Source organism: Dipodomys spectabilis, unplaced genomic scaffold (assembly GCF_019054845.1).
Source record: "Dipodomys spectabilis isolate Male_0828 unplaced genomic scaffold, ASM1905484v1 ptg000053l, whole genome shotgun sequence".
Classification (NCBI taxonomy): domain Eukaryota; kingdom Metazoa; phylum Chordata; class Mammalia; order Rodentia; family Heteromyidae; genus Dipodomys; species Dipodomys spectabilis.
The window spans coordinates 11,798,158-11,942,336 of NW_024870730.1; the positions used below are offsets into that span (position 1 = coordinate 11,798,158).

Here is a 144,179-nt window from a genome sequence, read left to right on the forward strand (position 1 = left end):
TGTAAATTTTGTATCAGATACATTTGTGTGCTTTTCTCTTGTTTTCTCGTTTCTCAGCTATTTTTTCCAGCTCTAAAATCCAGAGGTGACATTAAGAGCAAAAGGAGAAAAATAAAATAAAAGTGAAATTAAATCAAAACTAGAATGGATAAGATTGTAAAACTAAGCAGTATACAACTTTGCCAAGTCATTTGAAAATGTGAAGGAAATTCAGAAGGGGAATAGAGCAAACAGGAACTTCAGCTTGACAAAAAGGTTTATGGTATTACTTTGCAGTATGAAGAAAGCATGGTTCAATTGAAAAAAAATAGGGCATAGATACCTGGTTTGTTGCATGCATGTACGCAGCAAATCTGTACTACTGCACATTAGTCATTCAATATAAGCTTGCTAAATAATGGATGGTCATTTCTCAATTTTTAGTTCCCATTCTGTTGTCTAAGCCTTGCCAAATACCTAGCAAAATAAGAATAACCAGAGAAGAAGCATATTTTAAGAATGAGTTAAATGATTTAAGATTGAACCAGTCCTCTGCTTTCTCTTAGCTGCCCAGACAAAGGCTAATATATGATTGTCAGATGTGGAATCCATAAATGTCATAAGCACAAAGCTGGAAGCTGGGTAATCCACATCATTGTGCAGGAATGGAGTGAGGTTGGGGGTGGGGCCAGATTACATGAAAACAATTTTTATAGACACAGTTTATAAATGTTGGCTCAAAAGATGTTTTAATCATATTGTAATGTATTTTTCCTAGGTTTTGTGCTGTCTAAATTTATTCCAACAAATTACTACTGCCTGGATTTACCAGACATGCTTGCTTTTCTCTATACTTGCTACAGATCTTTTACTCATATTTTGCTAAGTGATCTCATCCCTGACGCTTCTCCTTTTCCTTTCATTGGCCTACATCATCTGTTCTCCTCTCAATTGTTTTATTTTCCTTTTTCTTACCTTCAATCCAGTGTGGATGCACTCAAGGATACACAATCAAGTGTACATAGACTACTGTGTTAGTTAGCTGACATAGGACGCTAAAAAGAAGTACACAAATAATAGCAAAATCATCTTACTTTCAATTTTTTAAATCAGTTTCTTTTCCTCTTAGGGAGGATTCTCATTTCCTCTTATTGTTGTAAGTATCTTCGCTCAGTTAAAAGGGTGAGTGGGAATCAACATTTCCAGGAACAGCTCAAATCCTAAAGCTAGAAGCGCAGCAAAATCATGGTAAGAAACTTGTGGTGCCTCTACTTTTTAAAAGGAATATATTTGGGTCTGGATGAAGTCACTGAAGTACCTCTGAAGAAACAAATGTCAGCGCGACCTATTAAAGTCAACCCCGAGCTAGGTAGCAACAATGAGCTGGGGATTAGCACTGACAGCTCCCTTAATGTGATTCTTTTGGACAGGGATTAATTTAATGTGTTGCTGTCAAATGAAACAAAAAACGAGATGGATTTACTAATGACTCTATTCTATACCACACACTTTTCCACTCCTGATCTATGTCAGAATGAGTCTGACAGCAAGAGAAAATAATTTTTAAAATGAAAAGGAGGACGACATTCCCTTCTTGACAAACTTTCAAGAAGGGAGGTTTTTCTGCACTCCCAAGAAGGAAAATGAGTGAGGGTACGGAAGTGGAGCTGCTTTTCGAATCCACACACTTAGGCATTAGGGTCAGAACCCAGTGTCCAGTCCCAGCGTAGGCAGAAACTTCAATAGTGGCTTGGCCTTCTCCAGGCCTCAGTTAGCTCAGATACGAATGTGAAAGGTTGCATTGCAAGACTAATACATTTCTTCTTAACTCCAAATTGCTAATCTCTAGAAGAGGGGGGGAGGAGGAAAGCGCCAAAACCCACCAGGAGCACCAGGCTTATTCCAAAGACAACTCTGCAGAGGCTGTGACAGAGAGGGGGCGAGTCAAAGAGCGAAGGTTTTGATCTTTAGCAAAATGGTTTGCCAAGTCAAATGCTAAAGCCTCCTTAAAATAGTTTGGATTCCTCTTTGTTCTCCCTAACAAAGAAACTTTAATTCGCAGTTCTCTGCGAAGAAAGACAATTCAGACAAGCCATTTTCAGGTGAAAGGTGTCTCGTCAATTAATAATCATTAAATAATCACTGTGGATTGACAGGAGCTATTCATTGAAGAGGGTGCTTGTAACATGAAATGCCATCGATTTACAATATAGACTGGGCATTATTCCTCTTTGAGACTGTTTTGTTTTTACCTCCTAGTCTTACAAATTTGTATATGCTCATATCCGTTGACATACGGTTTCTCAGTACTGCTGGCCCTGCTGTCTTTGGCCTCAGTACTGGGGATGATTCCTGGTAGCGCCAGATTCAGCGCCGGGAACGTCCTGGGACCTGTGGTTAACTCAACACCGATCTGACGCAGCTCCTATTTCTTCCCCCGCCCTCGCCCCCCACAACCCCCTCAGTGTGTTAAAGTCCAGGGCAGGGCAGGAAGTGCGGGCCCGGGGAGCGAGGCACCCCGCGATGGCTTGCTGGGGAGGCGGGGGGGGGGGGGGGGGGGAGACCCCAGCGTAGCGCAGTACGGCGGGATGGGGCGCTTCTCTTCTCCTGGTTGCTCGGAAGCGTCTCCACCTAGGTTTCCCTGCCGAGACTCCCCCGCCGTGTAGGGGACGCCCACCGAAGCGCTCTGGCTTGGGGGTGACGAGGCTCCCCACCGACTCGCCTGGTCTGCACGACGGCCGCGCTGGCGCGGCGGCTCCTCCCCGGCCCCAGCTGCGCGCCGCAGCCCCGCGCGTCTTCTTCCCCGCGCGCGCGGGTCCGGCGCGCGGTGCCAGGGCGGACACAGGGCCTCTAGCCCTTCAGCTCCGTGACCTTGAGCGGTTACCCTAACCACTCCAGGTCGACCTTTTCCCATCCGTTAAGCAGGCGGGCGAAGACGCCTTTGCGGGCTCGGCGGGGAGATGGAATCAGAGGACGGATGCCCAGCCTCGAGCTCCTTGGGGCTGGCTTCGGCTGCGTGCGATTCGGCTGCTATTTTCTGCCCTGTCTCTTTTGGCTCTTACGAACCTGTGTTTTGTCTCCTTGTTCTGTCACAGAAGCTTTTTTCTTTTTCTTCTTCTTTCATTTCTCGTTTCGTCCAGTGTTCGTTATTGTGATCCACAAATTTAAAGATTAATTTCCACTTCCTAGACCCCGTGCTCCTCTAAGTGATGGTCGCGATCCATCAACCCGCCCGCCGGCTGCCCCAAACACACAGGCGGGCAAGAAAGCACTCTGCTCACTATGTAAGCGCATGCCGAAGACACACGTCCCCTCGCCCCGCTTCCAGATGTTACATTTGCGCATGGTGAGACCCCAGAGACCACCTCTGTCCCAGGGCAGGAGTCGACAGCGCTTCTTTGTCACTGCCTGCCAGCACCTACTCCAGAAACCTAGGCAGGGCGTTGACAAAAGTAGGCCTGCGGAGGCAGACGGGCAGAACAGAACAATTTTATATATCGTTTTTATATCCAAATGTGAACATACTTTTAAATATTAAATATCTGAAAATCTTTAAAGCTGAATGATAGGACGTAAAAAAATAACAATCACTAGCACAAGGCCACTAAAGTGTTGAAGTGGCTTTATTTTTTAGACGTGTTCTGTAATTTTTACATATAGAATTGAGAATCATCGTAGCAGGTTTTTAATTCTGAAAGTTGGTTAGGAGAAAATTAAAACAGTACAAAGTTCAACTGCCTAACGATGCCAAGCTGTGTTCGTGTTCATTTGTTGAAACATTTTAAAGATGGCTAACCATGCATGTTACTGTCTTTAGAACCACAAAGTCTATATGCACTGCCATAGCTATATAGTACAAAGGACAGAAAGTGCCATAAACTATACGCAAAGTTGGTACGGGAACTTTTCTTTTTTTCTTTTTTAAAGAAAACTAACAGCAAAGGGGAAAATAAAACTCTTATAAAGTTAAATAGAGAATTTTACTTGCTTGTAAGTTACTTCAAAGTTACAAGTATCAGGTTTCCTTTGAAATTATTTCTCATTTTTATTAGAATCTAATTGAAGATCATCTGTAAAGGGTGGGGGGAGGAAGACAAGTGGGGAAATGCTAGTTATGTGCACAGATTTTAAAGAGTAAAAGAACCACAGTACCACCTTGTGGGGAACAGAGATTTTCTTTTCAATTCCTCATCATTACAGTTTTTAAATTTGTCTACTATACACAAGCAGACAAATTTTAAATAAAAATAAAGCCATTTAAGGCAGAAATGTACGTTTACATAAAGAGTGAAACTATGTTTTCTATATTATTTTAAATACACCAGCAGGCTTATATCAAAACGTTTGAGTGTACTAACCAGCCAAATGCAATATTTAGGACTGAGAAACTATGCTCCTAATATGGCAAATAATGCCAGAAATCAAATGTTATATATGAAAAAGTAAATAGAAACATATACAAATCCTAAAAGAAATATAATTCTTGACTTATATGTCACTAATACTTGTGCTTTTTATGACTCTTCGTTTAGTTGTTTTGGCCTGGGAAAGCCATATTCTTACATGAATACTAAGTTGGTTTTTGCTTATGTTTTTGGTTTTTACTTTAAAAAGCTATTTGTCTCATTACAACTGAGAAGGTACAGAAGCCACTTTAAGACTTACAAGAATTACTTTAACCAAACTGTTCACTTTCAGGATATAGAGAAGGCACAGATCATACACTTAGATTTTAAGAAGCAAAACCATTAGAATCCAAAACCAAGAAATGCAAAATAAAAACCTTTCCTCTTCTATTGTACATCTGGTAATATCTTACATGACATGAATGTTTCCTGCTCTAACGTGTTTTCTGTGAGGCAAGAGGGAATTCAGGGGTTACCTCTAGGCATTCTTTATTCTTTGTGCTTTAGAATCACAGGGCTGGTATATCCCTCTGACCTTCAAGAAGGACTAAATCAAAAGCATCCTGGGAAGAGACCAGTGTATTTCAAACTGTGTTCAGCAGAGCCCTAGGGGCTTTCAAAAGATTATGAGGGGAGAAAAACACAGAGAAAAGCCCCTTAACTTCCAGTTTCCACCAAGCAATTTTGCTTTCATCATTTTTATATACAGGAATTCTGCCTATGATTGAATGCAAAGAAAATGAAAATGTTGTTGTTAGACATATTTCATGTCTAGAAAAGAATTACTGTACAGAGGTTCCTGATTATTTGTTCAGTTTATTAACCAATACACTTTAAAAGCAACCCACCTTGCTTCCACATATTGTATTATTTTCTTTTTTTTTAAGTCATTCAATATAAAAATGTATGTTGGCTTTTTTTGTTGTTGTTGTTGGTTGTGGGGCCTGAACTCTGGGCCTGTATACTGTCCCTCAGCTATTCAGTTCAAGGCTAGAGCTCTACCACTTGAGCCACAGCTCCACTTCCCGCTTTTTCTGCTTATGTGGTGTTGAGTAATCGAACCCAGGGCCTCATGCATGCAAGGCAAGCACTCTACCACTAAGACACCTTCCCGGCCCCATATGTTGGTTTTTTTTTAATTCAATTTTTTAAATCAAAATATATATCTATATCTTATGACCTAAACCTCGTCACTCTTTATGAATATCCATAGTTAGCATTTTGAACAGTATCCTCCCTTTTATTCCTCTGTGCACACATGCACACATAGCTGAGTATATGCATCTATACCCACAGAGTGTTTGTGTGATCTTTTTAAAAAAAACAAGGTCATATGCCTGTGTTTTCCTCCTCCAGGATCTTTCTGTGTCAGTCAGTACAAAACCCCTTGTAAGTACTCATCTCTGTTTTTGAATTTTTGTATTTTTGTTCTTGTATGTCTACACTTGCCCTTCCATTTATTTAAAATACATTTCCTACACTTCTTACCTGGCACATACAAGTTTCTCTCGTTTTTATGTTATTGTCTCAGAATGACCATGCCATCAATTTTTAAGAAGCAACAATTTCAAAATCCTAAACCATAAATTTCTCAGTACAAAGAAGTCAACTTCTTTCTGAACATTTGCAATACAACAAAACATGTTTTAAGAAGAATTTCATATCATTTACAAGGCTGAGGCAGTGGATCTCAAATTTAAGGCCAACTGCCTCAGAAAAAAATTAGTGGTACATTTTTTTTAGATATTTCCAATATCATGAAAAGTGGAGTTATGGTTTTTGAAGAAATATTTGGCTGAATCTGTCAATATTTAAAATATGTGTAACTTTCCTTTTAATTTTTTTTCTTGTATGCTGGTACTGGGGCCTCAAACTCTTGTTTGGCTTTTTCACTAAAACTGGTGTTCCCCACTTTAGCTACATCTCCACTTCCGGCTTTTGGCTGGTTAATTGGAGATAAAAGTCTCATGAGCTTTTCAGTCCAGGTTGGCTTTGAACTGGTATTTTCAGAGCTCAGCCTCCTGAGTAATTACCGGCATGAGTTTATCAGCACTCAGTTATGCCTATGTTTCAAGTCAGCAGCAAGGATAGCTTTTCTATAAGAATAGTTAATAGTTGCTAATTCAACACATTTTTTTTTATCTTATCCAAGTGCTAGTCATTTTGTAAATCTTTAGGGAGTTTAAAAAGTGATATGGACCAGGTGCTGGTGGCTCATGTCTGTAATCCTAGCTACTCAGGAGGCTGAGATCTGCAGATCCAGTCTGAAGCCAGCTTCAATCCATAGCACCATGGCTGGAGTGGTAGATTGTTAGCCTTGAGCAAAGAGAGGCTCAGAGCCATGTTCCCAAGTTCAAGACCCAGGACAAGCACAAAAAAATAAGTGGGATGGGAGAGATCTACATAGGATAATCACATAGTATACATGTCATTAAATTATGGTAGGAAATATTATACAGTATTAATATAGTTAAGCTTTTGTAGTTTACCAACCTTTCCACTTTTCCAAATAAAATATTTTGTTTAACTAGAAGCACACACATATCTACTTGGATAAAATCAGGAACACAGATGAAATTTAATTTAAATTTTCAACTGCCATCAATGCCGATTCGGCAATATTTTAATCCTGCTAATTATAGAGTTTAGAAGTGTCCAAATCCAATACATAGAAGATAGTCTGGGAGTATCAATGTTTAATGTATTAATTGCATTGAAAATGTTGGTATGAAAAGTTAAAAGCTAACATCAAATATAGGTTTTTCTATTCTGCTGAAAGAATAAGAGCTAGGTAAAATGTGTGGCTTGTATGACTGGTTTCATTTCCTAAGATATATCACAGTTATAGCTACCAAGACAAGACAAACTGTGAAGCCACAGAAAATGCAGACATGTCTGGACAGGTAAAAGATAAGTAAAAGACAAGTCCCTTTCTAAGGTGACTAAAGATGCACCAGGAAAATAACTCATGTTTAGGTTAAGACTTCCAGAATATTAGTTAGACCCCTTGAAGGGTAATGAGTAAATGTCAGTAAAGAGAAATTGCTTGGGATGTGTTAGCAATCTTAGATGAGACATACGTGGAGATTTTTTGAAAGCACTGGTAAGAACTTAAGAGGACAGACATGACCTCAGAGAGAGTGGGTGGCAGGAGAGAAGGGAACCAGAGAAATACTGTTTCATTTCTGTTATTATAACCCTCTGACCCAACAATCCTATTTTTCTTCTGTATCTTGTGTGCCCTGAGGAAATGTGAATTAGATAAGGTAACATTGTCATTGTTGGACTAAGTTCCCTCTTTCAAGTTTTGGTTGAGTATGAATTTTAGAAGCAGAGTTCTATTTGAATCCTGAGAACAACATATAGCCACTTAAAGATTATTTGGAGGTTCAATAATGACATTGACTGGTATAAATCAATACCTTGAACCTATGGTAGGAAAAAATAAAATAAAATAAAAGCAGAACAACCCTGGCCTCTAGAGGTTGTGGTAGGGATTGACTGGAAAAAGAATGAGAAAATATATGGGGATGATAGAGTTTAGATTATGAAAGCATATCCATTTGCTGAAACAGGGTGAATTTATAATATTTGTGTATTTATTATATGTAAATTTTACCACAAAAATTTAAGAAATGTAATTCTTGCTAAGGCTATGAGTCCTGATTATGAGGGAGATATACCAATACATGCAATTTTTTTAAGACACACATGAACATGCACAAAGGCGGCAGGAGACTAAGACAAGAAGACTGAGTCCAGAAGCTCAGGAGCAGCCAAACTTAAAAAAATAAGATGCATTAGTAGGTGGATAAAAGGCTAAACCAATGGATAAAATACAGTGAAATGCTAATCATAGAATCTAGGTGGTAGAAATTTGGGTGGTCACAGTAAAATTATTTCAAGTTTACTGTTGTATTTGAAAACTTCTATAATAAAATATTGGCAAGAATTCCCTGATTCTCAGAAGGTTTGAAGTATAAAACGGACCAAAGTAAGCTAAAACAAGAAATGTTTGCATTAAGCTAAAACAAGAAATGTTTGCATTCCATTTAAAACTAACAAAGAACAAGAATGGTGGGAGTGGGTAAGGCCAGTCATCTAATTTCCCTTGTCTCTAACTCTTATAGGACCATAGAGATGTTATAATGCTTCTACCCAGAGATCAATCTTTCTCTGATATTCCAGCCATTCTGTATGTTAGGTGGCCAGTAAAATCTACACTCTGGAAACAGGTGGCCAGTAAAATCTACACTCTGGAACCATGTCAAATTCACACACATCACATGTAAGACAAACATCATAGAAACAGACACTTGCCCATCTACATTCTTAGTCTCATCATTGGCTTCCATGTTGCTGCCCTTGGCCCCTTTTGTCTGCAGTCAGGATTGGGATTCAGTGCCCTAGAGAAAACCAATGAGATTCTGGGATTACCCTGCCCCTTTCAATCTAGCTTCAGGGAGCTGTAGTTGCAAGGGCTATGTTTCTGTTTTGGTTCCTGTTATCTCATCAGGTTCCTTCAGTCACTTTCCCACTTTGGTGACTGAGGCCTAGCCTACTACATAAATAGATGATGACTGATGTACTAGGATGACCCCTAGAATAGGCAGCTAAAGAACAGGGCTAGAAAGGGTCTTTGACTCATAATCCTCGAGTCAAAAAAAGTGTTGAGAGAGTTAGGGATACTTCTAAGGAGCCTGAGGTCAAGCCATACAGTTACTCAAAAATATATTTAATCTCCACAATGAAGTAGGTTCTACGGAAAGTACTAAATAATTTGGTGAAGAGCAAAAGAGATATAATCTCTGATCTCACAGTGCTAGAGAGGTAGTAAATAAACACTGATATTTGAATGGATATGTGTGTGCATACATGTATTATCACTGACAAATACTATGGAAAAAGCAGAGTTCTAAGAAGATATTAAGGAGATTCACATCAAATGGAGTAGGAGAAGTCACTCTGAAGAAGTGTGTTAATATGTGTCCATGTGAATTTAGCAGGGTGGAATAGGAGGAAGATAGTTTAGGCAGAAGGAAAAAAATAGAGTAATGTTATAGGACAGGTACAGCTATATGCTGTAACTAGCATTTGGCAAACATGGGCTGGATTTTATTATGTAGCCTTTATAAGTGTAGTATGGCCTTTAGATTTTCAGTGTAGTGGGAAAGCATTGAAGGCTTTTAAGTAGTGGAATGAAGTCTTCTCAAGTTCTTCCTGGCCCACAATTGGCTAGAATTCTAATTATCAAGCCTTTTGGAATTATACTAACTCCTAGAGTTCAGGAATTTTTGTCTGCTTTGCTCACAAGTCTATCATCCAAGCTAACAAGAGTTCAATAAACATTTAGAATTAGCATATCTCTAAGAACAATAGATCTTTAAGATTGCAGATTTAGATAATACTCCATTTTATAACCCTTTTGTTTTTGAACATCTAACTGTGTTCAGCCATATAAGGAGAACACTTCTTATTGATCCATAACAAAGAAAAGCTTAGTTCTTGACATAGGTCAAGAGCCAAAAAACCCTAAATAGAGATCTGGGCTTTAATTTTTGTTTCTTTTTGTTGTTATTTTGGATATTTGCATCATAAGTCTTGAAGAGTAAGGGAGAAAATGGATTAATATAATCATAATAGTAACTTAGGAAGCCTACAGGTGCAAGTGAAAAAGAACAGTGAAAGGTCCTGGAAGAGTGTTAGGACAGCACCTGAAACTTACTGGTTCAATTAAATAAGTATAGAAGTGGACTGTTGAGCACCACTAAACACACATGCAGACTTTGTCACTGGAATCCTGTCTCTGTCCCTCCGTGCTCTAATTCCTTTCACAGGCTTTGTTCTCAAGCAAGCTCTTCCAAAATAGTCACAAGTATTATCAGCTCAAGGCATTACAGACTATTAACCAGCAATTCTAGCAGAAAGACAATGTCTCTTTCCCATAGGTCTAGCCAGGCTCTGACTGGCCTGATTGGGTTTACATATATGCAGCATATATGTATAAATCATGCAAGGGATAGCAGCAAAGGAAAATAATAAACTACTTGGCCATTCTTAGATCATTTTCCTACTACTGAAGGGAATTTAACTGTAATCATAATATTGAGAGGATCCATTGTCCAAAAGAAAACCAAAATTTTAATGCCAACTTATATCAACTACAGAGTGATAGCCATTATTTCTGTGTGCAAACAGTATGAAAAGCAGAAAGTGATTAATAGTTATTTTTTCAATGGATATACATGAATCTACATCTTCATACAATGGACTATGCGTATATAAACTTTCTATTATGTTTCTTCAAGGTTTCACTGGCAACTACAGGTATGCACTCCAGTTGAGAATGCACAGAAATCCAATGACTATAAAAAAACCATAGCTTTTAATTAATACATGTCATTCTGACTTATGACAGGAAAGCAATGCAATTTGTAAAAACTTGATGTGTTTCACAGAAAGTATTAATTTAATATTTATAATTTAAGCTGAAAATATTATTGCAGTATGTAAAGCAAAAAATGGCAACATTTGATGAACATTGTATGTTCACCACAGTATTGAGAATTATTTGTTCTTCAGGTTAATTTACTTAATCAAAAATGTATTCAGTTTTAAGCATTTCTATACTTAAAAGCTTAAGCAGTTTTAAGTATCAATTTGGGCAAATCAAATATAGAAGTTGTGAAAAATGTTTTTGAGACACTATAGGATTAAAAATGTAACTTGTAACAAATAAAATTGACAAGAATGAAGTCATTCTTGAAAGTACAAGTAAAGATGAACAGTATTTTTTAAAAAAATAAACTAAGTAAACATATTTACAAAGTAAACTGAGAAAATATATTACCACTCTGAGTCTTACAATGAAAGAATTAAGGAAAAGAATTAAATACAATGTCTGAAGTCAATAGGCTTTTATTAATCAACTAGCCAAATATGCATAAATTAGAAACTTGCAAGAACAAAATATATTTGCAAGAAGACCATGTACATATAGCTGAAATCAAAATAAGCTCAAATTAAACTTCTATGAAAGCAGATAGATAAAAGTAAACTAAGTCATTATCTTTAAAGATTAGTACAATACCAGGCACACAGTAAACGTACAGTACATTCTAATCAATTAGACACAATCACTGCATCCATTACCTTTTATTTATTTATTTATTCTTATTCATTATTTCTAGATATGGCCTCATTATATTAGTCTGGGCTGGAATTTACTATGGAGCCAACTGTCTTTAAACTAATAACTTTCTACTTTAGCTCCTGAATGCTAGAATTACATGTGAACACAATCACACACACCAAGTTATTCCATTATTTACAGTTAACAGTTTGGCAAGTCATTTGGTAATCTCAAGGAGAAATTAATTCAACAAAAAATTGATGTGAATGTAAATTTTGTGAGTGTGAATTTATATATGCTAACGTTATGTAGCTATAAATCTGCAAATATTCTTAGCAGTATTCTAACAGTCATATAGTGAGATATATAAATTCTCAGAACTGAAAAATACAAATCCTACCCCACTATCCATATTTGGTAGAATTTCACTGAAACAATCAGGATCCTATTGTTGAAGCAGGATCAATTGTTGGACAATACAAAGTTTTGGGTTTTCCTCTAAAAGACCATTTGGAACATAATATTTCATAGAAATGCACAGGTGATACAGAAAAAGGAAAGGTAGTCAATACTATGTGACTTATTAAGCCAACACTTCAGCAGATGCCATGAGAAAGTTGCAAAATTATTCCAGCAGAGTATAAAGAAACTGAGTATTTGTACCTCTACCACAGGTTGCTAAGTTTATATCCATCACATGGAGAACATCAATCCTTATGCACTCCCTGCATGAATGTGAATGAAGTAACTTTTGGTAACCCAAAGGTAGCACTTGAACAAAGATGTAGTTGCTGGCCCTGAGAAGTCAAGCTGATACGCAGAAATAGTAAGAGAGTCAGAGGAAGTATGGGTGGGGATATCAGAATATCTGCTACATTGGACAAGTTATAACCACCTACTTGCTCTGAGTTGTGAGTTCTAATTTATCATTTAAAGTTCACTTTTGACCAACTAGCTAAGAAGAGATAGTAGTCATAAGAAATAAGAGTCATAAGCTCGGGGCTGGGAAGGTGGCTCAGTGGTAGAGCACTTGCCTTGCATGCTCGAGGCCCTGGGTTCGATTCCTCAGCACCACATAAGAAAAAAGCCGGAAGCGGCACTGTGTCTCAAGTGGTAGAGCGCTAGCCTTGAGCTGAAGAGCTGAGGGACACGGCCCAGGCCCAGAGTTCAGACCCCATGACCAGATTCCCCCCCCCCCCCCCATAAAAGAGTCATAAGCTCCACTTTTAGCCATAAAGAAACAAGAATAAAATAAATAGATTAGGCTGGGAATGTGGCTGAGTGGTAGAGTGCTAGTCTAGCATACATGAAGCCCTGGGTTCTATCCTTCAGTACCATATAAGCAGAAAAAGCTAGAAGTGGCCCAATGGCTCAAGTGGGAGAAAGCTAGCCTTGAGCAAAAAAGCAGCTTGGGGACAGAGCTCAGGCCCTGAGGTCAAGCCCCAGGTCTGGCAAACAAACAAACAAAAAACAGATTAAAACCTAGTGATCTTCCTTAATATAAACAGAATTTATACAGCCAATAAAAGTTAGAGTAAAAAAATGAATTTAAAAATCACAGGCATCCTTCTAACTACTTGTTCTCTATACATACTAAATCGATCACCTACTTTAAGATTCAATAGCATTTCAAAATTAAATTCTTAACACATCTCACATCATGTTATAGTACTGCTAAATTCAGTTGCTTTCAAAAGTTATTTTTATGCTAGTTCAATATGTCTCAACTGAAGGTGAATTATCAATTCGGATAATATCTATGTCTTTATAAATTAAGCTGGAGACCTAGGATATAATATATTCTTTGTTTTCCAAAGAAGATCAATCCCAGGCTTATTAAAGTTGATAATGAGTCCTTTAGAAAAAGGTAGAAATCAATTCCAAGCAGCAAAGTGAAGGTAAGGAACATCATAGGAAATTAAGACCAAACACAACTCCATTTTTGTTAGTCTAATAAAAACCATGTCAATTAAAATATACTTTTTTCTTTTAATGCAGATAATTTATATTGATTAATAAACCTTTAGATTATCTTAATGACGAAGTATAGAACTAATTCTCAGTTAGATTGATCAAGATTTGCTTAATTTTATCTCAGAATGAAATTTCTCTTTAGGCTGTGAATTTCATACAGTGTTGATCAAGATAATGGCATAATAACCTTAAGCAATTGTCATTTGTTAAGGAAACCAGAACTATTTATTAATAAAGTTAAAGAAATTTAGAGATTTAAAGTCCTAACATAAGCAGAATGATAATATTTGCTATTTTCACTCTCCCCAAATTACCTATTTCTACTTAATACCATGCAGTACTTAAAACCATGGCATTACATTTAATGTACTCATTACAGTATGGGCCACTTTGCTAAACACCCTCAAGGATTCATTACTAGGGATTAATTAACCTTGCACTCTTTAAAATGTTTTACTCTGCTCAAATATCAACTTCAATTCCCTAAACCAAAGACACTATGTCCTGTATTCCCCAACTTTTAAGTACAAGTGGCCTTAAATCAGTAGCAAATGATCAATAAAAAAAATACCAATAGGAAAATCACAATGATGAAACCGTAAAATATAATTATCTTCTCAAATAAGTAAATAGAAAAGCCCTGTAGGGTTTTTTTTTGTTTTTTGTTTTTGTTTTTTTAGGGAAAAGGCATATTAAAAAACTCTTCAAATAAAAAGATTATAATTTATCATTTGTCTTATGAGATTCCAATATGTCCAAAAGCAATATAATTACCTGATAGCCTAGTAAAACAGAGAATTTAACTCTTAGTCTTTCAGCTAAGTAGGCTTTCATGACTTCAAGAGAATCCTCTGGAGATCATTTAAAATTGCCACTTCTTACAAGTTTCCTTTTGTTCATCTATCGTTGTCTCTAGCTAAGCTTTCTTTCCCCCAGTGCCTCCATGACCAGTAAATAGTCACCAGTGGTCTTAACAAGTAGCAAAGAAAGCCTAATCATCCTTTGAAAAACTTTAAAACTGAGTTACTAGCAGGGAGCCAGTGGTTTATATCTATAATCCTAGCAACTCAGGAGGCTGAGATGTGAGGATCACAGTTCCAAACCAGCCCAGGCAGGAAAATCCAGGATACTCTTATCTCCAGTTAATCACCAAAAGGCTGGAAGTGGAACTGAGACTCAAGTGGTAGTGCACTAGCCTTGAGCAAAAAATGCTCAGAGACAGTGCCCAGGCCCTGAGTGCAGCACACCCGCACACACACACACACATACATACATAAAGTTACTAAACTTATAAAACCAAAAATGACAGCCAAGATCAGGGTATCCTGTGCAAGGAAGGTCTCATGGACCACACTGGAAACAGTCTTCAACTTTAAACAAACAAAACAAAATAGAATTATTAATGCCAATCTGTTTTAAACAAAGGAAAATGGGCCCATGATTAAAATGTAAACAGTAACTTCTAGTTCTTAAAAGTGAATGATTCAACATTTATCTATTTCCAGGAGGGGAAAGGGAATAAAAAATGCTGAAACAAAGACACAGGATAACCCATTTCAACAATGATACTCACAAGACACTATGTTGGAAATGAGCTTTTCAACTGGGGGGGGGGGGGGGGAGGAGGGAGAATTGGGAAAGTGGAGAGGGGGAAGAGATAGTAGGAAAAAAAGGAGGGGGGAACAATGTTCAATAAGAAATATACTCATTACCTTACTCATGTAACTGTAACCACTCTGAACAGCATTTTTACGACAAAATAAAATTAAAAAATAAAAATAAAGTGAATTATTCAAATTACTCACTAAAATAAATGTTGTTACTAATATGTGACCCCAAAGGATCTTACATTAGCTGGACTGTGAAATATAAACTAATAATGCTCCTCGTCATACTAAACACTTACTGGATCAGAATCTCTAAAGGTTGTGGCTGACTTTTTCTGCTGAACTATATCATCTATCTCTATTTCTTTATATAGTAATGGGCTATGAATAAAATGAGCTGCTTACAAATAAGAATGCAAAGTAGGCCCTCTCAGAGCCTTGCAGGTTTCACATTAACATTCACATTTACATTCACATTAACATTTACATATTATTAAGCACTTTACTATATAACTTTATATACCATTGTATATATTAAAAGATTTAGAAATACTTTGATATTTTAATATTTAGCAAAATTGCTAAGACTCAATTTCCTACTAACAAGTCAAAGTATTTCAGTACTGATAGAAATTTAGCATAGCTTATTTAGTTCAATACTTACCATTAGTATGATTAGTCAGGTGTCAAATATTAAAAGTTTATCAGATTTTATCTTCTTGAAACAGTTGAGGCTAAAGCTATTTGCACAGGTTTAACAGCTGATGCAGAGATTGTCTTTTGTACTTCAGGTAGGCAATTCCATTAGGAATACTTGTCATAATTCCACTTCCGAATGTCTTTTACTACTTCTAATATTTCCTCAAACATTTGAGCACTAAATATTGATTTCTCAAATTTATCAGGTGTGAGAGAACAAGTGAATACTGATGATCAAACTAAAGAACTGTTTAAGGATGATTTTCCCATTAGACTATCTCCCTTAACTTTAAGAACGCCTCTAGGCATAATTAAAAGACCCTGATACTTTTCCTGTACTGGGTGTTAAAGTTTAAGTGTGTTATATAATTGAGTTGATTAACAATTTTTAGAAGATTAATTAGCATCCCAACAGAAATTTAACAGAACTTTTCACTAATACCTTAATCTTGATAGTTCCAATTTCCTTCTCAGAGCACTTTGAATTCCCAGAGATGACTTCTAAATAGGGAACCTCTATTTACTTAATGGAGCTTTTCGACACTGAGAGTAGCTCCGTGGGGTGCTGGGGAACTCAGAGGAAGATGTGAAATGGGCTGCTTACAAACAAGAATGCAAAGTAGGCCCTCTTAGCCTTGCAGGTTTCAAGCACTACAATATCCCTTCCCCTGATTGCAACTTCAGCAGAGTAGAGTGGTTTGTTTGTTGAAATAATGAATAGTAGATGGCTTCTGTTTTAGTGGAAAGTTTTAATTTGTGCTTCCCTGAGGCTGTGTGAAATCAAACACCCTTATTTATTCCTGAAAATGAAGCTAAATTGCTGCTGGAATTTCTTCTGAGAAAGATCACCTAAAAACACCAATTTGACATATCACTCTGTGAAATATATTTCATGAATGCACTTTTGTAGGGAAGAGCGCTATTTCTATGAACATTATTTATATTTCTAAAGCATGTTCTTAACTGTTTAAGTTTCTGCTTTAAAAATCAATGTTGAGGTATGTTGTGATGTTTAAGCTTGGTCCAAAAGCTCAGAAAATAAAAATCTATTTATCTAACTTTGCATATTTTCCATAAAAATGCCAATTAATTCTGAAAGCAGTCATTGTTATAGAAACACCTTATCATTAAATTTTAACAAATTGTTAAAAATGGATTAAATAATAGTATTTGGAAAGAAGAATTAAAGTTTACCCTTTGAAAATGTACAGAAAGTAACCTAAATATTAATTATATAAGGGTGGCGCATGCAATACACATCTGCAATCCTAGCTATTCAGGAGGCAGAAATAGGAGGATGATGGTCCAAGAATAGCCCTGAGGGAAAAGCACAATATCTTATCTGGAAAACTAAAGCAAACAGGAGATATGGCTCAAGTGGTATGGTGCCTACCTACCAATTGTAATGTCCTGATTTCAATCCCCAGCACTTAAAAGAAAGTTACATTGATTAGACAGGTATTTAATTAACTATGAGAACAAAGTATTTTTAAATCCTCAAATACTTTTAAAACATTCATTACAAATAATTGGTAGACTAATTACACACATCATTTCCCAATAATATTATACAAAATATTTTATTAATTCAATCCTTATAAGTAAATTGAAAACAATTTACTTAAAATGATACTCATTTATTTTCAAAAAAATTTAGGGGTATATATTTCAAGTAATGTTCTAAAACCTGAGATACTGAAAAACAAAACAATTTCTGCCTCAGTGGAGCTAACATCCAATTGGCAGGTTTGACAAGGAAGTGGGAGGAAGAAGAATTGAAGGGCAGAAAATAAACATGGAATAAGATAATAAAATAAGATGATGTCCAATAGCTAAGATGTAATAATAAAAGAAAATCAAGTAACGGATAGAAAATGAAAGGGAAATGAACTAGGGAACACTATGACTGTCTCTGAGGTAGTGACTGAGCTGAGATCTAAGTGGTAACTTGGGAAATTTAGGAAATAGCAAACCCAATCCAGGAATGTCTTTCCTGTAAACCATATAAACAGAACATATAAACAAATCAAATAAATACAAAAACATCTGCTAATATTTGGGGACCCAGGCCACATAATAAGTGTATAAATGTTTGTAAGTTCCAAAAAAAGATAACAAATAGGGTAGGGAAACATCTTCCATCTTGACAATATTCTCTTCACTGAACATAGTAATATAAGCAAAGCTAGCATCTAAGCTAGTACCTGATTGATATTCCTTGTCCTCTTATTCTTATCTCAAGCTTCATTGAGAGGACTTACATACCCACGTGTGCATCCCAACCTGCCCATCCAAACACATTCAGAAAGAAAGACACACAAACCTACAGAGAGAGAGCGAGAGAAAGAGAGAGAGAAAGAGAGAGAGAGAGAGAGAGAGAGAGAGAGAGAGAGAGAAAGGATGGGAGGGAAAGACTTGTCTAGCCTTCCAGAAGACTGACTCAGGAAGAAACTTGCACATAAAGCTTCGATCCTACATGACTGAAGCATGTTGTTGTTGTTGCTGTTGTTACCATCTCATAAGAAGCATGCTACAGAAGAACCATAGCAAGACATTTTTAAGTGTGAGGCTAAAGAGAATCCTAGTAGGCAGAACTATACATGAAAAATCACCAGCATGCTTCTTTTCCTTCCACTAGTCTATCTAAGCCAGCCTCCTTCTCCATCCAAGTTTATACAACTAAGCTCTCCAAGAACAAGAATGTCCCCCATCATCTGTCATAGGGATTGTTTTCCCCATAATCCCTTAAGAAAAGAAAAATAGAAAACTAGCAATTATTTTATATTTCATTAATTTCTATAAGCCAGACACTTTTTAATTTTTAATCTTTCAGGTAGGTACTGGGTAAATACACTAAATGTTTATGCAATTTATTTATATGACAGAAATAGGATAAGAACTGTGTTTAGGAAATTAAACTCAGAAATCCTAACTGCAATTAGTTTATCATTTTTCTTCAAAGCATAGGGAGGGGTTGGGAAGGTGGCTCAGTGGTAGAGTGCTTGCCTAACATGCATTAAGCCCTGGGTTCAATTCCTCAGCACCACATAAGCAGAAAAAGCCAGAAGTGGTGCTGTGGCTCAAGTAGTAAAGTGCTAGCCTTGAGCTGAAGAGCTGAGGGACAGCGACCACTACTGACAAAAAAAAAAAAGAAAGAAAAAAGCATAGGGAAACTAGAATCATTTCAACAAAAAGCAAATAAAAGATAACTGGAGAAATAAATTTACTTTTGTGTAAAAAAATAGATTCAAATATGACATTCATCTCAGTAATATTTATAATGGGGAAATAATTAGGAACAACTCAATGCCCAACAGCAATTAGATAAAAGGTTATCAATATCTTGACTTGTTGGTTTTTGTTTTTGCCCATCCTGAGACTTGAACTCTGGGCCTGGGTGCTGATCCTAAGCTTCTTTTGCTGAAGGCTAGCCCTCTACCACTTGGGCCACAGTGCTACTTTCAGCTTTTTCTGAGTGGTTTTATTGGAGATAAAGAGTCTTACAGCTTACAGTCTTTGCTGTCTGGGCTGGCTTCAAACCACAATCCTCAGATCTCAGCCTCCTGAGTAGCTAGGATTACAGGGGTGAGCCAGCAGAGCCTGGCTGGTTCATACTCTTAAAAAATTCCAAAGATCTACCTTGTCTCTCAAGCACAGAACAGCCTGATTATGCCATCACCTGAAAATGTACCACATCTAAACTAACAAAAACCAAGAATCTTATTTTCTAATCACTACCAGAGATCCATGCAAAAACTTAAATTCCCTTGCTTAGTTGTGGGTTTAATTCACAAGGTTCTGTATCTTGTCTCAACAAGTTTCCACCATTGTCATTTTGCTCATCTTTCATTTATTCCTCAATCCAATGTATCTGGTTCCTGTCCTCATATGAAAATATCCCTAATAAATATGACTGACCTCTTGACTCCCTAAATCCAATGTGTACACTAAGATTTAGCTTTTGGCAATCACAGTATTCAATACTTAACCATTCTTTTCATCCTGGCTTGTACAACATCATTAACTTTTTGTTTCCTACAATTTTTTTTTTTTTTTGGATCGGTCATGGGGCTTGGACTCTGGGCCTGGGTACTGTCCCTCAGCTCTTTAGCTAAAGGTAAGCACTCTACCACTTGAGCCACAGAGCCATATCTGGTTTTCTGGTGGTTAATTGGAGATAAGAGTCTCACAGACTTTCCTGCCTGGGCTGGCTTTGAACCATGATCCTCAGATCTCAGCCTCCTGAGTATCTAGGATTACAGGCACATGCAACCAGCACCTGGCTGTTTTCTACAATTCTTTTGGGCAGTTCTTGGATCTCCAAGCATATCTAGACCATTTTATTCCTTAAGGCTATGTTCTCCCATATCTAGCTTCTGACCTTATTTAATGAAAGCTAAAGAAATTAAGGGGATGCAAAATCAAAACTGAGGTGAACCAAGATGAACTCAGCTCCCTATTATTTCTCTGGACTCAGACATTGCTTTGTATTCTTTGATTGCAAATGAAAAAAATACAATTTCATCCAGTTTAAGTGAATAATTGTAATTTACCAATTTACATCACCAAATCATAGAATGTATTGCACCTTGGGAATGCGTGGAGACAGAAACATGATTACTACTGGGACTTTTGGTCTATTATAACCTAGGGGGAAAAGTACCAGGAAGACCAAAAAAGAAAAAAAAAAACCCACAAAACACAACAAACAAGTTATCAGAACATGGAGCTAATTTCAGATTAGAATCAATAGGAGAAGTCCAAATCAGTGGACAAAAAGCAGTTGTCTAGGCTTAATGTCCAAAATCATGTAATTCACTTGAAAATGCACTGAACAAAAAGCAGATGGATATAAGTATGGATGAATAGACAGACTAATAGTAAAATGTTAAAGGTAAAATCTTGATGGCTATATAAGGTGATCACTATAAAAATTGACTTTTCTGTATATGACACTTAAGGCGACAAAATTTTGAGGTGGGAGATCAAGCAAAACTCTCATGACTGTGGTGATTAACCTTTTATTTTAATCGCTCAGAATTCTAGCTCCAGACTGAAGGGATAAAAACAAAACAAAACAAAACAGGTCTTACACGCAAAGAAAAAGGAGAACTTACAGAAGCTAATCATTTTTCCAAAATATATATATATCAGATTATTTCTACTAAAGTAGGCAGCAGCTACTTTAGTACTAAAATCAAGATGTTAAAGAGAATTTAGATAAAGGCCTTCTGTGATAGCTCAAAAAGTGGCCATTAGAATTCAGAAATGTTAAGAGAAACAACATAAAAATGATCATTCCATTGACATTATTTGATTCTATTTCATTGTCAATACACTGCCCATTAATTTGAATGTAAATTTCTCACTTGGACCATGGAGTAGGTGACAGGATCTGTAAGTGAAAAGGAAATGCACCAGAAGAACATGTTTGTGGTGGCTGACAACTTATGAATTTGCTTTTGGCAGCTTAAAGTTTAGGTGTTTATGCCACATGTAAGTGCTAAAGTCTATGTGGTCCAGAATTCAGGAAATGTCTGAGTATTAGGATGGAATTGGGATTATCATTTAAAATGCTGTATGGAAAGCCACGATCCTGGGAAAAATCATCCAATATATACAATAAGAAATGATTCCTTTTGTCATCCAGTCAACAAAATGTCGTAGTTATTAGGCATACAAATAAAAAGAACATTTTTAAGAGCTCATAATAACTTCCTGATTGCCAAGTAGTGAGCTACCCGCAATTGAACTTACTTCTGTACAATTTACTTGCTTGGTTACTTCTTCATTGGAAATTCTCTGGTGACATTCAGATCACTATTTATTTCCCTACTTGCAGATTGTCCTTTTCAGTCCCAGAACTTTTCATTTTCAGGAAATAACCCTTAGTCCTTAAATCCACATTTCTAGTCGCGTACTTTCCATTTGTTTCAAGTCAAAATGTTTAAAGTTCAATACCCATTTTGAAACACAATGAAAGTGTGTTAGAAGGACAACATGGGAAATGCTATCCATCTTGGAGACCCACTGATTGAGCTTGTAGAGCTCTAACTGTTTCAATTTATCTGATTTCTCCGGTCCTAAAAACGGTGACAAATACTTAATTTACTAACATTAACGTACAAATGTGTAACACTCCTTTGGTGCTATACCAAGTCACTAACTTCCGATGAACACTCTAAAGTATGCCAAATTACCGTGTAAATATCTTATCCCCATGACCTGTCTTAAAACCTGTAACAGTGGGTGAGCACCTCTCTTCCATCGTGTAACTCAGGTTGCACGCATTAACTCACTTCTCCCATCTCTCAGTATTAAGGACAAGATCTAAGTAAATGTCGCCACAACACACTCGCACACGCACCATCTGAAGTAGGGCTGTGGTTCTAAGTGGGATAGCGTTAGCCTAGAGCGACAAAACTCAGGACGGTCCTGAGTTCAAGCCCCGCGATCGACAAAACAAAACCCCACAATTAAACACTATATCTCGTTTGTCTGCTGGCCACTCAGAGTAGAGGAGTTGCAAGTCATGCACGGTCCATGAAAAGAGACGAAATCCCAAGTTTCATCTTTCCCGCCGGCTCCCCAAGAACCAACCCCACAGAGTTCTCTAGCTTCCTCGGCTCCACTTCCGCCCGCGCACCTTCATGACGTCATCACCCCGATCTCGCGGTAACACCCGGTTGCTGAAGCCCTTTAACAAAGATCTCGCGGAATTTGTTCTACGGTGCCGAGGGCCCGTCTCTCTCCCCGACCTCCCCCCGTCAACTCCCCCCTCGCCCCGTCCTGCCCTTCCTCTGTCTTTCCAAGTCACAAAAGTCTGCCCTCCCCTTCCTCAAACTCATCTCCCGCCTCCGGTTTCCGATTTTAGACCGGAACCGGAAGTCCTGTGGGCAGGGCCCTAAGCGGAAAACGCTGCTGAGCCGGAGCCGGGACACGGCTGTGGCCACCCTCCGGTCCACCGCCACGGGTCGCCCGGCGGCAGCGCGGTACGGCTCCAGGCCGAGGGCCGTCCCGGAGGCGGGTGGGCGCGGGTCTCACCCGGGCGGTCCGGGCGGCACGGGCCCCGGGCCCCGCGGGCGCCGCTGGGGATCATGTCTACAGCCTCCGCCGCCTCCTCCTCCTCCTCGTCTTCTGCCAGTGAGATGATTGAAGCCCCGTCCCAGGTCCTTAATTTTGAAGAGATCGACTATAAGGAGATCGAAGTGGAAGAGGTGAGCGGGGCCCGGCCTTCCCATGTCTCTGCCTGGTCTCAGCATAGAAGGCATCGCTGGACCTCTCTTACTTCGTAGGCTGGCGCTCTCTCTCCCTCTCTCCTTTCCCCCCTTTTCTCCCTCTTTCCCTCTCCCCTTTCCCCCCTTCTCGCCCTCTCTCCCTGTCTCTCCTCCCCCCCCCCCGTCCTTTCTGCTCCACAGAGATGGGGGGGGGGGAGGGGAATGTGTGAGACTGTGGGAGGGAGGGGTAGTGTGTGTGAGAGGTGTGTATGAGAGGCGTGTGTGTGTTTGAGAAAGAGAGCGAGTGTGTGTATATGTGTATGTGTTCGTTCGGGTTCACCTTTATACTTAGTTTGAATTTGATTCACTTGAAGCAAAAGGATGGACTGGTGCAAAAGAGTGGTCCACCAGTTCTTTAACTGTAAGTGGTAAATTCAGCAAAGACGGTGACCGTTCTGGAAAAGTCCAGCGTGCTCGACACGATGTCTTTAAGAACCGTAATTTTTGTTGAACGTTTCATTTCTACCTCAGTGTCTCCTGTGTAGGGATGCGTGATGCATGTTTGTTAAGTTGTATAAAAGTGTTTCCCTTAGGGCGAAGTGGTTCTCTACGTTACATAGGCAGTCCTGGTGCTGTTGAGTAGTCTTAACACCAGTTGGACTAATTTAATTTCGCTATTAGCCACATAGGTCTATGATGAAGAGATGGTTCAAGTAGCATATTTTAAAGAGCTAATTAATGATGACGTTGACAGCCAGAATATAACGCCAGACCAGAAATCGTGCTTAGAAAAGCCCAATCCGTTCTTTTTTCTGCAATTATTATTATTAGAGCAAGGTGTTCCAGTGTGCCTTTATACATGGGCTTCTTTACAGATCACAGTGGGTAGATCGGTTCTAACGACAACAAAATAACTTTTAAAAACTGTATACATCTATTTTAGACACTTAAAAAGTTGTTAAAAATTTGGTTGGAAATAGTTGCTTCATACAGTTACTATTTCTTTTTTTTTTAAATAAAGCACTTTGTATTACACTGTGGATCCTTATGAAATACTAGATACTGAAAGTGCCATCTCTAAAAAACTAAAATTATTTAGTAGTAGCAGCATTTTATAGTAGTTTAAAATAGCTAATTAACATTAAATGAATATATTTTTCCCATTCACGTTTTGGAATAAGGGATTACTGAATTGTATTACTGAATTACATAGTTCATCACATAAATTGACTTCATAGAACATCCTTCATTGAGAACATTTACATCTTAGAAAGTACTGTGGTGGAAAGAACAAGATTTGGGATGTTAAGAATATTCACTACATCAGCTTTGCTGCTTATTAGCTATGTGATCTGAGAGCAGGTTTCCTACCTCCTTTGTGCTTTAGTTTCTTTAACTGTAGTTACTTCCCTTAATTATAAAATAAGACTAACGATTACTATTTTAATATATCTGTGTAACAGATCCCATTAAACAATCTGTGCAAACCACTCAATACAGTGCCTGACATACATCATTAGGAAGCAGTTCCAGATCAGAAGAGTGACCTACTTTAAGGTCACATTGCTAAAAGAAGACCTGTATTTTGAAGAGGAAGAACATTTTTGGTGTCTTAGCCCCTCCACCCTATTGAGACCATAATAAATTTCTTTTTCAGAAGTAGTTCCAGCTTTCATGTCTAACATTCTTTTTTAAGAATAAAAATTCAATGAGTCATTATACAAGAATTGCAGTTTTTAAATAAGCATTTACATCTACTATGGTGTACTGTTATGCTTGTGGATGTTATATAATAATAACTTGTACTTGATGGTTTACCAAATGCTTTCAAGACTTGGTTTGATTCTTGCAACTCTTACTTTTTTGCACAGTGCTTTTTTTTACATTCTTGCTTCATGGAACAATGCAAGTTACTAAGGAGACTTTATCAGTTTATGCTATTCTTCCCAAATTATTTCACTTTTGGTTAGGACTTTCATCTTCCTAGACCTTTCTTTTAATTTATTTCTAACCCTCTTCTCAGTTTTGGCATATTTATGACATTCCTGGAAAGTAAAAGTAGATTTTTGTTTTTGTGTTTAGATTAAAATTTATTTTATTGGGCAATAATTTTGTCCTTTTTTGTTTTCTGTGTTTCATCTTTTAGAACCTAATTTATTTTTTATCAGAGATTCAGTTCAGACCTTTCTGATGCAAAACGGTTACGTGCTTTCATATTCTTCATTTGGGTACATTGAAATTGTAATCTGTGGTGCACAAATGGCACTCAAGACTATTCAACTTATATTCTGATATTAGATTGAAACATGAATAGTAAAACAAAGAAAGATGACCCAAACAAAAAGTATTTTACATTGTTTTCAGTATTTTATATGGGCAGGTATATTGCGTTTTACATTAAGAAAATAATAGAATAGAGATGTATCTTAGTGATGGAGTGCTTGCCTTGCATGCCTGAGGCCCAGAATTCAATTTCCTAACACTGAAAAAAAAAGTAGTAAAATCATATTGTATTTCTCAAATTAAAAAGTATATATATATATATATATATATATATATATATATATATATACTCTGTTTCTCAAATAACTATAATTGAGTCAGTATTACATAACTAAAAACTGTAAAATAAAATTTCCAACCAGTCAACTATGCAATTTCTTAGTAATACATATTTCTTAGACATCACTTGCTTTCAATCATTGTACACCTCTACTATTATGACTCAGAAATGTATTTGACACTTTCAAAATTCAATTTGGCTATCAAATTATGCAAGTTTACAGCCTCAGAAATTTATCTGAATACTGTTTTGTTTTGTTTTTTAAGTCATTCAGTGTTTAGCTTCTTAGATCTGGGTGTAGATAATGTTAAATTGTTAACTACATACATTGAAGTTGCTAAAGCAAAAGAATAATAAATAGGATGTGGTGAAAAGTACCAGGATAGGTATTTAGGAAATTTAGATACTTGTACGGATACCTTTCTATAATTTTTGAGCAAGTTGTCCAGGCTTGTGATTTCTCTTTTAAAATGAAGGATTGAACAAGATCATTTGAGGTCTCTTCCACTTCTAAAATGAAAACACATTCATTATTCCGATATTTATGTTTGTTTCCACTGTAAGCTTAGAAGCTTAAAAGTTCTTTGAGGACAGTGATCATGATCTCCCAATGGAATTTAGTTGGCGACTAATTTTGAGTAAACAAGGCAAATGATAGCCCATTTTATTCTTATTAACAAGTGGTAAAGTTTGATTTGCCAGAAGCCGCGTGTCTAAGCAAATGTTAGAGCTTGGGGACTTGAGATTTCTCTATCATGAGTCATTTGCTCTTTTCACTGGATTTACAATGTCACTTTAGTACTCTATAATGAAACTTTATTTGGGAATGGAGATACAGAATATGATTTCCTTTATAGTAGTTAGTCCTGAACATTTAACATGCAGTCTCCTCTGTACACAATACTGAAGTTCCATGAAAGATGAATAAAAGAATACTAGAATTATCTTCTGAAAAGTATCTGACTCAGGACTAGAATAAACAGAACTATTTATTACTTTTAATTTTGAGTAAAGAATAAAATGAGCATGTAATCCATCATTTGAAAGTTAATTACAAATAGCTCCATTGAATGGGGACAATTTTTAAACTAGATTCCAGATAAAGTTACATCATGGGTTGCAAAAGACACTAAGATGACTTTGCTTTTGTTCTCTGTGCTTAAAGTGCTTCCCCCAGAACTTCACCGCTGACTTGCACCTACTGATGAAGAAAGTGGTAAAGTCTACCTCAAATGTCTCTTCTCTAGAGAGGCTTCCCCCCAAGCCACCTAGATCTTCCTTGTTTCTGTTGTCTTGCCTGATAGACAGCAATCAGTTGTGTGAGATGAATAATGTAAAGTGTCCTTTTCCTATTTGTAACCCCAGTGCCTAGTACCTCAAAATGAAATCTGGTTCCTATTCCAGTGTTGATTCCATTGCATTCCTGTTATATTTAGCAGATACTTTTGTTTAGCAAAAGTAAAAGTTGGCTATGAAGAGCCATGTCCTGGGAAGGGGCCAACCATTGGTAGGCCTTCACTGAAGTACTAAAAAGCTCTGTTTACAATAGTTGCTTTGTAAAAGAGATCCTGAATGTTGATCCTAACTGTAGTATCTGAGTAAGCAAATTGGGCACATATAACCACTCAGACGTTTATAAGTATTATTAAGCTTCATTTACAAGACACACAAAGGTTTTGTTTCAAAAGCTAAAATGTACTTCAGCAGTGATGTATATTTTGTACGGTTTGCTTATAAATATGTGGACAACTGATACTAGAGAAAAACCTAAAATTATAGTGATCTGAATAAACTGAGTATTTATTTAGTTGCGGGCATACAAACTAACTTTTCCATGTGAAACTATATGACCATTGATTTTGATAGAAATCCAGATTGGTTATTGTAGTTAAGAAGTAGTTTTAGAAATCATATTTTGTGGGCTAGGAAGGTGGCTCAGTAGTAGAGCGCTTGCCTTGCATGCATGAGGCCCTGGGTTCAATTCCTCAGCACCACATAAGCAGAAAAAAAAGCCGGAAGTGGCACTGTGGCTCAAGTGGTAGAGCATTAGCCTTGAGCTGAAGAGCTGAGGGACAGCGCCCAGGCCCAGAGTTCAGGCCCACGACCAAACCCCCCCCTCTCCCAAAAAGATATCATATTTTGTATTGCACATGTGTAGCTTAACTAATAGCTTGAGCATAGTAATTAAAGAAAAGGCTTATTAAATGGCTCAGATGTTTTATGAAAAGCTTTAAAAGACTACAGAAAAAAAGACTAATCAAAGTTTTACTTTTATGTTATCTAGTTTGTCTTGTCAGCAGATGGCAGTTCTGCTCAGCCATAGTTTATTAATAGATATTGAAGCTCTGAAATAGTTGGAGGCCCCAACTCCTCTAATAAATATAAGATCTATGCTTGTTCTGTCATGTTCCAGATTTCTAGCCAGAGCCATCACAGAATAGCCAGTGGCTTATTCACACAGTCCATAGAACAGAGCCAAACCAAACTGACAACTAAACTAAAAATAATACAAATTGGAGACACTTAAGATTAATTGTTTTGTAGTAAATTAAGAGCATAAAGGTATATATATCCTTTTCCATTCAGTTTTTTTTGGGGGGGGGGTCCGGTCATGGGGCCTGAACTCTGGGCCTGGGCACTGTCCCTCAGCTCTTCAGCTCAAGGCTAGCTCTCTACCACTTGAGCCACAGCGCCTCTTCCGGCTTTTTTTTCTTTTTGCTTATGTGGTGCTAAGGAATCGAACCCAGGGCCTCATGCATGCAAGGCAAGTGCTCTACCACTGAGCCACCTTCCCAGACCCTTCATTCAGTTTTGTTTTTTAACCTTGTATGAAGGGATGAAGGAATGTTTTATTCTGAAGAAATTCATCTTTCAAGTAATTGTGTTAACAGTGTTGGACTTTGCTGTGTGATGGTATTCTCCACACTATCTCTTATATCCTTCTATAATATTTTTATTAAGAAATTAAATTTAATTATTCTACGACTTAAGGTTGTAGACTCAACTAAGAACTAAAGTGTACAGGGATAAGAGTTAGGGTTATCACAAAGTAATTACTCTAATTCATTTTAGCTTAAAAACAATAAACAAAAAAACTATTTCTTGGTTGATGTCTTTTTTTTTTTTTTGCCGGTCATGGGGCCTGAACTCTGGGCCTGGGTGCTGTCCCTCAGCTCTTCCGCTCAAGGCTAGCGCTCTACCACTGGAGCCACAGCGCCACTTCCGGCTTTTTCTGTTTATGTGGTGCTGAGGAATCGAACCCAGGGCCTCATGCTTGCAAGGCATGCACTCTACCGCTGAGCTACCTTCCCAGCCCTTGGTTGATGTCTTTTAAAACCAGTCCTGTATCCGGGCGCCGGTGGCTCATGCCTGTAATCCTAGCTACTCAGGAGGCTGAGATCTGAGGATCAGGGGCGGTTCAAAGCCAGCCTGGGCAGGAAAGTCCTTGAGACTCTTATCTGCAATAAACCACTAGAAAACTGGAAGTGGTGCTGTGGCTCAAGCAGTGAGCACTCGCCTTAAGCTGAAGAGTGCAAGGAAAGTGCCCAAGCCTAGAGTTCAAGCTCCATGACCAATAAAAAAAAAGTCCTGTATGGATTCCTGTATTATTCATTTATCTAGTGGAAAAATTGTGAATACTCTGAAGTATTGTAGATTCATTATTTTGAATGAATGTGTATGGTGGAGATACTTGTAACTTGAATATATTTTCTTTTTTGCTCTCGATAAAATTGGTTTTGGGGGAAGTAATTCAAAATAATTGTTAGTGATAATGTGTCAGATGAACTATATTATATTATTCAGATATAGATATAATATCAAAAGCACATTTGATTTGGACGTTTGAATTAGAAATTTAATAGCAAGTAAAATGTGGCTTTTTTAAAAAGTTGTTTTGGGGGGCTGGGAAGGGGCTCAGTGGTAGAGCGCTTGCCTTGCATGCATAAGGCCCTGGGTTCGATTCCTCAGCACCACATAAGCAGAAAAAGCTGGAAGTGGTGCTGTGGCTCAAGTGGTAGAGCACTAGCCTTGAGCTGAAGAGCTGAGGGACACTGCCCAGGCCCAGAGTTCAGGCACCATGACTGGCAAAAATAAACAAACAAAAAAAAAGTTGTTTTGGTTTTTGTCACTCTTGGGGCTTGAACTCTGGGCCTGAGCGCTGTCTTTCAGCTCTTCAGCTTAAGGCTAGTGCTCTACCAGTTGAGCCACAGTGCCGCTTCTGGCTTTTTCTGCTTATGTGGTGCTGAGGAATCGAACCCAGGGCCTCATGTATGCAAGGCACTCTACCACTGAGCCACCTTCCCATCTCTTAAAAAAATACTTTGTAATTTGAATTTTACGTGTTTTATTGCCTGCCTAAGTTGCCAAGATATCTCAGAAATAGGCTTCCATGCCACTTTTCCACTGATCTACTTAGTCAATCAGGTGAACTTTGATATGCCAAAGTTAAGAAACAGATAATATAGTCAGTATTTAGCACTTTGCACTTGAGGGACCTATTGAACTTGTAGCTTCCAAAGACAGGTTAAAGTATGTCCTGAGCTTTCGCAAAACATCTGGTTGGGAAGATTTGGCAGTCATGAAATTAGAGAAAAAACTAAGAAAAAACAGGTCAATGACAGAACTCTAGAAAGTATCAGGAGCTAAGATATGGACAGAAGACAAAGAATTAAGAAGATGAAACTATTTCTTTGTTACCTTTCTTGTTCAATACCATTTTGGTTGTTTTCTAATTTTTGTTACTATAAGTTAATCTGAGCATTTTTTTCACACCTGTCTGGTTGTTGCTGGGAATTTTTTCCAGAAGTAGGTTCCTCAGTCACAATGAAAACACTACAGCTGTTGAAGTGTATTTTGATAGCTATTACTGTCATTGGCAAGTCAGCTAGGATAGAGCATCCAAGACGGCTCACTCATGTCTGCCAGTGTGCTGCCAAAGTCTTCTGGGACCTCTCTTGGACATTCAACCAAAAGCTTAGTTACCCTCTGTGTAGCCTTTACATAGAAGTTGTGTTTACAGCATGGTGAATGGATTCCAAGGGAAAGGAAATGGAAGGTGTTAGGCCTGTTGAGCCCTGATTTTGAAAGTCCTTGTGTGTTTGTGTGTGTGTATGTGTGTGTTGCTACTGATGCTTGAACTCAGAGACCGTGGGGGAGGGGGGGTGCTACTGAGGCTTGAACTCAGACTGGTGTGTGTGTGTGTGTGTGTGTGTGTGTGTGTGTGTGTGTTGCTACTGAGGTTTGAACTCAGACTGTGTATGTATGTGTGTGTTGCTACTGAGGCTTGAACTCAGACTGTGTGTATATGTATGTATGTGTGTGTGTTGCTACTGAGGCTTGAATTCAGACTGTGTATGTGTGCATGTGTGTTGCTACTGAGGCTTGAACTCAGAGACTGTGTGCGTGCGTGCATGCACATGCATGCCTGAGCGCGTGTGGTGTGCTGCGTGCTGCTACTGAGGCTTGAACTCAGAGCCTGAGCGCAGTCCCTTAGCTTTTCCACTCAAGGCTGATGCCCTTCCACTTGAGCCACAGCTCATCTTTCATGAGCCCTGGTTTTGAAAGTCCCTAAACTTCCACTTTACTACAGTTCAAACAGTCTTAGGAGAAACTTGATTTAAAGGAAGAAAATACCAGTTTGTTGTTGTTGTTGTTGTTCTCAGTTAGGGAATAGCAAGGACAGACAGAAAAGATTTGATGACATTTATTTTTGAAGACCATACAATAAGCTCTTTATACTTCTGCTAACATCACATCATTCTTTTTTTTTTAATTTTATTTTCTTGTAAAGATGCTGTACAGAGAGGTTACAGTTGTATCAGTAAGCTAATGAGTACATTTCATGTCGGACATTATCTCCTTTGTTTTTCTCCCACTTTCCCTTCCATCCCCTACCTCCTGCACCCCTGCCCCAACGTTGTAAGGTTCATTTCCAATATCGTGTCTTGTGAGTCTCATTGTTGCAAAGCAAAATGAACCCCAAGATACGGACACAAGAGGTTTTTCTTTGTTGTTCTTTTTAATGTACTATGTGATTTTTTTTTTTGTTTTTTTCTTTTTGTGTGTTGTTCTTCCTATGGTATATCCCTGTTGTCACTGTATTTGATTTTGGTACCTTGCATCTTGAGTATACATTTATATAATTTGGGAAAGAGAAGGGGAATAACAAAACGCTGAAACAAGGTCACAGGATGACCCATTGCAATCACATCATTATTTCTTAAAGAACCTAAGTCTTTTAATGACACCCTTGCCAAACAGTTAAAAATTCTATTTTGGTCAGGTGCTGGTGGCTAGTGCCTATGATCCTTGCTACTCACGATATTCAGAGGATCATGGTTCATAGATAGCATTAGCAGTCAAGTCCATGAGATTCCATCTCCAAAAAAAGTCAGCAAAAGCCAGGTTGGAGGTATAGTTCAAGTAGTAGAACACCAGCCAAACAAGCAAGCCAAGTAAGTGTTCAGAGCACAGTACTGGTGAAAAAACAAAACAAAACAAAAACTCTTGAAGGGCTGGATATATAGTACAAGTAGCAAGCACAAGGCTTTGAATTCACATTCCAGTGTCTCTAAAATTCTATTTTGACTATAATCTTTTGAAAAGTTGATTGTTGCTATTTCTAATATACTCTCAACTTCTCAATAGCCTTTTCTAATGTTTCCTCTGAGTAGCGCACTAGACAAAAACACTGTCTGTATCTGTAAGGACACTAACGTTTGCTTACCATGACACACATATAAGTAACTTCAATGCTTAGGGCTTTCTATTCTTCTGAAGTGGGAGAAAAAAAAATCTAATATATTATCAGGGTTATGATGATATTTACATTTCATATTTCTTTAAAATATAGTATGTTTTAATATTCAGTTTATAATTCACTTTATAATATAGTATAATCCTTCCTTAGTATTGGGGTTTTGGGTTCAGGATCTCTTACAGCTGCCAAAATTCCTTATATAAAATGGCATGTTTGCATTATAACCTACACCTATCCTCCTGTATACTTTAAATCATCTCTAGATTACTTATAAGAACTAATATAATGTAAGTGCTGTGTAAATAGTTGTTACATAGTATTGTATAGGGAATAGTAACAAGGAAAAATTCTGCACATGTTCAGTACAGATACATCTGTTTTCAAGTATTTTTAATCCACAATTGGTTAACTATGTGGATGGAGAACTCTAGCATACTGAGGGCTACTGAGTATTGTTTAGCATATAGAAGGTTATAATATTTTATATAAATAACAAAATTGCACTTTAAAACATTAATTTCTTGAAAAGAGTGAGGAGTATACTGTAATGCCATGTGTGTGTGTGTGTGTGTGTGTGTGTGTGTGTGTGTGTGTGTGTGTGTGTGTGATAGCACCTTCTATCACCTGTAATTCCGAAGCATACTTATTCCCTTAAGGGTCATCAGGATGGGATGAGGGAAGACAATAGCATCCAACACTTCTGTCTTCTGTCTATTATGGACATTGTGTATGTGTATAACTACTACTATGACCTGTTTACTTCTTAGGTTGTTCAGAAAAGCAGCACATGCTCTTCCATAACTGATTACAATTTACTTGTAAGTTTTCCCTCTTGAACTCAGTAGAGAGTTGCCATATCAAGGATAATGTGGTTGATCTCAGTATAAAATTTATCTTTCAGGTAATTTTTTATTTGGGAAATTTAAAGATTTATCTAGTTATTTCCAAGTCTAGTTGTATCACATAAAACATTTTATTACTGCCCAACAGAATGTCTAAGTCTCTAGAAAGTTGTAAGTAAGATTAACAAGAAGAGGGAAGATTCTTTGGTCTCTATAATGGCTTCCACTGAAGTTTCTTTCTTTTTTTTTTTTTTTTTTTTTTTGGTCCTGTCATGGGACCTGAACTCTGGGCCTGGGCGCTGTCCCTCAGCTCTTCAGCTCAAGGCTAGCACTCTACCACAGCGCCACTTCTGGCTTTTTTCTTTTTGCTTATGTGGTGTTGAGGAATCAAACCCAGGGCCTCATGCATACAAGGCAAGCGCTCTACCACTGAGCCACCTTCCCAGCCCCCCACTGAAGTTTCTTGTCTTTATTATTTTAGTATTATGGCCTAACACAGTGACCCTCAAACATCACAATCACCTAGAAGACTTGATAAAATACAGATTATTGGACACTCTTCAGGCTTAGTAATTCTGGGTGGGTTGGAGCCTGAGAATTTACACTTCTGTAAATTTCTAGGTGATGCTGATGCTTCCAGATCAGAGACTGTCCTTTCAGAGCCAATGCTTTTATTGTTCGATATCTGCTCTCTTGAAATATTTTTTTTCTCGTGGTTTCTTCAGGTTTTCCCGCTGCCTTTTAATGGTCCCTTCTTAATCTTCGCTGTTTATTTCTTCCCTAATGTATTCTAAAGGTTAGAATTTTCCAAAGCTTAGTTCACAGACTCTAATATCTAGGTATTATTTGGGGGGAGGGGATTTTATTCAATTGATTGATTAGAAGTATCAACAACATGGCAAATACTCTCACATTTCTATCTTTTCACATGGCTTCTCCATGGATCTCCTGACTTGCCTTTCTATCTTCTTACTTGCTAGCTACATTTAGATATCAAATAGGCAGCTTAAGCTCTGTTACTGACATTCAACCAAGTTGTTTAGAAAAGAAAAATCTGCTTGCTTCAGTCTCAACCTCAGATAAATCTGTACATCATTCATGACTCATCTCTTTTCCACATGTTCTGCTGGCTTGCAGATCCTCAGGAAGTCTTATTGACTCTACCTCTAAAACACACCCCAGGAATGTCCAGTTTCTATATTGCCCCCAACCTTGTCCTCATAGCTGTTATCTCTTTTGGGGGGCTACTATAATACAGAGTCCCTTTATTTATGTCTTCTAGCTTCCCTGCAATTCTCCATTTACTTAACATTGCACTGCACTTAGACTGAAGTCCAAATTCCTTTTTCTGGTGCGTAGAGCCCCATGGTCCAGGTCCTGCCTATCCCTCCACCCTTATCTGCCATTACTTTTTATTATGCACTCCCACTCTGTGCCACTCCACTCACTCTGGAGTATTTCTCTAGGTCATTACTAAAATACCATCTGTCTCAGTGAGGCTTTTGCCTGATTACTCTATCTAAAATGAATGTGAGAGAAAACAAATACACATGTATGTGTGCATACTATTATGTTCCTTCTCTGAACACTTATTTTCTAAAAGGAATATGCTTTTCTTGACTGGGTGTGTGACTTAAGTGATAAAGCATCTGACCAGATAGTAGAAGGCCCTGAGTTCTCTACCCCAAGAACCAATCAAAAAAATATATATATATACACATACATACATACATACATATTTTTATAACATCTTTAGCTTTGTACTTATTATTTGTCCATGAGAAGATGAAAAACAGCAAGGGCAAAGATTTGGGTCTGGTTTATTCACTGCCATGTCCTCAGTAGTGCTTAGAATAGTGCTTAGCCCAAGATATGATCCAGATCTCATTGAATAAGGGATGGTTTCATTTCTCCTTAGGGTTTTACATTATGGTTGTTTGTTCTCCTCATCTTGGTTGATTTCCCAGTCATCTAAGAATCAGGTCTTCCCATATTACCTTTGATAGTCTTGACTGTCAGCTTAATGGGATTGAGAAGCACCTAGAGATTATTAAGACACACCGGGCGTGTCTATAAGGGCATTTGCAGAGAGGACTGAGGGAGGTTGGGGAGGAGACCTGCCCTGGATGCGTGCAGCACTGTCAGATGGACTGGGATTATGGGCTGCCCATGTTAGTCTTAAACTTCTTAACCTTACTTCTTACAACATACAGGTAAGGGACAGTTCTTTGACTCTTTATTAAAATTTTTTATTATTATAAAGATGATATACAGGTAAAGAGGTAAAAAGGTTTTTTTTTTTTTGTATTTTACCCTTGATCTCACTGTATTTATGCCATTTGAAAAAGTGAGCAGTCTTTTTTTTTTTTTTGTCAGTCTTGAACTGAGGGTCTGGGTGCTGTCCCTGAGTTCTTTTGCTCAAGGCTAGCTTTCTACCACTTTGAACCACAATGCCACTTCCAGTTTTCTGGTGGTTAATTGGAGATAGGTGTCTCATGGACTTTGTTGTCTGGACTGGCTTTGAATCCTCAGATCTCAGCCTCTTGTGGCTAGTATTATAGACGTAAGCCACTGATACCCACTGAGAAGTCATTTTTGTTATACTGAAATTTAATTCCTAAGCATTGGGGTCCGTGCTCATAAACTTCTTTCATTTGTAGTTGTTATTTCTATCATATATTTTAGTGAATGTGTACTATATAGGACATTTTGCCTTATTGTCATTTTAGATCCTGTTATTATACTGTGTGTAAAGTGCTATCACTAATGACAATAGAGGTATCTAGAGGTGTCTTGATGTACCGGTTTTTTATTTCAGGGCATTCTGGACAGTTGCATGTTTTATTCTCATGGTTTTAAGTTGAAAGCTTAGAGTAAGTCATCATCTCATCACTAGGTGGCACTTGTGGATCACAAGCAGTCATATGTACCAAATGTGACTCATACACAGACCTCAGGTAGACAATATTTGAAATGCCTGTGTAGACATTTTTCATAATAAAAATGCAGCAAAAGGAGGCTTACTAAGTACCAGTTGCTTTAATAAAGTTCCACATAGTTGAAGAATATATTAAATTCTTTGTAATCATTGGCTTGTAGTTAGTGATAACAATAGGTAGGCTAGTCTCAGCCAAATGTGAGCATAAAGTTAAGTTTTAGAATCTATTAATTATTAATTTCTTACAAGAGAAATCAGTACTACAACTCCTTATTCTGAGTCATACCCAACTCTGAGCACTTTTATAGTATTTAAAGAAATTCCTGTTTATAACTTATGAACCCTGTAGATAATAACTAAGGAGAATATAGGCATCTCTGTTTTACTTTGCAAAAAGAATCTCAAAGACATTAACTACTCAGTATTAAGAGCTAATAAGTAGATAAACTATATCCAAACTCATGTCGAAGCAGGGAATGTTCCATATGTTATTCTCATGGTAACTAGTGACTTCATACCAAAGTGACTGTTAATGCAATGACAGAAGTTGAATTTAGAGTTCATTGGTAATTCCATGCTCTAAGTTTCAGATTTTGGATTTTGTATTCTCTGAATACTTTCTGACCAAGTGATCTTGGGTAAGTTGCTTATCTTTTTTTTGGGGGGGGGGGGGGTCCAGTCGTGGGGCTTGAACTCTGGGCCTGAGCGCTGTCCCTCAGCTCTTCAGCTCAAGACTAGTGCTCTACCACTTGAGCCACAGCACCACTTCTGGCTTTTTTCTTTTTGCTTATGTGGTGCTGAGGAATCGAACCCAGGGCCTCATGCATGCAAGGCAAGCGCTCTACCACTGAGCCACCTTCCCAGCCCCAGTTGCTTATCTTTATTGTGTTGCATTGCCAATACTTTTGACAGTAGTAGGATTTGAACTTAGAGCCTTACATGCTTTTTACTGACCTTTAAAATGGAAGAGGGGTAAATATAGTAATTTACAAAAAGCCCGTAAAATACTACATGGCACATAACATTCAATAAATTGTAATAATTTGGGTAGCTTTACACATTGAACAATATGAGAAATGTTCATACTACTTTTTATGATTTATGAAGTAGTTTTTGAGTCATGACTAGAGTGTTCATGTATCCCAGATTATAATTACTTGTACTGGTGTGTTCCTTTGTGCTCCCTTTTTATTCTATGAAGTAACTCAATATCGATAATAAGTCATTCAGTCTAGCTGTATTTATTGATGAGTTTTATTATTGATGAGTTTTGTGTGGGTTTGTCTAAAGTGAAAGCTTCTCAAGGGAAGACATAACTGTTTTCTGATGTAAAAAGCACATTTATGATATGTATTATAAATTAGAATTACTAACATTCTGTTTTAAATTGCCTAACATTAAACTATACTCTATCATTTGCTAGCTCTGTACTCATGAGAGTTAGTTTACTTCTTTAAAGGTAGTTGGTTCAGCTGTAAAATGATTATAGCATTAACACCTGCCTTTTAACACTGTATAAATTAAGCAATCAATGTAAAGCACTTAGCCCAGTGCCTATTGCATAGAAGATACATATAAAAGTATAATATAGGGAGATAAAGGCCTTGATACAGGGCTTAGATAAATTGAAAGATGAGAGATGGAAAAAGATGGTACTTTATCCTATACAGTGATAAAAATCTAATGAATTTGTTCTAACAGGTATCAAGCTAATTTTTGTTTGGCTCTATTGTTTTAAGCATTTCTAGAAATAAAACAGTTTGACAGAACAGCGAACCCAGGTGATATACATAGGCTTCAACAATAGTATAAGACTGATATCTATTTATTTATATTTATTTCATGCTGGTCCTAGGGCTTGAATTCAAGGGTCTGGGTACTGTTCCACAACTCTGCTTCCAGCTTTTTGGTGGTTAATTAGAGATGAGTTTACTGAACTGAGAGCCTTACATGCTTTTTACTGACCTTTAAAATGGAAGAGGGGTAAATATAGTAATTTACAAAAAGCCCGTAAAATACTACATGGCACATAACATTCAATAAATTGTAATAATTTGGGTAGCTTTACACATTGAACAATATGAGAAATGTTCATACTACTTTGTATGATTTATGAAGTAGTTTTTTGAGTCATAACTAGAGTGTTCATGTATCCCAGATTATAATTACTGTCCTGGTGTGTTCCTTCATGCCGCGTTTTTACTCTATGAAGTAACTCAATATAGATAATAAGTCATTCACTCTAGCAATAGCCAGCTTTATTATTGATGAGTTTTGTGTAGGTTTGTCTAAAGTGAAAGCTTCTCAAGGGAAGCTTTTTACTACTACTACTGCTACTACTACTACTATGACTCTACTACACTAGAGTCAGTGGTATAGCACTTGCCTTGCATGCACTAAGTCCTGGGTTCAATTCCTATCACCAACATAAGAAAGTAACAGCAGAGAAGTTTCTCTTTAAGTCATTAGCCCACTTATTTATTGGGCAGTTTAGCCCACTTATTTATTGGGCAGTTGTTTCTTTGAGGATTAGAAGGATGGCCAATAGACACATGAAGAAATGCTCAACCTACCTAGCCATAAAAGAAATGCAAATCAAAACAACATTGAGATACCACCTCACCCCAGTTAGAATGGCAAAAATCAAGAACTCTAATAACAACAGATACTGGAGGGAATGTGGGCAGAAGGGAACCTTACTTCATTGTTGGTGGGAGTGTAAACTTGTTCAACCACTTTGGAAAGCAGTATGGAGGTTCCTCAAAAGACTCCACATAGAGCTCCCCTATGACCCAGCAGTCCCACTTTTGGGCATTTACCCACATGATCACTAACAAGGCCATACTAGAGCTACCAGCACAACTATGTTTATTGCAGCATTATTTACCATAGCTAAGATATGGAACCAACCCAGATGCCCCTCAGTAGATGAATGGATCAAGAAAATGTGGTATATATACACAATGGAATTCTATGCCTCCATCAGAAAGAATGACATTGCCCCATTTGTTAGGAAATGGAAAGACTTGGAAAAAATTATATTAAGTGAAGTAAGCCAAGCCCAAAGAAACATAGGTCCCATGATTTCCCTTATTTGCAATATCTAGTATATGTCTGAGTCAAGCAGAAAAGATCAGATAAGGTGATGTTAGGAAAATGAACCCTAAGATATGTATTTTAAATGTTTATTTTTCTTTCATGCATTTGTTTCTAACGCATTTGTTTCTTTGTTGCTTTGTATGTCCCTCCCCCACAGGGTAACCCCTGCTTTCACTGTATTTGATGTCAGTGTAATTTGTGGAGGGGGGAAAAACAAGTCGTTTAAATAAGGATACAGGTGGACCTGTTGCAACAATGAGAAGTACAAGTTGTCATGTCAAAAACGAACTTTACAGTTGAGGGGTGGGGGAGGATTGGGTGGGAGGGAGGGAGGATGGGAAGGCTAAACAAAGGAGGAGGCTACAATGCTTGATAAGAAATGTACTCACTATCTTGCCCATGTAATTGTAACCCCTCTGTACAGTATTTTCACAATAAAAAAAAAAAAAACATGTAAATTCAAAAAAAAGAAAAAAGAAAGTAACAGCAACAAATTAAAAAAACCTACTAATACATACAAAAACATGATGAACTTAAAAAATAGAGTAAATAAAAGCAACGAGACACTAGAGATTCATTGATACAAAATGTCTAGGAAAAAAAAAATCTATAGAAAAACAGAGTAGACTGGTGGTAGGCAAGTGCCGATGGTGAAAACTGATATTAGTGTAAATGTGTAGTAGGCATCCTGTCAAGGCAAGAAGATATGAAAACTAAAGGGTTTTTGTTGTTGTTGTTTTTAATGTACTATATGGAATTATTTCTTCTTTCTCTCATTTTTCCTTTGGTTTATCCCCTGTTGTCACTGTTTTTTTTATTTTTGTAGCCTGTATCTTGTATATACATTTATCTGATTTGGGGAAGAAAAGGCGAATAACAAAATAGAACAAAGGGTGAACCAATGCAACAGCAATACTCACAAGACACTATGTTGAAAATGAACTTTACAATTTGGGGAGGAGGAAGGGAAAGTGGGAGAAAATGAGGAGGCAGAACACTGACAAGAAATGTACTCACTACCTTACCTATATAACTGTAACCCCTCTGTACATCACTTTTACAATAAAATTAAATTTTAAAAAACCTATCACTTTGATAACTGGCGGCTGTGTATGTTTGCAAGTTACTAAACTATGTACATCAGATGGATTAATTTCATGATCTCCAAAAACTTAAGTTCTCAATAAGTTATAAAAATAAAGCCAGGAATTAGTGACTCACTCCTAGAATCTTAGCTCCTCAGGAGTCTAAGATATAAGGATTATGGTTTGAAGCCAGCCTGAACAGGAATGTCTGTAAAACTCTAATATAAAAGTAACCACCACACCGGGCACTGGTAGCTCATGCCTGTAATCCTAGCTACTTAGGGTCTGAGGATCACGGTTCAAAGCCAGCCTAGGCAGGAAAGTCCGTGAGACTCTTATCTCTAATAAAATTACCAGAAAACCAGAATTGGCACTGTTGCTCAAGTGGTAGAGCACTTGACTTGAGCCAAAGAGTGCAGATACAGCACCCAAGCCCAGAGTTCAAGCCCCATGACGATCACCAACAAAAAAGTAACCACCAAAAAAGCTGGAAGTGGTACTGTGACTCAAGTGGTAGAGTGCCAGCCTTGAGCACAAAAGCTCAGGGACAGAACCCAGGCCCTGAGTTCAAGCCTCCATTACCTAAAAGAAAAAAAAAAAGATGCCATTGGCTTATGCCAGTCTGTAACCCTAGCTACTCAGGAGGCTGAGATCTGAGGACCACAGTTTAAAGCCAGGCAGGAAAGTCTCCATTTAATGTCCAAAAACCAGAAATGGCACTATGGCTTAAGTGGTAGAACATCAGCCTTAAGTGAACATGTTATGGTATAGTGTTCAGGCCCTGAGTTCAAGCCCCAGTACCAGCATACAAACACACACACACACAGACACACCCCAATAATAACAATATTCCATTGTATAGATAAGAGATAGTATATTTTGTCTTTCATTCATCATGCACTTACTCTTTTATTAGCTATTGTTTTATTCCTTCCACTCAGTTCTCTAATACTACCGTTACTGAAAGCTGTTTTTAATTTAACTTTTTACCTATAATAGCTTTGAATTTTTATATTTATCATTTATTCTTGCTTTATGTTTTTCTGAATTAGTTTTTGACCCAATTATCTTTTCTTTTTAAATATTTTTCTGCAATTGATAAATTGCTTATGCCTTGATTTGTCTTTTTTGTTTTTAGTTGTACTTGTGAAGAAAAAGGTATCTGTGCCATAAACTTTTTTTAAAAAAGTATGTTTGTCTCCTCAGTTTAGTGTATTTAATAATAAGACTTTTAGCTTTAGTTTTGTACACTGGACTGAATCTATTTGCTTCTGATAATTCTTGTGGGTTTTTCTTTTAATGCAGGTTGTTGGAAGAGGAGCCTTTGGGGTAGTTTGCAAAGCTAAGTGGAGAGCAAAAGATGTTGCTATTAAACAAATAGAAAGTGAATCCGAGCGGAAAGCTTTTATTGTAGAGGTAAGTTGAGAGGCCATTTCTGCTGGATTTCTTTACATGAGATACTCTGAATTTAAAATTGGGAAAAAGTTAATTTCTCGGTGCCATTTTTCTATATACTTGAACATCAACAATTTGATTGAATCAGAGTAATAGCATAGGAACATATTTTTCCCATTAAGTTTGTAGAGAATACATGTTTATTTTTATTTTTCAAGTAACAATAAGGGGGTTACAGCTTAACATGTCCATTTATATGTATAAATGCATCTTGATTAGAATGATCCTTTCCATCATTTTTCCTTCCCTCCTACATTGCCCCAACCAATTTCACCAAGTTTCCTTGTTCCACTTTCACAGATATACATTAAGTCTTACAACTTCGCCCACCATCCTTCTCTTTATTTATCCTCTGCCCCTCCCTTGCTCCAAGTCAATACATATTTCAGTTTTCTAATACTCACTTTATTAAACTGTCTTTCAGTTTTTCAATGGGATTATAGCATAGAATCTCACTCAAAGTACATACTTTATTTATTTGAATCATTTATATATGCATATGATCTTACATATGTTTCCACATGTTTATGTACAGGTCTAAGATCCCCATAAAAGAAAGCATATGTCCTTTCTTTTTCTTTTTCTTTTTTCTTTGTCTTTTCTTTTTTCTTTTTTTTTGGGTGAGTCATGGGGCTTGAATTCTGGGCCTGGGCGCTGTCCCTCAGCTCTTTAGCTCAAGGTGAGCGCTCTACCACTTGAGCTACAGCTCCACTTCCGGTTTTCTGAGTGATTTATTGGAGAGAAGAGTCTCACAGACTTTTCCTGCCCAGGCTGGCTTTGAACCATGATCTTCAGATCTTAGCCTCCAGAGTTGCTAGACAGGTTTGAGCCACTGGTGCCCTACTATGTCCTTTATTTTTCTGAGCCTGCCTTACTTCACATAATGTGATTTTTGTAGCTCCAACCATTTCCCTGAAAATTACAAATATAATTTTTCATAATGGATGAATAAAATTCCAGTCAGTGTTTTTTATCACTTAAGTTTATTGTCCAATGTATAAATGGCCTCTTATAGATCTGAATTTATTAATTAAGATTTAAAGTATACTCTATGGTATTTTTAAATGTATAACATAGATGACAACTTCATTATGAAATGATAGCATGTCTTGTAATTGGCTGAGTGAGTTGCGAATGCAGATGAATGGTTTAATGCCGTCATGAAGGAAAACATCCAAGGAGTCTGGCCTTAGCTTTGTCTCAGTCATAATTTGTGTTTATGGCTACATAAAGTCATTGATGATATAACGTCTGTAAGGAAATGGCCCCCTTGCATACCGAATCTCTGCCCTCAATGGCAGCGCCTGCGCAGTAGGTGAGGCACCTCCCACTTCAGGCCCCTGATATAAAAGGGCCTTCCAAATAACCAGATGGCTCCATCTACATGATCTTGTCCGCGTGGTCTTTTGGGTTACTTTCTGCCTGGGTTATATTTTCCTTTCAGTGTCCAGTTGGCAGATTTACAAAGTTGGATGAAATAGCATGTGCTAAATGTTAGAATTCAAAAGTCAACAAAATCATAATGGAATGGGAAAAAAATATAATCAAGACTTACATATGCATGTAATTTGAAGATCAGGGACTGAGGATGTGTCTTAGTGGTGGAGTATTTGCCAACGTAAGAGACCCTAGGTTCAATCTCTAGCATCACAAAACAAAAACCAACCAAATTGGTGGTAGGCTGAGGCTTATCCAAGATTTCATAGTGCAAATACAGAAACTTGGATTGCTAATACTATTTAATTTTCTGCTTCCCAGAATAACTACTTGAACTTAACCCTTCATTAGTGTTTGCTATTACAACAATCCAGATGCTGTTCGCTGTCTACTTTCTGAAGAACAATAAATTATTCATTGAGCTGTTTGACATCAGGGAAGGGATCTTTGGGCTTAACTTTTTAAGTCATTTTATCCCCACTCCCATTTATTAACCTACATATGTAGATACTTAGAATTACCCACTACTCAGTCTCTTGTAAATTCGATTAAATGAAAATCTGGTTGCTTCTTGGTTTTGCTCACTCCCAGTTTATAATTCAGCTCTTTTATGTATGGTATCAATTACTGCTGCTCATTAGCTTTCAACCTCCAGATGTGTGCTATTTCTCATTTTATGTTGCCTTTGTCATTCTGAGTTTACACCTTAAAAAAACAAAGCAAACAACCATCATCTTAGTGAGGTCTAATAAGTATAGTAAAGAGCCAGGTGTTGATGCCTCACAACAGTTTCCAAGCCCTGAGTTCAAACCCATAGTTACATTAATTTTCTACTAAGCAGAAGTCTAAAGATGTTGGTTGTAAAGAGAGTTTTGTAGCAGCTTTTAGTACTATAAAACTAGAAAAGGTTTAGAGGTCTTAATGTAAGTCTGCTGCATATGGTCAGTAATAAGGAAGAGGAGGAAATAGGGAGAGAAGAAAAGCAAAAGGTAGCTTTGGTGGTAGTGGGGCAAGGGTGCATTAAGAGAATTTTTGAGATCTAAATCAAAAGAAATGAGTACAGCCAGTCTTCTTCTGACCTCTGAATTACTAGGTCAAAGAAGATTTAAAACTAGAAGTATAGAGACCCAAGAAAGAGAAATCTACGTAAATTGTTGTAGCAGTTCTAAGGTAATAAGACCCTTTACCTTAGGAGTTTTTTTTTTTTTTTTTAAGTAGAATTGGAGACAGCTATCCACAAATAGTATACATTTTCAGTCAGGTAAGCTAGATAAGCAGGATTTTAAGCAACTCATTTAATCTTCTCTAGACCTTAACTTTAAGGTGTCAGCTTTAAAATGGAATGGTAATTCCTATCTTGCAGAATCACAATAATTACATAGTATCTGTAAAGTAGGACCACACACAGAGTAGGGAGAATATTGAGCCATTGTTATGAAGACAAAGGTAACATAATGCCTTAATGATTTTGGCAAAGTCAGTTTCTCCTATGTACTCTTCATAACTCCTATCACCGCATTTTGCATGTTGTTTTGGTTATTTACATGTCTATTTTCCCATTTAAATTGTTGAGGGACAATGATTTGGGGCCATTCTGAGCAAGCATATGTTAGTTCCAGTGTCTATAGACAGTGTCTATATTAATTACTGAAATAATTTTAATGATGCTGTGAAATTAGGGCCTCAAAAATGATCACTTTAAAAAAAATTCTTAATTTGTTACAGCTTCGGCAGTTATCCCGTGTGAACCATCCTAATATTGTAAAGTTGTATGGCGCCTGCTTGAATCCAGTAAGTTTGCCACTTTTCTCTTGTTCTCTTTTCTATGAAGAATGATATGGCAGATGTATGGAGGTGTGTAATTTATGGCATTATTTTGATCAGCTATCTTATTTTTAAAAAATTATATTTAAAATTATATTTATATTTAAAATTTATATTTTTAAAAATACTGTTGTATCTTACGCAAATTATTTGTTCCTACTCTTTTAGGAAAAGAATACATTGGAAATGTTATTTTAGGCAGTCTTACTCAGTAACTTCATCTTCTCTTGATAGCCTGTAGTATTAGAAAAATCTCCTAAGATCTTGTGATTGTTTTCATGTTTTTACTGCCATTTTTAGTGGGCTCCTAGAAGACAAGGCCTTAAGTCATAAGTTCCTTTTTTCTTTTAATGGAGGACAGGTTTATATTGTTTATGGTTTCAAGGGCTCGATCCATCATGGTAGAGCATTTCACATCATAACAGATGGGAAACAAAGCTAAGAAATGCAGAAGGTGACCAAGGCAAGACAATCCTCAGTGATGCTCCCCTGTGACCTGCTTCCTCCAATTCCTACCTTTCACCACCTCCTAATAATGCCATCATATTATGAATTCATTAGGATATTAATTCATTCATTAGGTCAGAGACCTTATGAGCTAACCATCTGCGGAAACACTCACAAACCCAGGTATTTTTCAATCTAACTACAAAAAAACCAGACATAGGTACCTTTTTTTATTCCCTTTTGTGCCAATGACATGATAAAGACCAAAAGGATGATTTTAAGTTCATTAATAACCTCACTGGTTGAATTCAGCTACCTTTGGCAGGGCTTTAAGATGTTATAGCTCTGGTTAATTTCAATATGCATTTCCTTCAGGTGTGCCTTGTGATGGAATATGCTGAGGGGGGCTCTTTATATAATGGTGAGTGTCATTAGACCTGTCTTACCTAGTTTACTTTGAAACCTTCTAACATAAATTGTATGTTATTTAATGTTCTTCACACCATCCATTCCCAAGGAAGTTATTTATTTATTTATTTATTTTTTGGTCCGGTCGTGGGGCTTTGACTCTGGGCCTGAGTGGTGTCCCTAAGCTCTTAGCTCAAGGCTAGCGCTCTACCACTTGAGCCACAGCGCCACTTCTGTTTTTTTTTTCTTTTTTGCTTATGTGGTGCTAAAGAATCGAACCCAGGGCCTCATGCATGCAAGGCAAGCGCTCTACCACTGAGCCACCTTCCCAGCCCTATTTTTTAAACTACAAAAGAGTAAAAACTAAATAAGAAAAATGTTATAACAATGGTATGTGAAATTTAGAAATTGTAAATTTTCTCAAGCAATAGTACTTTTTATTCTACAGAGAACATTTAAGCAAAGTAAAATTTGTTTTTTTTTTAAAATATATTTTAAAGTATCTTTAGACTTATTTAGCTTTGAACTTCCTACTTTTAAAACTCTGGCTCTACTTCCATTTCACTCCACTTTATTTTGCTTTCATTTCAAAAGCTACAATTGTGAAAACTCACTTCACAGAACATTTTAATTGTAAAAGCAAAACTTCATGCACCATTTATTACAGTTGGAAAACAAAGAGGTTTGTTTTCTTTTCTTTGTTTTTATTTTGCTCATTCTGGGACTTGAAATTAGGGCCTCAACACTATCCCTGAACTTTTTGCTCAACTACTTGAGTCAGAGCTCTACTTCCATTTCATCTCAGAAACTTTCCTACTTAGGCTGGCTTTGAGCCATAATTCTCAGCTCCCAGTTTCCTGTATTGCTACGTTTACAGGAGTGAGCCATTGGTGCCTGGCAGAAAACAAAATTCTTTGGTCCTAAAAATGCTGTCCTTTTATATAAATGTATTATTGTGTCATAAACAAATTATATTTTAAAATTTTCAGTTATTTTTAAGTTAACATTGTTTTAAATGAATGTTGGTATTTATTGCCCATATGTTTCCTATTGTTAGTGCATATCTAGTATTTCATTGTGGAATTACTAATTTTTGGCTTCAGTACAACTGCAAACATCTAGACAGACTCATCTTGCTTATGTACTATTTTTCTGCAGCTCTCTTATTTGTGTGAATGTCTGCTTATAATTTAGATCAGTGTGTGAAAGACATCAATTTGAAAGATGATGGTAATGTGTATTAATTTTACTGGACTGGCAGTTAAATGACAATCATTAATTATTTTTAAATTTTTCCATCTTTTTATTTAGAAATGAATTAAAGCACTAATGGGAACACATGTAGAAAAGTACTCAGTCATGTGTTCTGCTAGCACTTGCATTCACATCGTATCTTTTGTTATATGCAATAAAGTTCTTTTTAGTTTGTGTGTCTCTTTTGCAGTGCTGCATGGTGCTGAACCATTGCCATATTACACTGCTGCCCACGCGATGAGTTGGTGTTTACAGTGTTCCCAAGGAGTGGCTTACCTACACAGCATGCAACCCAAAGCTTTAATTCACAGGGACCTGAAACCACCAAAGTAAGTTCTAATGCCACATTCTACCACCTATTCTCTTCCTAATTGAAAGTAATTGTTACACATGACTTTTCTTTTTCCCTCTGGCTTATTTGAGAAAGTTTTACTCTTTACTCACCTTCATCATTTAGTCAGTTAGCCTAATTGGAGAGCCTTAGAACTTAAATATATATATAATATAAACTTATATATATTATATATATATATATATATAATTTATAATTGAATCTCCATTTAACTGCTGCTGAATATTACTATAGCACTGTTACCCTTCTTTTTTTGTCATCAAAAGTAAAACCTTCTAAGTAAAAGTAAGCTACTTGGTAATTATAGTTGTTATAATAATTTGACCTTAAGTTGAAATACCTTCACAATAATAGAAAATAAAATGGGGGCCATTGGGCTGCAAATGGAGTACGTTGTTGTCAATTTGAGCTACAACAGGGAAAAAATAAACAGTATTATTTTTCTTCTGTATTTGTTTATTTTACTTTAGCTTCTTCAAATAGATTCTATAATGTTAATTATTTTTAAATAATATGATTAAACTCCCGTTTTAGGACACTGTAATGTTTACCTACAAGACACTTTTTAAAGCCCATGTTTATTTTAACCAAAAAGAAGTTCAGTGCTGGACACCAGTGGCTCACCCCTATAATACTAGCTACTCAGGAGGCTGAGATCTAAGGATCAAGATTCAAAGCCAGCCTGGGGAAGGAAAGTCCATGAAACTCTTATCTGTAATAAACCACCAGAAAACTGGAAGTGATGTTGTGACTCAAGTGGTAGAGTGCTAGACTTGAGCTGAAGAACTGAGGGACAGTGCCGAGGCCCAGCATTCAAGCCCCACAACTGAAGGAGGGAAAAATGTTCAGGAAAGATAGAGACATCAAAATGTTCATCTGCAGGGTCCTTGAGTACTTCTAAATTGTGGTCAATTAGTTTTTACTCAATTCCTCTGAACCATTAGGCTGTTACAGTGAACAAGTAACATTTCATAGTGAAGTTTCATCATAGCAAACATGTTGTTTAACTCTTTTCTATCTCCACAAATGTCTCTTTTTATAGAATTAAATATTTGCTTTGTGCCTTTTGGTTGATTGATTTTTTTTTTTTTTTGATTTTTTAACAGCTTGCTGCTGGTTGCTGGGGGGACAGTTCTGAAAATCTGTGATTTTGGTACAGCCTGTGACATTCAGACACACATGACCAATAACAAAGGGAGTGCTGCCTGGATGGCACCTGAGGTGTTTGAAGGTATATGGCAAAAGTATGATATAACTGATACCTATAACTCCTTGTGAATATACTATATTTACAGACTGTTCCTCTTTTCTATAGCTTTCTTTCTTCATAATACCTAATTATAATATATACTGAAGCCTAATAAACCCAAATTTTATGACAAAATTTAAATATTATTGCATATTCTATGTAGATTCATGTATATACATAGTTATTGTTCGTAGATTCTGTAATTGCAAAACTACCCACTTGCTAAAGTTTTTTGCAGCCCCTAAGTCAATATGTATGAGGCTTTCATGATTATTTACAGACACTGAACATGCTCACAACAATAAACATTTTGAGTCACTGAACACATATCCTGGTGGGAAGTCAAAGAATGCGATGCTTTGCCTTCTTAATTTTTAGTCTGTTTAGAGCCCCTTTACCCCTGTGTGATTTTTGTTGGTGATTTTGCTTTTCAGAATGGCCTCAAATGTAGTCTTCCTAAGAAGAAGAAGGTTGTAAATGTGTACCTTAGTATCTGAAAATGTATCTCTTAGATAATGTTCTTGCAAGCATGATTTACAGTGCCATGAGTTCAACATTAGTGAATCAGTAACAGATGTTAAATAATGTGTCTTTTAACTGTAACAAACAAAACAAGGTTGTATACGGACTCCCTGACAAAAATTTCATGACCAGAGGCATACAGGAACATACAGCCCTGTACTTCCCCTAGGAACAATGATTCATTGTTCATCATGAGTCAATGAAACCTAAGTGACAACAAAAATGAGAATCAGCTGTGTTTTTCTATCTTTTATATTTTTTTCTACCAATTAAAAATGAGCAGCCCTGAGACAACCAGTTTCTAACCTTAAAAAAAAAAAAATAAGAGCCCTAAAGTAAAAAAGAATATAATTCAGGTATAAATAGCAAACTAAGAACTAGAAGTAATAAAAAGTAGACTCTACTTTGTTTTATACCTCCATTTCTCAAGTTCTAAAAGCATAGTTCATTTGCTAAGTTTCTCTACAGAAACATCAAATTATCTTTTAAATAAGAGAATTTGAACTGAAGGTGAGTTGATTTATATTTTAGGAACTCTGAATACCCACAAAAAACAGACTGTGGTTATGATTTTCGTCTTTTTTTATTTTTTGTGAATTATGTTGTTTTTAACCATCCCAGATGCAAAAAATGTTAGTCACTTGAATAGTTATTTTCCTCTAAAATTCAGTTAAGTGACTACACAAGTAAGTGTTAAATCAATACAATTTAAGTAATGCCTTCTGTTTCACACACAGATTTTATATATATATATATATATACATATATATACACACACATATTATATATATATATATGTAGACATATATATACACACACACACACACACACACACATTATGTTTGGAATTTTTGAAAATCATTTACTAAGATTCCTTTTTGTGGGCTGGGAAGGTGGCTCAGTGGTAGAGTGCTTGCCTTGCATGCATGAGGCCCTGGGTTCGATTCCTCAGCACCACATAAGCAGAAGTGGCGCTTTGGCTCAAGTGGTAGAGCACTAGCCTTGAGCTAAGAGCTTAGGGACAGCACTCAGGCCCAGAGTTCAAGCCCTACCACGTCCTCCCCCCCCAAAAAAAAAAAAAAAAATTTCGTTTTCGTGAGCTACATTGTCACAGTGCTCTCCTGGAGAGCAAAAAAGATTTGTTTATGCAGAAGAGTGAAAATTACTCTTGTCTGGACACAACGAAGACCAGACTCTTAGGCTATATAAATCTCTGCATTTCTGAAAGAAGTCACTTGTGCTCAGATGAGATTATAATGCTGTTGCAATGCTATATTGTTGTGTATTGCTATCAGTGTATGATTACTCATTCTTAGATAAGTTGGCTTTGAAAGATGTTTTGTGTAGTTAATTTTGAGGATTTTTTGGCTATTTTTTTGTGCTGCTTTATCCATCAACGTGGTAATTCTGTGAATTTTGCCGCATAATCTCTTTACTCTGCTGAAATTTCTTATCCAAAATTTTCATTACTTACATATTTACTTTTAAGTTTAAATGTTAAGAATTTAATATTGAAGTAAAAGCAACAAAAACAGAACCATCTTTTCCTTTGATACTGGAATAGGGATCTGTCAGAGAATGGAGGATTTTATTTAAGATGAGCAAATTACATAGAATAGGATTTGAACTCAGTAGTAAAGTATATATGCTTTGAATTTTGATATGATTTGATCACCATCACTACAAACAAAAAAATTACAGAAAGAAATGTGTACATTTCTGCTCCATAGAAAATATGGGTTTACATCCATAGAAAGAAAAACTGTGGCTCTTTATGAAAAAGTAGAAAATAGCTGACTTTTAACTGATTTTTTGAAGTTGTGTGTGTGTGTGTGTGTGTGTGTGTGTGTGTGTGTGTGTGTGTGTGTGTGTTGTGGCACACATGCTCAGCTTTTTCATTCACATCTGCTACTCTACCACTTGAGCCATGCCCCCAGTCTGGCATTTTGTTGGTTAATTGGAAATGGAGTCTCAAGGGTTTTTCTGCCTAGTCTGGCTGGCTTCAGACTAAATAGTAGAGATTACCCAGAGCCAATGGCTCTGGGTAACATACTTGTAATACTTAATTTATTTTTAAAAATGCATTTCTTAAAGATTTAAGGTACTTCAGAAGGAGTAATTTCTTAACCCTATGGTCATACCTTGTTTTTGTTTTAGATAGCCATTCTTAAAATTTACCAAAGCAATTGTTTCTGTAAGTCATATAGGAAAATGTCTCAAGATTCTGCTGCTTTTTTTTTCTAGGTAGCAATTACAGTGAAAAGTGTGACGTCTTCAGCTGGGGTATCATCCTGTGGGAAGTAATAACACGTCGGAAACCCTTTGATGAGATTGGTGGCCCAGCTTTCCGCATCATGTGGGCTGTTCATAACGGTGTGTAAAAGCAAAATTGTGTTTCCTATTTGGAAGATTCTTCTTGTCCTCTTCCCCAAGGAAGACTTATTTATCTGTTACATTGAAATATGTAATTCTAACTGGGCTTGGTGGCTCATGTCCATAATCTCAGCTACTCCTGAGGCAGAAAAATAGAAGGATTTGGATCAAAGTCAGCCAGATCAAAATGTTAGTAAAACTTCATGTCAATAAAAAAAGTCAGGCATGGTGTTCAGCTATGTGGTAGACATAAGTAGAAGATGGTAATCCCAGGTCAGCCCAGTCAAAAATGAGACCCTATATGAAAAATAACCTAAAGGTCAAAAGGCTATCACATGGCTCAGGTGGTAGAGTTCCTGCCTAGCAAACATAAAGCCCTTAATTCAATGTCCTCTTCACCACGCTCCCCAGCATGTATGTATGTATGTATAATTTTTTGTTACAAGACTCCTTTCTATTTCCAGTCTCTGTTCTGAGCTCCCGAGTCCTGCAGGGCAGTGCTAAACAGTCTTGGTCTCCACATGGGAAAGAGGGCATTTATTGGCTGTGCTCTGATTAAGGAAAAGACATCCTGTTGTCTTTCGCTTAAGTATGGAGAAGGATTGGATTATACTCTGGAAAAAACAAATATATAAGTAAGGGTCACGTGATAGAACACACTTACAAATATCAGTTACTTTAGAGGTGGAAACAGGAGGATCATGTTTAGTGATCAGCCCAAGCACAAAGTTAGTGAGTCTCATCTCAGCCAACAAGCTGGGCATAATTGTGTGCATCTGTACCGAGGCTGTGCGTGAAACAGGAGGATTGAAGTCTGAGGCTGCCTCCAGACAAAACCTCAAGAGTTATCCCCACCCCCAAAAAAACTAAAGCAAGAAAAGCCTAAAGGTGTGGGTCAGTTAGAGTACCTGCCTAACAAGCACAAGGCCCAGAGTTTTAAAACAATAAATTTCTTGTGTCCTTAAAATAGTTGGCTCTGTAGTTCTTCTGTAGTCTCTTTCTCCTGGGGAGGCAAGTGCCCCATCAAGAAGAGAAAGAAAAATTATCAGAGTTGTTACTTAAAGAACACAAAATGCTTCACTACCCATTTTTTAAATTTAGAATTAAGCACTGTTGCCTCGTTTCACAGATCAGGAAACAGATCTTGAGCTTTATTACATGACCTGTCTAGGGTCAGAAGATTGGTAATTGCAGAGCTGACTCAAATCTAGGTTTTTCAGACTCAAGTACTCATATTTTTAAGTCATATTGACTTGTGGGCTGTGTTCTTGAATCCCTGTTATCCTTTTATAGTGCTAGTAATTATTCATGTGATGTTAAAATGCATTTTTGGGGGGGGAGGGGTTCAGTCATGGTGCTTGAATTGTGGGCCTGGGCACTGTCCCTCAGCTCTTTCAGCTCAAGGCTAGCGCTCTGCCACTTGAGCCACGGCGCCACTTCCAGCTTTTTCTGCTTATGGGGTGCTGAAGAATTGAACCCAGGGCCTCATGCATGCAAGCCAAGCACTGTACCACTGAGCTACCTTCCCAGCCCTTAAAATGCATTTTTTTCATTAATAAAGTTACCCCATGCTTGCTTTGGCAAACTCTTTATAAAGAAGAATTATTTTGCTGACTTTAGCAACCATCTGTTTTCTTTAACTTCATGGTAATCAATCCTGATGAATGCAATATGCTGCACTATTCCACAAGTGATGAAGACAGAGGTCTGCCTATTTGGGTCATTCATAGACTGGCCAGACAGTACCATCCTCTAGCACCCTCTTGGTCATTTTCCTAGCTTCCTTTTCCATCAGTGATGTTTTTGCCTGTCGTGTCACTGAAGACAGCACTAGAGCCTAGATGAAGACATGTTGCTTTCTCATCTCTCCACTTGTCAGTAAATACTAAATGTCAATGAAGTGAGGAGTAAAAACACTAACTTTTTCATTGATTAAATTGCATAAATCCCATTATATTTGAAGCCTTTTAAGTGGAGACATTACCAATCATGTTATAGGCTTAATAATTGTAAGTTGCAGTTTTCAGCTAGTGAAGTGATTGATTTACCACAGTCAAAAAGGTGTTTCCCACAAAAGACTTAGTTGCAAGTTGCTACAATACCTTATTAGCTGACTACTTTTTGATAATGGGAGATGGTTTTTTAGACACATGTTTGCAATTTAACAAGTCAAATATTATGGTTCTCAATCTTAGTATTATAATAAGGTGTTGTAAATATTATAACTTTTTGAAAAGTGTACATTTCATGTAATCCCATTTTTTGCATGTAATCCTAGCTACTTGGGAGGCAGAAATAGGATGACTGTGATTCAAGATTAGTCCAAGCAAAAAGTTGTTAGCAAGACTCTCTATCAACCTAGCATGGTGCATGCCTATAACTCCAGCTATGTGGCAAATATTGATAGGATGATTTGCCACAAGCAAAATCACAAAAACCTGCAGTTATCATGGCCGAGTTCAAACTCTAGTACCACAAAAAGAAAAGGGTGGCAGGGAAGGAATAGTGGGAGAACAACAAGGGAGGAGGTAACAATGCTCGACAAGAAATGTATTCATTGCCTAACTCATGTAACTGTAACCCGTCTGTACAGCATCTTCACAATAAAATAAAATTATAAAAAGAAAAATAATAAAAAGACTTTCCCATTATGAAGCTATACATGGATAGATTAAAGAGCAAAGAAAAAGTACTTTCCATGATCAGTTTTTATATGTATGTGTATTTATATTACAACACATTTTAAATAACAAGATATATTGTATAAATACTGCTTTGGAAATGCATATTTTTTTTAAAAAGTGTAACATCCTTTGGGTAAATGCTAGCTTTTCCTTCTCTAATTTTTAATTATAGGTACTCGACCACCTCTAATCAAAAATTTACCTAAGCCCATTGAGAGCCTGATGACTCGTTGTTGGTCTAAAGACCCTTCCCAGCGCCCTTCCATGGAGGAAATTGTGAAAATAATGACTCACTTGATGCGGGTATCATCCTTCTTTTGAGGGGCTTTTGGTTTAGGGGGATTAAATATAAATTGAGTTTTACTACTTTCTGCTTTCCAAGCCTCTCTGCATTTTCCAAGTTAACGTAGTCATAGTGTATTAAATCAGAAGAAACATTTTTTTAGAAAAAAAATAATTGAACTTGTTTGTAATGAAAAGGTTTCTGGACTTACTACTTTCTGTATAGTACTTCATTGTAGACATATGTGTTTGTTTCTGGACCCATTACTCATCTGTAATATGTGGGAAACTGAATTAGAAGATACTGAATTATTTTCTGATAACTGGGTTAGATGATACTGAAAATCTTCACAAGACATATATTATGACTAATAATGCTAAACTAAATTTTTAATTTTCTGATTGATTTTCATCAAAAGTCACCTCATTTTTCAGTGCATCAGAAGGGTTGCGTTCTCAAATACATTAATTACAGTGAATTTTGACAGTTGGGGTTTTTTGTATTTTCAGGTTTTTCATACTCCAATAAAAACCTTAAGACTTTTTTCTAGAACATATGGAACATTTTAATTTCAAAAGAACCCTTTTAAAATAGTGGTCAAAATTTTCTGTTGTACAAAATCAAAACTTGGGGATTAGTTGAAGTAGTTAAGGCTTTTAGTGTTTGGAACACTACCAGAAGCCATCACGTGATAACTGGCTTTAAAAAGTTTGTGTATTGATGAGTTAGAACTTCTTTGCCAGAAGAATCTTGCACTCTTCTAAAATACAGACTAAGCATTTCCTAAATGATCAAAGGTTTAGTTTCAGACAATTGAAAATAGCCTAGACAAAGTAGCTTGAACTGATTAAAGTTCACCTAAAACTGAGCTGTATAAATTGTTCACCTTTTAATTATATTCACATGTGTTTTGAGAGTAATACTTTTTTCCTAAGTTGTAATTTTTTTTGGGGGGGGTCCAGTCGTGGGCCCTGAACTCTGGGCCTGGGTACTGTTCCTTAGTTCTTCAGCTCAAGGCTAGCATTCTACCACTTGAGCCACAGCACCACTTCCGGCTTTATTCTTTTTGCTTATGTGGTGCTGAGGAATCGAACCCAGGGCCTCATGCATGCAAGGCAAGCGCTCTACCACTGAACCACCTTCCCAGCCCTGTAATTTTTTTATCCATCAAATAATTTCATATTGTTTCCAACTCATAAAAGCACAGCCATAATTTTATCTTCTCAATATTGAACTTATTAATCATAGTAATTATTGTGTTATACCAATCTCAATTACCAGACTAATAAATCATTGCAACAGTTTGTTTATGTCACTGTTAGGTGAACATCAGTGGTTATTACAATTATGAGGAATGATATATTCTATTTCATATGTTCCTCTAGAGAATATGGTGTTTTCTTCAAGACTGTCTAGACTCCATGTAAATTAGATGCTTAGGTAGGTACATGACATTGTCCACAGTTGGCTTTCAAAAGGGAGTGTGTTATTATCATCTTTGTAAAATCATAAATTTAATACTCTCCAAGTTTAGTGTATTTCTAAGGAAAAAAATCAAGTAGCATGTTTGCTGCATAAGGTCAAATGTACTCTTAAACTTAATTTTAATAGGATTAAACCCATGTAATGGGAATTTTAATTGTGATTTGCTTTTTTACATACAGTACTTTCCAGGAGCAGATGAGCCATTACAGTATCCTTGTCAGTATTCTGATGAAGGACAGAGCAACTCTGCTACCAGTACAGGTAAAATGTTTTTAGAGGTGTTCTCTATTCCCATGAAATTATAATCAAGAAGCAACGAATGATGTCCTTATTTACATTTTAATTCTTTCAATTCCTATGATTGACTGCAATTTGAGTTTCCAGGTGCATCATTCTTCATGAAGCTACCTAGATTAAAAAATTGCTTGAAACTGACTTTCAGGTTAGTCTTAAATTAACTTGCATAGTTAAGTCTGAAAAGATTGGCTATTGTATTGCTGTACATATTCTTAATTTGAAAAACAATTTTTACATGGACACTACTAGTTCAAATAATATTAGAAATTGTTGCAAATGTTAGAACACATTTCTTGATTACAAACACCCTGCTTCCTGGTTTTCTTCTAAAAAGACATTTATGAAGCTGTGTTACAGATAGAAGTTCTTCAGTTTTCTAAAATATGAAGTGGTAATGAGAATTGGTAGTTTGTAGTCATGATAAAATAACTTAGGAAAAATGTACTTCTCAAAATATAGGCCATTATATGATTTAATTACGTCTAAAGGTATGGGTCTATATATAGACACACAAACATACATGCATGCATGCATATATTTATCCTAAGCATACAATTTCATTTTTATTGTTAAATATTTTTACTAATCTGTATTCCCTGTTCCCTTAGAAATAGTTGTAATTGTTTTAAGCTGCTTTACTGTTTGACCAGTTATTCTTAGATTTCACTGAATACCTTTGGATTGCTCTGAATTCTAATGTGAACATCTCCAGAATTCTGTCATTTGCTTATTCCCTTACCATCAAATCCTCTTTGTTTCCATATTGCAACCTTCATCCAATGGGTCCTTCTACCTTTTCACTGACTCTCAGCCCTCTTAGATTCTTTTTTCTTCATCTGGCCACCTATTGTACTCGCTTGGGAGCAGTACACAACTGCCTAGACTCTTTCTCAGACTTTTGCCTGGCTAAATCACAAGCCTTATTAAATTATCAGCACTAATTTTACTAATTGGACTGTTCCCATACAGCTGAATGCATTTGAGACAACACATGTTGGCTATAGTCTATGCTTATTTAGTGTTGCTGTACAGTTGTACTGTACTCCATCTCCTCTTAGCTTACTTAATTTTATACATTAACCTCTCTTGAAATTTCAAATCCCCCTCCACTTTTCTCTTTTAGGTGACCTTATTTGCTATTGAGAAAAAAGGAGTAATCATAAGATATCCATAATCTCCCTTCTGTTTCCATCTATTGACCTGCATCTGTATCCATCTGTTCTTTTCTCTTGTTATCATGGCTAAACTACCTCCATCCTTTTACCGAAGGCAAATTTACTGCTTGTACATTAAAACCCATCTGCTTTTCCAAGCAGTCTCTTTACATCTTAATTTTAGCCTTTCTACTGTGATCATTCCCAGAGCAGATACAGTCTGTATTTGCATTAACTAGTTTCTATCTTGCCATTCTCTATTGCATCAGTTGTACCCAGACTTTTGTTTTACTCCTAGTCCAGAATTGTTCTTTTTAAGGTTACCAGTTATCTATATCTATATTTTAATAATTACTTTTAATTCTCATTTTATTTGATATAGCTCATTGCTCTCTATAACATTTTCTTCAGTGGTTTCTTAGATACCATCCTAGCCTGCGTTTCATCTTACATCTCAGGTCATTTATTCTGGGTTCTTGTTGTATAGTTGCTCCTTTTTCTCTTCTTTTTCCTCTTTCTTCTTCTTGGTTGTGTATCATCCCCCATCCTAACCCCACTCTCTGTCTCTCTTCACTGGCTAGGATTTAAATCCAAGATTTTGTTTATTCTAGGCAAGCACTCTTACTACTGAGCCACTCCCTCCACCCCCCAAGTTAGTTCTTAGTTTTCTTTGCTGATGATTCCTCATCTTTTCAACTTAAAAATAAATATCAGAGTCAGAAAAGGCTCAGTCACTGGCTTTTTCACCTATGTCCACTTTTTGGTAATACATTCTACTATGCCTTTATATATCATCAGTTGCTAAGCTTTTTCTTCATCCTCTACCTTAACTCCACACTGATAAATCCAGCTATCAACTGAGTTCCTGGTACTACCTTCAAGGATATTGATTCTCTGGTCTTCCTCATCTTTTAATTGCCTTCAGTTCTATAGCTTGGGGTAAAATCCATGTTTTTACTATTTAGAAAGCTAATTGATACCTGTTTGTACCATTTGTGAGTCTCATTTTTAAATAGGTTTGTTTTAAGTGTCTTCATTATGTGAAAACACTTTTATTTCCATTCGTGTCTTGCCATCTTTGAAAAGAACTTGAATTACATGCTAATCGTTAAGGCATTTATTATTCTCAATCTCTAGTCATGCGTATTTCTGATTTCCTAGGCTCATTCATGGACATCACTTCTACAAATACCAGTAATAAAAGTGACACTAATATGGAGCAAGTTCCTGCCACAAATGATACTATTAAACGCCTAGAATCAAAATTGTTGAAAAATCAAGCAAAACAACAGGTTTGTAATGTTATTAAAAGTAAAATTGTATTGGTACCTTACTAGTAGTCACAGTCCTGCATCTTCCTGAAGCAGACAGATGAGTTTAAAGATAGGCAACTGAGATTCTCCTGCTGTTTTTCACAAAACGAGTTGTTTCTCCTTCTGATAGTTATGCCTTTGCCAAATTTGCTACTCTCCCTGTGGTCACAATATCTGACTTTAATAACTAAAAATGTAAAATGAATATATTGTGACTTCATTATCCAGTTAAATCTGTCATTTAATTCTGTTCAGATTTGTTATATTTTAAGAATTGATTCTGTCCATGTTGAGGCATTTCATTAATCATTGGGGTATTTAACTACCTTTCATAATATAGTACCTGAGCTTTCCCTCTCTTCCCCTTAGCTAGGGAACTAAGTTGGCAGGGATAGGATCCTTTCCCTGGGTTTTTCAAGAGGAACCCTGTAATTCAGATTGACCTCTAATTTTGACAGAGTGAATCTGGACGTTTAAGCTTGGGAGCCTCCCGTGGGAGCAGTATAGAAAGCTTGCCCCCAGCTTCTGAGGGCAAAAGGATGAGCGCTGATATGTCCGAAATTGAAGCCAGGATCGCTGCGACCACAGGTAAATAGCAGCTGCTAAACCAGAAAAGTTTTAAAAAATGTATATGATCCTTTGGGCCAGGATAGTTGGGATTGTTTTAGTAAAGATCTTAATCTTTTTTTGTCTTATACATTTTAAATCTGTAAGTAGGTTTACAGTATGCTTTCTAATAATAACTTCTAATTATAATTTTATGTATTTATCTCAAATTCTGAATAAGGAAAGTATAATTTTCAAATGTTGTTTAGATTATAAAATATATCTTCTTAGCTTTTTTATCAAATGTAATTCTTTCTGCTCATACCTGTACTTAAAATCTAAGTAAGAAATTGAAATGTGGCTAAAAGCAGAATGTTTGCAGGGATTTTGAATTATTCTCTACTAGATTTTTGTGCTGAACTAGGATAATTAAAAAAAAAAAAAAGCTAGCCAAAAACTATGCTTCAGCTCTAAATAAGATTCAGTTGTGTCTGTCCCTCCTTCTTTCCAGATAGCTAAGCTGTTTGTGGTTAATTCATTTAATGGTGAAATAAAAGACAGTGATGTTTTTATTGGTTCTTGAAAAGATTAGCATTTATATTCCATTTCGTCAGTTCTTAAAATTGTTCATCATAGATTAAGCACAAAATCGTTTGTCATAGATCAGCACAAAAACAATTACAGTGCATTTTATTAACTAAGTGACCCAACAACCTTTTCTAGTCAGGTTTCATTTTAGTCATCCTCATTTAATTTGGGTTGTTTGGCTTTATTGAGTTTCATTTTTTTCTGATTCTCCCCAGGGTGGAGGGAAGCTGACTATAAAAGTAAACATTTTTGTTCTGGGGAATGTGGAACTGTATAAAGAAACAAACAAAAAATCTTCCCATAATACCCTACTCTGAGATAAACACTTAAATGCTTTTATGTATTTGCCTCTAGACTTTTACCTATATATTTTTATGAATATAATTATGTGTATATTTGTGTGTACATGTGTATGTGTGTATATATATATATATATATATATATAATTTTTTTAATGAGGATTTCTTTTTTAGGTCTCGTTTTCTCCATTGTTTTTCCTGGGTAGAATATGCTAATTGTATGTGGAGTTCTTTAAGTAGTCCAGGTGGACGTCATGCTATACTTGTCTTTAACTAATCTTAATCACTGATTTTATCAATTACCACTAAAATCCATGTAGAACAGATAATTCAAAATAACTGTCTATAACACAGGCTTTTATTTTTTACACATAAAGGAGATGGGAGGTACACTCCATGGTCATCAAACAACTGATCTTCTTTTTCTTCGTGTCATAATCCCTATTGTGTTCTTTCTTTATGGTACCTTGTGGCTCAAAAGCAGCAGTTTGGTCTGAGTCATTATTGCCAAATTCCAGGCAGCAGAGAGGAGGAAATAGGGAAAGAATGAACCGACAGTGGGGCTCTTTGAAGGAGCTTTTCCTGACAACTTCCTCATTCATGGCAGTGGCCAGAGTAACATGGTTAGATGACTACACAGAGCTTCAAAAGAAGAAAGCATTTTTGTGGGGAAAATGCTGTCTTAAATAAAACCAAAATTCTGTGGCTAAAAAAAAAACACAGATTGGCAGACATAGCAATCTGCCACAGGTAGATCTGCTAAAGAATTAGCAGTTTCTGCTATAGGTAGATATATAAAACCAATCAAGTTGAGCAGAGGCCACCAGCCATTGCTAAGCCCTCTGATCTTCATGAGTCACAGGTATTTCTGTGAAGTGGAGTTAATGAGCTCTTTTCATAGAGACCTTCACATTTCGAGGGATTTTCACTATAAATGTCAATCAAGATGGACTCTTCAAATACTGGTACTCTTAAGACAGATGGTAGTATTATAGCAGTTTTATATCTTTGCTAACATTGTTTTCTTTAGTCAATTTATAATTATTCTTTATAGAATAATATTTGGCTAGGTTTGAGAATAACCACACATTAAAATGACCTTGTTTTCTCTTCCTATATGTAGGGTAAATTTTATTGTACATACTTTTACATTTATATTTTGATTCAATAACTTGCTTAATCACTGAATTTTACTTTATAGCACTCTCCAAGAAATACCTAATTTTAAAGTCTATTCCTCTGTTTGTGTAATTTAAAAAAATGTAGTAACTTATTTCTTAATAACTCCTCTTCCCTTCCACTTTTCCTCTCCTGCCCTCATTACATATCATTGGATTCACTTAGGTAGATTATTTCTAAGAACACATTGGGAATTTAGCTTTCTCATTACCCTAAGGCTTTGTCTTTTTTTTTTTTCACCTGCTAATTAAAATCATCATGTGATACTTCTTGTATTGTTAGTTGTTTGCTCTTTAATCATGCCTTTCTTAAGCATGAATAAAAAGTTACATAGTTCTGCATGCCATTCTGCATGAAATGTTATTAACTATTTGTCAACTATTCTGTTTTTGTAGTTACTTGTTTTTCATGTTACTATTTGTGGTTGTTTGCATGTATACTGTATGTATGTGTTTTTGCAGCCTATTCCAAGCCTAAACGGGGCCACCGTAAAACCGCTTCATTTGGCAACATTCTGGATGTCCCTGAGATCGTCATATCAGGTATCATAGACCACCTAAGCTGGTCTAATAGCTGTGGGACCGGAATAATGATCCCTGGTACTCTTAAAATGCTTCTTGCTCCAATTTTGATAGGACATGAAAATCAGTACCTTGCATACAGTAACTAGGTAGACAGATTGGAAATATTTAAACTGACATGAACTTGAAAGATGACCTCACATCTCTATTAGGAACTTCCTCTTTGGATACATGAGCCTGAACATAATATGTACCTTTTTTGCACCCAGTAGGAAGAGGAAATGACCATTCAAAATTTTCTATGCTCTTTGTCTCCCTTTCTTCCCTCAGTGACTCCTTTATGTGCTTCCTCTAGTCTTTCTGTCCCACTTCTTTCTGTCCCACTTAGCAAATGGAGGTTGCTAAATGCAATTTTGTCTTAACCTCAGAAACAAAGTAAAACAAAATGGGATTTTCTGTTTTGTAAGATATCTTGTCAAAAATTTAAAAACACATACAAAACAAATAATTGAGCATGATTTTCATCTGTCATCAGAGATCTCACAAATTACATTTTTATACCTAATTTTCATGTGGTATTTTATTGTCTCAATTGTTAAACAGCTTCAATATCTCTATGGTAATCATTTCATAGATTAAAAGTCACTATTTTTAGTTAATGCTGCGATAGCCTTGAAGTATCCCAACTTCCTGGGGCCGGTGGGACTCAAACCCATGATTGGCAAAAGGAGTCACCAAGCACTCAAGTCAATATGGCTGGAAGCCTTTTATTAGCCATGTAGCGACTGTCTCCAGGTGCAGAGCTTCAGAAAACTGCCCCGTTTGCTTTTCAGGGGGGATTTTTATAAGAAGGGGTTTCACGTAGGTAATGTTTGCCAAAGCAAGCAAGCAAGGTTACAGAAGCAAGAGCATAGGCAAAACATAATCTTGACTTGGTCAGCATGACCGATACTATCAATGCTATTGATACTATTGATACTTGGTTACAAAAAGTCAAAACATATTCTTGGGTTGTAGAAGTCAAAACATAACCTTGGATGGAGGTAATCTGTTTTACAGAAAGTATTTTTATTATAAGCTCCTGACTAATACAGCAATTCAGTACAGCCGATAATAAGCCTCAAGGTTTTCAGTGGCCTTTAGCAAAGTATGTGGTAAACTGAAAAGCTGCCAGCTTGGTCAACTTGAGTGAGGGAGAGGTGTTCTTTTACTTTTAGCAAGGATGGAAAAGGCTTAGGCTGACTACTGGCCATTTGACCTGGAGTTTCTCTCTACAGAGGGGTTCGGCCTTTAATATTTGACCCTATTTTTAATAATCAATAATTTTGTTCTATTTTTCTGATTTCATATGTTATAGCATATTGACCATTTTTGATCAATATGTTAATTTTATCACTTACCTTTCTGCTTTAGGTTTTCCTCCTCCTCTGTCCTTAAAATTTTAAGAAGAAATTGTATTTTCCACCACATTCATATCTGAGACTTCAATGCATTCTTCAGTATTCTGTACTTTGTGTGTGATTATGGTACTTTAGCACAGTGTTTATACTGTGGTGAACATCTTATGATTATTTTTCTCCTAATAGACAGAAGCTGTCTATTAATCATTATTGGTCGTATATCAATAGTTCTAGTTCTGTGTTTCACATATTCAATGTACTCTGTAGGGAATAGAGAATCTTTGTTCTGCCAGGGCCACTTGAATATTTATAGCAGTGTTTGAGGGCCATACACAATTATCTAAACAGACAGACAGGTTTCTGCAACTCATGAGAAGCATTTATAAGAAGCATATGTCTTGTACCAAATGATGTAGCAGTCCAGGCACTTCCTATCTTCATTTAATAAGTCAGTGTTTATGAAGTAAATGAGCAAAACACTATTGAGCATCTTTCGTAGTGAGGGACTAGGGTACAAACTACAATTTTATGAGCCAATTTTTTCATACAAAGTTATTTTGTATTTTCCTCTATCAAAGTGGTCTTGTTTTGTAACATTGTCAATATTGCTGTTCAAACAGTAGTGTTAGCCCATTTCTCACATACAATTTTTATTTATTGAGAAGGGCTGCTTTACAAGTAGACAAAGTATTTGTAGTCCTTTTTCTTCCATAATGAAAAGTATACATCAGAGTGAATGATACTCAGACTAAAAAAATGGCAGTACTTGAACTTACAAACTGCTAAGCTATACTACTTCAAATGTTTGAGAGAATTAGTTAAGAAACATTAGACCCATAGCACAGTATTAATGTATGTCTTATAGGTAAGCAGTAAAAACAAAAATTTATGTATGACATTATGGCCAAAACTGTAAGAAAAAAATGGGGTGGAGGGAAGGGAAGAAATGCTTGCTTAAAACTGGCAGAATCTCATGGTGTTGAAGTAAGCAGAGGCAGGGATGCTACTTGACATCCTGCTAAGTACAGTCAGCCCTCACATCAAAAAATTTACTGGTCCAAAAGGTTAACAATACTGAAGCTGAGTAGAGCTGGTGGGAGGCTTTTTGTAAGACAAGTAGTTTCCATAGCCTTAATTGACCTTCACTCTAACTATGTAATTAGGTTATCAGATAAAATTATAGCTATTTTACAAGCAAAGTACTTACATCTGATGATGCACAGTTAAGTGCAAATTGTCGATAAATATATATGGCATTTAACTAATTTCATTTGTAGAAAGTTTTGCCAGGTGCTAGCAGTTGCTACCTAAGCAAAGCCAATGTAAATATGAAAGTTTTTTGCCTGGGATTTAGACCATTCTCACTACAATTCTCCTGTTGGAACATAGTAAATTCACTAATTGGAATAGATTTTGAAGCAAGAAAATGTGTTTTCTTAAGTGTTTTCCATTAAAACTTGACTTTTAAACACATAGTCTTTCAGCCAGTATATTTTTATTACACTTTTGTTTGAAGAAAAGAGAATGGGTGACAAATTATTAAACAAATGTTTGTCTTTTTTTTTTCCCCTTTTAAGAGGACAATGAAATACAGATCTTAGTTTTGTTTGGACTTTCTTTTCTCTCATGTTTTGTTTCTTTTAATATCACTTTCTTTTTTCTACAAAATGAGATAAGAATTGTGACTGAGAAACTGTATCATTGGATACAATATCTAAATTTTACTTTTCTTTTTAAAAATTCCATTGTCAAAGATGAATAAGATGTCTGATATATACATAATCAAAATAAGAAATGACCTTTTCTAGATTGAAACATAAATAAGAAACTAAGAAAGTGAATTTTATCAATTACCAAAGAACAGCACTTGTGCCCCAATCTTTGCAAATAGTTGGTGCACCCCAGTAACCAGCTATGATTATAATGCATGTCAGCTTCACTGGGAGGTCTGGGAATGTGGCTTAGTGGTAGAGTGCTTGCCTAGTCCCGGATTCAATTCCTCAGTACCACATAAACAGAAAAGGCTGTAAGTGGCGCTGTGGCTCAGTAGTAGTGCTAGCCTGGAGGAAAGAAGCTCAATGATAGTGGCCTTCAAACCCCAGGACTGAGGGGAAAAAAAAAAAGATTCACTGGGAAAAAAATACTATTCCCCATGCATACACACAACTTGTAAAAGGTCTCACTGAAACACTAAGCTTCTATACTTCCTCCCATTCTAATATAAAATTAGTTCAACACAGTTTATACTAGCTTGATTGCTATTATAAAACAAAATGAATTTCCAAGCTGCAATATTGTAATTTTAATAATTCTAAATTTATTTCTTAGTTCAGATTAAATGATAATACTTGATTGCATTTAAAACACTTGAATATTCTCTGATTAATTTTATTAATACACATTGCCTTAAAGTGCTACAACTTGAAAACTTTGAACAGTTACTTAATTGTGCCTTTTTAGTCATAAGCCTAAAATAATATGGCATAACATTTAAGAGTGATAGAAGCCAGGCACCAGTGGCTCACATCTGTATTCCTAGATACTTGGGAGGCTGACGTCTAAAGAACATGGTTTGATCCCAGCCCAAGAGGCCATTATCTCCAACTAACCACAAAAAGCCATTAAAGGAACTGTGGCTCAAATGGTAGAGCAGTAGTTTTGAGTACAAAAGCTCAGGGACACCACCCCAGACCCTGAGTTCAAGCCACAAGACAGGCACTTAAAAAAAAAAAAAGTGACAGACATTGGAGGATTTTCTTAATGTTTGTAAGGATATGATAATGAAAATTGAATATATGGATGATCATGAGGAAGTCTTATTGCAGTATATAAATTGTTTTGCCTGGAAGACTGAATTTAATATTTATTGTTCATAGTAACATTCTCAAAGCTGAAAAGAAACCTGAGGGTTTTTTTTCTTTTTATTCAGTGCTGGGATTCCAACCCAGATCTTATGCTTAAGTGCCCTTATGATTTTAGCTATACTTAGATCTTTTAACTGAAAAAAAAATCCAGTATTCACTTTTAATGTCGTTTGAAACATTTGGCTTTTATTGTTTTATCAAGAGCATGTTGAAGCCGTAAAATGGATTAATAGAATAAGAAAGCCAAGACATGTTCATGTTTAACAAAAAAAAATAGATGGATAGCTAGGTTTCTGATGCTTATATGTTACTTTCCTTTTTCAGAAGTTACAGATATCTCAGGTATTGATGGAATGAGGAGGGCTTTGTGGTACATCAGACAGCTGAAGACAGAGATGCCTTTCAGAGACACCATAGCATTATTTTCCTTTCTCTTCCTAGGATGAGAATATAACCTCACATTTTGTGTGGTCCAAGAACTAGTAAAACAGCTATGTAGACATGATGGATCATACCTCTAATCTTAGTACTCAGGAGGCTGAGGCAGGATGATCAAGAGTTGGAGGCTAGCCTGAACTATACCTTAGTCAATTCAAACATACTTAGTGAGACCTTGTCTCAAAGATCAGAAGTATCCATTTCTTTCACCAGAAGTATGTGAATTATTAAATATTTCCCTTTAAGTAGTGAAGCATCAGAAGAGACTAGAGAAAATGGAATAGGAAGAATTGTTTCCCTACAGATAATGTCATTAGAAGTTATAAACATTGGATTAGGGATGATACTGGGAGCCAGAGAGGCACCATATAAAGATAGGCTATACCTGTTTCACACCTCATAGAATTTTTTGTATGTTTTATTAAATTGGATGCTAACTTTTAAAAGGTGGATTTTTGCAGTCTCTTCACCATATTGTAGGCTACCAAGATTATTAATGTTTTTTGTAATTTGAAAAATCAGGCTCTAAACTAGTAACACTGGTTTATTACAAGGTGCGCTCACCAGGTAGTAATTGTTGCACTGCTTTGATAGAATTTTTAAAACTCACTTGAAGGTTGCCTTCTAAGGAAAAGTAGTAGATTTTTATCAAAATTAATAGTTGAATATAAAATTTGTGGCAGGAAAGAACATTTTAAAATTATATCTCCAGTTTATCATGCAGTAATTTAATACTGCAATGTATAACATCGTACAAAGTTTTTAATCATATTTTTACTAGTCCCAACATGAATCTCTAAATTTCCATCAACGTGGGTAAGATAAGTTTCTAGGAAAACTTAATTTTTAAATGAGGAGAGTTTTTAGGTACTTAAAAAATAAAGTGTTAATGTCAGAAAATATGTAGATCAGGGGCTGGGAAGGTGGCTCAGTGCTAGAGTGCTTGCCTTGCATGCCTGAGGCCCTGGGTTTGATTCCTCAACACCACATAAGCAAAAAGAAAAAAGCCAGAAGTGGCGCTGTGGCTCAAGTGGTAGAGTGCTAGCCTTGAGCTGAAGAGCTGAGGGACAGCGCCCAGGCCCAGAGTTCAGGCCCCACGACTGGACCCCCCCCCCCCCCAAAAAAAAGAAAATATGTAAATCAGTTTTCTTAAATGAGTGAGCTGTCTGAGATATAAGCCAACAATTTTTGCATATATTCTATGATGGCTTTCAAATCCTTGATCAAGAAATCAGTTGTAGGAAATGGTGCTTTGGCTCAAACAGTGGAGCACTCACCTTGAGCTAAAGAGCTCAGGGATGGCACCCAAGCCCAGAGTTCAAGCCCCACAACTGACAAAAAATAGAAAGAAAAGAAAAAAAAATTATTTGTACTTAAAAGAGCAGTTTCTCAGAAGAGATGAGTTCTATCTGAATGACATTACTTTACTCCTTTCTTTTTAGGAGGATGAGGGAAGATGTGTAGCACAGACAGGCCATATGAAGTATACTTCAGTTCCTCTTCCTTAAAAGTCATGTCACATTTTTGTCTATTATAAAGCCATGAAAGTTCCAGAATCTGTTATCAAATAAAATACAGGACATTTTCAGGTGTCAGATTCCATGATCAGGCATCTGTTTATATCATACTGCCCTCAGTTTTCTCTCCCCCGCCCTTTTTTTTTTTACACTACCATGTGTAGTAAAGGTTTGCACATTATCAGAGATTCATAAAAATAATAAATGGAGTGCATTTCTGAATTATTATGCAGTTGCAGAAAATTCAGAATCAACTTTTAAGAACATACCCAGCAATTTTCATTCACAATAATAGGAGATTGATTTACATTCATATTTCAGAATTGTTTGACTTTTAAACTTAGTATTGGAGCAACAAGTATTTGTTGATTGCAATCCTTCTTTGCTTTGTCTGAATCATTTGCCAGATGGTTTCTGCCATGGATATGCTAATTAAAACACATTGCCTAATATTGCTTGCTCTGACTCATGCTATAGCTGGCAGATTTCTCATTTTATGACATTTGTTAACTGTCAGCTCTTCTTTACCCTGCTTCCTTGAAAGTTTTACTCTCCTCTTCTCTTCCCCTTCCCTCCCCTCTTTAGTCTTGAATTCATTTTTGTTACTGTGATGGTGATGTAATGGCTTATAGACACTTGTGCTGGGTGGTTTCTCAGATTCACAAATGCTACTGATTTGAAAAGAGAATTCCAGACACTTTTATAAGACTGTCTCATCTAAGCTAATTTTAGAATGAGTGTGTTAAATGAAATGTGCCTAAAATTGCTTATTAGTCATAGTAGGAGGTATCCTTTTTGTCCTTGGGAAACAAGAATCATTAAAAGTATTCATAAAGATATCTTAGTGTATCTGATTCAGTATATGCACAGTTTGTTGTTTTAATTTGTAATGAACAGTTGGGATTTTTTGGAATGAAATAAAATTTGGAGTTTATTTGAATGCAGATTCTACAAAGAATTTTAAAGCATAGTCTAAAATGGAAGAAAGTAATGATGACTTATACTTTCAAAAGTAGCTATGAATTTTACTTTTTATATTCACTACACACATTATTGCATTAAAAATTCTTACTCCATTTAAGGCCCATTTAGTTTTGTGCAAAACAACTAAGTCACATGGCTCAAGATGCTAAGTTATACTGTTTTTTAAAATAAGATTTAAAAAAAAAAATATACCAGGGTCATACACTATACTTTATCATGATTTGCTCATGGGACCACAACTATGAGAGAGTATGTTCTGGGAACTTCTCACTAATTAAGAAATTACATAATCTAGCTTTCAAAGTCAAAAGAATTCTGAGTATTGTGTCAGCTGTTACTAGGTATTTTGGTGTTTCCTTTTAAACAGCTGATCTCTCATCTTAGAAGATACTGTGTAAACAGCCCTATTCCCAAATAAAGGTGGTGAGTGAAGCTCTTCTTTAATTCATTCTACTTTGTTGAAGACTTAAATGTGTAGGATTCTTTTTTATTAAATTAAGTTCTTTAAACTATGATTAATATAGAAGTTCCAAAACATGGTATACATAATAGCTCATTTCCACAAGCTGTATATTTGAGAATGGAAAGAAAGTCATTCATCTCTGAGAGGAAATTGAGCTTTTATACACACATGTTGAATATTCCTTTCTGACAAAAAGTAATAGGATTAATTGTGACTCCATGTAATAAAATTAAACCTAAGCATCCTTTTTGGCCCTATAAGAAGATGCTACTGCCCACTAAAATCAGTTGTCCTGCAACCTGCTGGCTAACTTGCTGTAAAAACTGTAACGTAAGGCCCCTGAAATAGATGCCATCATCACCTCAGCCCCCAAGCATTCATCTATTTAAACACATGACAGAAGATGGTAGAAGACAGCTCCATAGCTGTTCGTGTGCTAGGAGTGTTATTGTATTAGGACATATATATGCCAGCAACTTTTGAGTTAAAGCATTGAAGCACTTTCTCTCTCTCTCTCTCTCTCTCTCTCTTCCCCCCCTTTCCCTCCCTCCGTGTCTCTCTGTCACCCTCATCCCTCCCTATTTCTCTCACATTAAAAAAAATTTTTTTTACAATAAACTCATTCTTCTTTTCCCCCACAAGCAACTTTTAGAGATCCAAGGAGCACCAAATTACAACTTTCTGTTGTAGCAATTACACCCTTAATACTTATTTGAATAGGTTTCAGTGTTTTACTTTTTATTTTTTAAAAGGCAACGGACAACCAAGACGGAGATCTATCCAAGACTTGACTGTTACTGGAACAGAAACTGGTCAGGTAAGACGTCACATTCAATTTCTTTGCCTATGAAGACTAATGATAGAAATTAAGAATTAACTGTAAGATATTTTGTGAAATTAGTTTATTAGTTAACCTAAAAATATGGTAGAGAACCTCATTGGCACTCACATACGTAATGAAAAAGGAAGTGTAGCTACTATAATTAATTTTACAAAAGTTAGGGTAATTTGCTTGAAAATGCATGGGAAAGTAAATTATTCAGTAGTGCTCATTATACATGATTTTCACATGTCTTAAAGTATTTAGTGTTGTAGTTTAATAATTTGTCATGAGCATTGTTCCTTAGTGTTACATCCTTTTCCTGATGAGGGGAATAAATGTTTCCACAGTAAGATGCCCTCCTCTGGGGTCACCCCAAGGCTTTAGCAACACCTGGAGAACTCTTACATCTTTTTATCTAGCATATCCACTGGATTTGTGTTTTGTGAAATATCCTCAAGAAAATATTTGCTAAGCCAAGGGATGATCTTAAGTATAAGTCTTGTGTGTTTGTCTCAGTGTCCTTCTAAGCGTCCACTGTCACTTTGAGGTAGCCCAGACAGAGCTAACTTCAGCCATTGTTGACTGTAGTTCAGTTCTAACTACCAGTTATATACAAGTAGCTCAGTCATTTTTTCCTGTTATTCAGCTTACTGCACTTGACATACCATTTTTTAATCTTGTTCTCTAAAATGAAGAATTAATTAGTTTTTTATTATTTTATTTTCAGTTGTACAGTAATTTTAAGAATACAGAATGCATCTGAAGTAGTAAAAATCACAGCATGGTCCATATTTTATGGGAAATTTTAGCATGCCTTAATATAAACAATGATTGTATTTGTGATAATATGTATAATACTTTAAATACTAGAAAGTTGTTTTCTTATTTTCATTTTTATAAAATACCTTAAAATTTGGAGATTGTTTATAGTTACTAAAAAAATTTGAAAGTCTTTTATACCCATCAACTACAGAACAAAACATTTCATATATGCCCCATAATGCCTACATACATGTACACATCTATCCTGAAAACAAAGAGATACAGATACATTTTGTTAATAGTTTTTTGTCATATTAGTGGCTTGAAATCCTTATCTTAAGTATAAGGCTTGTATTCTCTCTTATATTTTCTCTTATGTCTTTATTCAGTGTTTTCAGCATACCTGTCTTTGTGAAGCCTCAGAACTTTCAGCTGCTGTTTTTCCCTTTTTCTCCCCCACAAATACTTGAAAGCTTTTTGTCAGTCCATTTAGTAGCAGACAGTTTGACATCTGCTTTGATTCTGTAGAGGCTTCATGAGCTCAGCCTTTTAAGCTGTCTTTACTATTGCTGTTGACATTCCAGTTATGAGAACCTCTAGCCAAGTATCTTCCCTTTGACTTGGAATGAGAAGCTTGCTCTACGACACAGCAGGAGTGGCTGCTACTGTGAGTGCTCTTCTCAGGACTCTAAGTAAAGGCATTGCTGTAATTCAGCATTTGATATCCCTGTACTAGGCCTTACTCATTTCTTCATAAGTCCTGTATAACTTGGAATTATGATTATTAATTGTTTAATTTAACAACATCTAGTTAAACACGAGAGGCAGGCTTTGGTTGGAGAACAGTCATTTGCATGAATTGTCATAGACTATTCAAAAAGATTTGGAAAAAGAAAGTTTGTCATAGCACTAACACCTGTTCTAAAAATAGTTGATATAATCAATTATACAATTATTGTACAACTGGTGTTCAAAATCAATGTATTTTAACATTACTAAAGTATTAAGTAGTTAATGTCCAATGTCCATTTAGGATGAGAGTGGCAGACAGTAATCCTATTGAAATCTCTGATAAGTGACTAGTAATTTAGATCTCTTTAAGTACTATGAAGGCAATATGTATTATTTGAAAAGGAAAAGTATTTACAGTATAAATTTCTAAAACTTGTTGGTACGGTTCTTTCTGAAAGTTGTTAAAGCAGTAGTTAGGCAGATGCTCAAGTTCTTTTGTTTCTTTTTTTTTTCCTGGCCCTGGCAATTAGTAAAGAACCTGAAGAAAATCTGGCCCATCCAGTACAGTTATCAGAAAAAATGGGAGGACCTTACTGATAAAACTTAACATTATGGTTGCATGGATTGACTGGAGTTTTTGTTTGGGTTCTTGGCTTGCAACATACTCTTAATAAAATCACTTGGACTTCCTTCTGTAGACTAAAATTAACTTGATTGGTTGCTGTATTTGTATTTTTTTTGAGCAGAATAGCAAACAATGTAAACTTCTTAATTAGCAATGTAAATCTGTATGTAGAAGATTATACCTTCATACCTTACAACTCACTATTAAACACAGTTATAATTAATCAGAGTTTTTTGAACACACTCATCTAGCCTTTGAGAAAAGAAAGAAAGAAAAACAAAACAGCCCTAGACATCTAAGAACTGATTTGACACTGGGGCCTCAGTATTGGACTTTATTATTGTTTTATGAGATATAATCACCCAGAACACCAATATTAAAGAAAATTATGCTGAGACCATGGCAAAATGAGGCAGAACAAGTCAATTTTATAATATCTAAACAAAAACAAGGTGATGTCACCCATAATATGCTGTCCTGTTGTCTTCCCAATATGCTACTCCTTCACAGTTTGGCTCCATCCTCACTCTGGTCTGATTTCTGTATGGAATTGTCCCTACCGTTGACAGCAGCCAGTCTAAAGGGAACTACTCTCCTATAGATCCTTCCAAAGATCAAGATCACTCACCCACGTCTAAATTCTCTAATAGGTTATTTCTGACTCTGTCAAGAGTGCTCTCCTTCACTGCAACAAACATTAAACTCAACTCTTTCTATTACAGATATATTCCAGGGAGACTGTTGGGTAGTATTGGCAGTACCAATAAAGCCCAGTCCCCCGGGAGCTTTGGGGCAGATAAGAGTTAGGAGTTCTATTCTCTTATCAAATAGAGAACTACCATAATAACATTTGCCATTTGTTATGCAAAACTTCTTACAAGCAGATCTGTAAGTCTTAATTGTCTAAATATCAACCCTGTACAAGTACTTTGTATTTCTTAATTGTAGGTGAGAAACTGAGGATTAGAGAACTTTAACTAAGTCTCTGTCTTATACTTCCAGTAATGTGGGTTATAACCAGTTTTTAAATCTAAATTTGATTCCATAGTTCAGAAACTGTATATACTATCAACTGTTGCATAGAAAACTGGGTATAATATGTGTTCAAAGTAATCCTTGTAAATGTTTAGTATTTTGGTTTGTGGAATTCTGTATCATAAAGGAGTTTTTAAAGATATGGTATTTAACTACACCATATCTTTATATAAGGCTAACCCTTAATAAATAGTGATATGATACAAAGTTTGTACAGATGACTGTACATATTTACTTTTTATACATCTAAAATATAGTCCAAGTGTGCCTTCATGCATGTTTTGTTTAGTATTGTATCCAATAAATATCTGTTTTCAAGATTCCTCCAGAAGCAGCTACTATCACTGAAAAACTCTGTTTTCATGATGATAGTTACAATTATCTAGATGTTTAGACACATTGCATTTCTATGTGGACTTGAAAACTTACTCTTTTTTTTTTTTTTTTGGTCGGTCATGTATGTGGCCTGAACTCTGGGCCTGTGCGCTGTCCCTCAGCTCTTCAGTTCAAGGGTAGTGCTCTACCACTTGAGCCATAGCGTCACTTCTGGCTTTTTCTGCTTATGTGGTGCTGAAGACTCAAACCCAGGGCCTCATGCATGCAAGCCAAGCACTCTACCACTGCCACCTTCCCAGCCCTGAAAACCTACTTTTACTGGCCAAATACATGACTTTGGGCAAGCTCCTTAATTCTCACAAGCTTCAACATCCCTATCTGCAAATAGAGATTTTTTTACCCACTCCTTATTTCTCCCTACACATGGAAATACCAGATACACAGTAAATGCTAATCCATATCTCCCTGCCTTCGGAGAGGTATGCCTCCAGTAACCCTTAGTACAGCTTCCTTGTTCTCATGATGGTATTATTACTAGCCAGAAATAAAACAAAAATAGCACTTGGGACAAAAAAGTACACTGGCATTTTATTCTTCATATCATGAGAGAATTGGTATCAAGAAACATGAAAAGTATTTATTTTCACTACCTTTTTCACATATTACTATACATTACTATTACTTATTTAAAGGATACAGTTTATTATCCTACTTTGTTCATTGTCAGTCTGCATTTTAGTATGAATAAATTTTCTACTAAAACTCTCAACCAGAAATATATAGCATGATAGTTTTGAAAAATTCCTGGTTCATAATAACCTTTCTACTGATAGTTTAAATAATAATAAAATTTTACAATTTTCTTGTAAAGAATTTTAATTGATCCAGAATTAAACAAACTTCACATCATTAGAGTAGTAAGAATTCTTTTAAGAACATCATCTTGAATCGATTTAATTGAAGTACCTGTGAGTGGCTTCCATTATGGAGAAAGTGCCCATGTGAATCCATTTTTTTAAACTGTTTGTATTATGGAAATGCCACTGTAAGTCAGCATTTAATCTCTGATTTTTGCTTATATAATTTTAGCAACTGAGAGTTCTGAGGGTATTAGATAGCTTTAAATAGTAGCACTGGGCAGAAGTTCTTTACTTAATGAAAACATTTCTCCAGTCTTGCAGGTGAGACATAAAAAGCCTCAGTTTTATTTTTGTCTGTAAAATAACTCCTAATTCCTTCTTATAAATTTAGAGAGAAAATTCTGGTCAAAAGCCAGTTCTAGTTCATGTCTGCTGATGGTCATTTGCCCCTGTAGTTTAAATTTGGCTTGGTGTTTCTTTGCTAGGCTCTCTGCTGTGTGGCATTTCTGTATTCTCTTAACAACTTTCAAATCCAGTCCTGTGGCAAGTCAAGTTCAGTTTATATCTTGTGAACTTGACAGTTTATATGGAATAGAATAAAGTGATTGTAACTGCCTTGAAGAAGAGAACAACCTACATGAGTTCTAACAGTTCATAGCCCTCAGGATCTGGCCAGTGAGATTTAGAAATAGCTACTAGAAGAATAAGGTAGTTTTTATAATTGCTTGAAAGCAGTAACAGAAATGTATCTACAGAGTAGTTTGTTTAGCTATTCAAAAATAAAGTTATAGTTTATTTTTAAGTATTTCTTTTGTGTTTATTAATATCTTTGCCCATAAGAAATAGAACTGTTGAGGAACTGGAAACTTGTGCAAAGCATTTTATGTCCAAGTTTATGATTGTATAGAAACAGACTATATATATAACCAAAAGAAAAAGGAAAATCCTGTGGTACATTTTAACCACTCATATGCTTTATAAAAGGTCTGTGATTGAGATGTGAAATTGCTGATAAAAATGGAGCCAGAAAATGGAAATTTTATATGGGTCCAAGTTTCATACATAACCATATGGCCCATGAATGAATGTATGTAGAATCAGGATTTAAAGCTGAGAAGGAAACAATGGCATAAAGAATTGTAAGGAGAGATAGTCTTAAGTGGGTGACATCTATCTGCTGTGTGTTGCTGGGTGAAAATTTCCGAAGTGAATGGTGACAGCCAATGAGCAAACAGTGCATTCAGTATCATGTTAGGCATTCTTCCTCAAACACAAGGTCTGGCCATGCACAAAGAATGAGAACAGCAAGAACAACCACGTAACATTGAAGGGAGGCTGAGCTGGACTTTACAGAATTAGGAGAGAGGATGATGACCATAACACACAAATTACCTTTGTAAGGTTAGTATGAAGGAAACTTAAATTTTGGAGATGTCTGATACAACAGTAGAAATTACTTACATTTGAAAGTTTTAGTTTACTCTTTTTACTAAATACTTTAGAAATTTTTAACATCCATGGCCAACTAGTAATATCATTACTTAAATAAAACTAGGAAATGGAAGTCAGTGTTCTTGCTAGTAGCATTGTTATTTATATTTTGTTTTTACTATGTTTGGCAATTCTATAAATCACTGTTTCAGTCTCTTAGTATTTTCAGCATGTACACTTAGGCCTTTGCATCAATATTCCTAATTGTATCTTGGACCTTCACTCAAGGAAAAACTTTTTTGTTAAATTACATGCTTAGAAACTTAGGGTATCTGTAGATGGTAAGCTTAGTTTTTGCTCACCTGAGAGAAAGAGAAGAGAGAGAGAGAGAGAGTGTGTGTGTGTGTGTGTATGATGATTACATTCTTCACATTTTTGTTTGCCAATCAATTTGAGATTACCACAAGTTTTCTGTTAGCACTTAATAAATATTATTTCACTTTATTCTGGCTTTCCTATTGCTTTGAAGAATTTAACTTGTACTAAGGATAAAAATTAAGTACTCCTTATCTGGTATTTATGGGACCAGTTGTTTACAGTTTCACACTTTTCAGATTTTGAAATACTTGCAATTGGGGATGAGAATCACTCTAAACATGAAGCTTATTTAGAGAGAGAGAGAGAGAGTGTGTGTGTGTGTGTGTGTGTGTGTGTGTGTGTGAAGCTTGTGTGTGTGTGTGTGTGTGTGTGTGTGTGTGTGTGTGTGTGTGTGTGTTGTCGGTCATGGGGCTGTGGGCCTGGGCACTGTCCCTCAGTTCTTCAGCTCAAGGCTAGTGCTCTACCACTTGACCCACAGCGGCATTTCTGGCTTTTCTGTTTATGTGGTGCTGAGGAATCAAACCCAGGGCTTCATGCATGCGAGGGAAGTGCTCCACCACTGAGCTACCTTCCCAGCCCCAAAGCTTATTTTTTATATGTACCTTATACACATAGCTTGAAAGTGATTGTATGTAGTGTTTTATAGTGTACTTGTATTTTTACTATGACTTGTCACATGAGGTCAGGTGTGGAGTTTTTGACAAGTGGCACAGTGGCAGCATTCTGTAAATTTCCTGCTTCAGAACCTCTGTAGTTTCAGTTTGAGAGATTAGAGTTGCTTAACCTGTAATCTGCCTTTTCTCTTTGCATGCTATTTCTATCTTGTATTTGTCTTTCTTGTATTTAACTATGTATGTCCTCTGTTGAACTCAGGATGTAGGTTTTCTTGTATATACTTCATATTTTTATAGTCATGATTTGTTGTCTTCCATGGATTCTGTGGAAATACTTTATAGATATACAGTACATACATTTTTCTTCACTCCATCTAGAATCACCATTAAGAAAGACTTAACCTACTATGCTCCTTTCCCTCTTTTTGGGGGGAGTGTGAGTGATGGGTGGGGATGGTAGGGATAGTGACAGGGTTTCATTATACAGTGCACACTCACCTCAAACCTAAGATCCTCTTGCCTCAGCTTTCTACATGCTAGTATTACCAGCATGGCTTGCTGCGTGCTTTTGTTGGTAAATTCTTCTAGCTTACTTTTTTCTCTTAGTAGCAACTCTGATCAGGCACTAGTGGCTCACATCAATAGCCCTAGTTATTCAGGAGGCTGATACCTAAAGATTGAAATTCAAAGCCAGCCCATGCAGACAAATTGAAGAGATCTAATTAACAGCCAAAAGCCATAACTGGAGGCATGGCTCAAGTAGTAAAGCACAGCCATGACTGAAAAAGCAGAGGAAGAACTTGAGGCCTTAAGTTCAAAAGAAACTTGTTGAAGTTTTAGCTTTAACAATTTCTCCAGTGTTACCTCCTATCCTACAGAAGCCCAAAGCTGTGTTAAAATGAAAGTTTTAAGGCCTGGTGTTCAGTTGATGCCCTTAGCTGAGGTAAGACCAGCAGCTTAAACCCTTCCTAGTCTCCTAACCCCTTGCTTTGTTTCTGGCTCAAGAATATTTTTTTCAAGCTCAGCAGTTTTGAATAAGTATTGTGTATGAGTGGATATAAATTTCTACATATACATAGGTAATAAGTATTCTTGGAAGGTTTATTTTTGTTTTCAGGAATGTTTTAGGTCCTCTATTAATGAAAATGGAAGTCTGTCTTTTTGCCTCTAAATGAAAATTACGTTAAAAGTCATATTTTGAGCTGGATGTCATGAACCTGTAGTTCTAGTAGTTTAGAAGGTTAAGAACCAGATAATTGTTCAAATCCATACTGGGTAGCAAAGTCTTCAACACTCCTCTAAAAATGCTGGCTAAAGGCATAGCTCAAGTGGAAAAGCTCCAGCAGAGCAAGCAGGCAAGGGTATTAAACAGGAAGCCCTGAGGTAAAATAAAACTAGTACCAACAAGAAGAAGTCACATTTTCTTTCTTCTGTCACTCCTTACAGGTGAGCAGTAGGTCATCCAGTCCTAGTATCAGAATGATCACTACCTCAGGACCAACCTCAGAAAAGCCAACTCGAAGTCATCCATGGACCCCTGATGATTCCACAGGTGACCTTCTGCTTCCTCACTGTACTATGAAATCGAATTCATCATGTTTGTGTGCATTTAGGCCTGGCATTAATCTTTACTAAGACAAACATTACACAGTGGTTTAGATTTTATATTAATAACACTAGCTATTTAGCAATAAATTCTCAAATGTTGTTTTAAGTACTTTGAACGATCTTGACCAATTCTGTAAATTTTTTGCTTTCAGGAACTAAACCTATTTTTTGAAAATAGTTAGGGAATGTTTTTTCCTAGTTAAGAAGCCTGTTTTGTTTAGTTAATTTTTTTTTTTTAGGTTTGAAAGGATATTCTTCATGCTTCAGTCTGATTTTTCTATTATGAGCCACTCCCCTGGGTGACAGAGCTTCAAATAAATCAAAATGATAAAAACAACCACCATCATCTTCATTTCTGTCTTTTAAGGACACAGATATCATTTGCCTTAGTAAGAACACAAACATCTGATTATTGACTTTATGAATCATTTTAACTGATAGGGAGAACTTCATTACACAGACCTTTGAAAGCCTATTCGAGCCATAGAACTTCCCAAACACAAATAACTTATCACAATGTTAATATTAAAACTTACCCGACTGAAGGTGCAGATGGAATAGTTTTGTGTTGACAAGCAGTGAATATTACATTTAGTGAAATTAACTTTCACTTATATAAAAATATAATAAGTTATTTTTATGTAAGAGATTAAGAGAACATCATTACAAATACCTAGCAGTTTACTTAAATGAAATTTTTTATTTATATTTTATTAGATCAGAGAAGGAAAGATGATCTCTTAGACCTTGGAAAATTAAGCCATTTCAGATTTTACGTAAGATCAGCTATGTTATTAATAGTTGCAATTAAATTGAAATTTAAAAGTCAGCTTTCTGTCTTCAGAAACTAAAATGCAATTCAAATATTTATAGATACCTGGCATGGTTTAATCAAGTTTATAATTTAATTTAAAAAATTAAGTGGGTGGCTTTTTTTTTCTGTGTCATGTACGAGGAAACTATGATTAGCCACAGCGTACTGTCTAGTTTTAGTAAGTTTAAATTTAGTGGTAGAAAAACTCCTCTAAGTTTCATCCCCATCACAGCTCACTGCTACTCAGCACGTTTAAAATTCATCATAGACATTCTCTTCTCCAATGGTGGACGACAGGGAAATGGTCTTGCCAGCTTTTATCGTTAACATTCAGGTGCTGCCAGCTCCTTTTGGTTCCTGAACCAAGGGAACTCTTCCTGACATTACAACATTTGTTCAGATCTGGGATTCAAATTGGCAGAGCTTCCAAACTTCAGTCTAAACTAGTCTAGACATGAATCAACAATGCAGCAGGTTGTCAGTCACAGAAGTAAAATCAAGATTTTATTTCCCGTAACTGCTGTACACTTCTACCCTTCTACCTCTGTCTCATTCTTTTCTTTTCCCATACCTAAAAATGCCAAACAACAACAATAGCTAAAAATACTGCCTGATCCCAGGCTGCAATAGCAACTGAATTTTGTCTTTGCTTTGAAATGTTTTGCAGATGTATCCCTTCATACAATAATTTGTCCCTAATAGAATATAGTATAAGGAACAAATAGTTAAGGTGTTTTCTTTGAAAACTCCATTGACCCAGTAAAAATTATTAGTGTTATTATCAGTTAACCTACTTAATAAGGTATTTTTATATAAATCTATGTATTTAAATGTATTTTATTTCAGTGTTTTCCATGTATTTTGAGAGGAAAACTAAAACACATAATTTAATAATCAGCAGATAATGAGCACTCTTTAGTTTTAATTTATGTATAATGAGTATAAAGAAAGACGACATACCCAGAGTATCGATCTAGTGAGAGAAAAACCTAGACCAGCAGAGGGAGCCACAGAATGCGAATTCACCGCATTCTAGACAAAGTACTTAGATGCATAAGAAACATGGTCCAGTCTATATAACCGTGATACTGCTGTGACACACATTCATGAGGTACTCATAACATTACACCACTAAATTTACAAGCTGAGTGTTTTAACAAGAGACAAATAAGTTCAGATCTTGTACAATCCTTTTTTTGGTTATTAGTCATACAACAGAAGGGAGAAAGCAGCATTCCCACGTGAGGGGAACTCACCCATAAGCATTTTAAATGGCAAAAAGGTTGTATTGGGGTCTAGGAAGTTGGCTTAGTGATAGAGCGCTTGCCTTGCATGCATGAGGCCCTGGGTTCGATTCCTCAGTACCACATAAGCAGAAAAAAAAAAGCCGGAAGTGGCACTGTGGCTCAAGTGGCAGAGTGCTAGCCTTGAGCTAGAACTGAGGGGCAGCACCCTGGCCCAGAGTTCAGGACCCACGACCAGACCCCCCCCCCCCCAAAAAAAAAAGGGGATTGTATTGGTAAGAACAGAAAAAACAATTTTACCTAACTTAACAAAACCATTCTAAGTCTTAACATTTAAGTGAAACACTAAATTGTATTAATAGCTGAAACGTTAAAAAAGAAAAAAAATACTTTCAGCCAAGCAGTAGCTCAAACCTGTAATCCTAACTACTTGGAAGGCTGAGCTCACAGGTTAAGGCCAGCTGAGGGGGTAGAAAATATATAAGACCTCGTCTCAACAAAAAAGCATAGGTGGGGCTGGGAAGGTGGCTCAAGTGGTAGAGTGCTTGCCTTGAGCTGAAGAGCTGAGGGACAGCGCCCAGGCCCAGAGTTCAGGCCCCACGACCAGACCCCCCCCCCAAAAAAAAAAAGCATAGGTAAGGGGGGCACATCTGTCATCCCAGCCATGGTATAAGTTGTAAAACAGATTGTAGTCCAGGTTAGCTCAAGCAAAAATAAGATCTTGTCTCAAAACAAAGCAAAGTGCTGGGGTGTGGGGCTCAAGTGGCAGAGCACCTGCCTGATAAGTACAAAGTCTTGACTTCAAACTCCCAATACTACTGTGTCTTGCTATCATGTGACCAATTATAGATATTAGAAGCTGGATGATTAGTTTCAAGTTAGCAACATGTAAGAAAGTGAAATCTTAGAAGTTTTAGGGGGAAAAAAAATAAAATTCTATTAAGTTCACCATGGAAGAGCATATTTGAATCAACATAGTTTGTTGCTTTATCCTCAGTGTAGTAAAATACTAATGCATTATATTTAGATACTTATATTTAGATACCTCAGTGTAGTAAAATACTAATGTATTATATTTAGATACTTAGTTCTAGAGTATGTGTGTATATGTGTGTATATAAGTATATATATCATATATATACTTACATATATATCATATATATAAGTATATGATATAATGAGTTATATAAGGTGTCAATGATTTAGTAAAGAACCACAGGGGTGGAAATGTCAAATTGAGAATGCTTTTTCAAGATACTTAAGTTTTAGTCAGGCAGAGGAGAGACATCATTTTTAGTCAGTTTTAGTTTTGTGGAAAGTAGTTTCTGCTTAGCAATGTAAGTTTGAAACTGTTCTTGAGGGCTGGAGGAAAAGGTTGGTTTAAAAAATAACAAATTAAAAAAAAATAATAACAAATTAACTGTATTTCTTGTTTACCACTTTGGGAAATACATGTGTGTTATTTTAGGGTAGATGCCTCAAGGCTCTACTCCATTTTTTTCTGTCACATTCCAGTATTTAATAAACATTACTTATTCCCATTGGGAAGCTGAGATGGGAGGATTGTGAGGGCCAGCCAGCCCAAGAGCACAGGAGCCAGGGGAAGTTCCAATTGTAACGTATATTTTCATTATCTTTAAGTGGTTGCCCAAAGGCTTTTCTATTCAACATGTCAGCTTACAAGTACTTTGGATCTTGATGAATACCACTGCTTTTATAAATTGCCTTTTCCTGCTTGACTTCATTTGGTCTTCTCCTCATTTTGTGTAATTTTGTTTATTAGCACACTCAGTGACTTTGTTTGGTTCTTACTGTGTAGCCTAGGCTGACCTCCAACCTACAGTTCTGTCTCTGCCTCCCTGAGTAGCTAGAGTTATAAGTACACAGCACACCCCCAGCTCAGTGACTGAAAGAATGCCTAAGGGTTGGAAGCATAGCTCAGTAAGAGGCACTAAGTCCAGTCTCCAGCACTGCAAAATTTTAAAAGAAAAACCTAGAATATCAGTCATCAATAAGTTAGGAGATTTGTGAATAATCAGATCTCCTTAGTTTTTCATTGGAGTGAATACAGCGCCTTTGCTGTAATTCTCACCTTGTCTTGTCTACACCACTCTGTGGCAATTTTACCTGATTAGAAACATAAAAGCCATACATTCAACCTGATGTTCAGTAAGATTGGCGGAATGCTTGAAGTAACTAATGTGATTATTTGGTATGTGAGATTGAGCTACAGTTCTTTCTAAACTTCCATTTTCTTTCCATACTGTTTGTATGTATAATATACTCTTCAGTTTTCTTCAGTGACTCCCAGTATAGGCTGGATAAAGACTTCATATTAAAACCTATATAAGTTGGAAATGAACCACTCAAAGAGAGTAGTTTTCTCCTTTCCCTGTGGACATTTAAGTTGACAGAATTGAGCAAGCCTTCTCATAAACTGAGCATGGTAAAGAAATGAAAATAGAAAGGCTACCTATCACTGTTTTTGTTTTTTGCTTAAACGGGCCTTACTAAGCTTTAACATACTATGTTCTATTCAGTCAACTTAAATTTTAGAATATACTTATACTTTGTAACTGATACCCTCTTTTTTAATCACTAGAATTCCAAAGCAGACCCTTTTTCTTACCAATTGCAATACCTTTTATTTAATGTGTTACTTTAGGGGAGAAAATGAGATTCTATGAACGTGTTTTCTTGCTTGCATGTACCCAGGAGGAATCACTGAAGTATAAACTTACACTCTCAGTCGTACATATCAAAGTATTACTATTCTGCTTGAATTTCAGATACCAATGGATCAGATAACTCAATCCCAATGGCTTATCTTACACTGGATCACCAGCTACAGGTAAAGGAGTACTTTCTTGGTAAAAGTTTGCTGCTTGCTTCTTAGGTAGTTTATGAGGTTGACAATTGTGTTGATTTGATTGAAGCTGACAATTGCATGTTGATTTACTTGTTTTTAGTTGGCCTCCTTAAACCTTAAAATCAAATGAAAAGCTTTTTAGCTCAATTAATCAGGTATAAAATTAACAGAACCATATGCTTTTATTCTAACAGTCATCTTAAAATTTTTTCTATCTTCAAAATTGCCATGGCATTTTCACTCTTTAATTCTAGTGCATTCCTAACATATGCTCATTCCTATTTAGTATACTTTCTCATGCATTCTCATGTCTATTAAGACTGAAAGTGTAAGTATATATTTCAGTGATTCCTTGTGGAAACAAGAGCCATGAACATCTCTTAGGAACCAGACATCGTGGTATAAGGCTGTCATCCCAGCTAACTTGGGGGGAGGAAGGAGCCACGGAGGTAAAAGACTTAGAAATCAAGGCCGCTTGAGCAACACAGCCCTGTATCTCCCCCAAAAAGCATTCAGTATGATGCATTTTGTCCTGAAATACCACACCAGAGGTTTCAAGTACTCTAGTCATAGTTCTTTAGAACAAAAAGAATTACAACAGCAAAATGTCAACTTAAAGTCTGGGTTAACACTACAGTTTCCTAGGGCCTGGTTTACGCCTTATTTTTAAAAGAGTATTGCTTTGTGCTATAAAAATATATTAACAGTCTATTTCTTAATTCTTAGCTAGATACTGGAGTTTGATGTAATGATTTTTTAACATTCCTGATTTCTTTCAGCCTCTTGCACCGTGCCCTAACTCCAAAGAATCTATGGCAGTGTTTGAACAGCATTGTAAAATGGCACAAGAATATATGAAAGTTCAAACAGAAATTGCATTGTTATTACAGAGAAAGTAAGTTTTTTTCTGAATAAAAATAAACAGAAGTATTGGCCTTGATTGAAGACATGAAAACTTGAATTTTAGTATTAGTCACTAAACACATTTCAAGCTTAAAATTTGTATTAAATTATATTAAATATTTTTCATGCTAAATTCAGCCCTTTTGACATATTGTATTTATTAGTGCTAAGGGAAGTAAACTAGTACTACAAACCCAAGTGTCTTATAGGCAAGTTAAAAGGTATTTAGATTTATTAAGATGTATTATTTTATCTGGGCACTGGTGGCTAATACCTATAATCCTAGCTACTCAGGAGGCTGAGATCTGAGTTCAAAGCTAGCCTGAGCAGGAAAGACCATGATCTTATCTCCCATTAACCATTTAAAAACTGGAAGTGGAGCTGTGGCTCATAGTGGTAGAGCAATAGACTTGAGCAAAAGAGCTCCAGGAAAGTGCCCAGACCCTGAGTTTAAGCCCCACAATGCAACCCCTCCCCCAAAAAAAGATTTTCCTTAGCCATATGTAAAATAATTTGGCTTTCTAATGTTCAATTTTGCTTTGACTTAAGAGACTTTTGTATATTCTTTCCAGATGGATGTTTAAAAGAATAGGTTTTTTTAAATATATGTTTTACTGAGTTAGAGAAACTGGTTTCTTTTCATCCTTAGGAACTCTAGGCCAGGGATGGTTGTAAACACCTATAATCCCACACTTAGGAAGCTGAGGCAGGAAGATCACAAGTATAAGACCAGTATGGGCTATGTAACAAGACCTGTCTATTAACATATATATATACATATATATATATATATATATATATATTTATATATTAGAAGCCAGGCAATGGTGGCTCACCCCTATAATCCTAGCTACTTCAAGAGGCTGAGATCTGAGGATCGCAGTTCAAAGCCAGCTCAGATAAGAAAGTCCGTTATACTTTTATCTCCAATTAGCCACCAGAAAACAAAGTAGTGCTATGGCTCAAGTGGTAGAGCAGTACTAGCCTTGAGCTGAAGAGCTCAGGGACAGCGCCCAGGCCCAGAGTTCATGCCCCACAACCAACAGAAAGAAAAGAGAAGAAAAGGAGAGAAAGAAAGATAAGAAAAGAAAGAAAGAAAGGGAGAGAGAGAGAAATTCAATTTAGTCCAATTCCCATAGTATGTACTTACAGCTTTAAAAAAAAAAAAAAAGCAACGTTTTTTCCAAGTAAGTCACTTACAAAATGTTCTACTTATGAAATATTTATGGGTAGTGACTAAAATGTTCATGTACAGTAATAGAATCCCCTTTATTAATTTTAATTTAAATGAAAATGCTTACTTTCCGAAGTGATCTGTGAAGTTTTCTCTTTTTGCTTCAAAAAAGAAGAAAATAGTTTTGTCACAGTTTATTGATTTAAATGAAATCAATTTGGTATCCTAAAGCTAATCCAGGTAAGAAATTAAACATGACAGTCTGGAAAGAGCAGAATTCATTGTGGAATTTCCGGCACTCTGAGGAAACCCTTCAGTCCTAGTTCCACACATGCACCTGTGCACTTCCCTACTCGAATCGTCTGAAACGAGAAATCTGTGTCCGGAAAATGTGACAAGGGTTGGGAACTGTGAAAATGGTGACAGTTTTTCATCACTTAAATGAGAACTACTAGGAAGTAATTGTGTTTAAAGGCTTTGTATTAATTTATTCACTTATATCTGATAACCTCCCTTTAGAAACTAATGGTTAATGTCACCCAAACAAAAGAGACTTCAAGAAGTTTGTCAGATTATGAAAAAGACTCTGAGGATCTTTTGTGAAAGTGTTTGTGAATTGTGTAGCTCAATTGTGGTACTTTGTATTCACCTCACGGTTTCAAAATAGGAAAGAACCTCAGTGGGTTAGCATCCCTTTTTAATTAGCTTATAAATGCCCTGTTAGCTAGTGCTGGAGTTTCATAGGATTGTGACTTGAAGATGCGAACATGAGTACATGGGTGTAGAGAATATGAATTACAAAAACTTCAAGTGTTTTATTTCCCTGTAACCAGCTAGAGCCTTTTCTTCCTTCCTATTCAAAACAAGTATATCAAATGAAAATTTCTGAAACTTATTTTGCCACTTTATCTGCTTCACTAATTGTCTAAGTGAGGGCACTTGTTGAAAGGATTATGGCATTTGTGTGGTTGCTCCAGAGAGTGGGTGATAGTTTCCATTCTGGCCCATAATCTCACTTGACTAGTGTACTTAAGATCCAGAATGATAGACTCAGAAGAAAACTTCTCATTAATTGCATTTCCATCATCACAGTAGGTAAAGCCATGAATTTTTCCATCGTGTGTAATGTTTTTTGTTGGTATTTGTTTTTAGGCAAGAACTAGTTGCAGAATTGGACCAGGATGAAAAGGACCAGCAAAACACATCTCGTCTGGTACAGGAACATAAAAAGCTTTTAGATGAAAACAAAAGCCTTTCTACTTACTACCAGCAATGCAAAAAACAACTAGAGGTCATCAGAAGTCAACAGCAAAAGCGACAAGGCACTTCATGATTCTCTGGGATTGTTAAATTTTAAAATATGCAAAGAAAGACTTTTTTTTTAAGAAAAGAAAAACCCTATGACAACTCATGAGAGTTAGCTTTTTTGATGTGTTCTGAATGCCAACTGCCTATCTTTGCTGCATTGTTACATCGTTTATTTTCTTCCCATGGTCTATATGCAAGTTCACTCTCATTGAATCACGTGGTGGTATCTGTGACTTGGATACACAGCAGTTCTCAACTTCAGAACAGATGCAGTGAACTGTGGCTGTATATGCATGCTCATTGTGTGGAGGCTAGCCTAACCAAACATGGGGAATCATACTATCTGCTACATGCAGACATCATCCTTATTTGTTCCCCTACTGGAGGTAGAACCTTAAGAATGGTTTGGTTTTTGTATCTCATCTCAAGGAAATAATCACTGTTTTTCCATAAGGTGGTATGCACCAAGTTAAAGACAGGGTATTATAGATCTACAGTAATTGGTGGGACACTGCAGAAATATAGAACCTTTAGTGAGTGAGGGCTTTGATGGCAGCACATCAGTACTGAACTTGATCCCACTAACTGGGTCAGTACTGAACTTGGTCCCATTGGTTCCACCCATAAAATATTTACAGGTAAGTGGCAGCTGCTATGCCTAATGAAAGCAGTTTGCTAATTTTCACTAGACTAAAAATTGTTTGTAATACATTGAGCAAAATGGAGCTCTTTTTTAAAGACAAATATTTTTAAATCTGTGGGTATTTAAACAATGGCTTTTATGGCTACTGTTAATATCAATCAAGTGAAGTTTAAATGCAAAAGAACATGATCTAGCTTAAATGATCATGTAATGATTATGAATTGTTTTATCATATATTTGAAAATACTGAGATCATGGAAGATAGAAATAATTGCTCCAGGTGAATGGCTTGGGCTTAGATTTCTTTTTGTTATTGTAAATGAAGAATAAAGCAGGCAAAGCAGGAGAAGTTATTTAGTAGTGGAAGTTAAAGAAGTAAAAATAATCCAAAAATATCCTACCTAGCCTAGACATTAGACTCTGGCAAGCCCATTCTGCAATGCCTGCTGCCTTTCAGCACTTGTGAGAGAATTTCAACACTTATCAGGAGAATGTTTATATTCTTAACAGTACTTTGCTACCAACTTTCAAAGTAACTTAAAGATAATAATAAACTATCAGTGAAATATTAACTGTACAAGCTTGGTTTTTTCAATTGGTATTAAAATAAGTCACCATCAGGCTTGTTTTTTTTTTATCATATACATGTTTTATGGAGAGAAAATAAAAAATGAAGCATAATTACTCAGATTGCTAGAACTCCATCATGATGGCATTATAGTTTTTTCCCTCTGTTTCAGATAAGCAAATTGAAGTTATTAAAAGTATTATTAAAAATGCTAAAGCAAGGCATTATTTTCCTTCCTCCCCCTGAGTTTTATAATGAATCCCTGCTGTATACAAGCAATAAAGGTAAAGGTATCTTTTATTAAGTTGTGTCATTTGTAGCTCTTGGGAACTAAGTGTCTTCTATCACTTGCTTAAGAAAGAGAAGGGTTATTATTACAAACTAATTGTATTACTTAGCTGAAATTGATATTGAACCCAACATATTAGTGGTGAAATAAAATTGACATAGAAAGTAACAGTAGCAAAGCCAAGCTGGTCCTGGCACTAGGCTTTGAGTACATCTGTCACTCCACCAGAAGGGCCCCATTCACCTGTAAGCGGCATATCTAGATGTGTTTAAGTGTAAATGCTAAGGCTTAGCTTTTTCCATCAGTATTTAGTGTTACAAGTTTCAAATTTCATTTCTGGTCAATGATGTGTTTTGCTCTATCATAACATAGTTTAAATGGATTATTACCATTATTATTATTATTATTATATGCAGTCACTTCATTTAAAATATCCAAATAGGTAAATGGATTAAAATAGTAGTTAGGCATCATACCAAATGCAAAAGGTTGTTAGGCAGTTGCTTATTTGTTTACAATAAATTCCTTGGGATTTTCAGTACTGTAGTTGTCCTGGATATTAAGTACAGTTCAGCCTTACTCTGGTTTTAAGTAGTTTCATTGTCAGTCGCATACTTTGAAGTTCCAGTTATCTCTAAATGGCAAAAGGACACTGGGCATAATAGGAATCCACAGTCAGTTTCATCAGTGTCTTCACACATTACGCTTTCAGACATGATTTCAAGGAGCCAAACTTGTTTTCCTACTCTCACTTGATCATCTGTTCTAACTCTCATATTTTGGGAGCAGCAATAACAGAAAGGCAAACAAGTCACTAAATTGTTCTAATCTAAGATATTCAAGCAATCCCTGAACAAATACTAATTACACAAAGCTTTTATCTAATTGAGAGAAATACTTCTAGGCAGTAAAAATTGCTTTTTTGAGGTTGAATAAAAAGTCAGTTAAGAATGTTTACTTGATAACAAAACAGCATATTGGAAAGATTTGTTTAAACGTTATTTGCTAATGTTTGACTATATTTTCCTGAAGTATTTTAGCATATTGGATGTTGTTTCTTCTTCAAGTTTCTGTCATGTTCCTCACTTTAGCTCCTGCTTGTGGCCAGCAATTCCAGGTCTGTGAAACTTCGGTTTCTTTCTCTAAATGTGTGTGGCTTTCAGTGCCCAGCACCTCTCTTCACTGGTAGTAAGTTCTAATTCTGTCATTCAGAACATTTTAATGTAAAATGATGTAATGCAGAAACTCTTGTGCATAGTATGTAATGGAAGGAAGCTTTTTAGATTTATTTTTGTTTTTAATAAAATTCAGATTGTTATTCTAACCTGGTATGCAAAAGTGGTGGCTTCCTTCTATCAGCAAATGAGCAATGAGGTATACTGTTTGTACAGAACCTAATACAAGCCAAAACACTAGTGTTTGTAGAATATCCAACACTGGGGTGCTATAATCATAGTTTTTGAGATGCTGGGTGATTAGCTAATTAGGTTTTAGGATTAAGTGGGTGTTCTTCACAATTTTAGGAGTGTTTGTATGAAATACAACACAGCATGTAAGTGATTTTTGTCATTAAGATCTAATTTCCCCTAGTAAAACTAGTTTACCTAGTTTCCCCTAGGTTATGGTGATGGTGAGTATTTCACTTCTTTGTAAACTAACCTTCCAACTTATAGGTAGGCATGCATTTTTATCTTTGCTTTTACTCCAGTGCATTATTTTGCTCATTTCTTTTTTTGGGGGGGGGGGGGGGAGGGTCCCGTCGTGGGGCCTGAACTCTGGGCCTAGGCGCTGTCCCTCAGCTCTTCAGCTCAAGGCTAGCACTCTACCACTTGAGCCACAGCACCACTTCCGGCTTTTTTTTCTTTTTGCTGATGTGGTGCTGAGGAATCGAACCCAGGGCCTCAGACATTCAAGACAAGCGCTCTACCACTGAGCCACCTTCCCAGCCCCTATTTTATAGCTCATTTCTTGACTGTTTACTGGTCACCTATAGAAGCTGAACTATTTGTAATGTAGAATTTTATGCCCATTTCAAAGAATTCCTATCTCCAAGGTGCTAATAGCTAGCTTACTGCTGTGGCTGTTTTTCTATATCTTACCTGGTTTAGGTAGAATTTCAAGCATGAAAATCCTGCCATTCAGCAGCCCAGGCTGGGAAAAGAACACAGGAAACATTTTCAGTTGAATGGCAAAGGAAGAGAAGAGGTTTCGTGGCTACCAATAGAGTGGCCACAAAACCGGCATTAAGACTCCTGTGTCTTAAACCTAAATCCACTCTAACCTGTGCCATTCTAGAATTTAAAATTCTCTTCAAGTTCTGAGCTGCTCCTGCTTTTATGTTCATTTACTTCCTTTTTCTCCCCTTCAATTGAAAGATGTACCAAAAATGGATATCCAAGTAAATGCTACCATGGGGCCTGGTCTACAAACAAGATTTGTTCTCCATTCTACAGGGAATTAAGGCATAGCCTCCCCTTCCATGTGCACACCCCCCCCCCATTTTGGTGTTTCTTGTTCTTGCTTATTTTAAGAGGGGTTCTTTTAACTAGAATGTAAATATGCAGTAAATTGTATCCATTTAAAAGTATAGAGATGAGAGCAAGTGCAGTGGTTCACATCTATAATCCCAGCCAACTGGAAATCTGAGTGGGAAGACTGTAGTTTGAAGTCAGCAAAAAGAAAAGTTAGCAAGACTCCATCAAGCCAAGTGTTAAGATTCATAGCTAAAAGGATTGTGATCTAAGGCCAGCCTCAGGTATAAAGAAGAGATCCTATTTGAAAAATAACAAAGCAAGAACATCACTAAACCTGTGGCTAAAATGGTTTGCAAGCACAAGGTCCTGAGTTCAAACCCTAGAACCACCTCAGTTATAATGAGTTTTGACACCTGTATCAACTTGCAAAACCATTCTGCAATCAAAGTCTTGAGCATATCTACTACCCCTAAAAGTTCTGTGTCCCTTTGCAGACTAGCCCTAGACCTCAGACTGACTGACCAGTGTGCTTTCTAATGCCAGATGCCTTGTGTTCTGTACTTTCACCTCCAAAGTAGTACAGAATGTGGGCTTGGCTTCTTAATTGTTCCCTTACTTAAATAGTTTAAAATTCTTTTGAAAGAAATTTTTATTTGAATTATTTCTAGTAAATGCTTGAAACTCATTGTTGGCCTCCAAAAAAAGAAAATCTTATTTAGAAGGCTTTAGATGTGTTGAATATGGCCAGTTTGAATCAGTGTCCTTGTCTTTGAAAACATTTGGGGCAGTATGCAGTAATGGTGAATGTAATCTTCTAAAAAGCAGTATTTGACATCGTATCTGGTCAGGTCTATGATGATGATATTAAGTAATTACATAAACTTCGCAAATTTTACAGTACTGTGGGATAGTAATACCTGAAGTCACAGACACATTTTAACCTTCACAAGGCAAATTGTCATTATCATGCTCTATAAAGTGTGAATTTTATGAGCTTTGACAATACAACTATTTCTTCCACGTTGGATGATACACGTACATTTCTTTCCTTTTGCTTAGTGTCAGCTGTTCCCTCTTTACCTCTATTCCTCCCTCCCATCTCTGTCCTTGATTTGCTTAGTTCATTTTCATCATTGTCCAATGCAGCTGGTGGGCCCTCTGTTATATATTTTCCTTTGTTTCCTTCTGATTCTGTGCCCTCACATATGTACATACATACATACATACATACATACATATATATATATGTATGTATGTATATATATATATATATATATATATATATATGGTAATATGTGGTCAAGAACATGGAGTCATTTATAAGTGATACGACAAATCAAGGAGAGGTCCTTTGTTTCTTGAGTCCTGTTCACTTTGTCTTATCTCCTTACATTTTGAATTTAATATCTACATATCAGGGAGACCATGTGCCGTTTGTCTCTCTGCACTTGGCTCACCTTGCTCAAAATGATTTGTTCTAATTTCCTTTCTAATGGCTACATAATATTCCATTGTATTTAGGTACTGCAATTTTTGGACCCACTCTCAGTAGTGGGACATCTGGGTCGTTTCCAAATCTTGGCTATTGTAAACAGTGCTGCAATGAACACGGAGGTGCATGTGTCTTTGTATACTGGTTTCTGTTGTTTAGGGTAGATGTCCAGGAGTGGTATGGCTGGGTCATAGGGGAGGTCTATATTTACCTTTCTGAGGTATCTCCAGACTGCTTGCAAAGTGGTTGTATTAGTATACATTCCCACCAGCAATGTAGTAGGAAGGTTCCTCTTTCTCTGCATCCCCTCCAGCTTTGTTGTTGGCTGAATTTAGGATGTGAGCCATTCTGACTGGGATAAGGTAGTATCTCAGTGTTGGTTTTATTTGCATTTCCTTTACAGCCAGGGATGATGAACATTTCCTCATGTATTTCTTTGCTATTCTTAACTCTTCTTCTGAGAATTCTCTTTATTTCCCTTTCCCATTTAGTAATTGGTTTGTTGGGTTTAGGAGGGATTAGTTTCTTGAGTTCCCTGTATATAATGGGTATTAGGCCTTTGATATATTGCTGGTAAATATTTTTTCCCAATTGTCTTTCTAGTTTGGTAGCTATGTCATTAGCAGTGCAGAAACTTTTATTTTAAGGTAGTCCCATTTGTCGAGTCTCTCTCCAATTTGTTGTGACCCTGGAACTGTGTTCAGGAAGTTCCTGCCTGTGCCTATAAGTTCAAGTGTCTCTCCTACTCTGTCCTGCAGTAGTTTCAGAGTTTCAGGTTTAATGTTAAGGTCTTTAATCCATTTTGACTTGATCTTACTGCATGGTGATAGGCTGGGGTCCACTTTTAGTTTTCTTCATGTGGCCACCCAGTTTTCCCAGCACAAGTAGTTGAAGAGGCTATGCTTCTTCCATGGTATGTCTTCGGCTCCTTTGTCAAATATCAGCTGACTGTAGGCATGTGTTTTTATTTCTGGATCTTCTATTCCATTGGTCTTTGGGTCTGTTTTTGTGCCAGTACCAAGCTGTCCTTGTTATTATGGCTCTATAGTAGAGTTTGAAGTGTGGTATCTTGATCCCTCCCATGTTTTTGTTTTTTGTTTTTGTTTTTGTTTTTTTTGCCTAGAATTGCTTTGGTTATTCTAGGTCTTATGTTGTTCCATATGAAGTTTTGGATTGTTTTCTCTACTTCAGTAAAGAACATCATTGGGATGTTGATGGGAACTGCATTGAATTCTTCTCATTTTTGGCATTATGGCCATTTTCACAATATTGATTCTGCCTATCCAAGAACATGGAAGGTCTTTCTATTTCCTGGTGTGTTCTTTGATATCTTTTTTTTTTGGTACATTTTTTATTGTAAAAATGCTGTACAGAGGGGTTCCAGTTACATGAGCAAGGTAATGAGTACATTTTCTATCAAGCATTGTTACTTCCTCCTTTGTTTTTCCCCTACCATCCCTTCCCTCCCACCTCCACAACTACCCCCTTTTCTTCCCCTCCCCTTTTGATATCTTTCTTTAGGCTTTTATAGTTTTCACTAAATAGGTCCTTTACCTCTTTGGTTATGCTAATTCCTAGATATTTTATTTAGGGGGGTGGTTATTGTGAATAGGGTTGTTTCCCTGATTTCCCTTTTTGCTGGTACATTGTTGGTGTATAGAAAGGAAACTCATTTTTGTGGGTAATTTTGTATCCTGCTACTTTGCCGAAGTGGTTTATAAGTTTTAAGAGTTTGAGAGTGGAGTTTTTGGGGTCACTAAGGTATAATATCATATTATCTGCAAATAGAGATAGTTTAATCTCTTCCTTCCCTATGTGGGAAGGAATGTCTTTAATGTCTTTTTCTTACTGCTCTGGCTAAGGATTCCAGAACTATATTGAAGAATAGAAGAGAGTGGACATCCTTCCTGTTCCTGATTTTAGGAGAATTGGTCATAGTTTTTCTTCCTTTTGTATAATATTGGCTATTTATCTTTTGTATATGGCTTTTGTTGTTTTAAGGAATGTTCCCTCTATTCCTGTTTCCTCCAAAGCTTTTAATATGAGTGGATGATGTATTTTATCAAAAGCCTTTTCAGCCTCAATGGAGATAATCGTGGGGTTTTTTGTTTGTTTTTTATTTGTTGTTATTTTGGTTGTGAGACTTGAACTCTGGGCCTGGGTGCTGTCCCTCAGCTCTTCAGCTCAAGGATAGCGCTCTACCATTTGAGCCACAGCGCCACTTCCAGTTTTCTGGTGGTTTATTGGAGATAAGCGTCTCACAGACTTTCCTACCCAGGCTGGCTTCAAACTGTAATCCTCAGATCTCAGCCTCCTGAGTAGCTAGGATTACTGATGAGAGCATCAGCGCCCAGCAAATCACGTGGTTCTTGACCTTGGATCTGTTGATGTGATGGACTACACTGATTTATGTAGATTAAACCATCCCTGAAAATGAATTATTAGCAGGAACACATGCCTATAATCCTAGCTACTCGAGGTTGAGACATGAGGATCTGGCCTCCAAACCAGCCCTGGTGTAAAAATCCAAAGGTTGTTAGTTGTTTTTGTTTTTGTTTTTTGCGTCAGTTGTGGGGCTTGAACTCAGAGTCTGGGCACTGTCCCTAAGCCCTTTCATTCAAGGCTAGCCCTCTACTACCTCCAGTTTTCTGGTGGTTAATTGAGATGAGTCTTACGGACTTTTCTTCCCATGCTGGCTTTGAACAGTGATCCTCAGATTTCAGCCTCCTGAGTAGCTAGGATTACAGGCTTGAGCCACTAGTGCACCCAGCTTCCAAGAGGTTCTTTTCAGTTCTTTTTTTTTTTTTTTTTTTGGGGGGGGGTCCGGTCGTGGGGCCTGAACTCTGGGCCTGGGCGCCGTCCCTCAGCTCTTCAGCTCAAGGCTAGCACTCTACCACTTGAGCCACAGCGCCACTTCCGGCTTTTTTCTTTTTTGCCTATATGGTGCTGAGGAATCGAACCCAAGGCCTCAGGCATGCAAGGTAAGCGCTCTACCACTGAGCCACCTTCCCAGCCCTCAGTTCTTATCTCCAGTTAACCACCCCAAAGTCACGTGGAGGTGTGGCTCACGTGGTAGAGTACCAGCTTTGAGCATAAAAGCCAACCCAAAGCCTACCGCCCTGAGTTAAAGGGGGGAAAAATGCATTCTTTAGAATGTGATTTAAGGGTCTGTACCTCAGAGATGCTAGAGAACAACAGAATCATTGCTTTAAAAACACCAGAAAATGGGCTGGGAAGGTGGCTCAGTGGTAGAGCGCTTGTCTTGCATGCCTGAGGCCCTGGGTTCGATTCCTCAGCACCACATAAGCAAAAAGAAAAAAGCCGGAAGTGGTGCTGTGGCTCAAGTGGTAGAGCACTAGCCTTGAGCTGAAGAGCTGAGGGACAGCGCCCAGGCCCAGAGTTCAGGCCCCACGACCGGACCCAAAAAAAAAAAAAAAACACCAGAAAATTACTTATTATTTATCTGCTAAAGAGCAAAAATGCAATTACAAAGGCAATTACTTTTCAGACTTGCTATGTTTCTGTTTATGAACAAAAATAGACTCATTCACTTAAAGAAGCCTGAAGGTGGGTGTGGTTGGATGCTCTCAGCAGATGCTTTGAATCACTTTGGGCTTTTAATCATTTCTTTACAAAGGTCCACAACTAAATGCCCACTTAAAATGTAATAGACTCATTGCAAAATACATCTTGGTTTTTGTCCATGTTCCATGAGAAGCTTTTAAATAGTTCTTTGAGCACTGCACATCTTTATTATCTAAATTGCATATGAAATCAAGAAACTTATATACTTAGAAAACAGATCTACTATTAACACATTCTTGGTAAAGCTCATGTCTGACTATATAATTGTCTTCCCATTCATGACTCTTAAGTTTAACATGTGGGAAGACTGAAAAAGTGGTACCTGTTTCCTTGGCCTAAGCAACACCTTCGTTCCCCTTTCATAGCTGTATCTGAATAATCTTAGTAGTCCAGACAATGCACAGCCTTCTTATCTTCATTAGCACATAAATTTGGCTGCTACCCAAAGCAAGGGCATGAACAAGATAGTAGGTAGTTATTTTTCCTAGAAAAAGTAGGACATGGGGCTGGGAATATGGCTTAGTGGTAGACTGCTTGCCTAGCATGAATGAGGCTCCTGGTTCAATTCCCTAGTATCACGTAAGCAGAAAAAAGCCGGAAGTGGTGCTGTGGCTCAAGTGGTAGAGCACTAGCCTTGAGCTGAAGAGCTGAGGGACAGAGCCCAGGCCCAGAGTTCAGGCCCCACGACCGACAAAAAAAAAAGAAAAAGGACATGCTCAATTAGTTCTTGTCTGCATCAGCCAAAGGGAAAAGCAGTAAAGGTAAAGGTTACTCACATTTTTTGATCAACACCCAGCTACATGGACAGGCCTAGCTATAGAGTCTGGGAAATGCCATGATGGGTAACCTTTGCTCAACTATGAATTTGGAGTTCAGTCACAAGGAAAGGACAGAAAAGCTCATGTCTTACCTGATCATTGGTGATGATGTCATTGAGTAGAACAATTGCCAGCAAAGACTACAAGAGAATGATTTGCAGGTTTCCCCTTTTAAAAATTCTTCTCATTGTTGCAATGGGTCCACCTGTATCCCTATTTAAACGATTTATTTTTCCCCTTCCCCTCCACAAATTATACCGACATCAAATACAGTGAAAGCAGGGGTTATACCGTGGGGGAGGGACATAGAAAGCAACAAAGAAATCATCTGATAAATGTGTTACAATCGCATGAAAGAAAAAAAAAACATTTGAATACATATCTTAGGATTCAATTCCCTAACATCACCTTATCTGACCTTTTCTGCTTGACTCAGACATATACTAGATATTGCAAATAAGGGAAACCATGGGACCTATGTTTCTTTGGGCCTGGCTTACTTCACTTAATATAATTTTTTCCAAGCCTTTCCATTTCCTAACAAATGGGGCAATGTCATTCTTTCTGATGGAGGCATAGAATTCCATTGTGTATACAGGTGGACCCATTGCAACAATGAGATGAACAAGTCATTACGTTGAAAACGAACTTTACAACTTTGGTGTGGGGCGGGGCGGGGGGGGGGGGGGAGAGAATGGGAAGGGATGGGAAGTGGAAACAAAGGAGGAGGCTACAATGCTTGATAAGAAATGTACTCATTATCTTGCCTATGTAATTGTAACCCCTCTGTACAGTATTTTCACAATAAAAAAAATTCTTCTCTTTTAAGCTGTGCATCATTTTTAAGCCCCTTCTTGGGCTAAGACAGAAGGATCCTGAGCCCAAAGCCAGCCTCAGACATCTAGCAAGATCCTATCTCAAACAAAAGCAAATCATTTTTTTCCTTTTTGATTGTTGTCTGTGGTAAAAATAAAATCAGGTGGGAGAAAACCTTCTACAGTTCTCTGACAGGTGTCAGTACCTGGGGCATTTGAAAAACAGCTGAGCAAGCCATGCATCCGGGCCCTCTGCCATGTGCACAACAGTTGGAACCTTGACATTCATCCCCCAAGATATGGATCTGTAGGTAGGAATGGATTCGGGAGTGAGGTGTTCCAGGGTATTTCCATAGTTTGGAGGGTGGTATGTACCCAGCATGTCCCTAGCAAGAGGAATGAGAAGATGAGCCAAAACAAAAATGTCTTTGAACATTTCTTGTTGTTTTTTTAAAGTACACATTCTGGGGAAATTTTGCTTCAAAATGAGAGCATAAAGACTCAGATCATGACTTTATTCCAGCTCTCTAAGTGATTGTGTTGCACGAGTTTTGAGAACTATGTACACTGGATGGGAAGGGGAAACAAAGGAGGAGGCAACAATGTTTGATAAGAAATGTACTCATTACCTTGCTCATGTAATTGTAACCCCTCTGTACGGTATTTTCACACACACAAAAAAAAGATCTATGTACACTGTAGGGCAGATGATATGGGTACCTTGTTTATAAATTTTCCAGCTCCTATCTCATCTGGCACTGTGAAAGCTGGGAGGATGTGAGAGAAAGATGAAGTAGGAGCATGCATGGAAGGCTAAGAGGACAGGCACTGAGACAGCTTTCACAAGCTATAGAAAGGCACTGCAAAATGTTTGGATAAGTGGAGGCCTAGGGAAACCTATAGGAAGAAGGAAATGGAAATCGAAAGGGTTTAAATAGATGAGCTAGGAGCTGGGAAGGTGGCTCTGTGGTAGAGCGCTTGCCTTGCATGCATGAGGCCCTGGGTTCAATTCCTCAGCACCACATAAGCAGAGAAAGCCAGAAGTGGCGCTGTGGCTCAAGTGGTAGAGTGCTAGCCTTGAGCTGAAGAGCTCAGGGATTGCACCCAGGCCCAGAGTTCAGGCCCCACAGCAGACAAAGACAAACAATAAGTGTATGAACGGCATCTTTTCCAACATTCCCAACCCTATAGAATAAGTATGCAAAACCATACTATACAATGACATTAAAAAAGATGAGGGCTGAGATTGTAGTTCCATGGTTGAGTACTTACTTGCTTAGTGTGCTTAAGGCTCTGAATTCAATCCACAGCACTGCAAAAAGAAAAGAAAAAAATACTAAAATTTTGTTTATCACAGCAATGAATAAAGAAAAAGACTGTATTCTTTACTAACCAAGGTTAAAGTGTAATAAAGTGTAATGCTAAGTCATCATTAACAGGCATGATAATAGGTCTACAATTGATATGTAATAGCTGTCCATATTGAGTTGAATATTGTCCATATTGAATCCCTCAAGATATTGGAAGGTTGACCTGCTAAGAATGTGTGACAGGAGCACACAATATGTTTTTTAAAAGTGTCTTTAATTCATTGTGTAAACAATTTAAAGCAGAAACCCATATCGGTATATAAAGAAACACTCGGGATAGTTAATAATGTAAATTATTACACTTACAATGGAATTTTCCAGACTTGATAAAGATCAGCAGCATATTAAAATATTGAAATTTCTAATGTTATTTTAGTTAAATCTGAAGTAAAGATTAGACAAAAGATGCACTTTCCATCACTAAACTTTTAGCTAGATAAAGTAAATCATTCCTATTAGATTAATAAAATTACTAAAATGCTGAAAATTTTTAAATATTAAGACTTCCTTCTCAGAATATAAAATTGTATAGAGACTTTTAACACTAATAGAAATAATAGAAATTGGGCATAGTAACTCACACCTGCAATTCTGCTCAGAAATCAGGAAGATTATGGTTCAAGACAGCTTGTTTATGCATTCAATTAGTCTTCACAGCCATAAGGTGGTACACAACAGTCATTCCAGCAATAAGTAGATTGCGGTCCAGACTTGCCTGCACATATACATGAGATCCTATTAAAATAACCAAGTCAAAAAAGGCTGGAGGTGTGATTCAAGTGGTAGGGTGCTTGCCTAGCAATGCAAAGGTCTTGATTCAACCTTCCAGTACTATCAAAAAAAAATTTTATGAGAAGAATTTGATAATGTGACTGTATCTTCTGCTACTTTAATAATAGCTTTTCTCAATACCATTAATCGGAATTAGAACAAGATATAAAAATGTGATAGGTAATAGGAATTGCTCATGGTCTCAATGAATACAAAGCAAAACCTGAATTTAACATTTTCCTAAATGAGAAAAGACTATCAATCTTTATATACATTTGTGTGCATGCAGGTTTTCTAATTACACAGAATCTAATGGATTTGCAAGTGGACTTTTTTAGACAATGATTTCAAAATTGAGGTAAAATTTACATACAGAATATACACATTTATATCATACAATCTGATACTAAGTGTTGCTAAGTATGAACAAGTATTGATAAATATCTATGAAACAAGATTGGAGGAATTTCTCCAAACCCCAAAATTTTCTGGGCCCATAAGCAACCATTGATCTGTGATCTATAATCTAGAATTTAATCTTACAAGATGTAGACTTTTTTTATTTTTTTTACACTCAGCATGATTAGATATTCACCCAAGTTGTTGCATACATTGTTCCTTAACTGTATTTACCCAGATTCCATTTATACAGATATAACTAACTCATTTATTGGTGAATCAAAGCTCTTATAAATGCTATGAATTTTGTATAGATGTGCTTTCCTATATGTTTTGGTTAAATAAGTACTCAGAAGTGGAATTGTTGGGTTTTATTATAGGTGTGTGTGTGTAACTTCTTAAGAAACTGCCAAACTTCTTCAAAGTGGCTGTATAATTACATATTCCTAACAGTAGTGTGTGAGAAACCACCTGGTCTCTTCCTTTCCAGCAATGGTATGGTGGCCGGTGGATTCATTTCAGCCCTTCTGATAGGTGCGTTATCTCAATATTTCTTACATTTGCATTTCCCTGGTGACTAATCAAGTTGAACATTTTGCCCCGTGCTTATTAACCCAGGGTATAATTTGTAAAGTGTCCTAAAATCTTTGCCCACTTTTTAAAGATGGGGTTGTTTCTTAATAATCAATTAAAAGTATCTATATCTATTTACTCCTTAACAGCTCTTTGTCTGATAGTTGTGCTGTAAATACTTTCTCCTCATCTGCCTTTTCTTAATGATATTTTCAAAAAAGAAAAAGCTTTCCACTTTGATGAGTTCGGTTTTTGTTTTGTGCTAGAGTTTAAGTTCAGAGCTTTGTACTTGCTACACAAGCACTCTACCACTTAAGCCACACCTTCAGTGCTTTTTGCTTTTAGGCTATTTTTTAGATATTGTCTTGCTTTTTTGCCTGGACCAGTCTAGGACCTTAATTCTTCCCTCTCAGTGCCTGTGAGAACAGTCCTGACCAAATCCTATGTTGTCTTCTGTCTTGACAAAGAAATGGAGTTAAAAATTCTGTAATCCCTGAATAAAAAATCCCAATCTCCATCTGCCCTGGAAGCATTAAATTTATAGAAACATAAACAGACTCATGAACATTGTATACATGAAACATAACTATAAATGATCAAACACTGAAACTGGAAACTGAGTAGGAATCAAGTTGCCTTCATACTCCATGCCTTTACCCTCTCAGAAGTGGCTTTTAACTCTGCTTACTCATTCCTTTCAGTAAGTAAATGGGAAGTTTTGATACAAATTTATCTGCTGTAATTTACATTACAGCAAGTCAGGCCACACCGGTTAGAGTTACAGCTCTGTAGCAGGCCGCCATCATTTCCTTCTTGGGTCCTTATCTCTCAAAGAATGTCATCCGCAAACAAGATGGAGTGAGCTTGTGGGGTGGAATTTACTCTGGCAACATAAAGCAGAGCTCTCAGGTGTAAGGGGTTCCCAACAGAAGGTTGCCAGCCAAGTGATGAGTCTAAGGAATTTTATACCCTGAGCTGCACTTGAATTGGTAACAACCAATGCAAATGAGGCATAAGACAATCAATCAGAAAAGATGTGATACCACAGTGGACCTGAAACCTTAATCCTCAATCGGGTCCCTTCCTCAAATTCCTGCCCCAGGGTAATGGAGAAGCTAACTGGACTTAGAATGCAAAACGAGGGGAAGGTGGCTCAGTGGTAGAGTGCTTGCTTTGCATGCATGAGGCCCTGGGTTTGATTCCTCAGCACCACATAAACAGAAAAGGCCAGAAGTGCTGTGGCTCAAGTAGTAGAGCGCTAGCCTTGAACTGAAGAGCTGAGCGCCCAGGCCCAGAGTTCAGGCCTCATGACAGACCAAAAAACAAAAACCAAACTAGGGGAATGAAACCAGGATATTCTGTATTCTGTTCTCTGGAGCTGGAATAAAGAGATCAGCAGTATATCTCTATTGCAAGGTGTTTGCCAGGAGCCCTAGGCCCTGCCTAATCTACCTATTGAACTATATTTAGCTAGTTTTAACTCTTCATTTCATGCTGTGCTTCTGATCAGGCCCTACAGACAAATGACTCGTGCCAAAAGTAGAAAAACACTGCCGAGTGATAGTTTAAAGTTAGCTTCACTTATTTTCCTACTTGGGAGGCAACAGATGAACCCTCTCTTTCCCATTCTAGCCATGCTATCACAGTTAAAACTGTGATAGCTACCTTAAGGGGTTTTATCTTAAAATAAACAGAAATCACACTCTGGGAAGGTCTATAAATCTAAATATACAAGAAATACACATTTCTTTGTCTTGCCCAAACAAGCTCATAGCTGAGCCAGCTCTACTGCCTGAAATGTTTAAGCACTGTTGCTGTCTACCATTGTTCCTTACCATTGTTATAGCTTAATCTGGGACGGGAGCAAGCTGCCATTCTCTGTAAATAACAACCTGTCAGAATGACAAGTGTGGAGGTGGTTGGTCTGAAATGCAAAGTATTTAGGCAGGCTGTGTTTTAGCAGAGTGTTCTGCTAAAGGTAAGAGGCAGATTCATCAAAATAAAAGTCATATCTGCCCCAAGAGACAATGCATTTCTTCTTTGGATGTGGGGAAAATATCCTATTTTAATACTTGTTTAGTGAAACTTAGAAGTACTAAATATTAGGTAGGTAAATAATTTCTTCTACTACCTTTGTCTCAGATTCTCTTTATTCTGCTTCTAGGAACAAGACAATTTATCATCCATAAAGTGTGACATTTTGCCTCTTCAAGACATCTACTTCAAGCTAATTTTGAAAGCACATGATTTTCTCCTTTTGATTTTTCTCTTGAATTACTAACATTTATCTTGTTAGGTTGGTGAGTGTCTATCTAGAAAAGAGAAGTGAAACAGTAAAGAGCTGTCATAATGAAAAAAGGGTAGACTATTCCCTGATACAACAGTCTTGGATTTTTATGATTATAATTCCAAGAGAGGCATGCTAGCTTACAAGTATACTTCTGCTTTCTCTTATATCAGCATTCAGAAAATTGCTGCAGGACGCATGCAAGGAGCTGCAGTCATCAAATGAGTTTTGCTTTAGAGTCTGAACACAGAGATGGTGGCTGACTGTAAAAGAACAAAGAACTGGAAAGAAGACTGGTTCAGATTCTAGTTGGCCATCAAGCTGCAGTCCATATCAATAAACCACACACAGGTGGCTTACGTCTGATTATGAATGCCTATAAGCTCTCAGCATTGGTAATGTTACCTTCATCTCCACTAGGCTAATTCCTTTCCTCTGTCACGTCTAAGTCAAGTGTGGATGATCAAAATTTTGGGGTGGAGTATAGAATTAATGTGAACTTGTTGCTTCCTCCTTCAAAATAGAGTCTAAAGCCTCTCACAGACATGATTTTGTCCACATAAATTCAGTGGTTTTGAAAATATTGCCTTGATCTAGCATCAATAAATATCTCTTGAACACAGTGAACATCAAGCTCCCTGGGGAAATGCCTCTCACTACAAGGAAAGTCCTTGAGCCAAGTTATTGCTGCTGAGCTGAGTCAAGGATGCATTTGACAGAGCAGCAGGATGGCAAGTCTGTCAGATGAGATGTCAGGATAGCAATTCCAGGTATGATATAGGGCCCTGCTAAGTGTTACTGTGTTAAACCTAAAGGATACTGAGAGAAACAGCTGTTTCGAAGCCCAAGTCCAAATTGAGCCTAATATTCCAATTACCATAGATTGTAGTGACTTTTTAATAATTGAGGTGAAATTCACACAACAAAAAGCCGTTTTAAAGAATACGATTCAGTGGCATTGAGATCATTTACAATTATTCAACCAGCAGCTTAGCAAATCCCAAATCCACTCACCACTGGTAGATATCTGGGTTGTTTCACCTTTTGGCTGTTATAAAGAGTGACTCTGAAACCTCATGCAAGAACCTGTTTTTATTTGCTTTTGGGACATACCTAGGAGCAGAATTGCTTGGTTGCGTGTTAATTCTGTGCCTAACTTTTTGAGGAAACACAGAAATTAAAAGAAAACTTCTCCCTATTGGCCAAAATAATTTCCTTGTTACTCTTTTTTATTTTCTTGTATGCTTTGTAAAAATTCTGACCATGCCTGATTTATTCTCCAGTGTATGTCCAAAGGCTAACAAAGTGGCACTTGAAAATATTCACTGGCTGAAGGAGGAAATGAATGAGTGTGAGTGGGCTAATTTATAGTTTAGGTTACCCTGGATGGATTAGAGGACAGTGACAGAGACCAGTGAGGGCTGCTGTGCTAATCACGGGTCTGTCTGGGCTCCTAAACCAGGGGGAGACCCACTGATAAGCTGCTATTTACCCCAGGACACAGCTCTGACACAGCTTAGCACACTGCATTCTGTTTGCATGTATCCACCTCCCTAACTCAGCCATAAGTTCTTGGGCAGCTGGTAAGTCCTCTTTAAATTGTTCTGAGTAGATTCTAAGATACTGTTTGGTGAATGATATGAATAGAGAAGCAGAAGTTATCTGACTGTGGCCAAGATATTTAACCTTTTATATCTTAATTTCTACAATGGTCAAAGACAGGGATGGCCCCTCTTCTTAGGATTCATGTGAAGGATAAAAGGCTCTGGGATCAGGACTGTTCATGTCAGGTATTCGCTAAATGGATCCTAATGACTCTGAAAAATGTAATTAGAATGAATGGGGCTCAACAAAGGGTCAACAACATAACCTTCTGGCGTAAACTTCATGAGAATAAGACTATATCAAATGTGTTCCCTTTGATATAGCCCAATAGCTAACACAGTGTCCAGCCAAACTCTCTGATAGATGGATGTTTAGCAATGCTTAACAGAGAAATGGACAATTTGTGAGGAAAAGGATAGAGTTGGAGTTGATTTCTCAAAGACCCAATGTCCCTCTGTCAGAGGTGCTAGAGAAGGCACAGGAAGCCCAGAGATTCACGAAAGTTCTGACATAGTTCATGTTCTTTGTCCCCTCCTATGAGAAAACTGAGAACAAAAAGAGCACGAAACTATCCAGACATAAGGGCTAGCACACATAGGGCTTTTATGACTAAGTATTCAAATTGCTTTAGACATGAAGGTGAAGAAGGAACTATAGCTTTGGGATATTCCTGGTAGCCAAGTTTAAGGAGAAAGGGAACATTCCAGAAAAGCTACATGCCAAAGATGCTCATGTAATTGGTTTTGCTTAACATAACTTTTTTTTTTTAAACAACAGCAGACACATTCACATTTTCCATTTGGAAAACATTATTTTTATTGTCGTTAAAATATGCAAAACCTAAAGTAAACCGGTTTAACCATTTTCTGTGAAAAGTTCAGTCATGTTGTGTGCACTGGCTTGGACACACAACCGTCACTCACCTCCATTCATCCCCAGAACATTTTTATTGTCTAGTTTCAATAGCATTTGTTTGTGTCTTACTGAGGAACTCTATTCAAAAGTTCAAAGTTAGAGATCAGTAATTTGTTTTGTAAAAGCAAAAGAAGAACCAAGAGGTGAAAAAAAATTCAATATAATCAGGTGAAGTTGCTTTCAAGAGGAATAAGGTAACTGAATTTCCTGAGTAGAAAAGGTGTTTTTCAAATGTTTTCTATGCTTATAAACTATAATTTAATTGTCATTTATTTGAGGATCTGAGGAGATTAAAAATGATACAGACGTAATGCCTACCAATTATATTGATCAACTAATCCCCTAACCCCTGCTTCCCTCCAACCTTCTAAATGCAGACATAGATGCTACCTGAAAATTTTAGACTATCACCACAAGTTGGTGATTATTAGTACCTGTTTGACTAGAGTTGTAGTCAAAGACTATAATCAATCCAATATACTAGGGTGTCATAGATAAGATTTGAAATCCATTAACAATGAAAGTCATTTTTGCCAACAGAGCTAGTTCCTTTGTCTTCAACAGCTGACCTCACAGGGCATCTCCAAGAAGCCCAGCTTTGTGTGCTAGCTCTGCAGAGCCAGTGCATTGAGGTGGGACCTGCCTGGGCTATACAGATCCATGGTCACCCCAAAGGCTGTATCACCACCCCACCACAGGACCTGACCAGATGCACAGCCTCCCAAATAGAGCTATTACAATCAGCATCATATTGTTCTGTTGTACTTACTATACTAGACAGAAACAAGTCACTAAATTCAGAAAGATTACTGAGCAGCAAAGGTGATTGAAACCAGCAACCGATATCAGGCACTATTTCAAAAGCAACTGCCTTGCGTTAAACCTTTAATAGAATTTCCTAGTTTACAATGCTGAAGATGAGGGCCAGTTACCATGGAAACTAACAGTCTCTGTAGAGAGAGCTGGGTTTTTCTCTTAGTCTCTCTGTTCTTTCCAGAAAGCAGAGGGTGAAGCAGGAAAAGACAAGCCAAGGATCTAGTACCAGAAAAATGAAAAGAAGTTCTCTTCTCATTGTTAAAATTTTACTAGGGACATTTGGGTGGAGCCACAGTTCATAACCATGTCATTTATGACTGTACTAATACAAAATCTTGAGTTAGGTATTTGGGGACTCTAAAGCAACATATTTTATGGGCAATTCATTTTCTTTTTTCTTTTCTTTTCTTTTCTTTTTTTTTTTTTGTTGGTGGTGGGGCTTGAACTCTGAGCCTGAGTGCTTCAGCTCAAGGTGAGTGCTCTACCACTTGAGCTGCAGTACTACTTCTAGTTTTCTAGTGGTTAATTGGAGCCAGCTCTGGCTGGCTTTGAATTGCAACCCTCAGATCTCGGCCTCCTGAGTAGCTAGGATTACAGGAGTGAGCCCTGGCACCCAGTCTTTGTTTTTTATTCAGTTTATAACATGACACTCTCCAGTTCAACAACATAAAAAGCAAAGAAGACTCACTTTTTCTGTCCCAGCATATAACCTCTGAAGTAACAGCCTGTTTTTATATATACACTAAAAGAATATTTATATGCAAGCCAAAAAGCAAACAACCTCATTAAAAATGAACAAAGCTGGAGGTGTGGTTCAAGTGGTAGATCAGGTGCCTAACAAGTACAAAGCCTTGAGTTCAAAACCCCAGTACCAACAAAAAGCAAAGAGGGAAAGAAAGCCAGGCAGGATAGTATACACCAGTACTCCCAACTACTTAAGAGACTGAGTTAGGGAGATCACCTGAGTTCAGGAGTTTGAAGACAACCTGGTAAGATAGTGAAGCCCTATCTCAAAAGAAGGAGGCAGGGAGCAAAAGACTTCATTAGACATTTTGCTAAAGAAGATACTACCAATAGCCAATATGCAAATGGGAAAAAAAGCTCAATATCACTGATCATTAGCAAAAGACAAATAAAAATGAAATACCATAAGATTTCACTACACACACTCTAAGCATATCTTATATAGATAGTACATACATATATGTGTATATATATAAACACACACAAAGAAGCAGAAAAATACCAAATATTGGAGAGGAGAGGAGAAGAAAAGTTAGGCCACTTATGTCCTGCTAATAAAAATGTAAAATGGTGCAGCTACTTTGGGAAAACTTAGAAACTGGCAGAGTACTGGTGGCTCACTCCACTTATCCTAGCTACTCAGAAGGCTGAGGTCTGAGGATTGAGGTTCGAGGCCAGCTTGGGCAGGAAAATCCATAAAGCTGTTATCTCCAATTAAGCACCAAAAAAAGAAGAAAAGCTAAAAGGGGGCCTGTGGCTCAAGTGGTAGAGCTGTGCCCTTGAGCATAAAAGCTCAGAAACAGCCCTAAATATAAGCCCCAGTTCTGGCATCAACAAACAAGCAAACAAATAAAGGTAGTATGTCATACAATGGAATATTAGTGTTGGAAAAGAAGGAGATTTGACATGTGCTGTAGTAGAGATAAACCTATAAGATACTCGACCAAGTTTTTTAAAAAACCAGTCACAAATGCTATATGATTTAACTTAAAAGTTCCTGTAAGTGCTCAAAATTGTAGTCAAAGTAAAATTATACAGCTGTCGTCCAGAAAAAATTGGGGGAAGGATCTGAAGGTGAATGCTGGCAATGGCTCCTCTGTAAGGTCTCCTCTGGGAAGATTCAAAGACCAGGAGCTGGAGCCACCTTGAGGCTCTTCACATGCAGTCTGGTAGTTCATGCTGGGCGTGCACTGGCCCGTGACCACAGTGTCTGCACACAGACTTCTCCGTGTGAGCTGCTGCTTACATTTCCTCAGGTATTGTAGCCACCTCCAAGAGCCGCGTGCCAGAAGAACAATAAAAAGGACAGTGTTTCTGCAATGTCTTGATAAGAGAAAAACCTTATACAAAACCGATTTCACAAAGTTGAATTGAACAAAGAATGCTTAGAAAGAATTGGACAAATCTGAGAAGCAGAAGAGAGACTCGAATAACTCCATCCCTGTAACATGACAATGAGTATTCAGTGACAGGAAGAGGTCAAAGGAAATTGTTTCAAATTAGTTTTTTTTTAAATAAAAGTTAAAGCAGTGGGATTTCCTTACTATGTCTGCTAAAATATCCTGTTTGGTTATTTGATATTCTCTCTCTCTCTCTCTCTCTCTCTCTCTTTGTCTGTCTGTCTCTCTGTCTGTCTCTCTCCCTCCCTACTTTTTTTCCTCCCTCCCTCCTTCCCCCCTTCCCCTCTCTCACACACACAATTCTATTTTGATTTGGTCTAGTGGCACCTATTGTAGGAGTTAAGTCCTATCAAAGTCCTCCTATAACACTAGCCATCTCACCTCAGTTCAAATGGCAAAGAATACAAACAAGAGATGCTAGTAGGGACAGAGGGGAAAAAGAACCTGAGTACACGGTTGGTAGGAAGATGAACTAGTATGCAACCTCTGGGGAACACAGTTTGTAGAGTCCTCAAAAAACTAAACATAGAACCACCCAATGACCCAGCCATACCACTCCTGAGTATTTATCCAAGATTATACATCAGGATACAGTAAAGAGACCTCCACACCCATGTTCATTGCTCCACTACGCACCATAGACAAGGTGTGAAAACAGCCCAGATGACCTTTAATAGACAAACGGATCAAGAAAATGTGTTACGTGTATAAATCTAGAATAGAATTTTATTCAGCCATAAGGAAGAATGATGATATGACATGTGCAAGGGAATGGATGGAATTGAAAAACTTTATGTGAAGTCAGGCTCAGAGAGACAAAGGCTGCATGCTTTCTCTTATATGTAGAAGTTAGATCTAAATCATAAATATGTATGTATGAAAGAATGAATAGTGTAATTCCCCTGAACAACTAACTTACAGTTTAACAAAATGAAAACCCAAGAAGCAGGAGCATGTGTTATCAGGAGAGGGCCAAGGTCAAGAGCAGAAGCGTCCACAAAGGAAGGAAGGAAAGGTGGACAAATGTAGTCACAGTATTCAATGTCCATTTGTGAAAATGGAACCAGTAACTTGAGGGGGATGGTTGGGTTTGAGAGTGATGGGAGAGAATGATGGAAAGGGTGACATTGATCAAGATGTATTTTAATCACAAACTGACATACTGAATTGTACAATTGCTTAAGGGTAATATATTTTTAAGTACAAAGAAAAAATTTATATGTTGAGGCTTTCTGGGAGCTCTACCTTCTCTCTTCAGTGAGCACAAAGCAGCTCTAACACAGATTCTGGAAAAAAAAATCCAGTGATCCTTCTATAGTTGTAGGAGAAGCAGGTGACTGCCAGCCCAGGGAATGCCAACCCATGAACCTTAGCCCACCTTCCTGTAATGAAGGCCAGGATTTAGAGTTTCATCAGAATATACAGAGAGAGCATATGAAAGATTCTGGAAGTCAGAGGTTCCCAAACACAACTCCAAATACCTGCTTCTTTGCATTGATCCTCAGGGAAACAGAAAATAACAATACCATAAGTTCATCAGAAAGCCTAATGTAGTCAAATTTTTAAAGTCTAAGCTTTATTTAGACAATTCCTTAATTTTAGTGTAAGATACTTTGTTACTGCATAATTCTGATCATCGTTTTTTTTAAGCATTCCTAAATTAGCAGGATAAAAAGATGGCAATCCTATATTTGTCTCTCTACATATAGTTTCGAAATTTTTAGTGATCTGGAATTCTGAAAATCTAGTAAACAGCAATTGGCTCTGAGCGGCCTAATAGAGAGTCCATAGGTTCCAGGAGCAATGTTTGACAGAAGGGATTCAACTCTAAGAAGAAACAAAATAACTTCATAAGAAGAGAACCCCAAACTCTAATTTATGCCTGTGACAGCCCAGTTGCATGAATAAGCCCTGACTAAGTTTGTTCCCAGAGTCTCTTAGTTCATCCAGCAAATGTAGTCCAGAATGCTTACTCTCTCCTCTGCAGAGTCCGGAGGGTTGAAAGGCTTACTTGTTACAATGGCCAATAGCTGCTTAAGTGCTGAGTCTTTATTGTGTTTCTCAGCAGGTCCTGTAATAGCTGGAGGAAAAGTTTGAAGAGGAATCCTCCAACCTCTCAAGTATTTCCCTGGGAGTTCCTCATTTCCATGAGAAGAATATTCTCTAATTAAAATGCCACCACATTAAAAAAAAAAAAAAAGACAAATTGCCATCTAATTTCTCTTTGATCTGTTCTTTTTTTTTTCCCCCTGCTTGGGCTGCAAGGTTTTACAGAAATTTCCCAAATGCTTTGAGTCTGCAGTAATTTTATTTCATTCTAATTAAACTTCAAAGAACAAAATGCAAAGCCACTATAACAAGCTAAGCTTTTTTCCCCTCACGTATGCAGTAAGCATTTTCAAGGCCCCCACTACAGGCCTGACACTGTGCTGATGATGGGAGATGAAAAGATGATGGATGATCTGGGCACTGGTGGCTCATGCCTGTGATTCTAGCTAATCAGGAGGCTGAGATTTGATGATTGCAGTTTGAAGCCAGCCTGGGCAGGAAAGTCCATGGAACCCATATACCTAATAACCCCCAAAAAGCTGGAAGTGGAGCTGTGGCTCAGTAGGAGAGCACTAGCCTTAAGCAAAATGAAGCTCAACGACAGCACCTAGACACCTGTAATCCTAACTACTCACGAGGCTGAGATCTGAGGATCATTCCAAGCCATCAAGGGCAGACAAATCTGTGAGATTCCTATCTCCATTTAACCACTAAGAAGTTGGAAGTGGAGTTGTGGTTCAAGTGAAAGAGCTTCAGCCTTGAGTGAAATAGCTCAGAGACAGCTAATTGAGCGGCATGAGGGCAAGCAAGCTAACCTGAAGCAGGGTCCGCATCCAGAACCCCATGTGGATCATGGCGTTCAAGGGCTTAACCAGCTAGAAGGAGAAACAATTCCTTTATAAATAAGTTTGTGTAGTTGGAGCACCTGCCATCGTACTGCAGCGTGTGCAGTCAGGGACGCTGACCTCTGGAGGGACAAACCCCAGACACCTGTCTGCACTTCTCCTGGCCCGGGGCTTAGGAAACCCTGGGGTCCAGTCAGGGCTTCAGAAGTTTTGGTCACCATAGCAATCCCTGGCGATCCTGTTCTGATGCACGCTGCAGCTCCAAGGCAGGTCCACGAGCAGGCCTAGTTCTGGAGGGTGGAATAAGGAGGAAGGAGGAAGCTGTGGCTTGCATAGAAAATGAGCCCCAGTAGGAGGAACTAGGTCCGCTACCATCAGACAGAAGAAAGACTTGGATGCTTAGGCAGGGGCTCAGCAGAGCCTGCAAACCACGACCCTGAACCACGCCTCCATGCTATTCCAGGCACTGATTCGTCATGCTTCTACATTTCATCCTTTACATCAGGTCCTTGCACACAGGTTCAAAGCCTTGCCAACAGACAAGCAACGTGAAATCAGTACATGGTCGGACTTCGCAGCTGGCACTCGATGGAATCAAACGGTACACGCCCCAATCTGTGTGATCCAAAAGCCCAGATCTCTGGGGCCGCTCACACTACTCTCTGCTGTCCCTCCCAAAGGTGGCTGAGGTTCCCCCGGGCAGGGTCTTCAGATACCTGAACAGAGAAGCAAGTGACAGGAGTCATGAACGAAGCAAGCACCTGGTTATGAGAAGCTGGCGTCTGAAGAACGCTGAGTGTCTGGGATTGGGCTGGTACCACCTGGCCTGCCCTTCCTGTGCCAGAAAACGACCTGCATCCACACAGACCAGCTCAGCAGTTTACAGCACTCTCATGGTCTCTGCACATACTGATGTATGCAAACCAGTGGGTAAATTGCCTTCTTTGTTTTCTTTTCTTTTTGTCTTTTCCTTTCTTTTCTTTATTGGGGGGCTTGAACTCAGGGTGTGGGCACTGTCCCTGAGCTTGTTTTGCTCAAGGCTAGCACTCTACCACCTGGGCCACAGCGCCACTTCTGGCTTTTTCTGTTTATTCTTGAAGCCAACCAAGTAGACATTTTCTCAGAAATGAATTCTTTATCTGAGAAAAAAGAAGAGAGAGAACTCAATTGAAGGAACACTCCTATGACTGAGGGCCTAGGACACAGTAAGCGATCAGTAATTACGAGCTGTTACTTACTATCATTGTGGATGATGGTGAAATTCAGAACACACTGCCACAAAATATGGAGCCCTGACATTTGAGAAAGCAGAACTTCTCCTGCTGTTGACATGGTAAAGAAACTGCTGACCTTCCTCTAAAGTAGATCATAGGCCCTCATTCAGAAGATCATAACTGGGCCCCTGGGAAAAGGATCAAAAGACCCAAAGAAGTGGAGAAAAAGTTGAACAAGCAGGCCATACCAACTGCCCCCAGGTAGTTGTTAGATTATAGCCCTTTTATCTGTATGCTCCTTTGTGAAATCTAATTCTAAAAAATACAGATTTCTGTTTAGATGCTTCATTTATGAAGGCTCTCATGTCACATAAAACTAAATGAATGTTCATTTTTCTTTCTTTCTTGTGAGTCTTTCTGTAGGAGTCTCAGTCATGCACTTGGCATGACTTCATTATTGCTGTCATGGGCTACTTCTATGCATTGCTCGAATACCAGTAAGCAAAATGCTAAGAACACACGCAGGCATGACTACAGGTGAAACATTCCTAAGCAACAGTCTAATAATAGTCCATCTAGCTGCCCAAACAAAGCAGCCTCTGCATGGTACAGGAGCATCCCTGAGGTATGAACGATGGTGCCTCACTCGCATTCTGATGTCAAGATGCAGTGGACACGTGGTCATTGTGAAGGTCTACTTCTTCCTCATCTGGTTACTTTAAACACAAGATTCTAAGCTGGGCACTGGTGGTTCATGCCTGTAATCCTCGCTACCCAGGAGGCTGAGATCTGAAGACTGAGGTTCAAAGCCAGTTGGGGGACAGGAAAGTCCCTGAGACTTTTATCTCCAATTAACAAGTAAAAAAACCAAAAATGAAGCTGTGGCTCAATTGGAAGATCATCAACATTGAGCAAAAATGCTAAGGGAGAAGCCCCACTACTGGGCCGCGTGCGCATGCACGCGCGCATGCACACACACACACACACACACACACACACACACACACACACAGTATTCTATAGAAAGAACCTTAGCCTGGAGCTGACATGCTGACTAGTCTTCAAAGACTCTGTCTCTGTTTTCTCTTTTGTGGAACGGGCAGTCATGACCAGGAAGCTGTCACAGGACATAACTGTGAGGACCAAGCAATAGAAAGAATGGAAAAGAAGGTTTTTAAAACAACTACCAAGGTACTACATAAAAGCCTTGATGCTACTCTGCAAGTGTCTTGTCATTCTTTTTCTAATTTAAAAATTCACTTTTTATTAACATTTTATTATTATAACTCTGTGTTTCTTCTAAACTATCTCAGATCCTCTGAAGAACCAGCTGGCATTTACTGACATATATGCATGCATTAAACAAAACAGTCCATAAAGAACCTACAGCAAGATTGCATGCCTTCAGATATATAGATGTATATAATATATGACACGTGCTCTCAGACATAATTATGCCTCTGTACTAAACTCAAAGGACTACTTGCTAAAGCAGGTAAGAGAGACATTTGCACCATCAATTTAAAAGATTATTATTTAAAAACAGAAATTGCCTGGAGCAGTCGACTGAAAATCATTGTTCCTTGCTGCAACTCAAATGGAAGAAGCCATCAAATTCTTAGAAATTTAGGCATTCTTCTAGTAAGTCAGCACGCACATGAGCACGTGCACGCGCGCGCGCGCACATACACACACACACACACACACACACAAATGTGTTAGGCTCAATCTTCGACTCACATTTTGATTATTTAAAAGGACATACCAGAATTTTATTTTAATGGTAATTGCAAACTCATGCAGAAAATGTAAATGCCCATTTCATGATTAGCTTGCAGCATAAACCCTGGCTCCTATTAATGTATTCCAATTTGTAATTCTTTTCACAGTATGAGATTTGAAAGCTGTGATTAAAATTAATTAGGTTAAGTAAAGTTTATCCCCCCTGAGCACTGCTATTGGGAACAAGCAAGAGGAAAATGCGAACCACATCTGGCTCTGCAGGAAGCAGTGTCTTCACAAGAAGGCGGCTGACTCCTCTTCCCCCCACAGAGGCTGCATGCTGCTTATTTGGCATATCTCAAGCATTGAGGATCTCCTCAAGGAGCTAATTGAACCATTAAACTATTCTTTGCTGGCTCACAAAACCACATAGGCTGTGACTACATCTTCTTCAAAAGGGATATTAGGTAGATTCATCAATGGTTTAAACACAATGGCTCTTAGGGTAGCAGTGTGTGTGAGGGGTGTATATCTGGTACACCTCAGGTAAGGTGGGACCCAGCATTAGGCACCGTGATTGATACAGAAACACGACCAAACAATAACAAAGCTGAGCTCTGCTTTGTGCATGACTGTATTGGGTATAGTTATACCTGCTCCCACTGGCCGTTCTGACCAGGATTTCTTATTGAAGTCCCATTTCACCAAAGGATGCTGACCTTAAGTGATGTGCTGAGGATTAGAGTGCTGGAGATTAGATCAAAGACATTGGAGTGTCTTTCCTGAGCTCTACTCTCTCTACAACTCCATAGTTAAAAATCTTGCTAGCCACTAGTGGCCCATTCCTACAATCCTAAGCTTCTCATAAGGCTGAGATCATGGTTTGAAGCCAGCCTGGATAGGAAAATCTGTGAGACTCTTATCTCCAATTGGCTACCAACAAGCCAGAAGTAGAGATATGGCCTAAGTGGTAGAGTGTTGAGAGAAAAGCCCAAGTTTGAGTTCAAGCCCAGTACTAGTACTAGTATGCTCATACATACCCTGTACCTGGTGTCTACTTTTACAACAGATTGATACCATTAGCAAGTTTCAGATGACAGGAACTAAGGCAAGGTTTAACAACCCCAGGATGAAGACATAAACCTGTTATATAGAAACAGGGTTTTGAGGGCCAGGCCAGGCCCTCAGGAGCATCTCACTTCATATTCAAGATCTTGGACAGACCTTGAGCAAGTAGTCACAGTTGCCGAATGAAGGAGGAAACTATCCACAGAAGCACTGTAGGATCTTCTTAGGGCCAGGTATTCAACTAACCAAACCTACATTAAAAAAAAAAGTTTCTAGAGATAAAAGAACATTCCTCTGAATCCAGAAATTAAATGAAGGATTGTTTTCATATGGGATCATTAACATAAGAGGAACAACAAACTGCATGTGTTTAGAAGTCATAAAGATAGGAGAAAGGGGAGAAAAGGTAACTGCATGATCAGCTCTTAACTACAATCTACGTAGACTTGGGGTTAAATCGAGGTGGTTTTTGTGCATGCTTGGCAAGCACTCTGCCACTGAGTTTCTCCCAGCCCCTGGGTATTGCTAACTTCCATTTGTTCTAATAAGAAACTTTGGAACTGCTGCTCCAACCTTGAGTTGGTGACTCCTAGGGGTGATAGAGTCCTGCCTTGACTCTCACAAACTTTTCAGAGGGTGGGGGGAGCGATGAAATTAAAGGAGAAAGTCGACATGCAAAGCTTTTAATAGAGTATTCAGGTGATAAACTTTTCTGGGGGACAAATGTTGGTACTTGGTGATAATTGAAAAAGAGTTTCCCCGGCAGGTCCAGGATCCATCTTTCCAGGCCAAGCTTTACCGTTTATGACCACTAGGGGACAGTAAAAGCATAGACTTTCCGAGGGCTGCTTACCCACAACCGCCCCTGGTTAATGACAGCAAGTTTTGTGGGATCACAACCTTGGTTACCTGAAGTTTACCAGGTGTTGTGTGCATGGTATTGCTGAAATGCTGAGTGTGTTATTTATGGAACCTTCTACTGAATTGAGCACAATGAGTGAGGGAAAGGCTTACCTGGATTCCCCATATTTTTATGCCAAGACAGCTCCAGCCCTATGATCATAGCACTCACATTCTCAAAGAAGGGCCTCGGTGGGGATAACTCAGCCCACTTGCCTCTAAAAAGTAGTGCCTGAGCCAAAACAAAAGCACCAATGTTACCTAAAACATATTTGACACCCAATAACTGCGATGATGTACTGTGCTTGCTATAGAATGCCTCATTTAATCTTAACAATAACTGCAAAAGGTAGGGGATTGTTATTGGACTTTCAAATGTGGAGGCTGAGGGAGGCAGAGGTAAAACAGACATCCAAATCCTAGAATCTGATCCAAGCTCTCTGATTAAAAGTTGTAATATTGATGTCACTGTATAAATCTTCAGTACAGTCTTTAACAGTGCATGTACCCACCTTGCCACAGAACACGGTATGTAGAGCTCATGGTCTATTTTAGATGTCAACATGGAAGCCGGGGCCTGGCCCTTGCTACAAGGATCGGACCGTTAAGAAGTTCCCGCAGCTCGGCTTAGCCGAGGGACAGACAGCAGACGGACCCACCTCAGAGTCAAAGCTGCTCAGTGATGGTCACTTTCTATCCTGACTAGTAGGCTACAGTGCAGGTGCTCAGCAGTTATGTGCAAATATTCACTAGGGTTCCTCTAGATCTCAACCATCAGTTTCATCAAGTCCAGGGTTTATCACATGGAGGCCCCTGCTGTTCCCGTGTGCTTCTGTCTGAGGCCTACGTAGATCTTAGAATCACTTTGGAGGTAGAATAGCACAAGGCCAGAGGTGTTATCTTCACTTTTGGAGACATCCTGGAATTGTAGCTCTTTCTCTAGGTTGGCTTCCCAAGGGTTTGTTCTCTATGCTTGTTACTGGCCAGCATCAAAATGAGAATGGGAGTGTAATATAAGAAATTCTCCATGAAACTGCATTAGTGATTTCCTTTGTGAATTTGTCTTTCCTATTTTTTCTGTAGTTAAAATTCTTCTCCCATGGATCAGTGGGTGTTTATATTTTGATTACATTCCCTGAAAAAAAGTATCAGCCTGGAATTCTTATGATGTTCTTTTATTTTTTCCTGTATCCTATCTATCTATCTATCTATCTATCTATCTATCTATCTATCTATCTATCTATCTATTTTTCTTTCTTTCTTTATTTGTGTTGGTCCTGGAACTTGAACTCAGGGTCTGGGCGCTGTCTCTGAGCTTTTTTGCTCAAAGCTTGGCATATGCTCAAAGCTTGAGTTCCACTTCTGGCCTTGTGGTGGTAATTGGAGATACAAATCTCATAGATGTTCCTGGCTTCCAACAGAAATCCTCAGACCTCAGCCTCCTAGTAGCTAGAATTACAGGCATGAACCACCACTAATGCCTGAGCTTTTAAAAACGTATTTTACAGACCTAAATCTGAGAACCTTAGCTCTGGGTGGTCCCCGCTCAACCTTCTTCCCCCCCAAGCACATGTGGGTGTGGTTGATGTGCTGCCATCTAGTGGTAATCAGAGCTCGCACACACTGACTTTTTCCTTTGAGACAATAAATTGACACCTTGTGTGCACATCTGTGTGTGTGTGTGTGTGTGTGTGTGTGTGTGTGTGTGCGCGCGCACGCCTGCATGCCCAATTAGGTGCTGACAGAAGAGATGTGTTTGCATGAAAAGATGCAGGTTTTGAAAACTGTCTAGAAATAGTGGAAGAAAAGAAGCCTGCCGCAAGCCCATGTGGAGAGAATTGAAAGCAGGTGTGTGGGATTAGCACTCTGTATTTTTTCCCCAATATCCCCTCCTCAAAGGGCAGAACAGAGGCACACTCAGGCCCAGGAGTGTTATCAGTTAAACAAACAGGAGAAGGAAAGGCAAGGACTTCAAGACAGCACTTGAACCCAATGTGTTCACAATTTAACCACAAAGGACATCTTAACTGGCAGCACCCATCAACCTCTCAAACGTGGCTAAGTATGTATTTCTGCCAGAGCCCATTGTCCTTGAGGGGAATGGGGCTTGCAAACATCAGACAAAGCTTGCTTTTTTGTGTGTGATCATCCTAGAGCTTGAACTCAGGGCGTGGGCACTGTCCCTGAGCTTCTTTTGCTCAGGCTAGCACTCTACCACTTGAGCCACAGCAATATTTTCAGCTTTTTTTTCGGGGGGGGGGGAATAGTGTATTAGAGATAAGACTCTTGTAGACTTTTTGCCAGTATTGGCTCTGAACCACAATCCTCAAATCTCAGCCTTCTGAGTAGCTAGGATTACAGGTGTGAGCCTGGCTTCAGACCTTATCTTTTGTGTAACCTTAGTGTAGACATGGTCTGAGCAGTTAGGACCATGTCCATTCTGTCCTCCATGGCATTTACTGGCTCAGAACTCTCTCCTCTCACCTCCGCGGGACTCTGTCCTCATGCTGACTGCTTACCCACCAGACAAAGAATGAAAAGACACTGACTGAAGAGAGATTGTGTGTGTGTGTGTGTGTGTGTGTGTGTGTGTGTGAGAGAGAGAGAGAGAGAGAGAGAGAGAGTAAAGGAGGAGAAGGAAGAGAGGGAAGGGGAGAAGAGAGAAAGGGAAGGGAAGGGGAAGGAAGGGAAGAAAAGGAAAGGGAAGGGAAGGGACAGCAAGGCAAAATGAAAGGAAAAGGGGAAGGAAAGAGACAAGGACTAAGGTAGATCATTGTCTCCTGCATCTGTACATGTGTGTGCAGAGCACCTTATGGTATTCTATAACTCCCGGTCATCCTGAGATGAGTAACAGAAATCCAGCTCCTGCTTCTGGATATTGTACACAGTTCTGTTTGTTTCGTTTTTGTTACTGATTTACTTATGGTCTTAGGGTTTGAATTCAGGGCCTTGCTCTTACTAAGCAGATGCTCTACACTTTGGCCACATCCCCAGCCCCACCGCTGAGAAATCCAAGTATTCTGATGCCATTTAAAATGTGAAAGCTATGTACAGAAAAATCAATAAAGCGCATTGCTTCGGCTCCCAGGCCAGTTCGGGAAATCCATTTACCCTGTTTTGAATTTTTGAACTGTAGTTCTGATCACCATCAAACCTCCTGAGCATTTCCTGAGTTGGGCAGGTGGCAAGAATGGGATGTTCTGTAGACAGTTAATTATTGATTAATTTAATGACTCTCATTAGAAACCCTTAGCACTTCCCAAGACTACCAGGCAGAGCAAGAACTAGAAGCAAGTCAATCCAAATATAAGTAATCACATTTGCAGAGGCCATGTGTTCAAAGAAGGCAGTAACCAGCAGTGAGGGAAAGTCCTAGGGTATGGGCAGAATTGCTCTCGGGGCTCCTGGCTGTGCATGCTGCCTGCCCATCACACTGCATTCTTGGGCAGCTGTGCACATCTGGGTCTGGCTCATAATAGATAGTAAGCATCCAATGCACTGAGCTGCCGAAGTTTCTATTCTATTCTATATTAACCAAGTGCCAACCATAACAAACTGTATCCTAAGTAACTAGCGGGCCTGGAAGACTGTGGCCATGCATTTATAGATCATGATAATCTATGTCATAGGCCCTCCAAAAAAAAAAAAGTCTCCACCTAATCCTTGGAACCAGTGAAGATTTTCTGTAGATGGCAAAGAGGATTGTGGAAATGTGGTTCTGTAAACGATCTTGCAATGGGGAGATTGACCTGAATTTTGTGGATAGGTCCTGTCTCTTGAGGAGGCAGAGGCATAGGTTGTTACAGTGATGCAGACCCGAAGCCACGAATACAGGCAGTTCTAGAAGCTGGAAATGGAAGGAAATTTGCTTCTCTGGAGCTTCCAGAAGGAACACAGCATGGCCACATTTTGAGGTTAGCCCAGGAGAAACAGATCATGGAATTCTTCCACAGCTGTAACATCCTGACTTTGTGTTGTGCTTTAAAGCCGCTAAATTGCTGGTAATTTGTTACAGCAGCCATAGGAAATGAACACAAGCTGAATGTAACCCTAGTTTATTAAATATTTTGCATAATGCTTAATGGGCATTCAAAAAGTAATCTCAAGGAGATATAAAAAGAGACCAATGATGGAGTGTGGCCAGCTCATTCACCTTGTTATCTCTTTACCGATTGGCTCAGTAATTTTCTTTGCTTTGCCAATCATGCACTTACCCATCTGAAGCTGTACTTTCCTAGAAGAGTTTCCAACATTGAGCCTTGAGGATTTAGGTGGAGAACAAAGGTGTTTTGGCTCTGAATTCCTCTCTGTAATGACAATTTGTAACTAGAAGGAATATTTTTTCTTGACAATCAAGGTCAACGTGGTTTTCTGGTTACAGTATTCTGACTATAGAAAAGGGAGTCCTGTATTTCCAGCTCTGCAGGCCAGGCCAAGGATGGGGGGATAGAGGTGATGAGAATCAACCTTCAACCAACTCGGGTAAAAGCATGAGATCCTATATGAAAGATTATGAAACCAAAAAGGGCTGGAGGTGTGACTCGAGTGGTAGAGCACCTCCCTAGCAAGTGCTAAGCCCTCTGTTACTCTATTAAGTAATGGAGAAATAACTACTATTTGCATTCCTGGAGCTTGAACTCAGTTCAAAAGAAATACTCCAGGACTGGAGCTCAAACTCCACTAATGCAAAATAAAAGTAAATGAAGAAATAAATAGGAAGTATTCTTTGTCCTCTCTTTCTCTATTGGGAAAGTTGAGGCACCAACCTTACTCCACTGAGGAAACTGAGGCACCGATCTGGTCAAGTTCGTTTTACCACCCAAGAATAAGAACACGAGCTTGGAACATATTCTCAGCTCCCCGGGCCACTGCTGTTGCTTCCAGAAGAGGGATAAAGCACTGGGAAGGGAGCAGTGGCCTAGGAAGGGGCAAGTAAAGAATTCTGGAGAAACATAGAATCGGTGGAATAAGAGAGGCTCCCTTTCTTTACATTAAAAATTGAGGGAAATTTTGACAATTGGACAAGTTTCATTTTGATGCTCGTTTAACCCTAAAAGTCAAAACGAAACTCCAAGGGTGCAAACCCACAGCAATCAAAATAAAACAAGTTTTCTCAAGACGGGTGGAGGGCTAAATATAGATTTTTTTTTTTCAGATAGACCAAGTCACCTCTGAATTCAAGACTTTTTAGAACTATTTCAAATATTGTTTAAAAAAAGGCTATCAAACAAAAGGAAAATAGTTTCGTGTGGGAGGTGGATCCAAGCTGGGTATGAAAGCCGGGAGCATTTTGTCTGGTTTGAACTCCTTGTACCATGGGAGCGAGGTGCCTTAAAATATCATTGTGGTCATCTCCACAGGTAAGGTTTTCTATTGTGGTCCAGAGCATCTGATGAAAGATTTGCTTGTGCCCCAGGAGGAAGCTGACCTCTGTGGCAGCCCTCTGCCTTTGCAGTTATGACCTGGTTGCTGGTTATGTGAGTTCAGATGTGCAAACGTCTCCCCATCCTAACTTGTTGGAAAGAAGCATTACGACTGAAATCCAGCATCCTCAGATGGCAGCCCTGTGCTTATATGTAGCCCAGCTCCCTACTGCACTTAGAAGGAGAGGGAAAGTTTCTAGAAGGTTCTGTGGTCTCTGAAGGCCGGTCTGGAATCACCTGACAACTGGGCCCACCCCACCAGTGGCCCCTAGGACTCCTTTATTTGTACAGAGGTCATTGAGCCAGATGGTTTGAACTGCTGAGCAATTTTGTTCTAAAGACTGAATTGAATCAGGGTTTTAGGCTTTTGTTTGTGGTAAGCTGTTTTCCTGCCCTGGTTGTTGTGGTTTACCGTCTACCTGAGTGTTCAAAACTGCTTTGCAAACTGGCTCATGTCTGTAATCCTAGAAACTCAAGAGGCTGAGATGTGAGGATCAGGATTTCAACCTAGCCCAGGCAGGGAAGTTTGTGAGACTTTTATCACCACCAAAAAGCTGGAAGGGAGCTGTGGTTCAAGTAGTAGTATGCTAGCCTTGAGCAAAAAAGCACAGAGACAGGCCTAGGCTGAGTTCAGTTTTTACAACTGGCATGCACACGCGAGCTTGCGCGCACGTGCACACACACACACACACACACACACACACACAACTGCTTTGTAACATCCAGCCAGGTGCCTCTCCCTTGTCCACCAGCCCCACCCTTGTGCCACACAGTAACAGGCACACTAACACATCTCCTCCAGGTGAGAGTTACCCTTGTGCCATCTAGAAAGGCCTAGGGAACTTAGGGAATGATGGTTTGGGAGACCTAAAGATTACCTTGGTGTGAGTCAGCTTCGTGTCACCATAATGAACTACTCAACACAGAGTACTGATGAAGAAAGGTTTATTTCACGCCATTCTTTGGAGTTGAAGTCTGTGAACAGCATGGTGAAAGTATTGGGGACTCTCTCTTCTTCCCTCTCAGTGCAAACATGAGGGAAAAGGTCACATCTCAAACTAGGAAGCCAGATTTCTGGGGTAGGCTAAGCTCAGGTTTTTATAACAGGCCCCGGAGAACTACCAAAGGGTCCCAAGTGAACTACCTTAGTTCAGGCAGGCCTTCCAGAGACCTGCCACAGTGACCTATGACTCTCACACATGGCCTTGCCTCTTAAAGGTCCCATTCTGCCATCACTATGAGGAGCCAGTGTTTGATACCTACATTGTTGAGAGCAGAAAACACAATATGCAAATCATAACGAGTCATCTCCAGACAGCTGTGCAACAAGAATCAATCATAAAACTATGCAGTCCAAAAAAAAAGAGACTTTACTAAATCAAGAGCCTTAGAATTTTGTAAAGTACCTCTAGAGATTTATGCTATGGAAATCATCATGAATCATGCAAAAAAATTTCAAAAAATACTCACTGAGTGTTTACTAGGAGTTTGTCAAAAAGAATAGAAAAAAAGCATAATTAAGCAATGTGTGATCAGACAAATAAATTAGGTTCGAATCATATTATAGCATAATCAACAACGATCATTTATTGGATGTTTATTGTATGCTAGGTATTGTGATAATTGCTTTATATATTATCACAATTGATCCTCAAAGTTACATTCAGAGAGAATAATATACCCAGAGATGCATAAACCCAGGATCAGAATAAACTGCTACTCCAAGATACACGACCACCGAGAACCTCAGGATGTGACCTTATTTTCAAACAGTCTTGGAAGATGTAATTAGCTAAAGATCTTAAGATAAAATCTCCCAGGATTCAGAGAAGGCCCTACACCAATGCCTGATGCCCTTCTGTGAGAAAGGAGAATGATTTGAGGCGCAGCTAGACGTGATGACACAGATGGGAGGCGCAGCTAGACGTGATGACACAGATGGGCGGTGCAGTCATTTGATTACAGGCCAACAGGAGCAAAACCATTTCTGCTGGCCAGAGAGGGCACAGAACCAATTTTCCCTCAGAGCCTCCAGATGCAACCAACCAGTCAACATGTTGACTTCAAACTTCCGGCCTCCCAAATGGTGAGAAAAATCCATTGCCATTGCTTCAAGCTTGATGGTGGTTGTTTGGTTGTTAGTTATGGTCGACCCAGGAAAAGAACACAGCTAGGGAATAACACACAAGGCTGGTATCTGCATCACCATCTCCAGCCCCAGAGCCCACCACACAAGCCTGCCTCTAACCGCAGGGCCCGAACTGTATGTATAATAGCACATTTGTGCAAAGAGTGGGAACATATTCATAGAAAAGAGTTGGAAGACTACAGAGTGAAAGCTGATTTCTGGGTGGTGAGATTCCAGATGGATTTTCGTTCTTTCGTCTGTTTATCTTTTCTTTCTTCAACAAAGGTGGGCAATAATTCTCATAATAAGGTAGACCCTGAAATATGTAGAGGCCCCAAAGAAACTATGCTGAAACTGATTCTGAAATAGTTTAGACAGCAACAACAACAACACACACAGCGCAAATAATATGTCTAAACACAGAGAAAATGGCAGAGCAAGTGTGGAGAAATTGTAACAATTGGTAGGGTTGGGTAAAGAATGTGTGAGAATTCTACTCTTGCATAGTCTATTCATCCTGAAATTATTACAAAATTTTAAAAATTTCAAAAAAATGTTAATTATGGAAAATGTCCAAGTTGAAACAGAAATAACTTTACCAGCACACATGCGAGAGAACCGCCAAGAATCAGTAAACGCTTATTTGAGAAATGGAAGTGAATATTTGTGTTACAACCAAGATGACTCTCAATGGGAAAACATACAGCAAGTGAGAGACGAAGAGGTGACAGAACAAGGTATCACCAAAAAGAAGCTCCTGCGGAGATAACAGAAAGCTAGGACAAGAGGGGCAGCCTCATCCAGCTCTCAAATGCTTTCTCTTTCATTATTTATCTATTGTTGTTGTTTCTTCATGTTCTTGAGATTGAATGCTTTAGGGCAAGGCCTGGACAAGAAGTCCAATGCCAAAAATGTCCTGACATGCAGGGAAGGACCTGAGTCCCATGTCATACCTCCAAACTTTCCCACCTCTGAAGAAAGCATTTCACCACTGGCTACTGGCTTCCCACATTATACAGATGCCTTGCTTGAAATATACATATACGAGCTGGAAAAGGGTTTTATGGTCTTTGTGAAAGTGTATCTCTATTAACAGACCACTTGATATTTTTATTTTAGTAGGACAGAGATTGTAATTATGTGCCAATTTTAAAGCTCATTTCCAACTGACATGTCTAGTTAACCATCTGGGCAAATGTAGGAACAGTATGTCCATAAGTTGGACTTATCACAAAGGGGGAAAAGTCACATTGCTAACATGTTATTTCAGAAGGCCCATTTCTCTATCACTAATTTCTATAAAAGATATGTGGCTATTACAAGAAAATAACTCAATGTGATGAGCATCATTTGACTTGTGTTATGGGATCTGTGCTGATGAGCTTCCATGGGAAGGCACCCATTTTTTTTTTTTTTACTGGAACAAACCAGGGCTGGTGCTCAGGCTAGGCCATCTTGCTTATGAATAGACCCACCCTCACACTGTTTGGCAAAAGCATATTGAAAATATTCTGCACACTTAATTGAATCCAAGAATCATGGGGCCATTTTTCTTCCATTCTCAAGTTGTTTCACGTTGAGCATTCCTTTGTCACAAAGGTTTGCTAATTGTTCCAATATGCAGTGCCAAGTAATTTACGCCTCGTAGTTCCATAAATGTTTGCATTTCTGGATTCTGACAAAACAATTCCACTTCACAATGCCTCTTAGTAGTAGCCATTTGCAGGGGAGTAATCCCACAAAGACCTTGGGTAGTGACAGTATTTAGCCCTATCATCCTTAGTGTGTGTATCCTGTGTGTCCCTGGAGAGATGGCAAGAGGTACAATGGTGTACTGGCTACCTAGGGTGCCACCACAGACCATTCCACCGGCTACCAGACAGAGGGCGGGTGTCTAGCAGGAGGTTGGAAACATATATAGCTAATTTGGAGTACAAATAGGAGATTCTTTTTAAGACTGACTTCATATGGAAAGCAAAGCAGCTTCTGGATAAGATTCCAGGTCACCCTTACCCAGCTCCACACTGAGCCTTTTTGAACCTTTCCCACCTGTTTTATTAACACTTTCACGTGGAGCATGCTTCCCTTCCAGTCCTAAATCTTTTCAAAGTAAAGCCACAGCCCCAAGCCTGGAGTAGCTGTGGCACAATGGGTGTTTGTTAGGCAGAAGAGTGGATTACTGCACTAATGTTTACCAACTTATGCATATAATATGCCCTACCAATAGGAATAAACCTTGAGCCTAAGGCTGATTTTAGATCATGGAGGTGTCTCAGTCTTAGGGAAGTATTGGAGATGCCAGGGAGAAGATTAAGATGCATGTACTGGTAGCTGATGCTTGTAATCTAGTTACTCAGGAGGCTGAGGGGGTTAAGAGTCAGCCCAGGCAGGAAGTCCATGAGACTTATCTCCAGTTAACCAGGAAGAAAGTCAGAAGTGGAAGTGTGGCTCAAGTGGAAGAGTGCTAGCCTTGAACAAAAAAGCTAAGATAGTGCCTAGGCCCTGAGTTCAAGCCCCATTACTGGCACACAACTGAGTGCGTGCGTGCGCGCGCGCACACACACACACACACTCACACTCACACTCGATGCTTGCTTGTATGCTACCTAGCCACTAGACCCACAATCCTTCAGAGGGATGGCAGCCCTCTGCTACAGTGTTACAGCTTTTCTTTTGGGAATGACACCAACACAGTTACTTGTCTAAAATGTCAAATATTTCCATGAGCTTGGTTAAGACTGTATTTGCATACTTGAACATACATTCAATACATATCTGGTCTATTCCACCTTATAATGGAGACAAAAGCCAGGTCCTTCCATTTCTTTGTATAGTCGCAGCACACAAAGATCATGTGGCTCCAGGATGACAATTTATAACTTACCCATTTCCAGAGGAAGAATTCTAGGGTCAGAAAGATGACTTTGCTGAAATTAGTTTCATATATTAAGTTCATGATGTGTGAAGCAAAAGTATCCCATGCACTATGGCTTATTTTTGGAAGATGCTTGAGTACTGATTCTTGGATCTGCAGTCATTGTTATGGTTACCAGACAAGCAAAAGTGTAGTGGGTTTAGGATGCTGGCTTTCAAACTCCAGGATACATGAGAATTAGCAAGCAGAGAGATAAAAATGTGGGCCCTGGGACCCCTAAATCAGGTGCAAATTCTGCAGGTGAGGAGAGATTTGCATCTTAGCAAATGTTCTGGGTAATTTTGATTCAAGAAGCCGATAATAAGCAACTCTACTAAGCATGCCAATGGAGAATATTTAGGCATTATGCTCTTGGGATTTCAGATTTTTCCACCAAAATCCTATTATTTCAAATACGTATGCAAATAAAACAACGAACATTTAGGACTTGAAAAGGAATACAATTTGAGATTCTAATGAGATATTGCTATATACCTTGCAATGACTATCCCGAGAAAGACTGACAATACCAAACATAGCTGAAGGGGGTAAGGAACTCGAATTTTCTCCAAAAGATGATGAGAGTATGAAATTTGATCTTTTTTTTGGTGGGGGGGAATGGTCATAAGACTTGAACTCAAGGTCCTGGATGCTGTCCCTGAGCTTTTTTGCTCAAGGTTAAGCACTCTACCACCTTGAACCACAAGGCCACTTTCTGTGATTAATTGGAGACAAGAGTCTGTCTCGTAGACTTTCCTGCCCAGGCTGGCTTTGAACCACGATCCTCAGATCTTAGCCTCCTGAATAACTAAGACTATAGGCATGAGACACCCAGCTTGATCATTTTAAAAAGGTTAATTGTATACCAATCCAAGAGTTCTAATCCAAGCTGTGGATCCAAAAGGCATGAAAACATGTTTATTCATGAGTATTCATGGGAACTTTAACCATCCCAATCTAGGAACACCCCAAATGTCCAGCTCCTGATGAGTGGACAAAGTGATACATCTGTACAATGGGATATTTTTTAGTATTTAAAATACAGTGAGTTATTTTAAGTGGTAAAACATGAACATCAAAAACATAATCATAAATGCCAACTAAATTATCCAGACACAGGAAAGTGCAGGTTGTGTGATTCCATTAGACATAATTTTTAGAAATACCAAATATATAGAATAGAAAACAGATAAGCATTTCCTGGGGCTGGGAGCAAGGCCTCACTATGAGTGAGCAAAGGGAGAGACTTTTTATTGAGATGGAATATTCTACAACTGGATTAGAAAAAATATTACACAACTCTGAAATGTTAACCTCTCCAATATCTCTGGACTATGCAATTGTAATTAATTTAAAGTATATCAGTTACAGCTGAAAAAAGATGTTCATGATTATAAAAGGGGGAATGTTGTGGAGCCAGTGAAATGGAGGAAGGGAAAAGAAATGATGGGCAAATATAATCAAAGCATATTATACACACATATATATACATATATATGAAAATAACATAATGAAACACATATTATACATACATATGGGAATGGCATAATGAAACCTGTATGTTATATGTACATGTATATATACATATATACATACATATGTTATATATAATTTTAGAGAGAGACGTACTTGGAAATCACACAATAAAGCCCACTAACACTGCTTTAAAAGGGGAAGGAGAAGAGGGGATGAAGGAAGAGTTAATGAGGGTGGTTTGATCAAAGTACTTTACATATATGTCTGAAAATAACACAGGGAAACCTCTTGTACAATTAATTTATACTAACAAAAATATTTGAAAACAAGATTCTCCACCATGTCAACTGAATGGAGTGCCTGAAGCAATCAATTAAAAAACATTTCAAAGTTTAAAGAAAGAAAGATCTCCATATGGCCAGGCGGCACCTCTGCATCTTGCCATCAGCAGTGGCTGAAGGTCAGTCTCCTGGCCAGGCTCCAGTGGCTCACGCCTATAATCCTAGCTACTCAGAAAGTTGAGATCTTAAGATCACTGTTTGAGCCAACCTGGACAGAAAAGTCCATGAGACTCTTATTCCCAATTAACCACCAAAAAGTCAGGAGTGGAGCTGTGCTCAGGTGGTAAAGCCTTAAGTGGATAAAGCTAAGGGGAAGTGTCCACACCCCAAGTTCAAGCCCCATGTTAGTTCCCCTTGTCCCCCATTCTCTGGTGTGTGTGGGGGGGCTTTCGTATCGGAAGGCCACTAGGAGTGGTGGTTTAGCCTCCACTCACTAAGCATTTCTTAATTTTTGCTGCCACTACACTTTTCTTTAGGTTCACTAATAAGCTATTTTTGGTATTTAATTTTCTTAAAAGCCAGAAAGGACCAGGAAGGACTGTCCGCCATTCCCTGGGAGGGACTCATCTGCTTCCTTTTCCACGTGGCTTCAGTCACATTACATGTCTCCGTGTCAGCAATTCAATTGTTCCCTTAGCAACCGTTGCCTCTACTGCTGGCTTCCCCAGACAAGCTGCTTTCTCACAGAGCTCACGGTCACAAAACGGCTTGGTTCATGCCAGAAGCTGTATTCTAAAAAGGCCAGCATCTCTGAGAAGCAAATTATTTTTTAAAGCAATATTCAAGCAGAACACCGAAAAGGTGATTGTGACAGGGAGATGTGTTCTTTGATCCAGACCAAGAGAAGGGGCGTTTACACATGAGCCTGTCTGTATAGCCTCATGGCTCGGCTCCCTAGTGGAGGGTGCCATGGGTCGCCAGGGAAATCAGCCGTGGAGAAGAAGGAGTCTGACAGGAGGCCAGAGCCAGCCAATGCCTCTCTTGCTGATGGAGAGATCAGGCGTTATCTCTGCACATGGAGCACACAGCTCTGCCATTACTGATTCCTTAGGGGAACATTCAGCTCCTCCATGCATGCACTTGCTTCAATATTCCTGGGGAATTGAATACTCTTCTCCAGAATACCCAAATCCACTGGGGTTCAGTCCCCTCCACAAAATGTTGTACTACTTATATATAACCTACGCACATCCTTCTATTCAATTTAAATAATCTCTTCTCTAGATTACTGTTAATACCTAGTACAATGTAAATGCTGTGTAAATACTTGTTTTACTATAGTGTTTAGGGAATACTAACGAGAAAAATAATCCTATTACATGCTCAGTACATTTGTTTTTTGTTGTTTTTTTTTTCCCCAAATATTTTCAGTCTGTGGTTGGTTGGCTCTCTGGATGAAGATAATCAACCAGATTCTTATAGCCAGGTGAAAGCCAAAGCTAAGGATACCTTGAAGACAGTTTTCTTTATTATCCTACCCATTATATGTTTCCAAAGGATTTGTCTGTTTTTGTTCTTGTTTATTTTTTATAGAAAAGAAAAAGAAGATACATGTTCTATGTGTATTACTGTGTGAGAAGTCAGACATCTCAGAGAATGGAGATCACAAAATAGCTCTCAATAGCTGGGTACTGGTGGCTCAACCCTGTAATCCTAGCTATTCAAGAGGGTAAGGTCTGAGGATTGCAGTTCAAAGCTGGTCAGGGTAGAAAAGTTTGTGAGACTCTTATCTAAACTATTCAGAAAAGGCTGGAAGTGGCACTGTGGCTCAAGTGGTAGAGCACTAGCCTTGAGCAAAAGAGCTCAGGGACAGTGCCCGGACTCTCAGCCCAAGCCCTATGACTGATAAAAAAAAAAAAAAAAAGCAGCTCTGAATAAAAATTTCCTGAACACTCTGAGAATTTGGGGTCTGTGATCTTTTGATTCCACTGGCCTATCTCTAGAGATGAACTATTTTAGTAATAATCTCACAGTTGTTTCTTTTTGTTTACTTAGTAAAGAATAAACATGTAACCCCTCTATACAGTATTTTCACAACAAAAAGAATAAACATGTAGTCACCAGTGGTTCACACTTGTACTGCTAGCTATTCAGGAGATGAGAGCTGGTAGATCACAGTTTGAAGCTAGCCTGGGCAGAAAAGTCTGACTGATTCCATCTCCAAAATAAGCCAAAAAAAAAAAAAATCCAAGCTGGTGGGCTAAGTACTGGTGGCTCACACCTGTAACCCTAGCTACTCAGGAGCAGAGATGATTCAAAGCCAGCTCAAGCAGGAAAATCTGTGAGACTCTTATCTCCAATTAAGTAGCAAAAAAAGTCAGTCAGAAATGGAGCCAGGGCTCAAGTGGTACAGCTCTATCCTTGATCAAAAAAGCTCAAAGACAGTGCCCACAACCAACACACCTACTCACCTACACACCCACATAGGAATCGAGGCTGCAGATGGGCTCAAGTAGAACAGTGCCCACCGTGAATAAGCAAGCTGAGCAAACTTTTTTTTTTGGGGGGGGGTCTGGGCGTGGGGCCTGAACTCTGGGCCTAGACGCTGTCCCTCAGCTCTTCAGCTCAAGGCTAGCACTCTACCACTTGAGCCACAGCACCACTTCCGACTTTTTTTCTTTTTGTTTATGCGGTGCTGAGGAATCGAACCCAGGGCCTCATGCATGCAAGGCAAGCGCTCTACCACTGAGGCACCTTCCCAGCTCCAAGCTGAGCAAACTTGAAGCCCTGCAACTGGCAAAAAAAAAAAAAAGTCAACAAAGAAAGAAGAAAGAAATATTTGTGTTACCACTAAAGACATACTGACTTTACAGCATTCCAGAATACTCATATCAATTATCCTACAGATATTTAATAAACGCCTATTGAATATTAACTATTGTAGACCAAGAGTTGGAGATGCTCATTACCAGATTTAATACCTGTCTCAAAAATCAATTAAGTAAAAATCGTACTTGGCTTTCTCCCCACCCCCACCCCCAAATGGGTTCGAATTCTCAGCCTGGGTGCTGTCTTTCTCTTTTGCTCAAGACTATTACTCTACCACTGGAGCCACATCTCCAGTCCCAAGTTTTTCTTTGATTAATTGGAGATAAGATTCTTATGTACTTTCCTGCCCAGGCTGGCTTTAAACTGTGATCTCAGATCTCAGCCTCCTGAGTAGCTAGAATTACAGGTGTGAGCCACCACAGCCTGATGGGCTTTTGTCTTTTTTTAAAAAAAAATATGTGTTTTATTGTAAAAATACTGTACAGAGGGGTTACAGTTACATGGGTAAGGTAATAAGTACATTTCCTATCAAGCATTCAACTTTAAATCAGTTTCTAATTCAAGAAAGTCTTTCTTGAAATTAAGATAAAGAGATTTCCCTGTAACTTATTAAATTAAGAAAAGTTAACACAGAAGCTATTGATGCAGTGGATTTATACAAATAGAAGGAAAGCCCCTACTATATTTCATAACCTTCGAGGAGACAAACTTCAGGCATGTAAGTAATGTCCTTATACCAATTCTTTGAGGTATTTTGAAAGACTGTACTTCAGGCCAACACCCCCTCCCTTAGACTTTCCCCAAATAAAGTTCCCAAGAATGAAAATCTTAAACCACAAGTGAAGATTTTCACTTCACAGGGAAGATCTGAAGGCAACTGGGCCACAGAGCCAACTTTCCCCACCCACAAGGGATGAAGATCACAAGTAAAGGGAAGCTGGGCATAGCCACACACACCCAGAATTCTAGCTACTCCAGAGGAAGGAGGAAAGCTTAAAAATTCAAGGCCTTTATGGTCTACATAGTGAGTTCAAGATCAACCTGGGCAACTTAGTGCGAAACTGACTTGTAGTAACATTTAAAAAGAACTGAGGATAGAGCTCAGGGGCAATACAATGCATGAGGCCCTAGGTTCAATTATTGCTAGCATGGAAGGAAGAGAGGGAGGGAGGCGATAGGTAAAGGGACTTGTAACTATTTTAGTTTTGCTTGGAGAAATCAATGAACAGTGTTTTATTATAACAAAAGAAGATTGTCTCCTTTATGTCTCTAGTCCTGTGTCTGTATCTGTGTCTGTGTCTGTGTGTATGTGCCAGTCCTGGGGCTTGAACTCAGGGCTTGAGAGCTGACCTTGAGCTATTTTGCTCAAGGCTAGGACTCTATCTCTTGAGCCACAGCTCCACTTCTAGTCTTTTTGGTACTTAATTGAAGAGAAGAGTCTCACAGACTTTCCTGCTCAGGATGGCTTTGAATCATGACCTTCAGGACTCAGCTTCTTGAATAGCTAGGAGCCACCAGCACCCAGCTGATTTCTCTCCTTTTACTGAGGCAGATCACTTGTAGAATGAGCTTGGGTTTAATAGTCACTGAGCAACCATGGGTTTTCTCTTTAGCATTTCTGAACATGTTTCCTCACCTGTGAAGAGGGCTGGGGTGCCTGTCCCCTCAGTGCCCTCAGCGGCTCTGTTTACATCTACTATGTTTACATCTACTTCCTTCCCCATAGACTGAAGTTCCAAGCTTTTCAGTTTCTCAGACCTTCCCCTGGGAACCTAGCAATGTCCACACATTTCCATTCATAAGAGCTCTTCTCCCCCTCCCCCCGCCCCCCACACCAAAATCCCAGTCAGTGGCGTTAAAGGGGAAAACCACTCACTGACAGACATATATAAATATGTATGTATAAACATATGCATTCTAGGAAAGATTCAAAGGGCTGAGATGGCCTGGTGTTTTATCCTCTGTTTTTATCTCTGATCAACGGCCACTCTCCTGTCAGGAAATGACCCAGTGCACATCCGGCTTTGTCACTTGGCCTCCTCCTACATCCCATTCCTTTCCAGGGGATAGGGTGGGAGGGAGTATGAAGGGAGTATGCTTTCTAGGCTATTGGATAGCCCTTCCCTTAGCTGTGTGGAAGGGTTTGGCAATTTCTATATAAGCATAGGACAGTTTTATTCAGGAACTGACCTGCTGTCAGCCTACCTTCCAGTTCCCATCTCATACATGCAGCCTCCTCATTCCCTACATAAGAACAATGCTTTTAAGCCAGTATTTCCAGTGGTGATTTGCCCTCAGTTAGAGTCTGGAGCCAACTGTAAAGCTACTCCAATCTTGCCAACCATTGTACAAATAGGAACCAACCTATGAGTCCTCGGGCTTTTGACTCTCTGTCAGGAAATACGAAACAGAATCTCCCCTGGTTCTCCTCTCCGTGGCCCATCAAAAATGAATCAGAGGGGGACCAAGATGGCGACGGGGCAGTAGGGAAACGCCACAGCTCTCTCCAACCAAAAAGAGAGTTCGAGTTCCAACCTTTAATCTCCCCAAGAGACCGACAACAACAAAAAGACGAACACTCAGAGAAAAACCAGAGGTGGAAAATAACAAAAAAAAGAAAGAGAGGAAAAGAAGAATTTCAGAACAGAGAAGAGCGAAGACCCCTCCCCCAACCTTTACTGGCCGCGCGGCAGTGCGCCAAGCCGCCGGCCAGCCGGCCCGGCGGGGGCTGCCGGAGCCACAGAGACACAGGGGGCTGCTTGCAGATCACCAGGTACCGGATTGCAGAACAGCGGATCGCCAGGAACAGAGAAACCTACCAGCCGGGAGTCTCCAGGAGGATCCCACCCCACCCATCACTCTCCACCGGAGCGGAGAGGCTCCATCCCGCCAAAGCCGCCCGGCACCAGCAGCGTGACAAAGGGACCTGTCGGCAGACCACCCGCCCAATCGCGATCGCAACTACCGGGCGGGGGGCGCCCAACCCAGCCCGCAACCACCCCAACTGAACTCGGATTGCAACAACAACTGACGACCTACAGGGTGAGTACCCAACAGGGGACAGTGAATCCCTCAAGGGAGACCAGAGCTGGAGGGAATCCCCAGACCCTGACCTAGACTCCCTACCCCAACACCCGGACCACAGGACCCACTAAAACTGGGAACTGTTCGAGAGCTCCACCAGCTGGTGGAGCACACTCTGCTGGCCAGGCCAGAGCAAGAGCGCCCCTGGAAGGGAGCTTAAATGCTCAAGCCAGGAACAGTGCCCCTGGGTCAAGACTACCAACAGTAGAAGAAATTTGAACTGTGTCCTCCAGGCTGCATAACCAAGGTGGTATACACATTAGCACAGGCCTAACGAGCGCGCTCCAGGCTGGGGCCGGAACCAGGCCAGGGGACTGGCGCCTGAACAAAGCAAAAAGGGTCAGAAGTGGGGCTGTGGCTCAAATGGTAGGGTGCCAGCCCTGAGCTGAAGAGCTGAGGGACAGCACCCAAACCTAGAGTTCAAGCCCACAACCAGCCCAAAACAAACAAACGAAAACACATCAGGAGCCCATAGCAGACTCCAGTATTTGGGAGAGTGCATCCAGAGCATCTGATCTTCCCAAGAGCACCCGCAGGAGCAAACACAAGCAGTCTAGGCTGCTCAACCCTTCCAAAGGTGGGAATTGCTACAGCAGAGAGCTGAGAATCCTAAGTGAATAGCAGCTGGAAATAGGCTCCCAACAGAATCCAGATCAGGCACAGACTCTCTCTACCAATACAGAATCAGCAACCAAGCAAAGACAGACACACCAAAACAAGATTGAAGAGCAGTCTCCTGAACCCCCATGCGAAAATCACAGAGAAAAATCACAAGGTTTACCACTACCCAGGACAGCAAGCTCACCTCAAAAGCCAGCAGCCACGCAGGGGAGAGCCCCAGTGGGAGCAAAGCAGGAATGGAAGACAAAAACTACATCCAAGGGTTGCTGGAGGCAATGACTCAAGAAATAAAGCGAGAAATGGATCAGAAATTGAAAGAGCACAAGGATGAACTATCAAAAGATATACAGGATATCAAACAAAAATTGGATGCAAAAATAGAAGCTGCACAAACCTCAGTAAGAAGTGAGATAAACGCCAAATTAGAGGTAATGCATACTGATCTCACCTCATTGAGAGGTGAGATCAGTACTCTGAGAACCAACATTGAATCCATAAAGGGATCCATTTCCACCATGCAAACCACAATAGAAGCCACGGTCAACAGAGTGAATGAAATGGAAGGTAGAATGTCAGATACAGAAGACAGAATACACCAACTGGACCAAAAAGTGACAGATATGGAAAAATCACTCAAATTAAACCAAAGGGAAATTCAAGAGCAAGCAGATAATGCTAAAAAATTTAACCTTCGCATAATCGGAGTGGACGAAGGTGAGGAATTCCAGAGCAAGGGAATGCAACACCTATTTAACAAGATAGTCAATGAAAATTTTCCCCACCTCAAAAACGACCATCTTAACTACATCACAAAAGCTTATCGAACACCCAACAAGCAAGATCCCAGGAGAAACACTTCTAGGCACATAATAGTAACAATGATGGATCTGAATAATAAGGAAACAATCCTGCATGCAGCAAAAATGAAGAAGGAGCTATACTACAATGGGAAAAAAATTAGAATCACTGCAGATCTCTCCACACAAACAATGAATGCAAGAAAAGCCTGGGAAAGCACCATACGAGCCCTGAGAGCCAATAACTGCCAACCCAGACTGATATACCCGGCAAAGCTAGCATTCACATTCGATGGAGAACTGAAAACTTTTAATAGCAAAGAAAAACTAAATGAATACATAAACATTAAGCCAGCATTACAAAGAATTCTAAGAGGGGGGACCAACCTGAAGAAAGCAACCAGGAACTGGGACCTGCCCCAAACAGGCATTACTCAAAGTCTAACTGAGCAAGCACAGGAGGAAAGGAAAGAAGAAACACTTAGGAAAATGGAATGGCAGGGACAACAATGCATCTCTCTATACTTTCTCTTAATATAAATGGGCTGAATTCGCCAATTAAAAGAAAACGAACTGAGGACTGGATCAGAAAACAAGACCCATCCATCTGTTGCCTTCAGGAGACCCACCTCTCAGCCAAACATACAAACAAACTCAGAGTGAAGGGGTGGAAAAGGATCTACCAATCAAATTCCCCCAATAAGAAAGCAGGTGTAGCTATCCTGATATCTGACAAAATAAACTTTTCATTAAAATCAGTACAGAAAGACAAGGACGGACACTACATATTAATAAAGGGAAGAATCCAAGAGGAGGATATAACCATCATCAACTTATATGCCCCAAATATTGGTGCACCCAGATATGTTAAACAAATGCTCTCAAACTTACAGAATAAAATAGATCCCAATACGATAATACTAGGAGACTTTAACACGCCACTCTCACCAAAGGACAGGTCTACCAACCAGAGGATTGGCAAAGAAGCTACCGAATTAAGTGAGGCCATAGTTCAAGCGGAATTAACTGACATCTACCGAGTATTTCACCCTAAAACAACACAGTACACATTCTTCTCAGCAGCTCATGGAACTTTCTCCAAAATAGACCATATCATAGTTCATTCAAGGAACTTAAGCAAATACAAAGGGATCGACATAATCCCCTGTATCCTATCTGACCACAGTGGAATCAAGCTAGCTCTCAATAACAAAGCATACCGCAGAAATTTCTCTAATACATGGAAATTGAACAGCACACTCCTTAACAAGGCCTGGGTAACAGAAGAGATCAGAGAAGAAATAAAGCATTTCCTAGAACTCAATGAAAATGAAAACACCTCACAAAGAAACTTGTGGGACACAGCAAAAGCAGTCCTGAGGGGCAAATTTATTGCCCTCAGTGCCCACATCAAGAGAATGGAGACAGACCAAGTAAATAATCTCATGTTGCAACTAAAACAGCTAGAAAAACAAGAAAAAATGGGACCTAAAGCTACTAGACGAAGCCAGATAACCAAATTGAGAGCAGAGATTAACCAATTAGAAAATCAGAAAACCATAACCAAAATAAACCAAACAAAAAGCTGGTTCTTTGAAAAAATAAACAAAATTGATGGCCCGTTGGCAAGATTAATTAAAAAAAGAAGAGAGGAAACCCATATTAATAGGATTAGGGATGCCACGGGAAACATCACAACACGTACCCAAGATATCCAAACAATTCTAACAGACTACTTTCAAAAGCTATACTCTCTAAAGGAAGAAAATCTGGCGGAAATGGATGCATTTTTAGAGAAATACAAGTTACCCAAACTGAGCAAAGAAGAAGTTAACCAATTAAATAAGCCAATATCCTATAATGAGATACAGGAAGCTATCAAAAGTCTTCCAACAAAAAAAAGCCCAGGACCAGATGGATTCACAGCAGAATTCTATAAGACCTTTAAAGAAGAACTAATACCCATACTCCTCAAGCTCTTCAGAGAAACAGAGAAGGAGGGAGCTATCCCAAACTCATTCTACGAAGCCAATATCACACTCATCCCCAAACCAGGCAAAGACCCAACCAAAAAGGAGAATTACAGGCCAATCTCCTTGATGAACACAGATGCAAAGATCCTTAACAAGATTCTAGCTAACAGAATCCAGAAACACATAAAAAAAATAATACACTATGATCAGGTAGGCTTCATCCCAGAGACACAGGGATGGTTTAACATACGTAAGTCAATAAATGTAATCCAGCATATCAACAGAGCCAAGGTCAAGAATCACATGATTATCGCCACAGATGCAGAAAAGGCCTTTGATAAAATTCAACATTCATTCATGCTAAAAGCTCTGGAGAAAATAGGAATAGAAGGAACATTTCTAAAAACAATAAAAGCCATTTATGACAGACCAATAGCCAATATTATACTTAATGGGGAAAAGCTACAACCAATCCTCCTAAAAACAGGAACAAGGCAAGGATGTCCACTGTCTCCACTCCTCTTCAACATAGTCCTAGAACCCTTAGCCAGGGCAATAAGGCAAGAAAAAGACATTAAAGGGATCCGCATAGGGAAAGAAGAAGTGAAACTATCCCTTTTTGCAGACGACATGATACTATACCTCCACGATCCCAAAAACTCCATCCCCAAACTTTTAGAAATCATAAGTCACTTCGGCAAAATAGCAGGATACAAAATAAACCCACAAAAATCAGTTGCCTTCCTATACACTGATAACACACAGGAAGAGAGGGAAATAAAGGGAGCAACCCCATTCACAATAACCTCCCAAAAAATAAAATATTTAGGAATTAACCTAACCAAAGATGTAAAAGAACTATTTAATGAGAACTATAAAAAGTTAAAGAAAGAAATTGCAGAAGACACTAGGAAATGGAAAGACCTCCCATGCTCCTGGATAGGCCGACTTAATATAGTAAAGATGGTGATACTTCCAAAACTAATATACAAATTCAATGCAATTCCTATTAAAATCCCAATGACGTACATCACTGAAATACAGAAAACAGTCCAAAAATTTATATGGAACAACAAAAGACCTAGAATAGCCAAAACAATTCTAGGGGATAAAGACAATATGGGAGGGCTATCCATGCCGAACTTCAAACTCTACTACAGAGCTATAATCACAAAGACAGCATGGTACTGGCACAAAAACAGACCCGAAGACCAATGGAACAGAATAGAAGATCCAGATATAAATCCACAGGCCTACAGCCAGCTGATATTCGACAAAGGAGCCAAAGACATACAATGGAAGAAACACAGCCTCTTCAACCGCTGGTGCTGGGAAAACTGGGCAGCCACATGCAGAAAACTAAAAGTGGACCCCAGCCTATCACCATGCACCAACATCAACTCAAAATGGATTAAAGACCTTAACATTAAACCTGAATCTCTGAAACTACTGCAGGACAGAGTAGGAGAGACACTTGAACTAATAGGCACAGGAAGGAACTTCCTGAACAGAGTCCCAGGGTCACAACAAGTTGGAGAGAGACTCGACAAATGGGACTACCTTAAAATAAAAAGCTTTTGCACAGCTAAATCTATCGCAACTAAGCTAGAAAGACAACCAACGAATTGGGAAAAAATATTTACCAGCAATATATCAGACAAGGGGTTAACATCCTGTATATACAGGGAACTCAAGAAACTAATCCCTCCCAAACCTAACAAACCAATTACTAAATGGGCAAGGGAACTAAAGAGGGACTTCTCAAATGAAGAAATAAAAATGGCAAAGAAACACATGAGGAAATGTTCATCATCCCTGGTGGTGAAGGAAATGCAAATAAAGACAACCCTGAGATACCACCTTACCCCAGTCAGAATGTCCCACATCCACAAATCAGCCAACGACAAATGCTGGAGGGGATGTGGAGAAAGAGGAACCCTATTACACTGCTGGTGGGAATGTACACTTATACAACCACTTTGGAAAGCAGTCTGGAGGGTCCTTAGAAAGCTAAAGATTGACCTCCCTTACGACCCAGTCATACCACTTCTAGGCATCTACCCTGAACAACAGGAACCAATATACAAGGACACGTGCACCTCCATGTTTATTGCAGCACTGTTCGCAATAGCTAGGATATGGAAACAACCTAGGTGCCCCACCACAGATGAATGGATCCAAAAATTGTGGTATCTATATACAATGGAATATTATGCAGCCATTAGAAATGACAAAATAATGGTATTTGCAGGGAAATGGATGGAGCTAGAAGGAATCATGTTGAGCGAGGTAAGCCAAGAACGAAGAGACAAACGGTACATGGTCTCCCTCATAAGTGGATGCTAAATCCAAAAGGTTAGGTGATACGACAAAACTAACAGGACTTAAGAAACAAAGAACTCCCGCTCATCTGGTTGAACCACTACTAAATATCCTCATGCTGCTGATCACAAATATGGTATATAACATGTGAACACTGTTATATATTACAGACTGTGGTAGACAATTTGCTCCAGGGAAGTTAGAATGAACTTGTGACTTTGAAATTATGTAATCATTTAATCACAATCAAAAAAAAAAAAAAAAAGAACCTCGGGGAAGGGAGGGAGGGAGGGGATGGTAGGGGGAAAACAATGGAAGGGGTAACAATGTTCAAGAGGAAGTGTACTCATAACCTCACTCATGTAACTGTAACCCTCTGTATAGTAGCTTTACAATAAAAAAAATAAAAAAATAAAAAAAAAATAAAAAAAAAATGAATCAGAAACAAGATGATCCCGTGCTTGCTGGATCTTCAAGGCTGTGATTTGGTGTCATTTTTCCAATGAAAATTAATGAATGAGTGCTGTGTGACTGCATTAGCAGCACTGGTGTTGGGCCCACACAAGTCAGCACACACTCATATAATCCAAGCTACTTAGGAGGCACACATCAGGAAGATTGAAGCTTGTGGATGGCCCAGGCAAAAAAGTTAGTGGGAGTCCCATCTCGATGAAAAGCTGGTCATGTTAGTACATGCCTATGGTCCCAGGAGGAGGCCATAGATAAGAGGATTGTAGTCTAAAGCTAGGCCTGGGCAAAAGCAGGCAAGGCTCTGTTGGGACAATTACTAAGTGGTAGAGTATCTGTTTAGAAAACATACTTTCTAAGGAGATACTTTCTTTTTTCTTCTTCTTCTTTTTTTTTTTTAATGTCGGTCGTGGAGGCTGAACTCTGGGCCTGGGCGCTGTCCCTCAGCTCTTCAGCTCAAGGCTAGCACTCTACCACTTCAACCACAGTGCCACTTCTGGCTTTTTCTGCTTATGTGGTGCTGAGGAATTGAACCCAGGGCCTCATGCATGTGAGGCAAGCACTCTACCACTGAGCCAACTTCCCTTAAGGGGATACTTTCTAAGTCAGCCTGGGAAAACAAGTCTCTAAGACTCTTATCTCCAATTAACCAGCAGAGCCAGGCCTTGAGTTCAAATGTCAGTACCACCAAAGAAGAAGGAAAAAGGAGGAAGAAGAAGAGGAGGATAAGTGGGTTACTATGCTACAGGGAGATGGGTCAAAATAGTGGGGGGATATATTTGATCATATTAAAAGATTTGAAAAATGTAGAAAAGTTCAAGAAAAATATCTGATCATCCAAAAATATCCTTGCTGTTATTTCAATCTGGTATTACCTTTTTTCTTCCTGATTGTCAAAATTAGTCTAAGCTATAGTTCTGTTGTCCCTTTCCTTTCTCGTTAATGATACATCACATGTTCATGAGTCGTAACAGTGACCCCCACACAGGGCTGAGTTCCTCCATCTGTCCAGGCACCCCACAGTGACTCAGGATTTCCTTTGTGCCTTAGGATGCATCCTTGGCCTTGCCCTGAGTTCAGTAGTGGACCAAGTTCCCAAATCCCCAGAAGGACAGCCTATAAGAGCTTACAGGGACCAGAGCCAATCCTGGAAGCCAGACCCCTCCCTTCCCAGATGAGAAAAATGAGGCCGAAGTCAGAGCCTAGCGCAGGACTAGATCCAAACTCACTTACCACCTAGGTTCTGTTTCCACACACCACATCCACAAGTATGATAAAGCTTCCCCTTGAGTAGACTTGTGTGGAAAATGCATGAGGCTAGCTCAGGATTTATTTACTACAAGCTTCTCAGTAGATACAGAGGGCTAATAGAATGGGGACAGGTTTGGCGGGGGAGGTCGGTGGCAGGATGCAGAGGATCCAGTGTCCAGCTGCTACCACTCAGTGCAGTGCTTACAGAGAATGGGGATGCAGGTTGGGAGTGTCAGCTCTGACCAATGGGAGTAGACCTCCTTGGCTTGTACCCTGTTAAGAGCCACCTTTTATCTTCTGGATTATTGCATCTTCCTGGGACTCCTATTTGCCTAGGCTGCTTTACAATAGACAATAGGAGCCTTTAAAATTATAAAACTGCTCCAAACCTGCTGTGACTTCCGTTTTGTGTGTGTGTGGGATGTGTGTTTACAGAGTAAAAGGAAATGTTCTTAAAACATCCACACAAGCTGGGCACCAGGGGCTCAAGTCTGAAGAGATTGAGATCTGACAGGATTAAGGTTTGAAGACAGCCTAGGAAAACAAGTCCCTAAGACTCTTATCTCCAATTAACCAGCAGAGCTAGAAGTAGAGGTGTAGCTTAAGTGGTTTTTGCCCTAGAAAAACCTAAGGGAGAGCATGAGACTCTGAGTTCAAGCCCTAGTACTGGCACACACACACACACACACACACACACACACAAAGTGAGTGAGAAACAAAAATGTCTACACAGCCTTATTCCAGGCCCCCCAGTTCCCCAGTTCATTTGTGCCTCTGACCTTGTCTTGTTGACTCAGCTATAGCCATACTGGCCGCCTGGACCTTTTACTAAATTGTGTGCAGTAGGATGTAAGCTCTAGGAAGACTGTGTGTCTGTTTGATGAAGTAACCAAAAACTGTGGTTATAAGTCAAAAACACCAACAGCAGTCAGCATAGGGAGAAAGGGAAGCAATTTACTAGAAGAACTCATTTGATCCATGGGCAGAAAGGAAGCCTGGATGGCAGTAGGGTTTAGAATTCAGGGACAGAGATCTTGCTCTCCTGTTTACCCCTTGATATAACTTTACCTTCTTCTCTGTGTATATTCTGGCTTTTCTTGCTTCTCTGGTTCACATGATAAAATCTGGTCACCCTAAAGCTTGAGTTCATATCAGCCACTGTTTTCTTGAATACAGAATGCATCAGGCACTGGCTTGGGCTGCATCAACAAACAAAGCAAAGTGTTTGCCTTCATGGAGCTGACATTTGGGAGGGAGAGAGAGAGAGAGAAAAAGAGAGAGAGAGGGGGCAAAAATATCACAAGTAGAAGCTAGAGGATAAAAACTCTGAAGAAAGAAAAGTGGAGTGGAATAAGGGAAATATGAAGTGGAGTTAGGGTAGGCAAGATTCAATTTTAACATGGGCCTAAGGAGTCTTCAGTGACAATGTAAGCTCTAAGAAAGACTTCCAGTTACCATAGAGACCACCCTAGAATCCTGCTAATCCACAGAGAAAAGCTCTGATTGGTCCAGCTTGTTCCAGGTATCCAACTTGGGTCCAATCGACTATTACTTGGTCATTAGAAAATATAAGCATGGTTAACAGAAGTCCAACCCTGTGAGTGGGATGGGAAGGTCAAAGTCAGTTCCAAAGAATGGGGGATCATCCTGAGATGGAGACATCACCAAATGCATCTGCCGCTAGAGAGATTTATGGACTTCTATTTTTGCAACTAGAGTTCTTTTTTTGTTTTTTATTTTTGTTTTTGCCAGTCCTGGGGCTGGGACTCAGTGCTTGGGCACTGTTCCTGAGCTTCTTTTTGCTCAAAGCTAACACTCTAGCATGTGAACCACAAGTGCCACTTCTGGCCTTTTCTGAGAAATCAAACCCAGGGCTTCATGCATGCTAGGCAAGCACTCTACCACTAAGCCACATTCCCAGCCCAACCACTAGAATTCTTGAGAGGACTTTATACGTTGATTTTGTTTATAAGTCATATTCCAGCTGTTCAGGTGACTTCATCTGTTGGATGTCCATGGAAAATGCAATTCCATTCCATCCCAACTCTGCCACATTTGTAGGACAGTGGTTTACTGCTAATTTTCTGCTGAATTGCT

General features: G+C 38.3%; 1 protein-coding gene across 2 annotated transcripts; it reads left to right on the forward strand.

The window, feature by feature from the left end:
* Positions 1-22,690: 22,690 nt before the first annotated feature.
* Positions 22,691-89,977, forward strand: Map3k7 (mitogen-activated protein kinase kinase kinase 7). Of its 2 annotated transcripts, XM_042679525.1 has the most exons (17): positions 22,691-23,014; positions 41,607-41,717; positions 44,919-44,984; positions 45,840-45,885; positions 47,317-47,455; positions 48,585-48,709; positions 51,494-51,622; positions 54,479-54,609; positions 56,254-56,335; positions 58,687-58,817; positions 59,297-59,426; positions 61,912-61,992; positions 70,390-70,454; positions 78,680-78,785; positions 83,689-83,750; positions 84,548-84,663; positions 86,998-89,977. In XM_042679525.1, exons 1-17 carry the CDS (start codon positions 22,895-22,897, stop codon positions 87,176-87,178), a joined length of 1,821 nt encoding a protein of 606 aa, XP_042535459.1. In that variant the 5' UTR covers positions 22,691-22,894; the 3' UTR covers positions 87,179-89,977. The 2 variants fall into 2 exon arrangements, with proteins under 2 accessions (XP_042535459.1, XP_042535460.1); XM_042679526.1 differs by lacking the exon at positions 61,912-61,992.
* The last annotated feature ends 54,202 nt before the right edge of the window (positions 89,978-144,179 follow it).

What these genes read in the sequence shown, in the direction of transcription:
- Map3k7 (XM_042679525.1), top strand. Translation starts at nt 22,895, where the DNA reads ATGTCTACAGCCTCCGCCGCCTCCTCCTCCTCCTCGTCTTCTGCCAGT. An exon ending in GGGGGGCTCTTTATATAATG is followed by an intron (nt 45,886 to 47,316) that starts GTGAGTGTCATT and finishes TCTCTTTTGCAG; the next exon opens with TGCTGCATGGTGCTGAACCA. An exon ending in CATGTGGGCTGTTCATAACG is followed by an intron (nt 51,623 to 54,478) that starts GTGTGTAAAAGC and finishes TTTTAATTATAG; the next exon opens with GTACTCGACCACCTCTAATC.